Genomic DNA, 144,179 nt, shown 5'->3' on the forward strand with positions numbered 1-144,179 from the left:
TGGAAAGAAAAAGAAAACTTTGAGGAAATTCACTTAGATGATTACAACTTCATTCTTGGCTTGAATTTCTTTAAAAAGATTAATGCTTTGTTGATTCCTTTTGACGATTGCAGTTTTATCTTGAATGTTCGACCATAACAATTTGTTGTATCGATAAGTTGAGACATGAGGGGAGGAACCAAGGTACAATCATCAATCCAGCTAGTCGAAGATGTTCATTGTAGGAAGAACATTAACTCGATAGATTGGAGTGTGACAGAGACCCCATTGGAAAGGCTAGAGATGCGACAATCCGATATGAAGCCTGTTGAGTCATCAATGGGGCTACCACCTATGAGAGAGGTGGTTTGTGCATCAAACTTTAGGGGAAAAGTGGTGATGGAAACTGGGAAGCTGGAGTGAGTAAATGCAACGAGCGAGGTACATCTGAAACACTTATCTAGTGATTTTCATTTTGACTTACCATTGGCTTGGCAAAGAGAGAGTTAATGACAAGACTCAAGGTGAACCTAGTGCTCAATACAGGTATGCCTAATCCTATTTGTTCAGATCAGGAGGATCCTGATCGAGGCAAGTCACAATAGGGACAAGTAAGAGCAGTGGCCTTTTACGATCGAGATGTACAAAAGAGAAATATGATGTGAGTTAGGCGACGACAGAACTACCTAATAGAGAGAGTAGTTGGGAATTATTCGAGGCATTGAGACCGTTCCAAGATGAGTCAAACCAGCATTATTCTAAGGACACGGTGAAGGCGTCACGAGATGGGTGAGGGAGAATTTCACAGGTCGCAAATCAAATCCCATGACCATTGCGCATAGAATGTTGTGTGGAGGTCAACTGATTAAATGAGGCTCAATTGACTTATTTGAACTGGCCGACTAGAGGAACGTATGGAGAAGCTCATTTATTTGAAGCCTTGGTGGCCCAGTGAAACACTCTAATAAAACTAAAGTTACTAGGCTAATTGATGCAAATCCGATGGGATAAAGTTGTATAAAGTTGAAATCCCTTAGGACTCTCATATTGTCTATAGGCACAAATCATGACTGTCTATGTAACTCAATTGTTGAATTTGGGGGAACTAAACTATAAATAGAGGTCTTCTCTTTTATCTCTTGACTATATATATAATTATTTAATCTCCTAATTGAATTAGAGTCTTGAGTCAATTGAACAACTTAGTCAAAAAATGATTAGAAGGCTATTATGTTTATAAAGTAAGTTATATTATTATGATGATTGTAACACCCCAAACCCGACCTAGCCGTTATGGCTAAATCTGGAGAAGTTACATTAACTCGTTCGAAAAACTAAAATCTAGCTTAGAAATTGAGTGATTTGAAAACTTAATTGAGTTACTTATATGAGTTTCAAGAAATTCTCAAGTTTGAAAATACCTATTTCAAAGCATGATCTCTTAAACGTTTCCTTATAAAAACAGCGAAATTTTTCGAAAATCACATTCTAACTTTAGTATTCATGTGATTTGAAAATATTAATTTTTGGCAAAACTCTTACATTATTATTTAGAAAAATCATGGGCAGAACTTACTCATTTTATGAAAAATCATTTTGTTTGATACTTAATTTTGTAGTGGATATTTTCAGAGTTTTTAGATTTTTCTCAGTTTCGAAAATCGAATTCCAATTTGTCAAATTCATATGATTTTGCAATTTTATGTTCAAAAATCAACCAAAAACTGACGAACAGCTCAAAAACCCAAAAACAAAACCAAATTCAAAAACTTAATAAAAAATATTCAAAAGTCCAAAAATCTTAATTAATATAATTCGAACCATCTTATGTGGAAAACAAATCCCAGCTCTCACATACCTTTTGGTGCTAAACTTGTTGGTTATCAGAGACTATAACAAACAAAGGGTGAGCTTTACGAGCTCAATGTGTAACACAACCTAAGCACTAAATCAGATATAGAAAAATAACAGATACACTTTCAGATCCAAATTCAAACATATTCCTATATGCAAAATCAGATGTATTTTCAAATTCAGATACAGATACATATTCAGATTTAGATATAAATGCAGACACATATTCAGATACAGGTGCAGTCACAGATCCTACCCCAATCCGCTACACACCAACTCCGTCCAACCAATCACACCAATTAGAACTATAAGACTCTGTCCATTCAATTACATTGGGTCGTAGTGGCATGCCACTCATAAAGGTGCAGCTGAGATGGCAGACAGATATTGCGATTCAACCGCCAAAATTGCAGTAATACTACCAAAATACATATATTCCATAAAAATATGTCATGCATACTTTTCATACGTAATAATTCTTTCAGAGTTATCGAAACACAAATCATACATATGTTTTTCACATACCTTACCTGTATCACATACAGACACATATCAACAAATGTCACATCTCAAGTCTTATTTCTAATTAGAATTTCAGAGTCAACCAAGCGTAGGTGAAATTTTCCAAAAAATGAGCCCACATGGCCTTCTTGGTCTGCCCATGTGATCACACACGCTCGTGTGCCCCACACGGCCTACCCGAATTAACCGTGTAATCACACACGCCTTCACACATGGCTGTGCGATGAACAATAGTCCCAAAAACAACCTCTATTTTTGCAGATTTTTCGAGTTCTAAACAAATTTTTTTGGTTAAAATCACACGTCTAATGTTATTTCTGATTGACCACACAACAACAACGATTCCAGAACCTAAAATGACAATTAAATTGACAATTTTAGCAATGGATCATCAAGATTAAACACCAATTTAGCCATAACCACTAACAATAATATCCAACAAAATGGAAATCAACTTCAGAAATTCAATTCCTTACTAAGAACAACAACCAAACTATTCCTTAATTCGCCAACAGATTAATCGATACCTAATCTTCACCTAAATGGAATCATACCGCACAACCAATTAATCTAAAATAACTCGATTCCAATCCAACAATACTTCACACTTCTTCCAATAGTTTCATAAAACTAGTTAAAACACAAACCGTTATTTCACTAGAGAGTGGAATCGAAGTATTGTTGGAACAACAAACAAGAAAGGAAGAGAGTGGGACAGTTGAAAAATGGAGGAATTATAGGAATATTTTGGGGGAATTTTCAAAAATAGAATTTAGAAAAACTACCCATATCCCCACTAACTCCCACTAAATTTAATTAGTTATCCTTATCAGATTTCCTCAGCATTCAAAACAAAAATAATTCTATTTTGCACACATGGGGATTCGAACACAGGACCAAAGGGTCAACTGGCACCTTACCACTAAATCAGCAGGCTCATTCTTGTCCATACTTTCACAAGAATTAAATTTAAGCCAAATAGGCAGAGATAGAGATATGGACAAAATTAGCAAAAAATTCAAAGCGACATTTGAACACAGTACCTCAAACACATATCCAGAGCAGTTATCCATTAAAACAGATTAATTTACTTGACAAAATTTTCACAATCGTAACTCAAAATCAGGACATGACCACTTTTGGTTTCACTAACCTAATTTCTTCTAACCCAGTTTTTGGGATGTGGCAACTCTCCCCTCTTTAAAAGAATTTTGTCCTCGAAATTTCCACTATCACACCATTTACTTAACCACAGAATCTGAAAAATTCTCATTCATACTCATCACCACGCTATTGTTGTGCAACTCTGATTTCAATACAAATTCAGACACTATCTCATTCCCAAACTAGACACTTTCTAACGAACTTCCCAATCACTAACTTGGGTTGTCTCAAGAAACTTTTTACAAAAATATCACTAATGATTCCTCTACCCTAGACTCTTAAAAACACCATTTACGGTGAAGCTGATGGTACAAACAATTCCTAATCAAAGCAAAATGCAACTGGAATTGATCATAAAAGTACTTGTATTGTTTCCAAATGCATCTCGATCCTCTCGATGCCTAATTGCACAAAGCAGACTCCGATTCCATTTTTAAGTCAAAGCTTGCATCCGACTAAGAAAATGTTATGCACCATCCCTAACACGATGCTCAACTGATCCACATATAAAATAGACTCTCGTTTCCCTCCAACACTGGTCCGAATGGAGTAATGGCGTCTACCATAGTAAACACAAATCAGAACTTGATCCACCTTCACAACTGCCTCAACTCGCTGAGGCCTGACTATTCTGACTCATTTTGTAGGTCGCAAATTCAAATCAGCGGAGCAAAAACTCCTCTTCTTCCACACTTTATTCCTTTCCCTTTCCTCGCTCTCTAAGCAACTAATCTTTTCCACTAACTTAGTCTCATTTAGTCCCATTTGGCCGAAGTAGCTCAGTCACAGACGCTCAACTCACAAATTCAGATTGGGCCCCAGTGGCCCTTTGCAAATCTCTTAGCAGCTCTTGAGACACAACATCGTCCCTAGTTTCTTGATTCCCACCCTAAAAAATGAGCGTCTCTACGTATTAGCTAAATTCTAAATTAGGCCTCCAGTAATTGATCGCAGTGGCTTCTTCTGATCTTCATTATTGCTCATTCGCAAGATGCTCTTTAAGGTGGCCAACCAATAGAGGATTTTCTCAAGGAATTGTTAGCTAAATGGGGGAAAATGGATGGGTTATGCGTGAGAGGGAAATGAAACATGTGAGTGAGAGATTTTTGAATGATGACGGATGAGGGAGCAATGAATGGGAAGTAAAGGGTGGTATTTATAGTACAAGGTGGCTAAAAAGTTTACTAGAAATGGCTTGAATATCCCTTAAGGTTCTCTTTTTCTCGGCCGGCCATGAATTGTGGAGAGGAAAGTTGTTGGTTGCTTGATTCATGCTAGATTTCATTTATGAATCAAGCAAAGGTTGGACGGTTTCTTGGGTGATTGTTAGGAGTTGATTTTTAATTGTTTTACAAGTGTAAAGACCCTTGAATAAATCTTCCAAAAGCTGATTTTTGGCTGCCCATATGCCCTTGTCGAATTGGGCTTCTTTCCCCTTCACTTGGACGATTTTTGTGACCTAATTACTTGTTAGACTTGTTCTTCAATTAAATCAATTTTAATTGGATCAAAGTGACTTCCTCTTGAACCAATTTGCTTGCCTTTGTCGTCCAACTAAGGTAGAATAAAGCTCATGTCCATATATAATTAAAATAAACTTCACAAATTATTAACTCCATGCTTCCACTACAACAATTAAATACAAGAAATTATTATGTAGCATGAAATAATTAAATTGCGCACAAATTTAATACATAAAATCATAAAATTGCATATTTTACTAAACCATGCCCGTTATTTCAATATGATCAAAATTCATCCAATTAACTATCAAATAGTTAGGATTAGCATAATTTTAAGTAAAATATTCCATAAACAACTATAAAAATCTATATTTTCTCGTCACGAGTAATGCAAAGCAAAATTTTAGATAAGGAAATCTTGCAATAAGTTTAAGTAGAATCAACTTTTGCACATACACATACATCATTAAAGTCATGCTCACAAACTCTTTTTGTTGATAAGTCACTCATATGCAAACATTATGTCAAAATTTTATACTAAGTACGAAAATATGCTAACATAAGTCATAGAGTGCATGCTTTTCAAGGTCATATATAACATTCACCATTCAATCAAATTTTCCTTATCAATTAGACAAAACAATCACAATGTTTAATTAATGGTCTTCATATATTAAACTTAGCAATTTCTCTCCACTAATATATTTGCCACAGTTATCAAAATCTATAAGTCTTTTATAGGGTTGTAATGGAGCTGGGCTCAAGGTAAGGATAAGGAGAAGTGAATTTTTAGGTTCAATAATCTTAACCCTGACTTTGTCTTGGATCTTTTTGAGATACATCCTTCTAATGGGTTTTACCACCTCCAAACTTAATTTAAAGCTCATGCCCAACAATACTTCTCAATATTTGAGTATTGATTTTACTCTTTTTGCTTGACATTTGAATAGAGATTTTTCTCTTTTTTTCTTTTTTGTTTGAACATAAATCAAATGGAGAACATGTACATCTTTCTGAATTTTTCTTCAAATAGTTAAGATTGGTGCAAAAATAGGATAAAACTTAAATAAATGGTAATATGACTTATGATGTTGGTGTATATCAATAAAATAGGCTTGAAGGCCCAAACCAATGTTTCAAGGGTTAAATTCATATGGTAAGCTTGAGAGGCTCAAACGATCTAAACAAAATGTGTCTATATCATGTTCAGATTCCTATGCCTCCTACAATTTCGCCTTAAGAAAATTACTCAATTCTAAAGACTTAAACCTTCATGCATGTCTATTTCCAAGGAAATTAAATTTTCATGGCAAAAACTACATAAGACCTAAGAACATACAAGCATTCCATGACCTAAGATAACACAAAAAACTCAGATAAAATCATAAATCATACTTGCATTTGAGCTAACTTATGAACAAATTTTTTCCTGAACATTATTTTATTTCATCATACTTACGTGTAAACATTGAATCATAATTAAGAAAAATTTAATATTCATGCAAATATTGCCCTACCCCCTCCTTAAAAAGAAGCAATGTCCTCATTGTGTAAATAAAGTAATAAATGAGAACTAAACATCAGGTAGGAAAGCAAGAAAAGAGACGTGAGTCATGAAGATTGCTTAACTCCCAGGTCTTTTCTTGCAAATCCAACCCTAGACATGTACATTCACATTACCATATTACTTTGCTTTTTTTTATTAGAGAACAACATTTGGGCTTAATTTATTCATGTATTGCAATTTATTAAATTTATTTTATGCATAAAACAAAATATTCCTAAGTAAATAAAAAATATCCTAAAAATAATACTAAGAAAAAGAAATAAAAGAAATTCCTCCCCTTTTTATTAATTTGTGTCATCGCCTTTTATTCTGAGATTGTTGCAGCGTGGGGAAGTAGTGCTGAGGCGAAGGGAAGGGGTAGCGAGTGTTGGATATTTTTCTCCTCATCACTGTTCTGGGCCTCGAGCCCAAAATTGCAGAAATTTTATTACCTGCACTGAAATAAAACTTGACAGAAATAAACTAATTAAACCTTGGGCCAACTTGACCCTCTTATTGAACATAAATATAAAAATGAAAATAAACTTAAAATTGAAAATAAAAATTAAAACTCCTTTTAGGCTACTTAGAAAATTTTTCCCAAAAAATTACATTAAATTAAGTTCCTAGGAAAGGTTAGAGGAGTCACAAATGGCCCCACTTAAGTTCTAATCTCCTTATACAAGATTAATTTAATGTAATAATTCAAGAAAATTTTTCTAATTATGTCATTTATTATAATGAAGGGAAAAAATTGAAATTTAAAAATAATGGTAGAGAAAGTGAAGAGAACCCTCCTCAATGTTATTAGGGATATCACTGATTGATGCGATGTCAAAAGGCAATTTATTATACCAATCATACCCATCTAGAAAAAAAATAATCTTGCCCAGCAATTATGTTCAATATTTGATTATGGAATAGCAGTAGGAAATGGTCTTTCTGATTTGTTTTGCTCGACTTTCTGTCATTCATACAAATCTGCCTACCCGTGATTGTCCTTAATGGAGTTAGCTCAGTATTAGTGATATCTTCTTTCTTTGATACATGTCTCACCCACCGAATGTGATACGAACTGGCTCGGGTTAATCGAGTCGTTTCATGAAGTTGCCCGATCGTCGACGTGGAGAAGTTCTAGCAGTCCTAAAGGTGTATATTTGATTAATGAATGCGGAAGCTTACAAGGTAATTAAATGGATGGAAAGTTTAGAAAAATGTAGGTTCGATTTTAATAAAAGAAATAAAGGATAGATACCTTTAGGATAAGTGGTGAAGATATAAAATAGAACTTAAACGTTAAGAAAGATTCGATACTATAATGAGTATCGCCCCGAATCTTATATGGTTTAAGGTGATAGTCGGGAATAGGTTGATGAACCTCGACCCGTTACTTAGCAAATTAAGAACAGAAAGTATATTGAGATGGGTGAACGCCACACCAGGGATTGGTGATAAGTTCGGAAACAAGTTCATGGATGACACCACTAACTCGCTAGATAAGTCACTCGAGACTCGTACGAAATTGGAGAGGAAGTTAACCTCACAGAAACAAAGCTTCATTTAAAAAATTGACAAAAAAGTCAAAAAGTCCTTTACAATGAAAATAGACAACTATTTATAGAACCATGCATGGCTAGCCGAATGGGCAACTTAATGGCTAAGAATTTAGCCATGAGAAATCATTAATTTGCTGTAGCTAAATTCGGATGAATGGGCATGAATGAAGCATTAAAAATTTGATTCATGCTTGGAGATGATGCATGGATTGGCTGAATCATCATGTTGCTTCACTTGATGCATTCATGCATCCTCATCCTTGAAGAAAGCTTAATTCCATGGATGTGCAGCCCCTTAATTGTTCCAACATCTTCCTTGGTTGAATGGAGCTTTAAAGTGCCTTGAAAAGTTGAATGGCCATCTTGAAAATACATGGAACATGCCTGAAACGTCCCAAGGTATGTTCTTCCATAAATTCGGTCCATGAATGTGCAAATGCATGAACATTCAGCAGCCCCCTCTTGCATGAATGACCCAAGTACTTGTGCTTCCTTAAATGCCTTCCATTGAACCTCAATTGTGCATGCACACTCCCATATGTTGCACCAAGCCGTTCATGAACCTTGCATTAAACACATCTACACATTCGGCTCACCTACATAAACACATGAGCAACATTAAATCACACAAAATTTAGCTGAACATGCATTAATATAATTTATACACACTAATTAACATAATAATTAACTTATGACAAATTTAATATTATCTTAAAAGACAAATTAAATTCGACATTGACCAAGACATAATAAAAACTTGTAATAGCTAAGAAAATATTAATGAGTTGTAATAATAATTTCTAAATTATTTTAGATAATTAGTTTATTCCAACAAGTAGATTTAGTGAGCTAAAAGAGCTAATAACGAGCTCAATGAGCTGAATTGAGCTCGAGTAAGCAGAAATAACTAATTACACTAATTTAATTAATCAACTAATTTTATTCCAACAAAATAAAATGCAAACTAAAGTAAGCTAAAAATGAGCTTGTGAGCTAGGAACGAGCTCATTGAGCTAGAATTGAGCTCGATTGAACTGGATCAAGCTTGCAAGGATGGCGAGCCTCATAATGTGAGGTGAATCACGGGCATTCCTGGCCGGGTTCGTATCGTTCCCCATGACTTGTCCTCAAGTCGAGCTGTTGGTTCACTCGAACGTAGCTCTTCTTACTCGAATTACCTCAATCGAATAGGGTAAATAGCAATTGAGTCCATGAGCTCATGCACTATCTTAGCAGCTCTAAAAATGTTCCGAACAAGGGTTGTGTAGTCAAGCTCGACATGAGCAAAGCCTACGACCGCGTGGAATGGGGCTTCTTGAAAAGCGTGTTGTTAAAATTGGGGTTCTCTAGGGTGTGGGTTAATAAAATCATGGAGTGTGTGTTCTCTAGGGTGTGGGTTAATAAAATCATGGAGTGTGTGTGCTCTGTTCGGTATAGAGTTAAATGCAAGTCCATTACTTCCGATATCATCATCCCAGAAAGAGGGCTCTGGCAAGGGGACCCTCTTTCCCCATATTTGTTTCTCTTCTGTATGGAAGCTTTATCTCGTATGTTGATCCATGCCCAGGAAACGAATAAGATTAAGGGCATTAGGGTCAGCAGGGATGGCCCGAGAATCAACCACCTATTTTTTGCTGACGATGCTTTATTGTTTGTCAGGAACAAACAGAGCGAGGTGGAGGCTTTCACAAAGATTTTGGAGTCTTTTGAAAAGATGTCTGGCCAAAATATTAATCTGGAAAAGTCGATGATTTATTTCAGCCCCAGCACTCCCGGTCCTCAGCATGCCAGATTAAGCAGTATGCTTAAGATGAGGGTGGTCAACAACCTCGATGCTTATTTGGGGCTGCCCATTCCAGTCAGCAAGAAGAAGTCTGCGGCTTTTCAAAGCATTCTTGATCGTATGGCCATTAGAATTAATAGCTGGTCGAAGAGGTTATTGTCGTATGGTGGCAAAGAGGTTTTTATCAAATCGGTCCTCCAGTCGATCCCCACTTATGCGTTGTCAGTGTTCTTTGCTCCGGAGGGTATTCTTGAGAAGATCCAATCAATGATAAGCCGTATGTGGTGGAGTGGCAAGGATAAGTCTAGAGGTTGGAATAGTTTGGTGTGGGATCGGGTTTGCTTCCCGAAAGGCATGGGGGGTATAGGTTTTAGGGACCTTCGGCGGTTCAATGTGGCGTTGCTTGGGAGACAAGTGTGGAGATTGGTTAGTTGTAGAGACACGTTATGTTTCAAAGTGGGTGATGTTTTTCGGCCAAAGAAAGTTGACAAGCCTTCATTTACGTGGAAGAGTATCGCTAGAGCTGCCTGTATTTTGCATGAGGGGTTTGGGTGGAATGTGGGAAATGGCAGAAAGATTGATTTTGGCGGGAGAACGGGGTGTTGAAGGGCTCTCGGGTGAGTCTATTCGGTGAATAGAGGGAGGTGAACGAAACCGGGTTTGTGAGCTTATTGATGAGTTGAGTGTTGACCGGAAGGAGGAGATGGTTCGGAGATCTATGGTGAATACATGGGGACCAAATCGCAAAATTCCCATTCTCCATAATGGCCCCGACGATCACCGTATTTGGTTTCATAATCCTTGGGGTCCTACTCTACAAAATCGCTTATTCTGGATGACTCTCAAGCATGTGGGTTTCGGTCCCCATCGGTCTTTTGGAGGCTTATCGGAAACTTCATACCTTACCAAAAATCAAGGTTTTCTGTGGCGTATTGGCCATGACATTACGCCAACGTCGAGAATATTTCTAAAATCGGGAGGATTTTAAGCGCATGTGCCAGCGTTGTGGGATTGAGAAGGAAACCCTTATACATGCGCTTAAAGATTATCCGAGAGCTAGGGCGGTCCCGATTTACGGGGCCTTGATAACGTTTTGGTGGAAGGCAACTCTAGTAGATGCGTGGATCGGATAGAAGATGCGCGCGTTCATTGGACAAGAAGGCTCTTCGGACTTTGTTACGGTGCTATGGAATATTTGGAGCAGTATGAATAATAAACCGTTTAGTAACAAGGAGGAAAAGCGAAGGTTATCTAGGATGGAGCCGCTTTGTTGAATAGGGACTTTCGTATCTTTAATCTTGTGGAAAACAAATGATTCCCAAGCCGGTCGAAGAGAGAGGTGGCGAAAACACGGAGTGGGGTGGTTAAAATAAATTTTGATCTTCTTTATTCTTGGGAGAATGATGAGCTTGGGCTAGTGGCTAGGGATCACGATCGTTTTGTCTTTGAGGCGTCAGTGTTTTGGAGATTAACACTGGAGCTGAATGGGCCGAGTTGCGCGTTGGTGAAAGCATGGAGTGGCGCGGAGAAAAGGTGGCTCAAGTGGAGCTGGAATCGGATTAGCAAATTTGGTGAATCGGCTAAAAAGAGTGTCCGTTGACTTTTCTACCTTTGGTTTCCGTGTCCGTGACTTCTAAATTCTTTTGACCCATGTTTTGTTTTTAATTTTGTTTGGACCCGTGTTGTTGTAATAAAGCGTGGACCAGCTCTGTAAGTGGGCCTTTAAAAATAATTGTACTAAGGCTTTTGACATAGACTATCCGATTGAGATCCATGATGTAATTTTGAGAGATTCTATTAATTGAGCTTTCGACGTTCAGGTCTTTCCTTCAAAAAAAAAAAAGAATGGCAATTGAGTCAACTGAAAAGAATAGTCTTGAGTTAGCAAATCGCATTGCAAAAAAACTCGTAGTCCAATCATAAGCATAACAAAACAAGCATAACGCATGCGAATGGACAGGTTCAAAATGACATGTTGACAATTAGGCAAACAAATTAATTTACTCGCCAATTCCTTATCAAATATTCGAAACAAAAATGGACATATTTTAAGGCATTCAAAAGTCTCAAATTGTTTCCACAAGTCATGATGAAATTGCGAGTTATAAATCAAATGGTAGACGTAATCATCACAAGCAGGTATTTGAAAGGATTCACACGGTTGATGGAGTTGCACAATCATACCGTGCATTAGACAATTAACTATAGATTCACTCACACATGCATCATAAAAATGATCAGAAACAAGAATCTTTTTATCAACAACCAAAGTAGATAGTTCACCAATGAATAGGATAGAACAGTCAAGGAAGTCGTGATCTAAGTGATTTACAAGAACCAAAGCAACAACATGATTTTTGTCACCACCCAAAGAGAACAAGGATGTTTCAAAAAGTTCAGGGGTCTTACCTTTTAAAGTAGGAAAACAAAGATTGATTTTACCTTGTTCGGTCAACATAAACCTTCACTCCTTGGGAGTATAGTGTAGTCGAAGCTTCGTGGTTGAGTTAACCTTTGTCAAATGGAACACAAACTTTATGTACAACCACAAAAATTGTTTAAGGCACGAATATAAATTGAAAACAAATTTTGTAAATTTCATTACCTTATCTTAAAACCAAGTAGCAAAACAATAGAAATTATTCGCACGAAATTTGAGATGCTTGATTTTTTCACAAATCGAACCCAAACAAATTTCCGGTTTAAACATGTGAGTTTGATTACTTATGCCGAAATGTAGCAAAGGTTTCATTAAGTAAAAAACGCTAAACCAATAGGATTCTTGCGTCCTCAGAAACAAACATTCAAAACTCTTTACTTCCTTCAAACTAGATTTGCAAAAACATCGAGGATTTCACACAAGGTAGTAAATGGTTCACATAATCACCACAATTAATTAAATTGAAATGTTTATATGAAAATTCGTTGTTACGCAGAATTGAGTTTTGCATTTTCCGATTAAACACGAATTCACCTTTAAACTTGTAATTGCAAAGATTTGTTTTGGAAAAGCTCGCCTCACCACCGTTTGAGATTTCAAAAATAATAGATGAAGGAAAATCAACCATTTTGTGGCACGGAGCTGTTACAAGAATGAAGTCATCAACATTATGTTTACTCACATTCAAAGAAGATAGTGGAAATTCAAGTGCTAGGTGTTCCTTACCTTTCTTACTTTCGGGTTCGTGTGGTTCGACAACCTTACCTTTTTCGGTCATGTGAAAACATCGCTTGTCAGGAAAGTATTGAAGTCAAAAATTTTCTTTCGGTATTTTAGAAACCTGAAACGAAGGAACAGAACAAAAGCAAACATCATGGGGGTTAGTTAAAATTTCACTTTTTTTTTCTAGTTTTCGCTCACTATCTTCATTTTCTTTCGTTTCTTTTTCAACATCTTTTTCTCTTTCAATTTTTTTCTCAATCTCAATTTCTTTTTCAATTTTCTTTTCTTTCTTTTCTTTTTCTCTTACTTTTTTGAATTCTTTTTCTTTTGTAATTTCTTTTTTACTTTTTTTTCTTTTTCTCTCATTTCTTTTTTATTTTTCTTATTTTCATTCCGTATTCGCTCATTTTCCATCATTATCATTTCTTGTCGCTCTATTCTTTTTATTTACTTTTGTCTTGTTTTTTCATAACAAGAAGATGATAACTTATAAGAATCGTAACGACAAGCTTCTCGTTGGAAAGAAGTGGCAGAATCTCCATGCAAGTCACAATCAACTCTTTGAGAATAACCCTCCGTGGGCAAATATCTTGATGCATATGTAACTTGTTCATCTGTTCATGTTTGATCCTTTGTGGATGAATACTTTGATGCAATTGAAGGAAATATTCCACATTCTTGTTTGTTACCTCGAAAGATTTCAAACTCAAAGCTTTCTCCTCTATGTCTCGAATTTCTTGACGAGTAGGAATCCCGATAAGAATCTCTTCTCAAATGGTCATCGAAAATATGTTTTCATGATGTTCATGACTTCGATTCTTGACTTGGTGGATTTTGTTTCCTTTGGGCCATTTCCACCACTCGGTCCAACCATCTTTATAATGGACTTAGTTTTTCCTTCAACATTCAGCCCATCTCGTTCACCAAGTATTGAAATTCATCGGCAGAGAATTCTTCTCGAGACATGATTATTCACTGAAAGAAGAAAGGTTAAAAGAATAATAATAGAAAATTAGATACCTCACCACAAAATCTCGCGAGTCACTCGGAAAGAAAAGTTCACTCCACTCATGTTTTCACTCGTTTTGCCTTTTTCTTCTCTCGAATGATCTCACTCACTCTTGCCTTTTACCACTCTTCTCACTCTCGTGATTTCGTATTTCATCTCAAGTAAACTTTTTGTGGCTGAGAGGGTTGGCTTCAAAAATGGTTAACAAGGGATAAAATGAAGGGGCAGGGAAGGCTGGACAAAGAAAAATTAAAATCAAGATATATGTGGTATTTTGGGGTGGTAGAAGAGATGGTAGAATGAATGGATGATCAGGATTATTAGAAGAGAATGAAAAAAATAATAATAATTAAGAACTTGCAAGACTTTCTAAACTTCACTTCTTTTTTTCAAATTTCTTTTTTTTCGAATTTTTTTTCAATTTTTTGTGTAATTTCAAAATTTTTTATACTTCAATACAATAATAAACTAAATACAAAAGAAAAATAAATTACAACTTGATTTTCTTTTACTTTTTTTACGTTACGAACCTACTTTCGAGCTTGATACGAATGTCGGCGCTCCTTATTTTGGTAGCTCTAATACCAAATAATGCAAACCAGCTCGAGTTAATCGAGTCGTTTCACGAAGTTGCCCGATCGTCAACGAGGAGAAGTTCTAGTAGTCCAAAAGGTGTATATTTGATTAATGAATGAAAAGCTTACAAGGTAATTAAATGGATGGAAAGTTTAGAAACATGTAGGTTAAATTTTAATAAAAGAAATAAAGGATAGATAACTTTGGGATAAGTGGTGAAGATGGAAAATAGAACTTAAACGTTAAGAAAGATTCGATACTATAATGAGTATCACCCCAAATCTTATCTGGTTTAAGGTGACAGTTGGGAATAGGTTGATGAACCTCGACCCGTTACTTAGCAAAGTAAGAACCAAAAGTATATTGAGATGGGTGAATGTCACAACAGGGATTGGTGATAAGTTCAGAAACATGTTCTGGATGACGCCACTAGTCCGCGAGATAAGTCACTTGAGACTCGTACGAAATTGGAGAGGAAGTTAACCTCACAAAAACAAAGTTTCATTTAAAAAATGGCCAAAAAGTCAAAAAGTCCCTTACAATGAAAATAAACAACTATTTATAGAACCATGCATGGCTAGCCGAATGGGCAACTTAATGGCTAAGAATTCAGCCATGAGAAATCATTAATTTGCTGTAGCTAAATTCGGCTGAATAGGCATGAATAAAGCATTAAAAAGTTTATTCATGCTTGGAGATAATGCATGGATTGGCCGAATCATCATGTTTCTTCACTGGATGCATTCATACATCCTTAACCTTGAAGAAAGCTTAATTCCATGGATGTGCAGCCCCTTAATTGTTCCAACATCTTCCTTGGTTGAATGGAGCTTTAAAGTGCCTTGAAAAGTTGAATGGCCATCTTGAAAATACATAGAACATGCCTGAAACGTCCCAAGGTATGTTCTTCTATAAATTCGGTCCATGAATGTGTAAATGCAAGAACATTCAACATCCCCCTCTTGCATGAATGTCCCAAGTACTTGTGCTTCCTTAAATGCCTTCCATTGAACCTCAATTTTGCATGCGTACTCCTATGCGTTGCACTAAGCCGTTCATGAACCTTGCATTAAACACATCTTCACATTCGGCTCACCTACATAAACATATGAGCAACATTAAATCACACAAAATTTAGCTGAACATGCATTAATATAATTTAGACACACTAATTAACATAATAATTAACTTATGACAAATTTAATATTATCTTAAAAGAAAAATTAAATTTGGCAATGACTAAGACATAATAAAAACTTGTAATAGCTAAGAAAATATTAATGAGCTGTAATAATAATTTCTAAATTATTTTAGATAATTAGTTTATTCCAGCAAGTAGATTTAGTGAGCTAAAAGAGCTAATAACGAGCTGAATGAGCTGAATTGAGCTCGAGTGAGCTGAAATAACTAATTAAACTAATTTAATTAATCAACTAATTTCATTCCAGCAGAATAAATTGCAAACTAAAGTAAGCTATAAACAAGCTTATGAGCTAGGAACGAGCTCATTGAGCTAGAATTGAGCTAAATTGAGCTTGATTGAACTGGATCAAGCTTGCAAGGATGGTGAGCCTCGCAATGTGAGCTGAACCATGGGCGTTCTTGGCCGGATTCGTATTAGAATGTCATAGACGGGTTACATGATCCTTGCTTTTAACCATTGAGACTCGAGTTTCCCAGGATCAAATACTCGAGATTGAATCGAACTCTTCTTTCCCTTGATAGATCCCTATTCAATATTTGCAATAGTCCACTTAATATCTTTCTCGTTTCTTTTCAAAACAATTAAGTCTAACTTGGGTGGATATGATTATAACTCTACTGATTCGAACTGAACTTTTGAACTGAATCCTTTTGAGATAATTTCCAACAAGGCCAAACATGTGTTGTCCTCATCTTGATGTGGAGAATCAGATGAAATACCTTCCAACAAATTATTTGAAGAGTTCAATATTTTGTTTCAACCAAAAGATCTGTCTCGGAGGCAGTAGAACAATCTTTAACCTCATCAGGAGATCTTAGGGCATTGGGTACAATAAAGGTCACCTATTCATCTTGAAGTCGCACGGTGAGTTCACCTTTCTGTACATCGATTATCCTTAATTTTTCCTTTCGGATATGCTAAGGATCTCTCTGCTAGTTGGAGTGGAACAATAGTCGGTTTGGCCTTACCAATACCTAATATTCTGAACACAGACGTACATATCAAGTTGATACTTGAACCCAAATCACACAAAGCCTTACCACAATAAGATTCTCCAATATTGCAGGGTATGATGAAACTTCCTAGATCCTTCAATTTAGGATGCAACCTGTTCAGAAAAGTAAGCTACATTTTGTAGTTAGAGTTACAATTTCAAATTCCCCAAACCTTTTCTTCTTAGACAGAAATTCCTTCATAGCTTTCGCATAGTTCAACATTTGCTCCAAAGCTTCCACCAACAGAATGTTGATACGTAGCTATTTCAACACACCCAACATTCTATTAAATTTAGCATCTTATTGTTGCTTATGTTATTGGAGTCTTTGAGGATATGGAGGTTGTGAAACTTTGGCTTGGACTAGACAACTCTTCCGAGGTAATATATCTGCATCTAGCGAAGTGGTTAGCTTATTAAAATTCACTAGTTTAGATTCTACCTCTTTAGAATTTGTAGAATCTGGCTTCTCTGGTGTAAGAATTTCAACTATTGGTTGATTTTTCTTTTTCTTTGAAGGTTCATCTTCAACCTCAACTTCCTTGGGTTCCAAAGTCCTTTTGCTTTATAAAGTGACCACTTTGCAATTATCCTTGCCAGGTTTTCTTAGATTCTCCGTGTCACTAGGCAAAGCTCCTTATGGTCTACTTTGAAGTCTGTTGGCTAACTACCCCATCTGGTTCTCCAAATTTCTCAAAGTTGAATCATGTTTTGCCATGTATACTTTGAATAAGTTCTCAAGATTATTAGGAGACTCAACTGGTAAAGTATTTTCTATTTTTCTTGGTACAACACCTTGGGGTTTTCCAAATTCTCCAATGTTGTTGCTTGGCCTTGAATCAAGGCAACATTTTAGCAATGTATGTTTTAACAAATTCTCCAAATTATTGAAACGTTCAACTTGCGATGGTTTTTGAAGTTGTTGATTGAAACCAAAAGGTTGATTTGATCAATGCTGCATGTAATTATTGGTCGGTCCAACTCCTTGGTTATAGCAAGAGAAGTTTGGATGGTTTCACTACAAAGTATTATAGAAGTTGGACTATAGTCCTTGTCCACTTCTATTTTTGTGTTAATTCCCTATGTAGTAAATAGACTTGGGATTTGATGGACAATTCTCGAAAAAATGATCGTCCCTACAATATACATAGCAAATAACATCAAAGTGACTTGGTGGCTAAGCTGCAACATGATTTAAACCATTAGTAGTAAACTAGTTCAACATTGAAAAGATAGAAGATACCTGAGCTGAGAGTGAAGTAAGGGCACCTACTCCATGCAATCCTGTTACTCATATTCCTGAAGTTGCTCGATTTGTCAGCCATTGGTCGTTGTTACAGACTATTCTCTTGATTATTTCGTAAGCCTTATCATAAGACTTTGATAAGATAACGCCATTTGCAGAAGCCTCTACCACTAACCTTGTGTGTGCGTTGAAACCATTATAAAATGTTTCCAACTGGATGTAATACAGAATCCTATGGTGAAGGCATTTATGTAGTAGCTCTTTGAATCTTTCCCATGCCTCGTATACGGACTCATCATCCATCTGCTGAAAAGTGGTGATCTTATTCTGCAATGTAGCATTTTTGCTATGTGAAAAATACTTTACTAGAAAGTGTTCAACTAATTCTTACCAAGTAGAAATTGAGTTGGGTGGCAACAAATTTAGTCATGCTTGTGCTCGATCTCGCAATGAGTATGGAAACAACTTCAACCTCTGTGTGTCTTCAGTTACACTGACTATCTTGAAGGAATCACTTACCTCTATAAATAATCGAAGGTAAAGATGTGGATCTTCTGTAGGCATTCCACTGAATTGACCTATTGCTTGAAGCATATGAAACATCGCAGGTTTCACTTCAAACTGCGGTGCCTCAATCTCTAGTCTCCTAATTCTCAGATATAACTCATTAAAAAGTGGCACAAGATATTGCCTTATAGCAATATCCCTATCATCAATAAGAAGGATTGGATTATGAACATTAACGGCTTTATTCCATTGAACATCATTTTGATTCTAAAGGTCCATTTCTGCGGCTTGTCTTTGGGCTAATATTTCTCATCTTGTTTATCTAAATGCCAGCTCAATTTTTGGGTCTATAGGGAGTAAATCGATGATTCAAACTATGCTCACGAAGACCTAAAAAGAAAATCACAATAAAATAAAGAATAAAGAATAAAAATATTAATTAAAAATTAATTAAAAATAAATAACCAAATTGAAAGAAATACTTTTACAAAAAAAAAAGATTAAGGCAACAATCCCCGACAAAGGCGCCAAAAACTTGTAACGTTGGGTTTTGTGCAAGTATACATAGTCATTATCACAGAATAAGTATAAGAGTTATCGTCTCCACAGGGATTGTATATGTTAATCAATATTTTTCAAAATTAACATTTAACAATTTGGTGAGAAAAATACAATAATTTCACTTGGTTGGTGTTAAGTAAATTAATTATCTAGATGCAAGTTAACCTAAATGCAAATGAAATGAATAATGCAATGATATGGTTTAGCAGCAGATTTGCAACCTTTAACAATAATAACTTTAATATGCTAGAATAGTTATAACAATTGACTTGGTTCATTTTCGTCATGCTCACAATGTTTCAGAAAATATTCCATGGCAACTCGATTTTTCATTAAATTTGAAACTAGGATTAAGTCATTTTAGAATCTTTTACTTAAAACATGCGTACTACAATGATCATATTTAACTAAGGGTTTCTTAGATTTTTTGTGCAGTAACAGGGATAGATTAGGTTTGAAACAATTTAATCACACAAATCTAAAAGTTATCCAAAGTAATAGAGCTCTCTTGATTTATTACAAATCTTTAATTTAATCGGGCTAGGATATAAGTTAAGAATGTACCTTTCAATTATTGCGTCCATTAATCATCATCTGGCTAGGATTGATCAACTAATTCTAATGCATTCAATCACATATTTACGAATGAAATGCATGCATGTTTTTAACTGAAAGCATGAACAATTGAGACACAAAACATCATGAACATAAATCAAATGAAAATTTTCAAATTGACATAATCATTTTAGCTAAATAAAATTAAGCTATCATCGTTAATCAAAAACCAACAAAGCAAATTGCAAACATGATGAACAAAAATAAAGATTAAGGAAGAAAAAAAACTCTAAAATAATTTTGGCAATCCTCCAGAAATTGATCACGATGGCTTCTTCTGATCCTCGTAATTGCTCCTTTGCAAGATGCTCCTCAAGGTGGCCAGCCAAGAGAGGATTTTCTTAAGGAATTGCTAGCTAAATGGGGGAAAATAGATGGGTTATGCGTGAGAAGGAAAGGAAAGATATGAGTGAGAGATTATTGAATGATGTGGGATGAGGGATGAATGAATAGGAAGTAAAGGGTGGTATTTATAGTAGAGGGATGGCTGAGAAGTTTTCTAAGAATAACTTTAATATTCCTTAAGGTTCTCCTTTGTTTGGCCGCCTACGAATTATGGAGAGGGGAGGTTGTTGGTTGCTTGATTCATACTTGATTTCATGTATGAATCAAGCAAGGGTTGGACGATTTCTTAGCCGATTGTTAGGAGCTAATTTTTAATTATTTTACAAGTGTAAGGATCTCTAAATAAATCTTCCAAAAGCTTATTTTGGGTTGCTCATATGCCCTTTCCGAATTGGGCTTCTTTCCCCCTCACTTGGACGGTTTTTGTGACCCAATTACTTTTCAGACTTGTTCTTCAATTAAATCAATTTTAACTGGATCAAAGTGACTTCCTTTTGACCCAATTTGCTTGCTATTGTTGTCCAACTAAGGTAGAATAAAGCTCATGTCCATGTATAATTAAAATAAGCTTCACAAATTATTAACTCCATGGTTCCACTACAACAATTAAGTACAAGAAATTGTTATGTAGCATGAAATAATTAAATTATGCACAAATTTAATACATAAAAGCATAAAATTTCATATTTTACTAACTCATGTCCATTATCTCAATATGAACAAAATTCACCTAATTAACTGTCAAATATACAGGATTAACATAATTTTTATGTAAAAAGGTGCCATAAACAACTATAAAAAAATCTATACTCACTCTTTGTTTGTTATCCTCTCAAGTAACCAACAAGTTTAGGATTGGATGTTATGCAGGAGCTCAGATTGGTTTTCCACATAATATGGTTCGAATTATTTTAATTAAGATTTCTAGACTTTTGAATTTTTGTACTAAGTTTTCGAATTTGGTTTTGTTTTTGGGTTTTTTATATGTTCGCTAGTTTTTGGGTGATCTTAAACGTAAAACTGCAAAATCATATGAATTTGACAAATTAAAATTCGATTTTCAAAACTAAAAAAACTCTGGAAATATTCACTGGAAAATTAAGTATTAAACTAAATGTTTTTCCGTAAAATGAGTAAGTTCTGCGCATGAGTTTTTCTAAATAACAATGTAAGAGTTTTGCCAAAAATTAATATTTTCAAATCACATGATTACTAAAGTTAGAATGCAATTTTTAAATATTTTCTTTGTTTTTTTAAGTAAATGTTTAAGAGATCATGCTGTGAAATATGTGTTTTCAAACTTGAGAATTTCGTGAAACTTGTATGATCTTAGCTAAATTAAGTTTTCAGATCACACAATTTCTAAGTTAGATTTTAGTTTTTCAAACGAGTTGATGTAACTTCTCCAGATTCAGCCGTAATGACTAGGCCAAGTTTGGGGTGTTACATTTAGTGGTATCAAAGTCAGGTTGTAAAACTCGAGCTGTGGTTTTTGGGATTACAATTTTTATGCATAATGTGTTTTGAAATTTCTAATTTTTAAGAAATTTTTTAGAAATCTGATGATGGTGAATTTGTGCAAAAATTTACGAAAGTTATGAAAATGTGAATTTGAGACTCTGACGCCAATCCTAGTAACTTAGTTGTACTCTGGTTATTTATACTTTAGTTAGACTGATGAACTTTAGAGATTATTGAATAAAACATTCTTTGATTTAAGATAGCTAACCACTTCTGCTAAACATTAGATTTAGGATTTTTAATAACCTAAGATAAACTTTAGACTTTTGAACTTAAGAGAAGTAAATTACGCGGTATCTATGGTCGCGGTGTGCAAGGACGTGGTGGACATTGTCAAGTGACTCACGTTTCTTCTTCCTTAATTTTTATTATTGTTCATCATGTTTGCAATTTTCTTTGTATTTTTTCATTAACGATTAATGCTTAATTTTTTTAGCTAGAATGATTACATCAATTTGATAAATTTCATTTGATTTATGTTCATGATGTTCTATGTCTCAATCGTTCATGCTTTCAATTAAAACCATGCAAGTAGTTCATTCATGAAGGTGTTATTGAATGCATTAGAATTAGTTGATCAATCCTAGCCAGATGATGATTAATGGACGGAATAATTGAAAGGTGCATGCTTAACTTAGATCTTAGCTCGATTAAATTAAAGTTTCCTATATGTGATCTTATGAAAATCTTGCATCTTTTTTGTAGTGATCAATTATTTGTGTGGCATTGTTTTGTGTAGATGGATCGTAATCAAGATCAAAATGCAATTGTCAGAGTCGTGCCTTCAGTTTTAGCTTTTGGGGTTCTTTGGATTAAAAAATAAAAAAACTAGGAAGGAAATTGCTTCTCACCTTGTGTGAATCGAGATTATAAAAGATAAAATTATATTAATAGTATTTTATATAGTGGTGACTAGCATTGTATTGATGTGATAAGGATGAGATCGATTGCCTTTTTTAATTTGTGTGATATTCTTAGTAGGAATAATTTGTTACAATCAACTAAATATGTGAATATTAGGGAGTAAATAGTTATATTTTTACATATAATTGGTCATAATGTAAGGCTTCAAGTGATTGGATCTAGATATTATAGATCAACTGAGACAATTCACCGTTACTTTAGGGTTGTATTGAAAGCTATTTTGAAATTGTATAAACTAGTTATTAGATTACCTGTGAGTCAACTCCTAGTGAAATCAGAAACAATCCAAGGTTTTATCCTTATTTTAAAAATTGTATTGGGGCATTAGATGGAACTCATGTTTGTGCATTTGTTCCACTTAGCATTCAAGGAAGATTTCGTAGCCGTAAAGGGGGGACGACACAAAATGTATTGGCTGCCATTACATTTGATTTGAAATTTTCCTATGTTCTAGCTGGTTGGGAAGGTAGTGCACATGATTCTCGTATTTTAAGTGATACACTTTCACGCCCAAGAGGATTAAGAATTCCGGAAGGTAATAATTATCATTAAATACCAAATAGTTCTATTAAGCTCATAATTTATTATATTAATTATGTTTTGTAAAATTGTAGGTAAATATTATCTTACTGATGCTGGTTATGGCATTTAAAATGGATATATTCCCCCATATTGTGGTTTCCGATATCATTTAAAAGAGTTTAGTGCTCAGGGCCCTGAAAATGCAAAGGAACTCTTTAATCTTCATCATTCATCATTACGAATCACTGTTGAACGTGTTTTTGGGATTTTGAAGAAACAGTTTTGTGTATTAGATGCTAAACCATTTTGGAATTTTCAAACTCAAGTAGATATAGTTTTGGCTTGTTTTATCATTCATAATCATATAATGGGAGTTGATCCTAGTGATTTACTTAATCAAGGATTATACGAGGAGCCTGAGTTTGATTTGATAATACTAACTCTTACGGAGTGAGAAGAAAGAGAAGAAGTAAGAGAATGGTCTACTAAGAGAGACGAAATTGCACAAACTATGTGGACTAATTATATGGTTAGAAATCTTAGGTAGGTTTAGGGCTTAGGGTTATTGTTTCTATGTTATGTATGTTTTAATATTAAAATTGTTTTGTTTTTTGTGTTAATGTTGGTTGGATAATGATATTGAAATTTTAGTTTGTTGATTTTGAAATTATTATGTCTTGAATTTGTTAGATATTGATTATGTTTTAAGCTTGTTAGATATTGAATTTATAATGTTTTAAGCTTGTTGGTTATTGAAATGGTGGACAATGACAATTATTAATGTAGAATGGGTAAGGATAACAAAGAAGGAACCTCCAAGCAATTCAGGTGGACATAACCGATAGAACATCTTTTTCTTGAAATTCTAGCAAAAGAGGCCTAGAGAGGAAATAAGCCTTCTAATACTTTCTAAGCAGTTTCTATTAATCAAGTTGCCGAAGCTATTTCTGAAAGATTTCAAGTCCAATGCGATGTGAAGTATGTGAAAAATCATTTGAGGACTGTAAAAAACCAGTGGCAGATTATATGCACAATTTGGGGTAAAAATGGTTTTGGATGGGATGATAACATGAAAATGATCACATGTGGTAGAGCGACATATGATGCATCAGTGATGGTAATATATGTGTATATATGTTAAGTATATTTCAATTATTTTTTACTTGTTATTCTAATTGTGTATAATATCCAACAAGCACACAAGAAGTATGAATAAAAGCATTGATCGTTATGATGAAATGGCTTTGGTTGTTGGCAAAGATATGGCAACAAGGAGTTTTGCCAGAACATTTGCTGACATAGATTTGGATGATGGTAACCAAGATTTAGTACCTATAGATTGCGACAATGAAGAGACTGAAGAGGTAAGAACAAAAGTATCTTCATCTAGAACATCCAAACGTGAAAGAAAAAATGTTCAAGAAAGTGTCGTTGATGAAAAAATTAAATTTGTGGATGAACAACTTGGCAAAATTGCTAATGCTTTGGAACAATTTACTACGGATAAGACACCACATCTTTACGAAGAAGTGATGTCGATGGAGGAAGAAGGATTTGATGATGACTTCCTGTGTTCTGTGTTTGATTATCTAGTGAGTCATGAATCCGAGGCCAAAGCTTTTTTAGTTAAAAGTAAGACGCATGAAATAATTTGGCTTCAAAAATTTTCTCAAGGTTGAAGATATTGATACTTTTAATGTGGTGTAATATTAGTTATGCACTTGCACAATATTGTTATTATTATGTGGTGTACTACTAATTATGCATTTGGATAATTTTATTAATTTCTAGTATTAATTGTGGTTTGGAATCTAATTTATAATTATTCAATCCTTGTTTTTATTTTTTATAACACAATTATAAATAATTTATTTGACTTTGATTTTTTCAATTTATGACGGTTAATATTATAGCTTAATAACTGAATATTATTATATATTTAATTTGATTTATTTATAAATAAATCATTGTAATATATGTAAAATATTTAAAATATAAATTTATTAAAAATATAAAATTTATTAATATATGTAAAAACACTTTTCCAAAAATATTTTCAAGAAATCACTAAAAATCGAAAATATCAAAAACAAAAAATATTTTACAGATTCATCTAAACACCGAAAAATAAATCATTTCTAAAAAGTAAATCATTTTCCGAAACCATTGTCTAGAAAATATTTTACTAGCAAACAAACTGAACCTTAATTGCATTAAAATTCAAAAATTGACGAATAAAATTTCCTGTAACAATGATGATAGATTGGAGTAGAAGATCAATATTAAGAAATTTTTTTTGTATTATTACTATTAGTATTTATTTTATTGTTTTGAAGAAATTGGATGTTTTAGTTTGTCGTAATATAATTTTATTTTAATTATTTGTAGAAAATTGATTTTTTTCCAAATTTTTAACTTATTAAATATTTTTATTTTATTTTTAAATTTTATAACTTACCTTATAAATATTGCATAAATGATGATTTGTTTCGTCATTTATTTTGAAGTAAATCTTGTTCGAATTATGTTAATATTAAGTAAAACATTTCTAACAATAATAACTCCAAAATTTAAATTTGATTTAAATGGTTCGGGAGAAATTCCACGACCACTTCTTCTTTCTACCACTTATTAATAAAAAAACATAAATTTTATTAAGGTAAACTATACAAATGTCACTAAAACTATTAGTAAGTTTATTTTTAGTCACTCAACTTTAAAAAGTTACAAAATTATCACTAAACTATTTGAAAGGTTTTAATTAAGTTACTGGGTTGTTTGGTTTTTTTAAAAAGAAAAAGTCAAACTAGCAAGTTTCAATCTATACCCATCGATGAGTAAAAGAATATACCTTGGATCTATCTCGATTTGATAGTCAATTTTAGAGATGGGAGAAGAAAGTTATTTATATCTTACTTTACAAATTTGTGACATTAAAGCTAAGAGCTTTCAATTGGTACAAACCGATAAAAAAATTATACAATAATAATTTTAAAAAATTAGATTAAACAATAATTTTATAACGATTTAAAATTAAAATACCGAAACATATAGTAGTGCACGAAACAAAATGGATGAAAGCGAGCATAATTGCTAAAGAACGATTTCCATGGCAGTATGGAAAGGAAGAAGTGCCAAGTGTCACCTACTAATATCTTAATATAGTTTAAGAAAACAATACATAAGAAGTGCGCAAGTGAGTACACCCCATACAAACACCGAAATAAGCTACAACAGGAAATACATATTATGGATAAAAACAATTTCATTAGAACCAAGCCACAAACAGGTCCCCTTGTCAAGCCCCATCTTCGTCAAGGAGTTAGTCACTGTATTTCACTTTCAGTTGAAAAAGAGTAGACATGGGGTGGCAATCGTGGCTTTGCAACAGCAAGCAGTGGTTTAGCCAGAAAGGGAACTCCCCTTCCTGGACAAAGATCAACGGTTCCCTGGTTAGTCGGGATGCTCCAATCAAATCCTTGCAATGGCCTCGCAAACATCATGGTAGTCATCGAGCTTCCAAGCACCACTCCGGGGCACCCTGTCCTTCCTCTACTGAATGTAAACAACCGCAAATCTGGCTCTGCAAGCACCACTTCGCCTATATTACAATCCTAGAGGTGACGTTCTGGCTTGAACTCGCATGGCTCGTCCCAAACTTTAGGGTTTCGACCAATCCCAACCCGATTAATTATCACATGGCTACCCTTAGGGATGAAGTAGTCGCCCACTGTTGCATCAGTCACGGACGTGAGGAGGGTTAAATTGTGCAATGGGATGGAGTCTAAAGGCTTCTCTGGCGCGTGCCTTAATATAGTTAAATAATGGGAAATATTAATTCTTGTACTAACCTATCTTTTCCAACCACAGTATCTAATTCGTCTCTGGCCTTTTGTAGCGTCTCTGGGTTATTTAACATCTCCGCAAGTGCCCATTCTAAGTTATTTGATGGATTATCCACTGCTGTAATCATAATTTCCTGAAAATTAAGTTGAAATAAAAAGATCATCAATATCTAGGGTTGATTTTCTATGATACCACGTGTATATTATATCATATTTATGTTATTTTCATGTCTTAGTATTCAATTTTTAATAAAGTGTAACATGTTGGAGGCTTATATTTTGTTCAAAACAATTAGAGTGAAGGAAAGACGTACATTAACTTCAGATTTGATCTCGTCCGCGGACAGTAGTGGGGTACCACTGTCATCAGTCAAAGAAACAAAAACATCAAGCAAGTCTTGAGATTCATGTTTCTTGCCATCTCTCTATTGTTGAATCCTGTCTTCAATAATGGGATTGTTATATTTCTCTAGAACCCTAGTTGCGTCCTCCACGATTTTCTCATGCCCCTCCAGGCCAAGGCCTCTCAAAAATGGCAAGTAATCGGATATACAAAAGGAATAAAGATGAATGACAAAAGCGAAAATGGCGCCGATGTATTCTTCTTCCTCAAAACCAGGTCCACCATCTGCTTTCCCTTCTCCCAAGTATCTTCTATTAAAGATCAACTTCCTCGTCACATTGCAACAATAGTGTTGGGCAACCAGTCTTAAGTCTTCAAGGCCGCCTTCATCACCATTTTTCCATCGGTTAAGTACGTAAAGAACGAGGCTATCAGCTTCTTCAACTCTTTTCTCGTGAAGCCATCGATGTCTTTCCTGTGAAAGCATCACACTAACCATAACTCTCTTCATTTTTCTCCACTGATAAGTCCCTTTTGAGAGGACATTAGTGGCCATGGTAAGGGATATTGAAGCAAAAATAGTATCCTGTTTTCTCAAGAATTGGAGACTGATTTCAGTACAAGTGACGGGAATCACATGAACGTGTTGGCACATAATTAAATTAATCTTGCACAAATAAATTATGAAAAGTTAGAAGAGTGAAGAAACTTGAATATGAAGAGTGAAGAGACTTGAATATGAAGAGAGAATAGACTTGAAGATGAAAAGTTACACACATTATGAAGAGTGAAGAGACTTGAATATTTTCCTTCTCAATCCTTGTGGAAAGCAAGAAGACCATTACAAATTATTCACTCGGATCTTTGTGGTCCAATGACAGTTTCATCTTTGGGAGGTAATCGTTACTTTATCTCTTTCATTGATGATTACTCAAGAAAGTTATGGGTGTATTGTGTAAAAGAAAAATCAGAGGCTTTTCAGAGATTCAAAGATTTCAAGGCAGAAGTGGAGAATTTTACTGAGTTGAAAATTAACACCTTACGGACAGATCGTGGAGGTGAATATTTTTCAAAAGAATTTGAGAAATATTGCCAAGATAGTGGCATCCAGCATGAAACGACAGTCCGCCATACACCTCAGCAAAATGGTATGTGTGAAAGAAAGAATAGAACAATTATGGAAATGGCTAGATATCTTCTTAAGAAGAAGAGGTTATCAAGAAGATTTTGGGCTGAAGCTATTTCATGTGCAGTTTATCTTATCAACAGATCGCCGACAAGAAGCTTGGAGAATTGCACACCACATGAGGCGTGGTATGGTACAAAGCCTAGTGTTCGTCATCTTAGAGTATTTGGGAGTGTTGCTTACTCTCATATTCCAGATGCAATGAGAAGCAAGTTGGATGACAAGTCAGAGAAATACATTTTCATTGGCTATAGTGAAAGAAGTAAGGCATACAAGTTGTACAATCCGGTGACAAAGAAGATTGTGATAAGCCGAGATGTTTGGTTTGATGAAAATTCCATGTTTGAAGATATGGAAGTTGAAAAGGAAAATTTGCCAATTTTTCCTTTTGAACTTGAAGAAGAAGAAGAAGAGGCAATAATTGAGAATGTTGAAGATGATGCTCAAGCAAGAAATCCTCCTGTTTCCCCAAGTTCTTCATCAAATTCTTCTTCACCCAGCCCGATCCAAAAAACGAGAAGCATCCAAGAGTTATATGATGTAACTGATGAAGTTGTGCAAAATGATGCTATATTCTTTGCCTTCTTTACAGGAGAAGATCCAATTTCTTTTGATGATGCATATCAAGAAGAAATATGGAGGAAAGCCATGAAAGAAGAAATTTGCTCAATTGAAAACAATGATACATGGGAGCTTACAGATTTGCCGCCGCACAAGAATTCAATTGGAGTCAAATGGGTGTACAAGACAAAGATGAATCCAAATGGCTCTATCAACAAGTACAAGGCAAGACTGGTTGCAAAAGGATACAAGCAAAAGGAAGGAGAAGATTTTACAGAGGTATTTGCTCCAGTTTCAAGACTTAAGACAATTCGGTTACTTGTTTCTCTTGCTGCCTAAAAAAAATTGGAAAATGTTCCAAATGGACGTAAAATTTGCATTTTTGAATGGTGTTCTCAAAGAAGAAGTCTACATTGATCAACCACTAGGGTTTGTCAAAAAAGGAGGAGAAGAAAAAGTTTACAAGTTGAAGAAAGCTTTGTATGGGTTGAAGCAATCACCCCGAGCTTGGTACAGCCGCATCGATTCTTATTTTCAGAAGTGTGGATTCTAGAAATTTCCATATGAGCATACTCTCTACATCAAAGACAATTCTCAAGGAAGATTCATGGTTGTAAGTCTCTACGTTGATGATCTTATTTTCACAGGAAATGATGTGAAGATGTTGAAAAAATTTCAGCACTCAATGATGGCAGAATTTAAGATGATAGATTTGGGACAACTTCATCATTTTCTTGGCATTAAAGTTCATCAATCCGAGAAAGGAATTTTTATTTCACAAGAGAGCTACGCAAAGGAAGTTCTAAAAAGGTTCAAGATGGAAAATGCAAATCCAGTCTCTACTCCATGCATTACAGGTCTGAAGTTATCTAAAGAGGGTGAAGGAAAGCTAGTCAATTCCACCATATTCAGAAGTTTGGTTGGAAAGTTGATGTATCTGACTTCGACAAGGCCTGATATCGTGTATGCTATTAGCTTGGTGAGTAGATTCATGGAGAAACCTTACTCCAATAACTGGGAGGCTGCTAAGAGAATATTGAGATATGTGAAGGGAACCATTGATTATGGAATTTTCTATAAAGCTAATACATTAGTTGATCTCATTGATTATACGGATAGTGATTTAGTAGGAAGCATTGATGATAGCAGAAGCACTTCTGGTTATGTTTTTCACCTTGGTAGTGGTACAGTTTTATGAAGCTCAAAGAAACAATCAGTTGTGGCACTTTCGACTACAGAAGCTGAATATATCGCTGCATCTTATGCAGGATGTCAATTGATTTGGTTACGTGGAATTTTGGAGAGTCTTAAGCAGAAGCAGAGCAAGTTAACAATTTTGTTTTGTGACAATAGTTCTACTATTTCGGTCACAAAAGATCCAGTTATTCATAGAAGGACAAAACACATTCGCATTCGATATCACTTCTTGAGGGAACTAGTGAATAGTGGTGATGTTCAAGTCGAATATTGCAAGACGGAGGATCAGATGGCTGATATCTTCACAAAGCTGCTAAGTGGACAAGTCTTCAAGAAAAATGTTGAAAGGTTGGGAGTTCAAAGCAAGTTTAATTTAAGGGAGGCATTGTTGGCACATAATTAAATTAATCTTACACAAATAAATTATGAAAAGTTAGAAGAGTGAAGAGACTTGAATATGAAGAGTGAATAGACTTGAAGAAGAAAAGTTACACACATTATGAAGAGTGAAGAGACTTGAATATGAAAAGTTACACATATGCATGAATAGTCGCAACTCCTAGCATTTAGTGATATAGATGAATAGTCACATACAACTCCTATATAAAGAGTTGTATGTGATGAAGAATTATTATTATTTTGTGTGATTGAAATAAAAATTTTATTAGAAAGAATTTTATTTCTTCCATACAAAATTTATTTCTCTTCTCCATTATATTCTTTATCATTTTCTTTGTTTTATTTCTCCAAATATTATCAATCTTCTACAGAACGTTTCCCAGACGAATACAAGCAATCTCGGTGTTCATTTCTTTCATGACACTGTGTATCCAATGAGACCGAAGTTTTCTTCTTGTTTATGATTAATTCAGGGAGGTTTCCTACAATAGGCCATGGTTTAGGGCCTGGCAGAAGAGAGGGCTACTCAGGCTTTTGGGCACGCTGCCATTGAATCTTAAAGAGGTAAAACATAGCAAAAGTGAAGAAAACAAGTAAGGTAGAGTAGCTTAGCATTGTTGTAAATGGAGCGATGAACATAGAGCAACATATTTCCATGGCAAATTGAAAATTAAGACCAAGCAAGATACCCATATTAGATTTCCTTGACAATATATATACATACACGTATACAGATACATATATCCAATTTTTCATATGGAGGCTTGCATGGATTCAAGTGAAGTAAAATATACAAGAGACGTAAACTTACACCGATATAATTAATATCTATATAATCTTTTATCCTAATGATATTTTAACAAATTATAAGTACGATTTTTTTCAACAAATTAATGTACTATTTGATAAAATAATTCTACATGTTGTACATCAGAATTAATTTGATATTTTATATCATATCATTTAGAATACATCTTTTATAAATAATTATTGTCATTAGCCAGTCAGTTGTGTGACTAAGGGATGTTAATAAACTTCATCAAAGGTGATTGTCAAGTCTCTTCCAAAACAAAAGAGAAGATTATAGAAGGGGTCAGGATCTTTGATAATTGTTATAAGGTTTTACAGTTTGTTAAATGTAACAAAGCAAGTGTCTTTGAGTTAGAATTGCGGCATGAGAAACTTGGTCATGTGCATTATAAAGTACTTCAAAGATTGATCAAGTTCGAGGCTATCAGGGGTATTCTTAAATTGAATGGTATGTTCCTAAAGTTTGCAACAGTTGTTTGAAGGGTAAGCAACATAGGGAGAAACATCAAAGAGTCACTCAAGGCCAAACATCCAAGAAACTAGATCTACTTCATATGGTTTTTATTTGAATTAAGCTTACAAAAAGAATCAGTGGCAAAAGATATGTGCTAGTCTATGTGGACGACTATTCGAGTTCACATGGTTGAAATTTTTGAGAGACAAATCAACCACCTTTGAAAACTTTAGGAAGCTGTGCAAGACCTTGATAAATGAAAAGGGTCGTGTCATTGGAATAATCAAAAGAATAAGAAGTGATCATGGAATGGAGTTTGGAAATGAAGATTTCAATGTTTATTGTGAGGATGAAGGAATCAAGCATAAGTTTTTTACTCCAAAGACTCCTAAGTAGAATGGAATCATAGAAAGAAATAATAGGGTGCACCTAAGGCCAAACACTCAAGTCAACCCTAGAGAGTTGTGGAAGGGTAGGAAATTAAGTGTGAAATACTTTCATGCCTTTGGAAATACCTATTTTATCTTGAAGGATCACGAGCATCAAGGGAAATTTGATAAAGGTGTGTTTTTAGGGTATGCCACAAACAGTAGAGCCTATAAAGTCTACAACAATAGGACACAAAAAGTAATGGAGTCCATCAATATTGTGATCGATGATGAAGGTTCATGTAGAAGAAATCAGATTGAGGATGATTCTTTTAAATCTTCAATGGAGGTTGTAGTGCCAACTTTTAGTGACCACTCATAGATGAATGTTAGACATATTAATGAGGGTAACAAAGATAAAGGTGAAACTGAGAAAGAAGATTAACATGATGGATTTGACCAATATGAACCCTCTTTTAAAGTAAAAAAGAATCACTTTGCAAGTGATATCATTGGTGACATTCATGATGGTGTTCGAACAAGAAGGAAGCATAAATAAAACTATAGAGATACGGTAAGGTTTACATGTTATGCATCACAGTTTGATCCTAAACATATCGAAGAAACATTGAAGGATCAAAAATGGATCCAATCCATGTAGGATTAGCTTTAAAAATTTGAGAGGAATGAAGTTTGGAAACTTGTTCCTAGACCTAGTGATTGCAACATCATTGGCACAAAGTGGATCTTCAAGAACAAGATTGATGAGTAGGGGAACATAACTACAAACAAAGCAAGGCTGGTTGCATAGAGATACACTCAAGAGGAAGGAATGTATCAAATGGATGTTAAAAGTGCCTTCCTAAATGGTTACTTGAAGTAGGAGGTATATGTGGCACAACCAAAGGGTTTTGAAGACCCTACATGTAACATCCTATACCTGTCTCGGTCGTCAAGCTCGAACACCAGGATGCCACACCATGATCTCACATCATACATAGTACAAATGAGCTCATTATTAAAGAAACATCTTCCATTTTAGCATTTATAAAAATTTTAAGTCAAACTTACTCTAACCATCATTAATACATGATAGACATACAACAAATAGCCTTATAACAATAATTAAACATACATAGAGACCATTTAGCCAAATTCCAAAGAAAGTCACGCAGGTATTGATACTAAAACAAAGGTATCGATATTTCCTTTAGATGGTATCGATACCAATTGAATAATCGATACCAAAACAACATTCTGTTTCTCATATAAAAATCAAATCCTAGAAAATATTGGTATATTTGTTTAAGTATTGATTAATTTACCCCGAGTATCGGTGCTCGTGTCAGGGTATCGATACCAAATGTCAATACTAACTTCCTGCACAATGAAATATAACAGAGGTATCGTTTTTAAAACTCGAATATTGGTACCTCTGCTCTAGACAGTAAAAATTCAGCATATTTAAGCATAGAAGACATTCCAACACAAGTCTATTCAACATGCATCTTATACTATATCAAAGAAAAGCCAAAAAAAACTATAATAAAAGTTTTAAACATCGAAAATAAATTCGAGCAATAATCAACATATCACAATTCAAATCTTTAAATCCTGAGAACAAATAAGCTATAGAAACATCCAAAATATCATGGCAAATACCAGCAAAAAGTCTACCACATTACCTTTATTTCCCAAATCTTAAACACATAATAAACACCTACTAATTAACGTAAAAAACTTGCTTGGATCACCTCTCAGAACCTCACCGCTCGCACCATAACTCTACTAATCTGTAATGGATTAAAAGGAATGAGTAAGATTTACAAGATCAGTGAATGCCTACCACAACTACTATGAAAACATTTCATCAAGCATTAGCGAAACATCCATTTAACATAATTACAACATCTCAACTTTATTTTCATATTACTTGTTCATGCATCTTTTAATGATTCATTTTCATAACAATCATATATCATTTAAGCATACACCACAATACTCATAAACATATTCATTGATAATTTAACACTTGAGCTATGAAACGTAAAAGTAGGCTCTATCACCACTCATCAGATACACGGGTCTCCAACACACCAAAAGGCTCATAGAGTCGAACATATCCCAAAAAGTGAAGCATATAGCTAATGCTCTCCATCACACCAAACATGTTCTATTAAATAGATATTAGCTCACATTCCTTTATCTCTCCAATATGTCCCAGGGCCTCAATATCCAAATCACATGACATATATAGGTAAGTACTCACAATCCTATGGGATGCCAATTATATCCAATAGTCTTAAGGTTCACAAGCCCAAATATCTGTTATTAGCACACATATTTACTTTCCATTCACTGCACTTTATCTTTGCATAATCACATTATAAGAGCAACATATTCACTGTCATATGGCACGTATATCATGCCTATAATTCACTCTTTCACAATAGCCATCATAAGCTTATTACACATATCACAAGGTCACATTATAATCCACAAATTCACAACACATTTTCACATATAAATTCATGGGTATGAGAAAGCTTACACTCAAAATTTAGAGTAGGGGTTTAGGCTACTACTAAATTCTCAATTAATGCATTGAATCATGTCCACAAGCAGCTATTCTAAACACTCACGAATACGCTTTCGTTGAAATGCCAAAAGCTCAAACTAGCATTTTCTTAGCTCGTAGAAGGTCCTAATGAATCCGAAGCTTCAACCCAATAATTTACACAATAGCATAATCAAAAATTAGCTAAGGATTCACCTTAAACAATAAAAAAATAAGCCTAAGCTAAATTCTCATGTAACTGAAGCTTTCGACATAACAAACTTGAAATTCAATTATCTCACTCTATACTCAATCATTTTTCTTAAAATTGATTCCATTGATCTAATTATTCACCTATGATAGATTCTCAACCTTTAAACAATACAAAACTACCCAATTCATGGTATCAAAAATTTTCTACAAGTTATGACTATTTTTACAAAAATTCATTAAAACCCAAGGAATTTTTAACGAAACATCAGAATAATTTTAGAAACCTTTTAATCTCATCACAACTTGTGTGGTATATTTTGTGTTACCTATGTGGAGTGATCTACTAAGCCTTTGCGGTGTATTCTGTATTTATCAGTGTAGAGAATCCTGTAACATCTATGTGGCATAATCAGTGATGTTTATGTAGCATAATCTGGATAATCACCTTTGTGGTAAGATTTGGGTAAGTTCTAATACTTCTTCAATAGTTAATTCTATGGTAGGGATCTGATGAGTCTAAAGATAACTTGGCTTGTTTAGTTTTGAGATAAATGGAATGAGCTTTAAATGGTGTTTCGAGAAATTAATATGCTTCTATACTACTAAAGAGGGAATCTGCCAGAGTAGTCTGTTAGTACAAGATATTGGCGTATTCGTATCTACGATTATGTAATGATAAAATCTGAGCTACCTAGTATCTGACATACCTAAATGGTTTTCTGTTTCGTTTAGTAGTCATAAGGAATCTAAGTCATTTGTTAAATTGGGGGTTCTCATGTTATGTAAAATAGGCATCCGGAATTAATTCAAGATATGATCTAATTGGTAGTCTAATGGTTATCAAACTAGTATGAGATTCCGCCAAATGTAAGATTAGTAAGAAGTTCATCATATAAGATCAGTTAGTTAAATGATATACTAAAGAATGGTATCTGTGAATACCCATCATGGGGAAAGATATTCAACATTTGTTAGAATAAGAATATATATATTGTAACTCCCTCATCCTGATCCAAATTTTTGAATCTGGATATCTCGTGTTACTATAAAAAATCACTTAGCAAAATAAAAAAAACCACCGACGTATACCCCGTTTTAAAACATATTTTTTATATTTTATTAAATCTCTCAATATTAAAGATATAAGAAAAGCACGTAAGGTTACATCAGTTACAACTTATTACATCATAAAATTTTGCTAAAGACAAACTCTTTAAGGCATAATCCTACTATACGCCATATTCCTCAATTGTCCTCTGTAAGCATAATAACCCTACTTGCTGCTTCTTCTCTAGCGTATTCTTGGTGGTGTCCCTCTGGGTGTACTAATTCTTACAATACTTGAAACATGAACAAAATGCCTATAAGTTTACACGAACTTAGTGAGCCTGAATACAAAATACCTTGAAGCCTTTTTTAAATGAAATATTCATCATGAATATTTAGATTATCGATCTGCGTTTGGTGAACACCATCATAATGTTGGATATATATACACATATACGCCATCAACCATATTTATTATATCGACTCTCATTTTACTACTTAGTTAACTCTAGATCTTACCAGACAATAACTACATCTTCTCTTCTCCTAAAACAATGGAGATACTTCTCAAAAGGATATTTATATAAAGCCCACTTTCTACGATTTTACCCTTCAACAAAATATATCCTTATATTAGAATGGTTGTTCACAGATACTCTCTCTCTTGGCGGATACCACTTATAGATCTTACATTTGGCGGATTCCTACATTGAGTTTGATACTTACTAGACTATAAAATAGACCATATTCTGACTCAAACCCAACACATGCTCATACTGATAAAGGAATGTTCCATATTATACAAATGAATTCCAAATGAATTCCAAATGTCTATGTTACATAACATAAGAATGCCCAGATTGACAATAACCTAAATTCAAAATATCCTTAGGAAAAGACATGATACTACTCAAATATGATAGATACCAGATGAATCAGATTTTAGTCTTATATAGCGTAAACAAATTCAAGCTAATGAGAACCTATACCTTTCATAACATGAACACGCCTATATCCTATACTGATAGACTCTAACGGATTCCCTTTTTTGGAAATACAGAAACATACTTTCATTTAAGAATCATCTCTTTTAGAAAAAATCAGTTTCATCACAAGACTAATCATATCCAGTTAATTTCAGACATATCAAATATTTACCCTAGATTCATTTATCGAAGAAACCTAAGTATTTACCACAGAGGCAGATAACCAGATTCTGCCACGAAGGTATTCCCTGATACATTACATAAGCGTTTCATAATTTACCACAAAAGCAACACAAGATACTCCACTAAGGCTTAGTATAACACGCCATTCAGGAAACAAATAGAATTAGATGTTTATTGTCACAGTGGAATTTCATAGAAAGCGTCATAGGTTTCTCCTTCATGGACTTATACATATCTTCATGTCATGATCTATCAGTCTAATCTTCATCTTACTAGATTCAAAACCATGAATGTATTCATTATTATAGAATGCCATGGCTTTCTACCACATGAACTTACGCATCTTCACATTGTGCTCTGCTAATCTGGTTCGCAACATAGCTGCCCTACCGGAGGCATCACAAATGAATGTTTTACTCAGTAGTTACTTGCCTATATTTATTTGAATAGCTGAATGGTTCTTACTTTTTCATATAAGATCTCATAAGCATAATTACCAATCATCTAAGATGAGATCAACTTACATGTTACTAATTGAACAATTCACATACAGAAGATAAGATGGAGACTCACCTGATACTCACATAGACTGCAACTTGGAGTTCTAAACTTAAAAATCCCTATCGGACCAGCAACAACAACTGCTTAAAGAACATAAAACCACCATTAACACCCGTTTAAAAATAAATGGTTAACATCTTAATTATAGATGAGCCTCATGCAGGGTTTCTTATTCATAACTCACTGTTCATATGCTTATTAATATTCTTATTCTTTCAAAAACTTATTGGTGGAACATCCACCCATTAATTAAAAACCCATAGCTTCCAACTTAATAAAGGAGAAGAAACATATAAGTTTAAGAAGAAGAACCAAAGATTAGTGTTAAAGGAAGAAAAGTCTTCTAGACAAACCCTTCTCACCATATATATATCAAGTTCAGTTTAGTGAAACTTGACAAGTGTTGATTGTATCTAGAATTTGTCGTAATAAATGACCTACAAAATCCAGCTGAAACATAAATGAGAGTCCTGTAAAATTTTTATTTGACTTAACAATTCAATTAACTCCTAACCATATCACATTACCAACCTAGTTAGCACAGTGCTTAGGGAAACTAGGTGTACTATACTTTTTATGGTAAACTACAGAAGGTTTACTTTCAGTTTGTCAAATTCTTTCTTTAATTGAATAATACTATGAGAACTAAATCTGAAGTACTTATATGGGCGAATACTCTACTTTCCAAAACATTAATTCACCAGATGTTAAAAGTTGGTGAACTAACTATTAGAGTGCGTTAGAACAAAAAACTTCATTTCTGCATGCCTTCTATTCAAATTAGCCTGGTTGAGATGTGACATATATATATATATATCATCTGATAAGATTTGTGGTCAGCCAAGAAAAGAATTGAGAATTGTTACATTAACAATGAAAGCTGGCGTACAAGAATATATTTTATATTATGAAAGTACCTACCAAAGATAGAGGTGTGATCCAAATTCTTCAAGATGTGGAGTTTAACTAGAAAAGCTTCAAGGTATTCAGTGATAAAAACTCATTAAGTTCACATGAACTTACAAGTGTTTGTTCATGTTTCAAGTCTTGCTATAAGAGTGAGTTCACCAGGAGGGGATCAAGCTAGGAGTACGCCAAGATAACAGCGAGTTGGGCGAATATGCATACAAAGGACATCTTAGGAGTATGGCGTATTGTATAACACGCCTTAAAGAGTCTATTTTTAATAAAATATTATGTTGTAGGTTGTACAGTGACTAATAAGTTAATGTAATTACTGGATATTCTCTTTTACATCAAAGAATGGTACATAAGTATTATGATGTAAGTTAAGAAATAGTTTATGTTTGTTGCATAAAATTTGATGAAGTGTTTAAGTGTTGTAACACCCGGTCTCCGGATTCGGTGATTCGGGTCGAGTAGAGGGTGTTACACCCTACCTACTCTTGTGTAATAAAATTAGGAAAAGCTACCTTGAAACGATTAGCAATAACCTTCTTGACCAATTTGTAGAGAATAGAGCACAGACTGATCAGTCGAAATTGAGAAAAGTTTTCAGGATTCGTAACTTAGGGATGAGAACTATCAGAGTATTATTCAAGTCCGGATCAATGGCTTTACCTACAAACACCATTTTGACCCACTCACAAACATCATTACCAACAACATCCCATTGATTTTGAAAGAATAAAACATAGAAGTCATCATTGCCCGGGGCCTTCAAAGACGCCATGTCAAATAGTGTCAACTTAATTTCTTCATTCGTGATAGCCTTAATTGTAAAAACAATGTCCGAAGAGTTAAGACGAAGAAAAATACCAGATAAAGGCCTATTCATGCGCTCCAGGGCTTCTCCATGGAGTTTCTGAAAGAAACCAACAGCCTCAACTTGAAGAGTATCCTAATCAAAGGGCTATTCATCGTTACCAACCTCTAGAGCAGTAATACAATTTAACGTTCTCCTCTCAATCGTATGAATATGAAAATTTTAATATTATGATCACCAAAATAAAGCTAGCCACAACAAGCCTTTTGCTTCCATAACAATTCCTTATGATTGAAAACACTCTCCAAAATTGATATACATAGGGGCCAATGCAAATAGTCGACTGGTACAATACAATAATTAATATCCTTTTTTTTTTGAAAAATATTTAAAATACATTTTAAATAACATAATATTTTGTGGCAATAAAAAATAGTGTACAAATGATCAAACCAACCTTACGAGCTGAGATTTTATTTTTGATTAACAAATGTGGATAATAAAATTAATACTTTACTTTATTCCTTGTAAGATCACTGTGTTTCTCTTTCTTTCTCTTTCATTTACTCCCTAAATAAGTAGACTTAAAGGTGGCAACCGTGGCCTTGCAATGGGAAGAAATGGTTTAGCCAAAAATATTAAGACCAACGTTGTCCAAGCATTGAGAATTGATGGTTGAGACCAGTCACTTGATCAGTTAAGATCTGATCAAGACGTTGGGATAACCTGAATGTTTTATCGATTTATATGACTTTAGCCTTTTTATGTGATGTTTCCATAAAAAAAATGAACTTCTAGAACCTAATTTATGGATGAGATTTATTGTAAATCAAAGTCATGGTTCAATTTGGAATTTTAAGGAAGTTGAGATTTACTTAAGTTTGTGGATGAGACTTGTGCTTATCCTTTGTACGTATCTTGGCAGATTTATGGGTTGATTTTAAGGAGATTAATTGTACTTTATTTTGGGATAATTATTAGAGGTAATTCAAGAAGATATATTCAAATTAAAATTGATGGATTTACTTTATCAAGACTATTTGAAAAAGATGTCGATTTTAGCCTATAAATAGACTACTTGGTATTTTTGCACTCGTGTTAGGCTTTTATTCGAGTTTATACTTGATGTAAGCGAGGTTAGTTGGGGTGAGTGATTTGTAATAATTGGGGTTAGTGTTGGGGTTGCAATTACTTCTTTGTGTAAGGGTAGATTGGGTTTAAACCAATAGGTAATATAAAAGATTGTTGAATAAGAATCATTCACTAAACAAATCTTGGCAAAGTAGAATTATTTCCGAACTGCATTAACAAATTATCGCATGCAAAATCTCTTATTACTTTCTCTATTTTGGTTTTTGTTTCGTTGTCTGTTGAATCCTGTGACAAAACACATACTTGAGTAGTCTGGTTAAAATTACAACAAACTGATTTTTTTTTTTCTTCCAAATGATACCAAAGCAAGCTTCAAGAGTTGGTTGAATATGATCCTACTACAGTTTTCTACCGTGGAAGTTATGAAAGAAGGAAGTTCTATTATGCGAGCATCTCTTCTCGTTGGCTCTTCGAACCATGCCTATTGGAAAGCTCGATTGAAAAACTTTATCATGTGCATTGATGAAGTTACATGGAAAGCAATACATCAGCTACTAACTGCTTATCCATTTTTATTAATGAGAAAACAATACATAAGAAGTTGCTGAAGTGAGTACACCCCATACAAACACCGAAATAAGCTACAACAGGAAATACATACTAGGGATAAAAACAATTTCATTAGAACCAAGCCACAAACAGGTCTCCCTTGTCAACCCCCATCTTCGTCAAGGAGTTAATCACTGTATTTCACTTTCAGTTGAGAAACAGTAGACATGCGGTAGCAATCGTGGCTTTGCAACAGCAAGCAGTGGTTTAGCCAGAAAGGGAACTCCCCTTCCTGGACAAAGATCAATGGTTCCCTGGTTAGTCGGGATGCTCCAATCGAATCCTTGCAATAGCCTCGCTAACAGCATGGTAGTCATCAAGCTTCCAAGCACCACTCCAGGGCACCCTCTCCTTCCTCTACCGAATGTAAACAACCGCAAATCTGGCTCTTCAAGCACCACTTCTTCGCCTTTATTACAATTCTGGAGGTGACGTTCTGGCTTGAACTCGCATGGCTCGTCCCAAACTTTAGGGTTTCGACCAAGCCCAACCCGACTAACTATCACATGGCTACCCTTAGGAATGAAGTAGTCGCCCACTGTTGTATCAGTCACGGACACGTGAGGAGGGCTAAATGCTGCAACAGGATGGAGTCTAAAGGCTTCTCTGGCGCATGCCTTAGTAAAGTTAAGTTGTGGGACATCAGATTCTTGTATTAACCTATATTTTCCAACCACATTATCTAATTCGTCTCTGGTTTATTCAACATCTCCGCAAGTGCCCATTCTAAGTTATTTGATGGATTATCCACTGCAGCAATCATAATTTCCTGAAAATTAAGTTGAAAAAGAGACTATCAATATACAGGGCTGATTTTCTATGATGACACGTGTATATTATATCATATTTATGTTATTGTCATGTCTTAGTAATCCATTTTTAATAAACATTAACATGTTGGTGGCTTATATTTTGTTCAAAAACAATTAAAGAGAAGGAAAGACGTACATTTACTTGAGCTTTGATCTCGTCCGCGGACAGTAGTGGGGTACCATTGTCATCCGTTAAAGAAACCAAAACATCAAGCAAGTCTTGAGGTTCATGTTTCTTGCCATCTCTCCATTGTTGAATCCTGTCTTCAATAATGGGATTGTTATATTTCTCTAGAACCCTAGTGGCGTCCTCCACGATTTTCTCATGCCCCTCCAGGTCGAGGCCTCTCAAAAATGGCCAGTAATCGGATATACAAAAGGAATAAAGATGAATGACTAAAGCGAGAATGGCGTCGACGTATTCTTCTTCCTCAAAACCAGGTCCACCATCTGCTTTCCCTTCTCCAAAGTACCCTCGATTAAAGATCAACTTTTTTATCACATTGCAACAATATTGTCGGGCAACCAGTCTTAAGTCCACTAGGCCGCCTTCATCACCATTTTTGCATTGGTTAAGTACGCAACGCACGAGGTTATCAGCTTCTTCAACTCTTTTCTCGTGAAGCCATCGATGTCTTTCATGTGAAAGCATCTCGCTGACCATAACTCTCTTCATTTTTCTCCACTGATCTCCTAAGGGTGAAAAAATAGTGGTTAAGTGCCCTTTTGAGAGGACATCAGTGGCCATGTTAAGGGGTCTTGAAGCAAAAATAGCATCCTGTTTTCTCATGAATTGGAGACTGATTTCAGGACAAGTAACGGGAATCACATGAACATTTCCTAGACGAATACAAGCAATTTCGGTGTTCATTTCTTTCATGAAACTGTGTATCCAATAAGACACCGAAGTTTTCTTCTTATTGATGATTAATTCCGGGAGGTTTCCCACAATAGGCCAAGGTTTAGGGCCTGGCGGAAGAGAGGGCTGTTTAGGCTTTTGGGCATTGCGCTGCCATTGAAGCTTAAAGAGGTGACTCAAAGCAAAAGTGATGAAAGCAAGTAAGGTGGAGAAGCTTAGCATTGTTGTAAAAGGAGCGATGAACATAGAGTAGTAGATTTCCATGGCAATTTGAAAATGAAGACCAAGGAAGATACTCATATTAGATTTCCCTGGTAATATATATATACACATATACATATGTCCAATTTTTCATTCGGAGGCTTCGACGAATTTAAGTGAAGTAAAATATACAAGAGACAACTTACACCGATATAATTATTACCTTTATAATCTTTTTTATGAAATAATAACAATTGTATATTAATCATAGTACCCTAAGCTAGAGGAAAATTCTCTCTTCATAATTTTTCATGTGGACCTTCATAATTTTATCCTAATGTTATTTTAACAAATTTTAAGTACAATTTTTCAACAAATTATATATACGACTTAATAAAATAATTCCACCTGTTGTACATCGAATTAATTTGATATTTTATATCATATAATTTTAGAAAATATCTTTTATAAAAATTACTGTGATTAACTAGTATAAATAAGTTTTGTGACCAAAGAATGTTAATCAATTTCATAAAAGATAGTTGTGAAGTCTCTTTCGAGATAAAAGATAAAATTATGAAAAGGTAGAGGACCTTTGATAATTGTTATAAAGTTCTACAGTATGTGAAGTGAAATAAGGCAATTGTCTCTGAGTTAGGATTGTGGCATGAGACACTTGGTCGCATGCATTAAAAAGGACTTCAAATGTTGATCTAGTCCGAGGTTGTCAGGGGTATTCCTATATTAATTGGTGATGTCCATAAAGTTTTTAGCTGTTGCTTAAAGGGTAAGTAACATAGGGAGAAACATCAAAGAGTCACTCAAGACCAAACATTCGAGCCACTAGAGCTGTTTTATATGGATTTGATTGGTCCTATATAGATACAGAAAATCAGTGGCAAAAGATATGTGCTAGTCTGTGTGGATGAATATTCAAGGTTCACATGGGTGAAATTTCTTAGAGACAAATCAGACACCCTTGAAGCTTTCAGGAAACTATGCAAGACCTTGATGAATGAAAAGGGTCGTGTCATTGGAATGACTAGAAGAATAAGAAGTGATCATGAAAGGGAATTCAAAAATAAAGATTTGATGTTTACTATGAGGATGAAGGGATCAAGCATGAGTTTTGACCACCTCCAAACGTGCGAGCATTTAAAGTAAAAATTTTACAAATAAAATATATATAATTACAGTGCGATATATCCAAGTGAATAGGTCAAATTGTAATATAGTTTTCTATTACAACGAAACACCAGTAAGTATTTCGAGGATTAAGACCTAAGAGAGACTGGATTAAATCTAAAAATATCGTCTATAATAGCAGGTCTAAACAGTAATCACTCAAAATTATATTACAATGATTAATACTAACAATTAAGGTCATAAAGTAAAATTAAATTACTAAAACAAACTTGAAAAATGAATAACTCTCGAAGAACAAGAAGAATATTAACTTGTTTCAGTGGTTGCAATTAACTTCAAAATGTAGGTTTTATTAGTGAATTAGTTATTAACTAACCAGTATTACCTCTCGACCTCTACTAATTAATTAACTAACTAGTACTCACCTATCTCTCGACCTCACTTTCCTGATTGAGATAAACTCACGATTTACTCGGTAAACTTATGTCTCGACTTCGTTTAACCTAGATACTTCCTACGATCGTCAATCCTAGGGTTTAAGCACACATAAATTTATACTAGCTAATTCCTATGGGAAGCCCTTTAATCTCTCTAAAGGACTTAGCTACTCATGAATCCCATTTCCATATTCCCTAGAATCAATTCAATCACGCACAACACATAAATAAATTAAAATGAGAGTGAGATAGAAATTGCTCTGTTTGATAAACTGGATGTGCTCAGTTTCGCTAAATCCTTTAACAACTAGCGAGATATCACCGTTGACAATCAAGAAGGGAAAGAAAATTATAAAAATACTTTAAAACAAAGTCTTGGAATCAAATCATATAGAAGTTGAAGAACAAAAAAATAAATTATTTTGAAAAGAAAATGTTTAAAATCTAATTAAAACTAAAATATAAAATACTTAGCATATGAAAAGAAAATATGATGAACATCAAAGTTGCTTACGATCAACATATAAAACTAAAAAAAGTGAACATCAATTTCGAAATGCTTAATCTTGCTATGCAATAAATGATGATGACAAGGTAGAGGGTCACTCAAATTGTCACAGAATATTTTAGGTGGATCCAAAAAGTATCTAAAGCTATTTGAGTAGATGTTTGACCCAGAGAGTTTCAAAAGTAGCCACAAGAGCACGATACTCAGCTTCGGCTGAAGATTGTGCATCAGTAACTTTTTTTTATGTCCAACTGATTGGAGTGAAACTTTAAAATAAAATATAGTCTAATGTCGATACACAATCATCGACATCACCAGCACAATCACCACCATTATATATGTAGTGGTTAGAGTCACAACAATCGCCATCATTCAAAATCACATGTTTGATGCAAAAATAGATTTATCAGTGGACCTACCTTTTGCCTCATCATATTTTAGGTTTTTGTTGGGTCTTTTTTCTACTTTTTTTCATTACCACTCATTCATGTACCTTTCTCCGATTTGAAAAACAGGGACTTTTGTTCAACTGAATTAAGCACATTAAACATGAATTAATATCTTAGAAATATTAAAATAAAAAATTAGCATACATAATTAAGAAAAAGAATCAAGTATTTATTATGTAAATCAGAAATCAAAAAATAAGATTTATTATAGGTTTCATCTTTCCTAGGTATCTAGGGAATTATTTCACAATCGTAAATAGAAACATCTCAAAATCAAAAAAACCACAAGAAACAAAGAAACTCATAAAACCTTCAGAAGAAATTAGAAGGAGGTCTTTGATCTTGATGGAGATCCACTTCCGAGTTAATTCTGATGGTATTCTTCAAGTGTTTTCTTTGATATTCTCTTATGGCTCCCTTATGTCTTCTTCTAAGTGGTATTTATTGATCAGCTTCAATATTTATATACAATAAAAGATAATAAATCTTAACTAATGAAATTTAAAGAATCTAAACAAGAAAATTCTAAAAGATAAAAGGTTAATTCAAAACAAAGCTTAAAAATTAATTCAAAATAAGATTTATCTCGTAATTAAAAGACTTAGTCAATAGATACAATGAAAGGTTGTTTTAGGAGACTTGGTGAGTATATTGGAACCTAGGCCATGGCATACATATGATGAACATCAAGTTCCTTACGATCAACGTAGAAACTAAAAAAGTTAACATCAATTTTGAAATGCTTAATCTTGCTATGCAACAAATGATGATGACAAGGTAGAGTGTCACTCAAATTATCACAGAATATTTTAGGTGGATTCAAGAGGTATCTAAAGCTATTTGAGTAGATGTTTGACTCGAAGAGTTTCAAAAGTAGCCACAAGAGCACGATACTCAGCTTCGGTTGACGATTGTACAATAGTAACTTTTCTTTTTATGTCCAACTAATTGGAGTGAAACTATAAAATAGAATATAGTCTAATGTGGATACACAATCATCGAGATTAGCACAATCGCCATCATTATATATTTAGAAATTACAGTCAAAACAATCAAATATTCAAAGACTAAGATTTTTTTGTTTGTTGCAAGTAACACAATAATCGTTTGTCTATTCTCTAGTGTAATCCAAATGGATTGTGTATGAATTGTGATAATTTATTGACAAAGTAACAAATATATAACCTTGTGAATGTCAAATCTTGTAGTTTTCCTAGCACCATTGTGAACTCTAAAACATCAACGGAATTAAATCTATCATTTGAGACTAAAACTTCTAAAGAACTCATTGGTTTTGAACACATTTTCTCTCATGCATATTTGTCTCATGAATAATAAGTTGTTCTTAAATTTTATTCACAGTATTTAGAAAATCATAGCCCCAAGTTTCTTGATTAAAACTAAAAAAAAAAAAAACTAAAGAAGAAGAAAGTTCACTTATTTAAGACAAAGAGCTTAGGTTGTTTTGTTGTACATTTCAAACATAGTTCAACATGGCTAAAAAAAAAACCATCACTAGTTGTTGAGTGTATATGTGTGTATGAATGTGGAAGGTTTTAGTTTGTTGTTTGTTTCATTATTGAGTTGTATGAAGGGTTTTCATGGTTCATTCAAATAACATATTTGATGCAAAAATAGAACTATCAATCGACCTACCTTTTGCTTTATCGTATTCTAGGTTTTTTTTTGGTCTTCTTTTTACTTTTTTTCATTACCACTCATTCATGTACCTTTCTCCGATATGAATAAATTATTGTATTATTTACCTTTGTTCGATTGTTGTGACTCTAATCTCTACATATATATTGATGTCAATTATGTATGTGACACCCCAAACCTGACCGAAACAGAACGATCCAAACCTGAAGAGACACATTAGCCATCGAAGTGACTTTCCAGCACAAAACCACCTCAAAACACACCCCAAGCTTATAACACCTCTATTCTAACTAATAGTTGTCTAACCTTACTCTCGAAATGATTTCTTGATGATCACTTAACTAACTATAAATACGACAAAGGCAAACGCACTTATCAAACAATAGTATAGCCACGATGAATAAAGATATCGTATCCACGAGGACTAAAAGTATTAGTAATTACTGTTTTCTTATTATTTAGCCAACAAATTAGAGTGATGAGTTTTAATCTAAAATTACTAAACTAATTTAACTAAGAACCCAACAGAGAATAAATTAAGAAAATAATCAAATATTAACCAATGAGAGTGACAATACCCAAGAAAGAATCCACCTAGACTTCACCTATTATTATGAATCTAAATTAAACGATTTATTCAATTGGTGTCTTGATCTGTAGAAATCCCTAAATTATGTTAATATCTCTTTCGAGAGTAAGAACAATTGACTCTAGGTTGATTAATTGAAATATCTTCCTAATTAAAACCCTTATTGTCGCATTAATTCGATCTATGGATTCTCCTATTTGATTTGGCTCTAATCGAATAGATTTCTATCATTTTATTTCTAAGATTACATGCAGTTTCACTCAATTATGCTAGATCTACTCTTAAACGGAGACTTTTGTTCCACTAAATTAAGCACATTAAACATGAATTAATATCCTGGAAATATTAAAACAAGAAATTAGCATACATAATTGAGAATAAGAATCAAGTATTTATAATGTAAATCATAAATCAAAAAATAAGATTCATCATAGGTTTCCTCTTTTCTAGGTATCTAGGGAATCAGTTCATAATCGTAAATAGAAACATCTCAAAGTTAAAAAAACCACAAGAAACAAAGAAACTCATAAAACTTTAGAATAAATTAAAAGAAGGTCTTCGATCTTGATGGAGATCCGCTTCTAAGTTGAATCCGATGGTGTTCTTCAAGTGTTTTCTATGATTATCTCTTATGGCTCCCTTATGTCTTCTTCTAAGTGATATTTATAGACTTTAGAATGGTCAGAAAGCCTAAAAATTGTGTTTTTCCGCGTATTTGGGAAGCAAGGTGGGAAATCGACATGAACTTGCACATGAGTGTGTGTCTAGCCCGTGTGGAAATGCCTAGGCCGTGTGGCTCTTGAAAACAACTATATTTGTCCGATTTTGGCTCATTTTAAGCTCCTTTCGCTCCCAAATGCTCTCCTAAGTATAGAAACATGAATTTAAAGGATTAGGAGCATCAAATTCACTAATTTACATAAATATTCATCCAAAAATGCATTAAGAATAGGATTAAAATATTTTACTTTTATATCTTATCATTTGTGAACCATTTTAAAACTATTTTTAAGGATTTAACCCTAAGGGTATTTTAGTCATTTTACCACTTAAAACTAAACTATCCCAATTTTAATTCTAAATGATTACCAACTTCCTTTTAATCAATTTTAGGAAACCCCTCAAATTCATTTGAATTAACCATTTTTCCCTAATTCAGTTAGAATTGTGTTCAGCCTTAGTTCAAAGTTATTTACAGCAATGGTGGGTTGCACAACTCGATTCAGCTCCAGTCAAAATGGGCTTAGCATAATCGTACATAGTACGAGGAACAAGAGCTGCAGTAACTATAGAAGGTAGTTGAATATTCTGATTATCTCCTATCTCCTCAGTAATAAGGATGTCCTCTTGTTCGTCTACTAAATTCTGTTGATTCTACCTTGCTTCTCTACTATTTCTGCAAGCAGTACTTTCAATGTCACTGTCAAATAACAATGGTTCTGACGGGTTTCTTCTAGTCATAAACCAAAAGAACTTGCCAAAAGCAAACAAGAAAAATTAGAACGTAAAAATTAAACTAAAATAAAATATAAAAATAAAATAAATAAAATAAAATTGGCTAAATTTAAAAAATTCAAGTGTTCCTAATATTTTAATGCCTAGCAACGGTGCCAAAACATTGATGTGTGTTTTCCGTACTAACTAAACTTTATGACAAAAGCAAGCGCATTTATCAAATTATAGTATAGCTACGGTGAGTAGAGATATCGTATCCAAAATGACTAAAAACAACAGAATAATAAATCAATGAAGCAACAGGATAATAACCAATGAGAAAGACAACACCAAGGAAAGAATCCACCTAGACTTCATCTATTATTATTAATTTTAATTCAAAAATTTATTCACTTCGTGACTTGATCCGTAGAAATCCCTAAATTATGCTAATATCTCTTTTGAGAGTAATAGCAACTGACTTTAGGTTGATTAATTGAAATCTCTTTTTAAATAAAGCCCCTATCATCTTATTAATTCGATCTATGGATTCCCTTATTATATTTGACTTTAATCCGGTAAATTTATGTCGTCTTACTTCAAGGATTGCATACAACTCCAATCAATTGTGCTAGAACTACTCTTAAATTAAGACTTTTCCTCCACTGAATTAAACACATTAAACATTAATTAATATCCCAAAAATATTAAAATAAGAAATAAGCACAGATAATTGAGAACAAGAATCAGGTATTTACCACGTAAAATAGAAATTAAATAATAAAATTCATCATCAGTTTCATCCTCTCTAAATATCTAGGGAATTAGTTCATAATCCTGAATGAAAACATCTCCAACTCAGAATAACCACAAAACATAAAGAAACTCATAAAAACTTTGAAAGAAATGAAAAGGAGATCTTCGATCTTGATGGAGATTCACTTCTGAGTTGGCTCCTAATGGTGTTCCTCAATTATTTTCTTCAATTTTCTTTAATGGCTCCCATCTCCCTTCTTATATTTACTTTAGAATGCTTAGAAAGCCTAAAAATTGTGCTTTTTTGCGTGTTTGGGAAGCAGGTTGCAAAATTGTGGTGTGGTATGGTTGAAGCCACAGAAAGGATAATGAATGATTTAGATTGCACCCCTGAGTAGATATTGAAGGGTGTGGTAACCTTGCTTTGTGATAAGGCATACCAGTGGTGTTTGATTGTGCAGGAGGTAGTCAGCCTGAATAGCTGAAGTGGGATTATTTTTGAAATGCCTTACAGAGTAAATATGTGGGGGCAAGCTATGTTGATACCCATAAATGCGATTTTATGAGGTTAAATCAGGGGGATAAATCGGTAGCCAAGTATGAGGCCGAGTTTTTACGTTTTAATGGTTATGCTCGAAGGTTGGTTGCTAATGATTAAGAAAAGAACATACGTTTCGAGGAGGGCTTGAGGTATGATCTCAAGGTTTTGATAGCTCCTAAGAGGGAACGGGTTTTTATAGCCTTGGTGGACAAGACAAAGATAGTTGAATAGGTTAAGCACACTGAGCGTGAAAAGAGAGAGCAAGAGAAAAGTCAGAACAAGAACAAGAGGGATTCGGGTCCTTCTAGTTCTTCTCAAAGGCCCATGAAACGGGCTAGGTATGATAAAAATTTGCAGACAGAGTCAGCTGCCAGAGTTGTACTGGTTGCTAGAGCTGAGCAGGTTATAATTTCTGGTTATTGTAATAGACGCCATCCGGGTGACTGTTGGAGGAGGACTAGGGCTTGCGTTAGGTATGGGACTGTGGGGCATAACATTGGTGAGTGCCCCCTTATTATTGAGCTAGGGCGGGCTCCAGTTCAGGGTCAGATTTCGTCCCAGATGGTAGGTTAGCAATCTGTTAGGGGCCATGGTTAGATTAGAAGGTTAATGGCGGTGGATGTGGTTAGACAACACCAGACAGAGTTGCAGGACAGGCTGAGGCCAGGCAGTCAACTTCGGTTTACGTGACGTGGCGCCGTGATGACAAAGATACGATTGATGTGATTGTTGATATGTTTGCTATACATTCTTTATCATGTTTTGCACTTATTGATTGTGGATCTACGCACTTTTATGTATCTAGTAGTATAATGAGTAATTTGGGGATTCTGGCTGTGGACACTAGTTCTGAACTTTCAATGATTAGTCCTTTGGTTCAATCTATTCGATTTAGTAAAGTTTATAGGATGTGTTCGCTTGAGGTTTAGGGGTAAGTATTTCCAGCTGATTTGATAGAGTTGCCATTCAAGGGGTTCGACCTAACCTTGGGTATGGATTGGTTAGTGAAGCATCGGGTTAGACTGGTCTGTGAGTCTAAGAGAGTGACCTTCAAAGTTAGGGATCATGTGGAGGCTGTGATCGTTGGTAAGCGTCGAGATTATTTATCTAATGCGATTTTCGCTCTAGCAGCTAAAAGCTAACTCGAAAGGGGTGTGATGCATATTTGGCATATGTACATGATATAAGTAAGGTCGATTCGGCTATGGAAGGAATTCATATTGTTAGGGACTTCCTTGATGTCTTTCTTGAGGAGTTATCGGGATTACCTCCAAATAGGGAGGTTGAGTTTGGGATTGAAATACTACCAGCTGCAACTCCGGTGTCCATTGCCCCATATTAAATGCCATTTCTTGCTAAAACTAAATGTTGATGTTTTAATTTTAATCTAAAAATATAATATTTATATTATTAGGATGGTTTTGGGTAAAAACTACATATAAGTTTTTTGTTCTTTTACTTAAAATAGAGATCATTTATTTCAAATATGATTTTTAAGGATTTCAACATTAAGGATCCATAACTCTCCCTTATTCTTTTCAATATTTTCTATGAAATTTTTGTATTAATTAAAAGCTGTAATATCATTATTTAACACATTTTAAAAATTAAACCTCGAAAGTTCTTACAATTATTTTTGATAAAAAACTTGACAACTATTAAACTCTTATACTTACCGTATATTTGTCTCATTTTACTCGTATCAAGAGTGTAGGACTTGATAAACAACTTGACAATTATTAAACTCTTATACTTACCATATATTTGTCTCATTTTACATATAATAACAGTGTAGGATTTTATAAACAACAACCAAACTACTCGACAATTCTGTAACTCTTATACTTACCGTATATTTGTCTCATTACACTCAAGAGATTCTAATCCTACAGAAATTCCCTGTATAAAAGATGCCCACTTTCTCTATGATTGAGCTTATCACAACAATTTGATTATAAATATTCGGTTTGAGTTTTAGAATCACAATATTAAAAAAGAAAACCAAAAATCACCTCTAAATTATATAATTTCCAATAATTAATTGAACAACTTTGGAAACTAATAATTAAATGCAACAACCTTAAGCTCTTTCTTCTTCTCAATCTGGGTGGTGTTTAGACTTTTTAATTATGAGTTGATGATACATTATGAATTAAACGGAAAAAATCAATCCATTTTCATTTTACATATAATAACAGTGGAGCATCGGGTTAGACTGGACTGTGAGTCTAAGAGAGTGACCTTCAAAGTTGGGGATGATGTGGAGGCCGTGATGGTTGGTAAGCGTCGAGATTATTTATCTAATGTGATTTTCGCTTTGGCAGTCGAAAAGCTAATTCGAAAGAGGTGTGATGCATATTTGGCATATGTGCATGATATGAGTAAGGTGGATTCAGCTATGGAAGGAATTCATATTGTTCCGGACTTCCTTGATGGCTTTCTTGAGGAGTTATCGGGATTACCTCGAGATAGGGAAGTTGAGTTTGGGATTGAAATACTACCAGGTGCAACTCTGATGTCCATTGTCTCATATTAAATGTCATTTCTTGTTAAAAGTAAATGTTGATTTTTTTAATTTTAATCTAAAAATATAATATTTTATATTATTAGGATGGTTTTGGGTAAAAACTAAATATAAGTTTTTTTTTTTACTTAAAATAGAGATCATTTATTTCAAATATGATTTTTTAAGGATTTCAACATTAAGGAATGCGTAACTATCCACTTATTCTTTTCAATATTTTCGTGAATTTTTTTCATTAATTAAAAACTATAATATCATTATTTAACACATTTTAAAATAATTAAACCTTGAAAATTCTTACAATTATTATTTGAAAAAAAACTTGATAATTATTGAACTCTTATACTTACAGTATATCTGCTCTCATTTTACTCAGATCAAGAGTGTAGGACTTGATAAACAACTTGACAATTATTAAACTCTTATACTTACCATATATTTGTCTCATTTTACATATAATAATAGTGTAAGATTTTATAAACAACAACCAAACTACTCGACAATTCTGTAACTCTTATACTTACCGTATATTTGTCTCATTACACTCAGGAGATTCTAATCCTAGAGAAATTCCCCGTATAAAAGATGCCCACTTTCTCTATGATTGAGCTTATCATAGCAATTTAATTATAAATTTTCGGTTTGAATTTTAGAATCACAATATTAAAAAAGAAACCAAAAATCACCTCTAAATTATATAATTTCTAATAATTAATTGAACAACATTGGAAACTAATAATTAAATGCAACAACCTTAAGCTCTTTCTTCTTCTCAATCTGGGTGGTGTTTAGACTTTTTAATTATGAGTTGATAATACATTACGAATTAAAGGGAAAAAATCAATCCATTTTCATTTTACATATAATAACAGTGGAGCATCGAGTTAGACTGGACTGTGAGTCTAAGAGAGTGACCTTCAAAGTTGGGGATGATGTGGAGGCTGTGATGGTTGGTAAGCTTCGAGATTATTTATCTAATGTGATTTTCGCTCTGGCAGTTGAAAAGCTAATTCGAAAGAGGTGTGATGCATATTTGGCATATGTGCATGATATGAGTAAGGTGGATTCAGCTATGGAAGGAATTCATATTGTTAGGGACTTCCTTGATGGCTTTCCTGAGGAGTTATCGGGATTACCTCAAGATAGGGAGGTTGAGTTTGGGATTGAAATACTACCAGGTGCAACTCCGATGTCCATTGTCCCATATTAAACGTCATTTCTTGTTAAAAGTAAAAGTTGATTTTTTTTTAATTTTAATCTAAAAATATAATATTTTATATTATTAGGATGGTTTTGGGTAAAAACTGAATATAAGTTTTTTTTTTACTTAAAATAGAGATCATTTATTTCAAATATGATTTTTTAAGGATTTCAACATTAAGGAATGCGTAACTATCCACTTATTCTTTTCAATATTTTCTGTGAAATTTTGTATTAATTAAAAGCGTAATATCATTATTTAACACATTTTAAAATAATTAAACCTTGAAAATTCTTACAATTATTATTTGAAAAAAACTTGACAATTATTGAACTCTTATACTTACCGTATATTTGTCTCATTTTACTCGTATCAAGAGTGTAGGACTTGATAAACAACTTGACAATTATTAAACTCTTATACTTACCATATATTTGTCTCATTTTACATATAATAATAGTGTAGGATTTTATAAACAACAACCAAACTACTCGACAATTCTGTAACTCTTATACTTACCGTATATTTGTCTCATTACACTCAGGAGATTCTAATCCTAGAGAAATTCCCCGTATAAAAGATGCCCACTTTCTCTATGATTGAGCTTATCATAGCAATTTAATTATAAATTTTCGGTTTGAGTTTTAGAATCACAATATTAAAAAAGAAAACCAAAAATCACCTCTAAATTATATAATTTCTAATAATTAATTGAACAACATTGGTTGCAACAACCTCAAGCTCTTTCTTCTTCTCAAATTGGGTGGTGTTTAAACTTTTTAATTATGAGTTGATGATACAGCACGAATTAAAGGGAAAAATGAAATCATTTTCACGAATAATCTTAAAAAGGAAAACTTAACAAGTGCACAATTTAAGAAAATAAAGGTTTTTTCATTAAGTGAAATTTTTTTCAAAAAAAGGCTCTATATATTTTTTAATGGAATGAACTATACTGCTATAGGTCTCAAAATAAGTTCGGCTAGATTCTATGAGGGATGATGAGGTAGGTAACAATAGGAGGGATGGAAATTTGGAATGGGCAGAAACTGTGATGGGTTTGAATGAGCATGATGCTGATATGAGCCTAATATAAATATTGGTGAAGTTGGCCATGTTCAGATTATGGTTCAGGGATTTGAGGTGCAATCCAGATGTTGGGCCTAATGAACTTTGTTTGTAGAGCCAATTTGATGAAGTAGGCCATGTTCAGATTATGGTTGGGGATTTGAGGTGCAATTTAGACGTTGGGCCTAATTAGCTTAGTTTGCAGACCCAAAAGTCTTTGAGCTTGAAGACAATATTGCATGGTACAATGTAACATGAGATTCTCTTTTCCCAATAGAAATAAAATTATCCAGGCCAAATATAGAAAGTGACGCTTGTTGAAGACATGGGCTCTTGGCATGTACTAAAACATAGTGATGGAAATTCAAAAGAAATGAAGCAATGATGGATCTCAACTCGTTTGGCCGAAGAACTTTGAGTATGGAGGTTTCTTTGATGTGGGAACTAGGCAAGTTATCGGTTTTAGAGTTAATTCTGCTAAAAAATTCGTTATTGATGCACTCATTCTACTTGAGGAACGTGATGTTGAGGCTAATCTGTTAAAGGGGCCGCTGGCACGGGAGGAATGAGATATTGGTATGATTTTTTTTTTTGGGCAAATATATTTCTTTGTCTCATTTAAATATTCAAATTTAATTTTAATATTCAATTTACTTAAATTTTATTTTTTATCGCAGTTAACTACATATTTTTTACTAAAATATATGTACCAAACATTTATTGGAGTGTTTGAACTGAGTATTAAATTAAATAAAGTGTATTAATATATTAACTATATTTTCAACGCATAAGATGAAATACTGGAAATTCTCAATTTCATTAGATACCATACTGTATTTTCAGCTTTGTCAGATTTTCAGTGCAATGGTGATTATTTATGTTTAAAGAAGTTTTATGTTTAGAGACATTGCTTTCAAATGGTTTATTCTGGTAATAAATTTATTAAATAGTAATAAATTCTTTTAAAATATTTTAGATTACGTTTTAAGATGATATATTTAAGTTATAGTTATTCCGATGTATTTTAATATTTTTAATTGTGATTATGCTTGTAATTTTAAAATTTTGTTACATATATTAATAGAATAATATATTATATTTAACATGTGATCATATTAGAATAATATTATATTTACAATTTAATTTAATAATAATCAAAATATTTTTATAACTAATTAATTTTTATTATATTAATTAAAAATTGAGGATAATAATAAAATAGAATAATAGTTAATTGATAAAGGTAATGTTATTCTTTTATTTCAAACTCATTTAATAAATAAATTTTAGAGGTTAGTACATTTTTTTTCTAAAATTTAAAAGGTGTAAGTCTTATGGGTCGTGGATCAAACCCGTAACTATTGCACACAGTGAAACATATGGAGAAGCCTATTTACTTAAAGTTTTGATGGTCCAGTGAAAAGCATTAGTAAAACTAGAGTTACCAAGATAATTAATACAAATCATAAGGGATAAAGACGTATAGAGCTTAAATCCTTTGGGACTCTCATCTTGTAGATAGGCACAAATCTTGACCATCTATGTAACTTAATTTGTAATGTTGAATTTGGGAGAGCTCAACTATAAACAGAGATATTCCCCCTCATTTGTAATCACTCAGTTGTAAACCTTCAAAGTAATAGAATACTTTTGAGAACATTTACTCAAACACTTGGTGTACGTTATTTTTCTGTGGCTTTTTGTTCGTTTGTAGCTTCTTTTGTCTTTCAAGTTTGCTTTCGCTTTGCTTCGGTTCCTTACAGAATTTCTATTAGAATTTTCATTTTTCGAGAGTAGGCTAAAATTAGGTAGGATTTGAACCCACGCGGTTTGCCAAACTAAAGTTCTAGCCCTATGACAGTTGGTATTAGAACTAGTGTTTGGAGGCATCGATTAGGATGATGAAATGAAGGGACGAGTAGAATGTCCTGATGGAGACTCGTGAGAGGTCCAAGAAAAAAACAGATCAAGGGATATGCTGTCGGCTTTGGAAGGTCCGGTGACAATCTTAAGAAGTCTATGGGTAGTGTGAAGGAAACACTTAAGGTAATTTAGGGACACATCGATGAGTTAGACTCAATCAGAGTTCAGCTTAAGGACTTTGTGGCAGAGAATCTTAGTGCCAATACGGATGTGATTAACAAGGCCCTCAATGTTGCCATGGGTGATCAGATCGAGAAGCTGACAAGAGTAATGATGTTCTTGAAGCTTCGATTGTGGCCTGAAGGAGGAAACTTAGGCCACGATGTAAAAAATTCAGAAGCTTGAGAGAGAGCTCACTGTGTGTAGAGTTGTTATGGGAAATTGGATGTTGGCTTCAGTTCCTAAGCAGCTCAAAATGTATGTCCCCAAGCAGAAAGAGTTTAAGGGGATGATGTTCGGAAGAGATATGAACAATTTTCTCTAGGGAATTGAACAACACTTCTGTGTAATGGGCATTGAGGATGATGGCACTAAGGTAAACACCGTTGCAGTTTATTTTACTGATGTCCTTATTTTGTAGTGGCGCCATAGGTCTACAGACGAGAGATAATGTGGTACTGCAATTGGTACTTGGGAGGAGTTCCAGAAAGAACTGAAGAAATAGTTTTACCCGTAGTATGTTGAAAAGGAGGTTCGGGCTAAGTTGCGCCAACTTACACAACAAGGCAATGTTCGAAAGTATGTTAGAGACTTTAGTGAATTGATGCTTCAAATCTTTGACCTAAGTGAGAAAAAAAACATTCTACTAGTTTAAATATAGGTTGAAGCATTGGGCGAAGTAAGAGGATCATCGACAAGGTATCACTGAGCTTATTGTAGCCATAGTTGAGGCAAAATTCTTTGTCGAGCTTGGTTTGAAGAAAAACAAGTTTGAGTCTTTCAAGCCTAAAAAGATGGGAAATGGTAGAGGAGACCATGAGGAAGAGGGACAAGTTAAAAATGGAAATGGTAAGAATGGTGGCAATGGGAAGCCACTTAATGGGAAGTGGTAGCCCAACTACAAACCGAAGGGGCTAGTGAAATGCTTCTTTTGTGATAGTCTACATATGGTGACAAACTATCTAAAGAAATTTGTGCTTTTTGCCGTCAAAGGGGACGATGAACCAAATAGAGCATTGGTGAGACTTAGTTTACTTGTGTGTTCTAACAAAGGCAAGAGGTTCAAAGAGAATGAAAAGAAGCCAGTGAAATGCTTCTTGTACTATGGTCCACATAGGATGCAAAATGTCCAAAGCAATCCAAGATGTTCGTGATCAATAAAAAGAATAAAGCGAAGCCTGTTGAGAGTGAGGCTTTAAAGCTTGGGTTAATGATACTCAATTCTGTGAAGACGTAAAGGGATCAAAAGTAGAAAAGGTTGATGTATGTTGACATTAACATCGCAGGTCAAAGGAAGAATGGTCTTGTTGATGCGGGGGCATCTAACTTATTCATATCCAAAAAATTATGGGTAAACTTGGTTTCTCAATTAGCAAATCAACCAAAAAGATCAAGACTGTTAATTCCAAAGAGGTCCTAATTGTGGGAGTAGCATAAGGAGTTGAGCTGTAAATCGGTCAATGGAAAGAAAAAGAAAACTTTGAGGTAATTCACTTAGATGATTACAACTTCATGCTTAGCTTGAATTTCTTTAAAAAATTAATGATTTGTTGATTCCTTTTGCCAATTGCAGTTTTATCTTGAATGCTCGACCACAACAATTTGTTGTGTCGATGAGTTAAGACAAGAGGGGAGGAATCAAGGTACTATCGTCAATCCAGCTAGTCGAAGATGTTTATTGTAGGAAGAACATTGAATCGGTAGATTGGAGTGTTACAGAGACCTCATTGGAAAGGCTAGAGGTGCGACAAACCGATATGAAGCCTATTGAGTCAACAATGAGGCTACCACCTATGAGAGAGGTGGGTTGTCCATCAAACTTTTAGGGAAAAGTGGTGATGGAAACTGGGAAGCTGGGCGAGTAAATGCAACGAGCGAGGTACATCTCAAACACTTATCTAGTGATTTACCTGAAACATGAACAAAATGCCTATAAGTTTACATGAACATAGTAAGCCTGAATACAAAATACCTTGAAGCCTTTTTTAGACCAAATCTTCATCATGAATATTTAGATTATCATCTGTGTTTGGTGAACACCCTCATAATGTTTGATTTATATACACATATATACCATCAACCATACTTATCGTATCAACTCTCATTTTACTACTTAGTTAATTCCAGATCTTACCAGACGATAACTACATCTTCTCTTCTCCTAAAACAATGCAGATACTTCTCAAAAAGATATCTATACAAAGCCCACTTTCTACGATTTTACCCTTCGACAACATATATCCTTTATATTAGAATGGTTGTTCACAGATACTCTCTCTCTTGGCAGATAACACTTACAGATCTTACATTTGGCAGATTCTTATACTAAGTTTGATAATTACTATACTATAAACTAGATCAGATTCTGACTCAAACCTAACACATGCTCATACTGATAAGGAAACGTTTTAGATCATAGAAATGAATTCCAAATGTCTATGTTACATAACGTAAGAATGCCCAGATTGGCAATGACCTAGATTCCAAATATCCTTAGAAAGAGACATGATACTACTCAAATATGACATATACTAGATGAATTAGATTTTAGTCTTATATAGCGTAAACAAATTCAAGCTAATGAGAACCTATACCTTTCACAACATGAACATGCCTATAACCTATACTGACAGACTACTATGGTGGATTCCTTTTTTTAGAAATACAGAAACATACTTTCATTCAGTAGTCATCCCTTTTAGAAAAATTCAGTTTCATCACAAGACTAATCATTTCCATCAGATATTTACCCTTGATTCATTTATCGAAGAAACCTCAGTACTTACGACAAAGGTAGATAATCAAATTCTGCCACAAAGGTATTCCCAGATATGCCACATAGGTGTTTCATAATTTGCCACAAAAACAACACAAGATACACCACTAAGGCTTAGCATATCACGCCACTCAGAAAAAAATAGAATCAGATGTTTATTGTCCCAGTGGACTTTCACAGAAAACGTCATAGGTTTCTCCTTCATAGACTTATACATATCTTCATGTCATGATCTACCAGTCTAATCTTCATCTTACTAGAGTCAAAACAATGAATGTATTCATTGTTATAAGATGCCATGTGCCTCTACCACATGGACTTACGCATCTCCACATCGTGTGCTGCCCCACCTGAGGCATAAAAAATGAATGTTTTACTCAGTAGTTACTTGCCTAGATTTATTTGCATAGTTAAATGGTTCTTACTTTTTCATATAAGATCTCATAAGCATGCTTACCAATCATCTAAGATGAGATAAACTTACATGTTACTAATTGAACAATTCACATACATAAGATAAGATAGAGACTCACCTGATACTCACATAGACTATAGCTTGCAGTTCTAAACTTGAACATCCCTATGAACAACAACAACAACTGCTTAAAGAACATAAAACTACTATTAAAACCTATTGAAAAATAAATGGTTAACATCTTAATTATATATGACCCTCATGTAGGGTTTCTTATTCATAATTCACTGTTCATATGCTTTTTAATATTCTTATTCTTTCAAAAACTTAATATGTAGAGCTATCAGATTTACTAGGAGGTGGAACATCTAATCATTAATTCAAAAACCATTGCTTCCAACTTAATAAAGGAGAAGAAACATATAAGTTTAAGAAGAAGAACCAGAGATTAGTGTTAAAAGAAGAAAAATCTTCTAGACAAACCCTTCTCACCATATATATATCAAGTCCAGTTTAGTGAAACTTGACTAGTGTTAATTATATCCAGAATTTGTCGTAATAAATTACCTACAAGATCCAACTGAAACATAAATGAGAGTCCTATAGAATTTTTATGTGACCTAACAATTCAATTAACTCCTAACCATATCACATTACCAACCTAGTTAGCACAGTGCTCAGGGAAACCATGTGTACTATACTTTTTGTGGTAACCTGTAGAAGGCTTACCCTCAGTTTGTCAAATTCTTTCTTTAATTAAATAATACTATGAGAACTAAATTTGAAGTATTTATATGGGCGAATACTCTACTTGCCAAAACATTAATTCACCAGATGTTAAAAGTTGGTGAACTAACTATTAGAGTGCGTTAGAACAAAAAACTTCATTTTTGCACGCCTTCTATTCAAATCAGCCTGGTTGAGATGTGACATATATATATCATCTGATAAGATTTGTGGTTAGCCAAGAAAAAAATTGAGAATCGTTACATTAACAATGAAAGTTGGCGTATAAGAATATATTTTATATTATGAAAGTACCTACCAAAGATAGAGGTGTGATCCAAATTCTTCAAGATGTGGAGTTTAACTAGAAAAGCTTCAAGTTATTCAGTGATAAAAACTCACTAAGTTCACATCAACCTACAATTGTTTGTTCATGTTTCAGGTCTTGCTATAAGAGTGAGTTCACCAGGAGGGGATCAAGCCAGGAGTACGCCATGATAATAACGAGTTGGGCGAATATGCATACAAAGGACATCATAAGAGTATGGCGTATAGTATAACATGCCTTAAAGAGTTTATTTTTAATAAAATCTTATGTTGTAGGTTGTACACTGAGTAATAAGTTAATGTAATTACTGGATATTGTCTTTTACATCAAAGAACAGTACATAAGTATTATGATGTAAGTTTAGAAATAGTTTACATATGTTGTATAAAATTTGATGAAGTGTTTAAGTGTTGTAACATCCGGTATCCGGATCTGGTGATCCAGGTCAAGTAGACGGTGTTACACCCTACCTACTCTTGTGCAATAAAATTAGGAAAGGCTACCTTGAAAAGATTAGCAATAACTTTCATGACCAATTTGTAGAGAATAGAGCATAGACTAATCAGTCGAAATTGAGAAAAGTTTTCAGGATTCGTTAACTTAGAGATCAGAACTATCAAAGTATTATTCAAGTCCAGATCAATGGCTTTACCTACAAACACCATTTTGACCCACTCACAAACATCATTACCAACAACATCCCATTGATTTTGAAAGAATAAAACATAGAAGGCATCATTTCCCAGGGCCTTCAAAGACGCCATGCCAAATAGTGTCAACTTAATTTCTTCATTTGTGATAGCCTTAATTGAAAAAACAATGTCCAAAGAGTTAAGGCGAGGAAAAATGCTAATAGAGGCCTATTCATGCGTTCCAGGGCTTCTCCATGAAGTTTCTGAAAGAAACCAAAAGCCTCAACTTGAAAAGTATCCTAATCAAAGGGCTATTCATCGTTACCAACCTTTAGAGCAGTAATACGATTTAACTTTCTCCTCTGAATCGTATGAATATGAAAATTTTAGTATTATGATCACCAAAATGAAGCTAGCCACAACAAGCCTTTTGCTTCCACAACAATTCCTTATGATTGAAAACACTCTCCAAAATGGATATACATAGGGGCCAATGCAAATAGTCGATTGGTACAATACAATAATTAATATCCTTTTTTTTTTTTGAAAAATATTTAAAATACATTTAATTAACATAATATTTTGTGGCAATAAAAAATAGTGTACAAATGATCAACCCAACCTTACGAGCTGAGATTTTATTTTTTATTAACAAATGTGGGTAATAAAATTAATACTTTATTTTATTCCTTGTAACATCACTGTGTTTCTCTTTCTTTCTCTTTCATTTACTCCCTAAAAAAGTAGACTTAAAGGTGGCAATCGTGGCCTTGCAATAGGAAGAAATGGTTTTACCAAAAATATTAAGACCAAGGTTGTCCAAGCATTGAGAATTTGATGGTTGAGACCAGTCACTTGATCAGTTAAGATTTGATCAAGACGTTGGGATAACCTGAATGTTTTATTGATTTATATGACTTGAGCCTTTTTATGTGATGTTTCCACAAGAAAATGAACTTCTAGAACCTAATTTATGGATGAGATTTATTGTAAATCAAAGTCATGGTTCAATTTGGAAATTTAAAGAAGTTAAGATTTACTTAATTTTGTGGATAAGACTTGTGCTTATCCTTTGTACTTATCTTGACAGATTTATGGGTTGATTTTAAGGAGATTAATTGTACTAAAATTTGGGATAATTATTTGAGATAATTCCAGAAGATATATTCAAATTAAAATTGATGGATTTACTTTATCAAGACTATTTGGAAAAGATGTCGATTTTAGCCTATAAATAGATTATTTGGTATTTTTGCACTCTTGTGTTAGGCTTTTATTCGAGTTTATACTTGATGTAAGCGAGGTTAGTTGGGGTGAGTGATTTGTAATAATTGGTGTTGGGGTTGCAATTACTTTTTTGTGTAAGGATAGATTGGGTTTAAACCAATAGGTAATATGAAAGATTGTTGAATAAGAATCATTCACTAAACAAGTCTTGGCAAAATAGAATTATTTCCGAACTGCGTTAACAAATTATTGCATGCAAAATCTCTTATTACTTTCTCTATTCTGGTTTTTGTTTCGTTGTCTGTTGAATCCTGTGACAAAACACATACTTGAGTAGTCTGGTTAAAATTACAACAAACTGACTTTTTTTTTTTTTTTTTCCAAATGGTACCAAAGCAAGCTTCAAGAGTTGGTTGAATATGATCCTACTACAGTTTTCTACCGTGGAAGTTATGAAAGAAGGAAGTTCTATTATGCGAGCATCTCTTCTCGTTGGCTCTTCGAACCATGCCTATTGGAAAGCTCGAATGAAAAACTTTATCTTGTGCATTGATGAAGTTACATGGAAAGCAATACATCAGCTACTAACTGCTTACCCATTTTTATTAATGAGAAAACAATACATAAGAAGTTGCTGAAGTGAGTACACCCCCATACAAACAGCGAAATAAGCTACAACAGGAAATACATACTAGGGATAAAAACAATTTCATTAGAACCAAGCCACAAACAGGTCTCCCTTGTCAACCCCCATCTTCGTCAAGGAGTTAATCACTGTATTTCACTTTCAGTTAAGAAAGAGTAGACATGCGGTGGCAATCGTGGCTTTGCAACAGCAAGCAGTGGTTTAGCCAGAAAGGGAACTCCCCTTCCTGGACAAAGATCAATGGTTCCCTGGTTAGTCGGGATGCTCCAATCGAATCCTTGCAATAGCCTCGCAAACAGCATGGTAGTCATCAAGCTTCCAAGCACCACTCCAGGGCACCCTCTCCTTCCTCTACCGAATGTAAACAACCGCAAATCTGGCTCTTCAAGCACCACTTCTTCGCCTTTATTACAATTCTGGAGGTGACGTTCTGGCTTGAACTCGCATGGCTCGTCCCAAACTTTAGGGTTTCGACCAAGCCCAACCCGACTAACTATCACATGGCTACCCTTAGGAATGAAGTAGTCGCCCACTGTTGTATCAGTCACGGACACGTGAGGAGGGCTAAATGCTGCAACAGGATGGAGTCTAAAGGCTTCTCTGGCGCATGCCTTAGTAAAGTTAAGTTGTGGGACATCAGATTCTTGTATTAACCTATATTTTCCAACCACATTATCTAATTCGTCTCTGGCCTTTTGTAGCGTCTCTGGTTTATTCAACATCTCCGCAAGTGCCCATTCTAAGTTATTTGATGGATTATCCACTGCAGCAATCATAATTTCCTGAAAATTAAGTTGAAAAAGAGACTATCAATATACAGGGCTGATTTTCTATGATGACACGTGTATATTATATCATATTTATGTTATTGTCATGTCTTAGTAATCCATTTTTAATAAACATTAACATGTTGGTGGCTTATATTTTGTTCAAAAACAATTAAAGAGAAGGAAAGACGTACATTTACTTGAGCTTTGATCTCGTCCGCGGACAGTAGTGGGGTACCATTGTCATCCGTTAAAGAAACCAAAACATCAAGCAAGTCTTGAGGTTCATGTTTCTTGCCATCTCTCCATTGTTGAATCCTGTCTTCAATAATGGGATTGTTATATTTCTCTAGAACCCTAGTGGCGTCCTCCACGATTTTCTCATGCCCCTCCAGGTCGAGGCCTCTCAAAAATGGCCAGTAATCGGATATACAAAAGGAATAAAGATGAATGACTAAAGCGAGAATGGCGTCGACGTATTCTTCTTCCTCAAAACCAGGTCTACCATCTGCTTTCCCTTCTCCAAAGTACCCTCGATTAAAGATCAACTTTTTTATCACATTGCAACAATAGTGTCGGGCAACCAGTCTTAAGTCCACTAGGCCGCCTTCATCACCATTTTTGCATTGGTTAAGTACGTAACGCACGAGGTTATCAGCTTCTTCAACTCTTTTCTCGTGAAGCCATCGATGTCTTTCATGTGAAAGCATCTCGCTGACCATAACTCTCTTCATTTTTCTCCACTGATCTCCTAAGGGTGAAAAAATAGTGGTTAAGTGCCCTTTTGAGAGGACATCAGTGGCCATGGTAAGTGGTCTTGAAGCAAAAATAGCATCCTGTTTTCTCATGAATTGGAGACTGATTTCAGGACAAGTAACGGGAATCACATGAACATTTCCTAGACGAATACAAGCAATTTCGGTGTTCATTTCTTTCATGAAACTGTGTATCCAATAAGACACCGAAGTTTTCTTCTTATTTATGATTAATTCAGGGAGGTTTCCCACAATAGGCCAAGGTTTAGGGCCTGGCGGAAGAGAGGGCTGTTTAGGCTTTTGGGCATTGCGCTGCCATTGAAGCTTAAAGAGGTGACTCAAAGCAAAAGTGATGAAAGCAAGTAAGGTGGAGAAGCTTAGCATTGTTGTAAAAGGAGCGATGAACATAGAGTAGTAGATTTCCATGGCAATTTGAAAATGAAGACCAAGGAAGATACTCATATTAGATTTCCCTGGCAATATATATATACACATATACATATATCCAATTTTTCATATGGAGGCTTCGACGAATTTAAGTGAAGTAAAATATACAAGAGATAACTTACACCGATATAATTATTACCTTTATAATCTTTTTTATGAAATAATAACAATTGTATATTAATCATTGTACCCTAAGCTAGAGGAAGAATTCTCTCTTCATAATTTTTCATATGGACCTTTATAATTTTTATCCTAATGTTATTTTAACAAATTATAAGTACAATTTTTCAACAAATTATATATACGACTTAATAAAATAATTCCACCTATTGTACATCGGAATTAATTTGACATTTTATATCATATAATTTTAGAAAATATCTTTTATAAAAAAATATTGTGATTAACTAGTATAAATAAGTTTTGTGACCAAAGAATGTTAATCAATTTCATAAAAGATAGTTGTGAAGTCTCTTTCGAGATAAAAGATAAAATTATGAAAAGGTAGAGGACCTTTGATAATTGTTATAAAGTTCTACAGTATGTGAAGTGAAATAAGGCAATTGTCTCTGAGTTAGGATTGTGGCATGAGAAACTTGGTCGCATGCATTACAAAGGACTTCAAATGTTGATCTAGTCCGAGGTTGCCAGGGGTATTCCTATATTAATTGGTGATGTCTATAAAGTTTTTAGAAGTTGCTTGAAGGGTAAGCAACATAGGGAGAAACATCAAAGAGTCACTCAAGACCAAACATTCGAGCCACTAGAGCTGTTTTATATGGATTTTATTAGTCCTATGTAGATACAGAAAATCAGTGGCAAAAGATATGTGCTAGTCTGTGTGGATGACTATTCAAGGTTCACATGGGTGAAATTTCTTAGAGACAAATCAGACACCCTTGAAGCCGTCAGAAGTTGTGCAAGACCTTGATGAATGAAAAGGGTCGTGTCATTGGAATGACTAGAAGAATAAGAAGTGATCATGAAAGGGAATTAAAAAATAAAGATTTTGATGTTTACTATGAGGATGAAGGGATCAAGCATGAGTTTTGACCGCTTCCAAATGTGCGAGCATTTAGAGTAAAAATTCTACAAATAAAATATATATAATTACAGTGCGATATCTCCAAGTGAATAGGTCAAATTGTAATATAGTTTTCTGTTACAACGAAACACCAGTAAGTATTTCAAGGATTAGACCTAAGAGAGGCTGGATTAAATCTAAAAATATCGTCTATAATAGCAGGTCTAAATAATAATCACTAAAAATTATATTACAATGATTAATACTAACAATTAAGGTCATAAAGTAAAAACTAAATTACTAAAACAAACTTGAAAAATGAATAACTCTTGAAGAACAAGAAGAATATTAACTTGTTTCAGTGGTTGCAATTAACTTCAGAATTTAGGCTTTATTAGTGAATTAGTTATTAACTAAGTAGTTTTACCTCTCGACCTCTACTAATTAATTAACTAACTAGTACTCACCTATCTCTCGACCTCACTTTCCTGATTGAGATAAACTCACGATTTACTTGGCAAACTTATGTCTCAACCTTGTTTAACCTAGATACTTCTTACGATCGTCAATCCTAGGGTTTAAGCACACATAAATTTATACCAGCTAATTCGTCTGGGAAGCCCTTTAATCTCTCTAAAGGACTTAGCTACTCATGAATCCCATTTCCATATTCCCTAGAATCAATTCAATCACGCACAACACACAAATAAATTAAAATGAGAGTGAGATAGAAATTGCTCCGTTTGATAAACTGGATGTGCTCAGTTTCACGAAATCCTTTAACAACTAGCGAGATATCACCGTTGACAATCAAGAAGGGAAAGAAAATTATAAAAATACTTTAAGACAAAGTCTTGGAATCAAATCAAATAGAAGTTGAAGAACAAAAAAAATAAATTATTTTGAAAAGAAAATATTAAAATACTAGCATAAGCTTGCTATTTATAGGCAAAGTTAGTTGCTTCATAAGGTCAATTACAAGCCTTAATGAAGCCAAATATAGGTTGTGTAGATAGAAACACCCTTTATGAATCTTTTTCCCACATCGGACTTGTATCGCAACACACGACTTCGAATGTAAAATTCTTGAATTGGTTTGGTTGTGTTGCGATCGTGGAAGCTTTGTTGCGACTCGACTATCACTCGTGATGCTTTTTGGCTTAAAAATAGGTGTCATGTACACTCAATTAACTATCTTAAGGCCGATATTGGACTAATGGGTCAACTAACACAAAATATTGCGGAAAAACCCTTATTTTGCAATAATTTAACTCTAAGCTAAGAAAACTTAAAATGCAATAAAAGATACTAAAATAGCTAGAAACAAACTTGTTAAGTGTCGAAAAGTACATAAACTGCCACTATAATTTGTGGCAGGACAAGTTTTCTACTCCAAATACTCCTTAACAAAATGGAATTGTAGAAAGAAAGAACAAGGTAGACTTAAGGCCAAAGACTTAATTCACCTTCTACGAGTTGTGGAAGGGTAGAAAACCAACTGTGAAATACTTTCATGTCTTTGGAAGTACCTATTTTATCTTGAAGGATCGAGACCATCAAGAGAAGTTTGATTCCAAGTCTGATGAAGGTGTGTTTCTGGGGTATGCAACAAATAATAGAGCCTATAGAGTCTACAATAGGAGGACCCAAAAAGTAATTGAGTCCATCAATGTGGGGATCGATGATGAAGGTTCATGTGGAAGAAATCTGATTGAGTATGATCCTTTGAAATCCTTAATGGAAGTTGTAGTGTTTGTTAGCTCCGGTGCCCTAAGTGTAGTATTTTCGTCAAAGTACACTTGTAATTTTTTTAAAAATAGATTGGCTAATAAAATTATTTATGAATTACATTAATACTTTTTACAATTGTCCTTATATAGTTTTTGCATGCAAAGAAAATTAGAAGCATGTGTCTCACTGGTTGTCTAATGCTTAAACTAATGCTAAGAGGTATTGCGTGCTTAGATTGTAATACAAAAAAGACATCTTATATTAGTAGATGAACCTAAACATGTCCTTAGTCTAATTGGAAATGAGCAAACTGATTAAAAGACTAATACGTCATCTATCAAGTCCAATTGGGGAGATGCTTTGTCTTGGGCATCGGAGCAGATGACTCCCAAAAGATAGGACATAGATGTGATTGACTAGACTGACAGTACATCGAACTGGACCCAAAAAGAATAGATCCTAAATCCGTTTATTGATTTATTCACTTGTGACATTCATAGTGTGACATACCTAAATCCTGAGTGGATGACAAACTATGTATGCGTGACTCGTATAGTTTAATGTAAGTAAAATCTTGAGTTCAAATAGATAAGGAATCGAAAGCTATTGCCTTGGGTATACAACTTTTGTAGTATGTAGCATCATTCATAATAGTGGATTTCATAGCCCAAGACATGGGTAAATAACATCCTCTCATTAGCATTACATTGTTGATGAAAAGTAAATGTGGCAACGGGTCGTTTGTCTTTGTGATGAATGACTTGATTACTATTTAATAGTAATTGACTTTTCATGAAGGAAGATGTAATTTTTAAGAATAGATTGGTTAATACAATTATTTATGCATTACATTAATACCGAAAAACAACGTTTCCTTTGAAAAATATTGAAAAGGAATTTTAAAAATGTAAAAAATTAACTTGTAATTCGTATAATTGATTATGAGCTTAAAAGGTAATTTATTCAAAATGTGAATAAATTTAAGACTTTTAGTAATATAGATAATTGAAAAAATAAATAAATAGGTTGCTTTTAAATTAAAAATAAAAAGATTATTAAATTAGTCATGAAGCATAGTTGGAAAATGCATGAACATTAAATTCGAAAACTATGGGGATTTCTGTTGTAACTTTGTAAATATAGTTATACTTGGTGAAAAATAAAGCTTAAAAATTAATTCAAAATAAGATTTATCCTGTAATTAAAAGACTTAGTCAATAGCTACAATGAAAGGTTGTTTTTGGAGCCTTGGTGAGTATATTGGCAACTAGGCAGTGGCATAGATATGATGAACATCAAGTTCCTTACTATTAATATATAAAACTAAAAAAGTGACCATCAATTTCAAAATGCTTAATCTTGCTATGCAGAAAATGATGATGACAAGGTAGAGTGTCACTAAAATTGTCACAGAATATTTTACGAGGATTAAAAAGGCATCTAAAGCTATTTGAGTGGATGTTTGACTCAGAGAGTTTCAAAAGTAGCTACAAGAGCACGATACTCAGCTTCAGTTGAAGATTGTGCAATAGTAATTTTTTTTTATGTCCAACTAATTGGAGTGAAACTATAAAATACCAACATAATCGCCATCATTATATATGTAGAAATTAGAGTCAAAACAATCAAATATTCAAAGACTAAGATTTTTTTGTTTGTTGCAAGTAACGCAATAATCGTTTGTCTATTCTCTACCGTAATCCAAATGGATTGTGTATGAATTGTGATAATTTATTGACAAAGTAACAAATATATGACCTTGTGAATGTCAAATATTGTAGTTTTCCAAGGACCATCGTGAGCTCTGAAGCATCAGTGGAATTAAATCCATCATTTGAGACTAAAATTCTAAAGAACTCATTGGCTTTGAACACATTTTCTCTCATGCATATTTGTCTTACGAATAATAAGTTGTTCTTAAATTTTATTCACAACATTTAGAAAATCATAACCCTAAGTTTCTTGATTAAAACTAAACAAAAGAACTAATGAATAAGAAAGTTCACATATTGAAGTCAAAGAGCTTAGGTTCTTTAGTTGTACATTTCATACATATTTCAACATGGCTAAAAAAAAAAAACACCATCACTGGTTGTTGAGTGTATATGTGTGTGTGAATGTGGAAAGTTTTGGTTTGTTTTTTGTTTCATTATTGAGTTGTGTGGAGGGTTTTCATGGTTTTTTTCAAATCACATGTTTGATGCAGAAATAGAACTATCAATGGGACCTACATTTTGCCTTATCGTATTCTAGGTTTTTGTTGGGTCTTTTTTCTACTTTTTTTCATTACCACTCACTCATGTACCTTTCTCCGATTTGAATAATAGAGACTTTTGTTCCACTGAATTAAGCACATTAAATATGACTTAATATCCTTGAAATATTAAAATAACAAATTAACATACATAATTGAGAACAAGAATCAAGTATTTATCATGTAAATCAAAAATCAAAAAATAAGATTTATCATAGGTTACATCATTCCTAGGTATCTAGGGAATTAGTTCATAATCGTAAATAGAAACATCTCAAAATCAGAAAAATCACAAGAAACAAAGAAACTCATAAAAACTTCAGAAGAAATTAAAAGGAGGTCTTTGATCTTGATGGAGATCTACTTCCGAGTTGATTCTGATGGTGTTCTTCAAGTATTTTGTTTGATCTTCTCTTATGGCTCCCTTATGTCTTCTTCTAAGTGGTATTTATAGACTTTAGAATGCTCAAAAGACCTAAAATTTGTGTTTTTTCGCGTATTTGGGAAGCAAGGTGCGAAATCGACATAGACTTGCACATAGGCGTGTGTCCAGCCCGTGTGGAAATGCCCAGGCCGTGTGGCTCTTGAAAACAGCTTTATTTGTTCGATTTTGGCTCATTTTTTGCTGCTTTCACTCCCAAATGCTCTCTTAAGTATAGAAACATGAATTTAAAGGGTTAGGAGCATCAAATTCACTAATTTGCATAAATACTCATCTAAAAATGCATTAAGAATAGGATTAAAATATGTTACTTTTATAGCTTATCATTTGTAAACCATTTTGAAACTATTTTTAAAGATTTAACCCTAAGGGTCTTTTAGTCATTTTACCACTTAAAACTAAACTATCCCAATTTTAATTCTAAATGATTACGAGCTTCCTTTTAATCAATTTTGGGAAACCCCTAAAATTCATTTTAATTAACCATTTTTCCCTAATTCGTTTACTAATTAAGGCTATATTAGCTAAGTTTTATTACTTTAATCATATATATACAATTTTAATTAATCTAATTACAACTAATAAACAACATGTATTCATAATTTAAACATTCAAAATCATGTTTAACAAAGAACAATTAAATCATACAATAGACTTACCTTAGTCACAAAGTTATCCACTCCTTGACAAGCTACAATTAATGTAACACCCCAAAAATTTATGTTTTAATTTACTAGTTGTTGTCGTGTGATTTGGTTTGATTGAGCGATTAAGTGTTTAACGTATTTGCTTAAGGTTTTGCGCTTGAGTCTCTATATGCATAAGAAATATTTTATTTTTTTCATTCATTAGCAAGATGGTGGAGGAGTTTGGATTAGATTTAAACTATAGGAAAAAAAAATACAATTAGTTAGTGGGATAGGATTTGATTTCTTTTTGAAGATAAATTGTTTGTTAATAAATTAATTAAATTTCTTTTTCCAAAATATCCCATGTTTTCCCTGTTTCAAGTCCATTTTGTTTTTATTTTATTTTTATTCATTTTCTTTTCCTATTTCACATGTTTCATTAATTGCTTTTCTTTTTCTTTTAATTTTCTTGCTCCCTTCCCACGTTTTTCTCCTATTCGTTTCCTTTTTGTTCTTTTGTTTTGTGTTCTTTCTCCTGTTGCCATCACTTTCAATTAGTTTTGGTTCTTTTGTCTTTGTTTAGTCGGGTTCAATTCGTAGAGGTAAAGTTTTTTTTTTGTTTTTTCTCAATTCTCTTGTTACAGTTGTTCGTTCGGCATTTGTCCTTGCTAAAATTTCGAGATTGTAGTGTAAAGATTGTTATCGGTTAGTGGTAAGAGTTTCGAATGTGTTTTTGGAGGGTTTTTAAAAATATTGAATTTTTTTAAATGTAAAAAAAAGAACTAAGTTTTAATTCATATAATAGATTGTGAGCTTAAAAGGTAATTCATTCAAAATGATTTTGAATAAATTTAAGGCTTTGAGTAATATAGATAATTACAAAAGATAGTAAATATGTTGCTTTTAAATTTAAAATAAAAAGATTATTAAATTAATCATGAAGCATAGTTGGAAAATGCATAAACATTAAATTCGAAAAATATGGGGATTTCTCTTGTAACTTTGTAAGTATAGTTATACTTTGTGAAAAATAAAGAGACTTCTCTTGTAACTATTTCTAATAATTTGTATCTTTATTCGCATCAAGATTGAATGTAAGGAGAGGAAGCAACACTGACAAAGTTTTAAAATGAACATTAGTTAATTACTAAGAGAAATAAATGGATCGAATTAAATATAATTTAGCACTGTGAGTCAAGTTTTATGAATTTAAATTATAAAAGGCCAAAGACAACACAAAGTGACCGATCCACCAGAGTCACAACAATCAAATATTCAAAGACTAAGATTTTTTGTTTGTTGCAAGTAATGCAGTAATAGTTTGTCTATTCTCTAATGTAATCCAAATGGATTGTGCATGAATTGTGATAATTTCATGACAAAGGAGCAAATATACGACCTTGTGAATGTCAAATATTGTAGTTTTCCAAGCAGCATTGTGAGCTCTAAAGCATCAGTGGAATTAAATCCATCATTTGAGACTAAAAATTTTAAACAACTCATGGGTTTTGAACACATTTTCTCTCATGCATATTTGTCTCATGAATAATAAGTTGTTCTTAAATTTTATTCACAATATTTAGAAAAATCATAACCCTAAGTTTCTTGATTAAGACTAAAGAAAAAAAACTAATGAATAAGAAAGTTCACATATTGAAGATAAAGAGCTTAGGTTATTTTGTCCATTTCTTACATATTTCAACATGGCAAAAAAAAAAAAAACATGACTAGTTGTTGAGTGTATATGTCTCTCTGAATGTGGAAGGTTTTGGTTTGTTATTTGTTTTATTATTGAGTTGTGTGGTGGGTTTTCATAGTTCATTCAAACCACATGTTTGATGCAAAAATAGAACTATCAATGGACCTACTTTTTGTCTCATCGTATTTTAGGTTTTTGTTGGGTCTTCTTTCTACTTTTTTTCATTACCATTCATTCACTTTCTCCAATTTGAATAAATTATTGTATTATTTTCCTTTCTCCGATTGTTGTGACTCTAATCTCTACATATATATTGATTTCAATTGAGTACGTGACACCCCAAATCCAACCGAAACAGATCGACCCGAATCTGAAGCGACACATTAGCCATCATAGTGACTATTTAGCACAAACCACCCCAAAACACACCCCAAATTTATAACACCTCAATTCTAACTAATATCTATCTAATCGTATTGTGGGAATGATTTGTGAACCATTTTAAAAACTATTTTTAAGGATTTAACCCTAAGGGTATTTCAGTCATTTTATCACTTAAAACTAAACGATCTCGATTTTAATTCTAAATGATTACTAACTTCATTTTAATAAATTTTGGGAAACACCTAAAATTCATTGTAATTAACCATTTTCCTGAATTCATTTACTAATTAAAGTTATATTAGCTATGTTCTATTAATTTAATCATATAAATACAATTTTAATTAATCTAATTACAACAAATAAACAATATGTATTCATAATTTAAACATTCAAAATCATGCTTAACAAACAACAGTTAAATCATATGATGGATTTACCTTAGCCACAAAGCTATCCACTCCTTGACAAGCTACAATTAATGTAAAGGCCCCAAAAATTTAAGTTTTGATTTGTTGTAGGTTGTTGTGTGATTTGGTCTAATTGAGTTGTTAAGTGCTTAGCGTATCTGCTTAAGGTTTTGTATTCGAGTCTTTATATGCATAAGAAATATTTTATCTTTTTCATTCTCTAGCAAGCTAATGGAGGAGTTTGGATGAAATTTAGACTCTAGGAAAAAATATTGATTAGTTAGTGGGATAGGATTTGATTTCTTTTGAAGATAAATTGGTTGTTAATAAATTAATTAAATTTCTTTTTCCAAAATATCCCACGTTTTCCTCTGTTTCAAGTCCATTTTTTTTATTGTTATTCATTTTCTTTCCCTATTTCTCATGTTTCATTAGTTACTTTTCTTTTTCTTTTAGTTTTCTTTCTCCCTTCCTACGTTTTTCTCCTGTTCGTTTCTTTTTGGTTATTTTGTTTTGTGTTCTTTCTCCTGTTGCCATCACTTTCAGTTAGTTTTTTTTCTTGTCTTCGTTTAGTTGGGTTCAATTAACAGAGGTAAGGTTTTATTTTTATTATTTTCTTAATTCCTTTGTTATAATTGTTCTTTCGGCATTTGGCTTTGTTGAAATATCGAGATTGTGGTGTAAAGATTCGTATTTTGGGTTACCTAATTAATTTGATTCGTTTTAGGGAAGTTCATGAGACAATTGGGGATCCTCCAGCATCCTAAATTTCATGTGATTGTTGTTTGTTAGTGGTAAGAGTTTGAATGTGTTTTGGGAGGGTTTTAATTAGTTCATTTGAGAAACTTTCGTTTAAATTCGTGAACCGTTACTGATTTGGGTTGTGATTAACTGCTGGTTTAGCTGTAGGATTATTCATTTTTAGGATGTACATTGGAAAACAAGAAATTGTGTATCAAAAACATGAAAAAAATAGTAATCGACAAAAGTCAAAAAAGTTTACTATCGACCCCACACGGCCATGGGCCGTGTGATAGACGGTGTGCTGGATTGTGTGTGACACATGGTCTGGGCTATTTGGGCCATGTGGACCACACGGGCGTGTGGGCCACACAGGTTGCACTTCTTGGGCCATGTGGGTCACATGAGCGTGTAGGCCCAAAATTTTGAAATTTCCTCTAGGGCCATACACGAACCATGATCGACCGTGGGTCTTTCATAGAGGCGATATGTGAGTTATGTATTGTAAAACATGACAGCTGGACATCTGTTAGTATAGTTTCTATTATCTGTAAGAGTAATTAAGATGTTGAATGATTAATAAATCTAAACATTTATGATAAGCATGTGATATATATCTGATACGTTGTGCATGTAAAACTGTGACATGTATAATTTATGCTCTCAATTTATATGATATTTATTGTATTTTGTATCTACATCTAGGTTGGGTTGTAAAGGTTGCATGGAGGAAGTGATTCTGTAAAAAGGTGATAAATCACATATTGATCCGGCAACTCAGTTGCAACTGTTCTGTATAGTATCATATTGACACTAAGTGGTGTATAAGGATGAATAGGTGTTTTATACCCATATAATGTGTTGGGATGGTTGAAAATGGTGTGTAGCGGTTGGGGGTAGGATTATATGTCATATTTGTTCTGTTTTGTTATAAATCTATCTTATATGCATCTAACTGCTTTTAGTTATTCGATGTACACTGAGTTTCAAAAACTCACTCTTTGTTTGACTAATATTTTCAGGTAATCCTCAGACTTAAGCGGGTCAGTGCGATGAGAGCTTGGATATATTAGCATTTCGTTCTTTTTAACTATATTTAATTAAGTGTTTTGTAGAATTTGGATAGTTTTGGGATTGTCTTGATTTTGGATTTTATTTTTTATTTTCACATGATATTGTTAAAACGATTTACCGAATATGACTATTTTTCTGCAAACAACGATTTTGAGAAAACAAACTTAGTTTTCCAATTTATAACGATCAAAGAATTTCTGCGGCAAAGTATTTGTTTTATTTAAAAAAAGTAAACAAACAATGTTTTCAAATAAATAATTATGTCAAATGCGTTTTCTAATAAAAAAAATTTTAGTAACAAAAGTTTATGAGGTATTTCAAAATATACGAAAACCAGATTTACAATTGCTTTACGTAGCATCTCCAGATCTAGCCATAACGTCCAGGCCGAGTTTGGGGTGTTACATTTAATGGTATCAGAGTTAGGTTACAAAACTCGGGCTGTGAAATTTTGGGTTCAAAATTATTTTTGTGAAAATTGTTTGTTCGAGTATAGTTTATTTCTACCTGAATTTGAAAAAATATAATAATTTTGTGAAATACCGAGTCTCCAGCGCTGATCCTGTAAGTACTTCTGACTTAGAAATACTTTAGTTTAGGAAACTCTGAAATGATTGGAATTGTACTGTGATAATTAGAGATTGAAATATTTCTAAAACTTCTTTTGGTAACTTTTGAGCATAAATTATCTGCTAATAAATGTTGGAAATGATACATAAAATTTTTAATGCAGACATTATATACAATGAGCATTCGTAGATCTCATGGTCATGGTACTCGTTGGCACGAGGGGCGCTGTAGAGGAGCTCGAGCTGAGTTATCCTCGATGGGTAGTATGCCGAATCTAAACATGAGTGAGACACTGGCTACACCCACTGTTGAGATCGGGTCTCAAAGTCGCTTGACTGGGGATGACGTATTGTCCCAAGAAAGGTTAAGAGTTCTGAAGAGGATCGTTGGGCCCCATTCTTCTTCTGAGAGCTGTGGGTCAGTAACTGAGCGACTCTGGTCCAATGGCGTTGAGTTATTTAGAGGCGTAACTGGAGTCTCCCTCATTGTGGCCAAATATTGGTTGGAGGCCACAAAGAGGACTATGAATGACATCGACTGTACCCCTGAGCAAAAATAGAAGGGTGCAATATCTCTACTTTGCGATGAGGCATATCAATAGTGGTAAACGGTTGAGGAGGGTACTCAGCTGGAATAGAGTCCTTAGTATCAGTTTAAGAGCGCCTTCTAGGGTAAACATGTGGGGTCGAGTTATGTGGATTCTCGTAGACGTGAGTGAGCCTTACCTAGGGAGATAAGACTATGGCCTAATCTGAGGCCGAATTTTTTAGATTAAGTTGATATGCTCGCGGGTTGGTATAAACTAAATATGAGAAGTGTATTCATTTTGAGGATGAATTGAGGGATAATCTAAAGGTTTTGATAGCTCCATAGAGGGAGCGGGTATGTACTGTCTTGGCGAACAATACGAGAATTGTTGAAGAGGTTACGTGGGTTGAGCACGAAAATAGAGAGTGTGAGAGGGGTAAAAATAAAAGGGATATAGAGCTATCTAGTTTTGCTCAGAGGCTTAAGAAACGGGCTAGATCTGATAGGCCTTCCACAATTAAGGTTTTAGTTGCACCTACCGTGGCTTAGCCATGTAGGGATTGTGCTAGACGCTATCCGGGCAAATGTTGGAAGAGATTGGAAGCGTGTCTGCGATGTGGGTCAATGGATCACCACATCAGGGATTGTCCATAGCATTCTGATTAGATGCAAGCCCCAACTCTAGGATTTCTTCAGTCTCAGTGGGCAGTTCAGTAGTCGTTTAGGGGTCATGGTTTCGCTAGGGGTGGTAATAGTATGGCTAGAGGTCAGAGACCATCGGGCACAGGTGCTAACTAGGCTGAGGCAAGGTAGCCTGCATTGGTATATGCTGCTAGACATCGTGAGGATAAAGACACCACAAATATTATTCCTGATACATTATTTATTCGTATTGTACCTTATTTTGCTCTCATAGATATAATATCAGCACATTCCTATGTAGGTAGTTCTATTTCTGTAAATTTGGAAAGTTCTATTGAGAGCACTTCTGGAGAGATTATTGTGGTCAGTCCACTGGGTCAGTCAGTTCAAGATAATAGGCTATATAGGAATGTACCGTTGGAGTCATAAAGAGTTGCGTTTCTGACTAATCTAATGGAACTACCATTTGGGGAATTCGATCTGATTTTGGGAATAAACTGGCTTGTGAAGCATCGGGTAAGTTTGGATTTTGCTACTAAGAGGGCAGTTCTGAGATCAGAGAATGATGTGGAGGTGATTATGATCAGTGAGTGTTGGGATTATGTATCTAATGTAATCTTCGCTCTTGTGGCAGAAAAGTTGGTTATTGAAGTGTGTGAGGCATTTCTGGCGTACGTGTGTAATTCTGTTTCTACGGGTTCATCCATTCGGAATATTCAGATGGTTAAGGATTTTCCGTATGTTTTTCCTAAGGAGTTTTTGGGTTTGCCTCTAGATAGGGAGGTCGAGTTCAGTATTGAGGTTTTATCGGGTGCTGCTCCGGTATTTATTGGTCCCCATCAGAGGGCAACAAAGGAGCTTATGGAACTAAAGGCTCAGCTTCAAGAACTCATTGATCAAGGGTTTATCTATCCCAGTGTGTTTCCGTGGGGGGCACCAATTTTGATCGTGAAGAAAATAATGGTACTATGAGGATGTGTATCGATTACCGTTAGTTAAATAAGTTAAAAATAAAAAATAAGTACCCACTTCCGACGATCGACGATTTGTTCGACCATTTCCGTGGGGCTTTTATATTTTCCACAGTAGATCTTCATTCTGGTACCATCAGCTTTAGGTTAAGGAAATCGATGTTCATAGCACCAGTTTTAGGACTCGTTATGGGCATTACGAGTTCCTAGTCATGCCCTTTGGTTGATGAATGCTTCGACTGCATTTATGGATCTTATGAACTAGGTTTTCCAGTCGTACTTGGATCAGTTCATTGTAGTCTTCATCGACTATATTCTTGTATACTCTAAGACTGAAGATGATCATGATAAGCATCTTAGAGTAGTTCTTCGGATACACCGAGGGAAAAAATCTCTACGCTAAATTGAGGAAATGTGAATTTTGGTTAAGGGAGATAACTTTTTTGGGTCATGTGGTTTTTGCTGAGAGGATTCGAGTTTATCCTAAGAAAATCAAGGCTGTTCTTGAACGAAAACAACCTAGGAATGTTTCCGAGATCTATAGTTTTCTTGGACTGGTGGGTTATTATCAAAGGTTTATCGAGGGGTTTTCATTCATTGCAGCTCTTTTGACTAAGTTATTGCATAAGAACAATCCGTTTGTCTAGACAAATGAGTAGCAGTCGAGCTTCAAGAAGTGTAATTCATTTTAACTTAGGCCTCTATTCTGATATAGCCTGAAATCAATAAGGAATTCGTGGTATACAAGGACGAATCTTACGTAGGTTTGGGGTGTGTTTTAATGCAAGATGGTAAGGTGGTGGCTTATGCATCTCGATAGATTAAGTCACACGAAGGAAACTATCCTACTCACAATCTTGAGTTAGCTGTAGTTGTTTTCACCTTAAAGATTTGAAGGCACTATCTGTATGGTGAGAAGTGTATCATTTACACCGATCATAAGAGCTTCAAGTATCTCCTTACTCAGAAGGAGATAAACCTTAGGCAACATAGATGGATTGAGTTGTTTAAGGATTACAACTGCACTATTGAGTATCATCCCGGTAAAACCAATATAGTGGCAGATGCTCTTAGTTGTAGACCAATGTCTGATTTAAGGGCGATATTTGCTCGCTTAAGTCTAATTGATTATGGGAGTTTGTTAGCTGAGTTTCAAGTTAAGCTGACTTGGATTGGGCAGATCCTGGTTAAGCAATTAGGGGATGATTCTTTGTTTCTACGAGTCGGTCAGGTGGAGGATTGTAGTACATCTAATTTTGGGCTAAACAATGATGGGGTCCTACGTTTTCAAGGATGGGTTTGTGTGTCTAACGATTTTGATTTGAGACACTCCATTCTGAGGGATGTGCATAGTAGCCCTTATGCTATGCATCCCGGTGGAAATAAGATGCATTGGGATCTTTGTGAGTTGTACTGGTGGCCTGGTTTGAAATAGAAGGTAACAAATTTTGTTTCTCATTGTCTTATGTGCCAGTAGGTGAAGGCTGAGCACTAGTTGCCTTCAGCTTTGCTTCAACCAGTTAAAATTCCCTTATGGAAATAGGAATAGGTGACTATGGACTTCGTTAGTCAGTTACCCTTAACACCTACTAAAAAAGATTATGTGTGGGTCATCGCAGATCAGTAGACAAAGTCTACACACTTCATTCCTATTAGGACATATTACTCCTTTCAATAGTTGGTCAAGTTATATGTTTCAGAGATCGTAAGACTGCATAGGGTTCCGGTCTAAATTATTTTTGATAGAGATAATCCCATGTAAGAAACCTCACTAAAAACAACATACTCTTTACCAGAATTTGACTGTGTTAATACAGGTGCTTTAGTCAGAATTGACTTCAGCTTTTCAAAACTCATTTGCCTCTTATCAGTCCACTCCAAGGCAGTATTCTTCTAAAGCAACTTTGTCAACAGAGCTGCAATACATGAAAACCTCTTGACGAAACGATGATAATAACCAATTAAGCCCAAGAAACTCCTGACCTCAAACATAGACCTTGACGACTTCCAATCCAAGATTACCTCAACCTTCTTCAGATTAACCCGAATACCCTCAACTGAAACTACATGCCCAAGAAAAGCCACCTCTCGAAGCCAAAACTCACACTTGCTCAACTTGGCATACAGTTGTATCTCCCTCAAAATCTGAAGAACCACTCTTAAATGCTCGTCATGCTCATCCTCTGATCAAGAATACAACAATATATCATCTATAAAAACCACAACGAACTGATCTAGATATGAACGGAATACACGATTCATCATATCCATATATGCGGGAGGTGCATTTGTCAACCCGAATGGCATGACAAGAAACTCAAAATGCCAATAACGAGTCCTAAATGTTGTCGTCATAATATCTGCATCCTTCATCTTTAACTGATAATACCCAAATCTCAAATCAATCTTTGAGAAAACTGAAGCTCCCTAAAACTGATCAAACAAATCATCGATCTTCGGAAGTGGGTACTTATTCTTGATGGTCAACTTATTCAAAGGGTGATAATCAATGCACGACCTCAAAGTCCTATCCTTCTTTTTCACAAACAGAACCAACGCTCCCCAGACAACACACTCGGTCAAATGAAACCCCGATCCAACAACTCCTACAACTGAAGCTTTAACTCCTTCAACACATTAGGTGCTATATAGTAAGGCGCAATTGTCATCAAAGCTGTAGCCGGATAGAGCTCAATACCAAACTCAACTTCTCTATCCGGTAAAATACTAGACAACTCCTCAGGAAAAACACCCAAAAAATCATAAACTGTACGACTCTCATCCAACCTTAACTCCCTACTATCAACATTTAGGACATAGGCTAGATAAGCTTTGCAACCTTTTCGGACTAGCTTCTCGGCTTTAAGCGCAGAAACCATATTAGAGAGTAACTTAGACCTCTCTCCAAAAACAACAATCTTAGAGCCATCATCACAACATAGAGTCACCAATTCGCCTCACAGTTAACCTTCACCCGAGGCTCGGTCAACCAATCCATCCCTAGAATGACAACTCCAAAGGATCTACAGGAAATACTTTTCCTTGAACCATTAGATAACAATGTTGATAAACCCAATCAACTACTACACTATCACCAAGTGTACTCCTCACACTAACACCCAACTTAGATGTCTCTACAGAAATCCCCAACTCTCTAGTTAAATCTCTCAGAATAAATGATCTCATAGCACCATAATCTACTAAAGCTAGAAGAGAAAAACAATATAGTGTAAATGTACCTGCGATGACATCTGTGGCCTATCTAGTCTGGGGCTCTTTAAGTGCGTATACTCTAGCTGGACCTCAGTCTCAACTCGAGCAACTCCTCTTTTTCAAAACCCTTTATCACCATTACCTCTGCCATGACCTCTCCTTCAAGCCGGCATTAGAACACATCCCTAAGCACCTGCGTCAGTCATAGCTCTTGTGGTCTGTCTAACCGAATCCTAGCCTATAGCAACACATCGTTCAGACCTCCAAAAATGATCTCTCGTGGCCTTCCAACCAGATCCACTAGCAGGTTCAAATGACTTCTTAACGATCCTAGTAATAACAGCTTTGGGCTCCTCACCCAAAGTCTCCTTTGAATCTTGGACCTTTTCAACCAACTCACCAAAGACCTCAGTAGATTACGCTACCAGATACAACTTAATATCTCAGTTTAGTCCAAACCTGAACCTCTTACAACGACTAGCCTCTTGAGCCACCAACTCAGGCACATACTAGCTCAGATGCACAAACTCTACCTCGTACTCATCCACCAAATCCATGAACTCACGTCTTTTCACCTTCAAATATTCCTCTTCCATGAACTTCCTCTATGTAACGACCAAATAGTCAAGGGTGTCGAAAAGTGAAGCTAGGAAATCTATTTCTGTAAAACGAACCTGTAAATATTTTATTAAATGTTTACAAAGTTAGTTTAGTAGCGAATTAAATTTTAGGTAGGTAATTTTCGTGAAATTGGGAGTTATTAAGGTAGAGGGACTATAAATCACGTAAGGCTCAAAAGTTGATTTATAGATTAAAATAAATAAAAATGACTAAAGTAGCAATTGTACCATTAATTAAATGGTTGGATGGTGACCAGCCATGTTTTAATGAATATGCATGTGTATATTATATATATGTTATATATATATATAAGTTATAATAATAATGATGATGATAATAATAAATAATAGTAATAAACAACAAAACAATCACATGCAAACATTCAAAAGAAAGAAAAGAAAGGAAAGAAAGAAATAGCAAGGGAGACGCACGGCTAAGGGACCTAGGGGTTTAAATCCAAATTGGTTAGTGCAATTTAGTCATTTCCTTGACATTTTTATGTTTTTAGAATTTCGGTACTTAGAGCTACTTGACCCATGTCATAATTTTTAGTATTGTTTGATATTTTAGATGTTGTCATTGTTGAATAGTTTACATATTACGGGTTAAATTAATAGATTTTTAAGTTAGAAGTGGAAGAGCACTATATTGTAAAATTAATTGTTTATTTTTAGTAATAGGGACTAAATTGTAACAATTTTAAAATTAAGGGGTAGAATTGAAAATAAGGATCTAAATTTAGCTTGGAGTGAAATTTGTATAAAGATTGAAATTAGTCTCAGTTTAGAGACTAAATTGAAGAATAAACAAAATATAGTAGAAAGTTTTAAATTTTTATAATTGAATGGTATTATATTAATTTACTTTAATTATTTTATTTTGTAGCAAAGTCGATCTGAAATCCTTGAGTAAGAAGGGAAAAGACAATGTCGACGTCGAGTAGCTCGAAATATATGGTTTGTGTTTCTATAATCCGAACTAAGTTATAATTTGTTGCATACTGAATTGTTGTATATGGTAAGTATTAAGGTGAGAACTCTTGTACTTAGGCTGAATTGAATCCATAGTTGATTTGAGTGGACAAATTTTGTATATCAAGAAAGTGATGCTTTTATAAATATTGAAATGAATATGTGTAATTGAGAAATTGTGATTGCTACCAAACTGAATACATGTTTATATGTAATCATGTACATATATGAAATTGAGACATTGGATGTATTGAAAGTGAGATGAAACCCTATTAATTATTTCGGGCGAAGTCGGATATAGATGGCATGCCATAGGATGGAAAGAGTTTAGGGATTTCTGAATACATGTTTATATGTAATCATGTACATATATGAAATTGGGACATTGGATGTATTGAAAGTGAGATGAAACCCTATTAATTATTTCGGGCTAAGTCAGATATAGATGGCATGCCATAGGATAGAAAGAGTTCAGGGATTTCTTCGACCTCGAGTCGATGAGGCACTAGGTGCCAATTTGCATTAGTTTAACTGATGAGACACTAGGTGTCAACTTATATAGCATTAGGTGCAGTTATTACTTTAGGTTTATCCAATGAGGCATTGAGTGCCAAACTGGTGTGTTGGTTGGATCCATGTATCTGTTCGAGTCCAAGTTGTGTTAATAAAGGAAAATAAAAGATAAAACTTATGTGTGATATTAAAATGACAAGGATGAGAAATGGAAAATAAAATATAGAATGGTGAAATGGGATATGAAAATTGAAATGAATTCATATATTGAATAAAGGGATAAATCATGCTATTGCATTAGTTGAAATTATGAAATGCTATATGAAATACCATTTTCATGTACAAGAGCATGTAGAATTTAGTGGATGTGATTAAGAATTAGGCAAATTTTATATTATTGAATTGAAATATATCTTCATGGCATTACTTGTGCATTCATACATTTTAATTACTCATATTAAGTTTAAGTTGTTTGGATTATAGAAATACTACTGAGTTATACTTAGCGTGTGGTTTTGATTTTCATGTACAGGTTAACGGTTAGGTACCTTCAACTTATTGTCAACTCAATCCAACAACAATCCCGAGCTTAAGTGTAGTGATGTTTTATTTTGTAACGACATATACTTAGGGGTCTTTTGTTGATGTTGTTTATGATGTGGTGATATTTTGGTTTCTTAGTGAAATGATGGATAATTGTATATATGGTTATAGTTGAGGCAATGCTGGTATGATAGCTTAGCCTAATGTTTGGTATGTGTTTAGCTTAAAATTTTGTAACCTAAAAAGCTAAAATTTAGTTCAATTATAGCAAATTTTGGTATGAATAGAAGTTTTAAATGGTTGATGCTTTGTTGATTTGTTTGAACATATAAAATGTGGTACCAACAATGGTACATTTGTTAGGTATATTAGATGATTTAGTTGGCATATTTTGAGTAGTTTTAATGTGTTTTGGATAGGTTAATTGGCGAGTATTTATGTTGCTTAGTGTCCAAGTAATCACAACTTGGTAAACTTGAGTTTTAAGGTACATATAGGTGCACACGGCCTAGGACACGGTCTGTCACACGGCCGTGTGACACACACAAGCAACACATAAGGGTGTGTAATCTAAACAAGTTGTAAAATAGTATAAGTGTAGTTCCCATACGAGCTGACACACGGCCTGCGACACGACCATGTGACCCAAGTTAGTGAGTTACATGGTCGTGTGTCTCAAATCAGTGAGTTACATGAGTAGAGACACAAGTTGGGACATGACCGTGTGTCCCGACTTCGAAAGTCACACGTTCTAGGGTGTTACACATGGCCGCGTGTGCCTTGTTTCTAGGTATTTTTAAGATTTCCCTAAAACTTTCAAACCTGAGCCTAGACAGGTAGGTGTCAATCCTGTCATACCAGGCCCTTGGTGCCTGCTTCAGGCCATAAAGAGCATTTCTCTGCCTATACACCTTATCTTCCTTTCCAGCAACTTTAAATCCCTCTGGTTGCTCAATGAAAATCTCCCCCTTGAGAAAACCATTCAGAAAAGCTGATTTTACATCTAATTGATGAACCTTCTACTGTTTCTGAGCAGCTAAAGCAAACAGAAGCTTGATTGTTTCCAATCTTGCTACTGGAGCAAATGTCTCCACGAAATCAACTTCATACTACTGACTGTAGCCTTTCACCACAAGCCTAGCCTTGTGCTTGTTCAATGAGCCATCAACATTGTATTTGGCTCTAAACAACCACTTAACACCTATGACTTTCTTGTGGTCTGGCCTGTTCACCAATTCCCAAGTCTGATTCTTGTTGATCATCTCCAATTCTGCTTCCATAGCCTTCTTTCAGTTCTTATCCTTGGCAGCCTCTTCATAGTTAGTAGGCTCAACTACCGCAACATTGCTTCTTTGGTAAATGTCAGCCAAGGTTCTAGTGCCTCTCACTGGTGCATCATCAACAGCATCAACATTTGATCCTTCTTCTGTAGGTTCAGTGACCAAGTCCAACTGATTCTCTTCAAGCAAGCCTGCTTCAACACCATTCCTGCTCCATACCCTCTCTTCATCAAACTGCACATCTCTGCTGACCAATAACTTCTTTGTTGATGGATCAAACACCCTATAGCCCTTCTTATTACTGCTATAGCCAACAAAAATTCCTGGAACAGCTCTACTTTCAAGCTTGGTACTTTTTTCCACTGGAACATGAGTATAGCACACACAACCAAATACTTTCAAGTGTGTTACCACTGGTTTGGCTCCATGCCAAGCCTCAAAAGGAGTTTTGTTTTTGACTGCTCTAGTTGGCAACCTGTTAAACAGATATACTGAGGTGTTGACTGCCTCAGCCCAAAATTGGTTTGGAAGCTTGCTCTGCAATAACATACATCTGGACATATCAAACACAGTTCTATTCTTCCTCTCACATACTCCATTCTATTGAGGAGTATATACAGTAGTGAGTTGATGATGAATCCCAGCACTTTCACACAACTTCTGAAATATATCAGACACATATTCAGATCCATTATCAGAACTTAAGGCTCTAATTTTGCAACCAGATTGGTTTTCAACAAGTGCTTTAAACCTGTAGAATGTCTCAAACACATCTGACTTCTGCCTCAAAAAATAAACCCAACAAAACCTTGTCAAGTCATCTATAAACAAGACAAGGTACTTGTTGTCACTGATTGAAGGAATTTTCATAGGACCACAAACATCAAAATGCACCAATTCAAGCCTCTCTTGAGCTCTCCAAGCACTATCAACTGGAAAAGGCAATCTAGCCTGCTTACCAAGCTGGCAAACCTCACAAACAGTGCCACTAGCTTCAATTTTAGACATGTCATCAACCAAATTTAGCCTATGCAATAGATCAAGGGACTTGAAATTAACATGGCCTAATCTCCTATGCCAGAGATCAGTGCTATTAGCAAGACTGGTGTAAGCCTTTCTTTCTACTTGGCTCACATCCAACATGAAGCACCTATCAGTCATAGCTACTATAACAAGCTCTTGACCAAGTGAGTCTTGAACAATGGAACAACCATTTTTAAAGACTAAGGTACAACCTTTTTCCACTAATTGGCCCACACTAAGCAAATTTTGGTCTATATCAGGCACAAAGAGCACATCAGTAATCAATTTGTTACCTGAACCAGTGCTTACCAACACATTGCCTTTTCTTTTGGCTTCAATCAAGTTTCCATCTCCAATTTTGATATTTGAGGTAAAGTTTCTGTCTAGGTCCTTAAACAACCTTTCATCAGCTGCCATATGGTGTGAGCAGCCATTGTCCACTAGCCAATCACTTCTGGGCTTTGTTGTGCTGACAAAACAGGAGGTTGTGAACACATGCTCCTCCTGAGCTTGAAGGTCTTCAACAGGTCGAGCTTGTTGCTAAGCAGCCTCCTTTCCCTTTCCCTTTCCTTTGCACACTTTCTCCACATGACCAAACTGTTTACATTTCCTGCATTGAATGTCAAGCCTATACCAGCAATACCTCTCTGAATGTGTTGTCTTCTTGCAATGAGTGCATGGAGGAAACATCCTTTTTCCTTCATCTCTTCTTGGTTTGTCTCTTCTGTTGTGCCAAGGCTTCTTGCCTTTCAAATTCGGACTTGAGCCTTCATTGGCTTTTGCCTAGAAAGTAGCTTTAGGATGTTCTTCCTGTCTATTTGCTTTCCTTTGCTCAAGTGCATACAGGGAGTTTATCAGCTCAGATAATGAGATGGCTGATAAATCCCTCGAGTCCTCAAGTGAAGAGATTTTTGACTCAAATTTCTCAAGGAGAGTTGTGATGACCTTTTCAACAACTCTGCTCTCACTAAAGTCCACTCCAAGAAGCCTTATGCTATTTACAGTGGCCATTATCCTGTCTAAGTACTGTTTAATGGTCTCAGACTCCTTCATCTTCAAAATTTCAAAATCTCTCCTGAGATTGATCACTTGATGCTGCCTCGTTTTGTCAGACCCAATGAATTCCTTCTTCAGCTTCTCCCATCCCTGTTTAGGTGAGTCACAGGCCATTATCCTGTTTAGGTGAGTCACAGGAACTTTGGCAGTAGTAAAACAAATTTGCAAAGCAGAAACCAATAGAAATCGAAGCAAAAGAAAAGAAAAATAGCAAGAAAGTTTGAACACTCAAAAATTGTAACTGAACAACTTGTATTTTTCATTCAAATTTTGAAATATATTGCATTTACAATTTATCAGCTTGACAGTTACCTAATGGCTTAACTGCCCCCACTAATACATGACTAGCTTATAACTAAAATCATACACAAAAGTAGCTGACCAATCAGTCATTACATCAAGGACTAATCAAAGACTAATCCTACTAACTTTCTTACAAAATTTTGTAACTAAACAAGTTTACATTGAAACAAAATGAACTAAGCTACTGTTGCATTTGGTCAAGCTCCAATGCTGCAGTTCAGATTCCTTTGCTGTTGCTAAACTCGATGGCTACATGCTGCTGGTTTCATGTTGCATTGCAGGCCAACTCTCAACAGTTTCTTGCCAACTCTCTATTGTTGAATCCTGCCTTCAATAATGGGACTGTTATATTTCTCTAGAACACTAGTTGTGTCCTCCACGATTTTCTCATGCCTCTCCAGGTCGAGGCCTTTCAAAAATGGCAAGTAATCGGATATACAAAAGGAATAAAGATGAATGACTAAAGCGAAAATGGCGTCGACATATTCTTCTTCCTCAAAACCAGGTCCACCATCTGATTTCCCTTCTCCCAACTATCTTTTATTAAAGATCAACTTCCATGTCACATTGCAACAATAGTGTTGGGCAACTAGTCTTAAGTCTACAAGGACGCCTTCATCACCATTTTTGCATTGGTCCAGTACGTAACGCACGTGGTCATCAGCTTCTTCAACTCTTTTCTCGTGAAGCCATCGATGTCTTTCCAGTGAAAGCATCTTGCTGACCATAACTCTCTTCATTTTTCTCCATTGATCTCCTAAAGGTGAAAAAATAGTGGTTAAGTGCCCTTTTGAAAGGACATCAGTGGCCATGGTAAGGGGTCTTGAAGAAAAACTAGCATCATGTTTTCTCAAGAATTGGAGACTGATTTTAGAACTAGTGATGGGAATCACATGAACGTTTCTGAGATGAATACAAGCAATTTTGGTGTTCATTTTTATCATGAAACTGTGTATCCAATGAGACACCGAAGTTTCCTTCTTGTTTATGATGAATTTAGGGAGGTTTCCCACAATAGGCAAAGGTTTAGGGCCTGGCGGAAGAGAGGGCTGCTTACGGAAGAGAGGGCTGCTTATACTTTTGGGCATTGCGCTGCCATTGCAGGTTAAAGAGGTAACACAAAGCAAAAGTAATGAAAACAAGTAAGGTGGAGAAGCTTAGCATTGTTTTAAAAGGAGCGATAAACATAGAGTAATAGATTTCCATGGCAATTTGAAAATGAAGACCAATGAAGATACCCATATTAAATTTCCTGGCAATACATATACATATACATATACATATACATATATCCAATTTCATTTTTTACTTTTATTTAATTTTAACTCTTTATTCAACTTTTATTTTTTTAGTACTTAAATTTACTTTTTTTTATTTGATAGATATTTTGAACTTTGATTTTCTTGTATTAAATTTAATTCTTAGATTTTAGAAAATTGTTAGGTAGGCCTTTCCCATCACATAATCAGTGGATGCCACGTAAGACTATTTTTGCATGTCATTTGATGACTAAGAAATGAAAAATAAATTCAAAATTTTTGTTTTTTCCTTCAACCATTCTTATCTCTAGACAACGAAAATGGCGAAAAGAGAGTTAAAACCTTGCTTTTAGTAATATTAAATGAAAAGAATGTTTCATCCATGCATCTTAAACCGCCAAACCCAACCTCCAACCCCCAACCCCCAACATTTTTAATAAAATGTCACTATATTGTATGGTTAACTGATATATAAACTCTTTAACAAATATATAAAATATATACTAATTTTGTATTAATGTAAAAATAGTCTAAGTCAAAATTATATATATGAGAAAAAAATTAATATTTCCAATAATTTAATTTTTTAAACATGTTTGACAACACATACTAAAAAGTATTGGATAATTTATTTTAATTTATGGAGTACTAATCTTTGTTGAATCTTTTAGCAGGTACTATGGATAGAGGTAAAAAAACCTCTACAGAAATAGTTGGTGAATGGACAACAGTACACAAAAAAACCTCAACAAAAGGAAAGTAGCATCAAATTCCAAACAAGGATTTGTACCTGCAGAAATCCCATTTTATCCTAAACAGGGATATTATGTGCCATATACAATCGTAAAACAACCAGTTGGAACAAATGTTTTAGCATATCTAATGGTAAACCAACCAATTGGAACTTCTTCATTGATCGCAAAAAAGGTGAGTCAATCACAATGGTCCCAAGATCAAAATTTGGCAACAACAACAAATTCAAGATATAAAAGATCTTTCAAAAATAAAAGATTTTTATAATCCTGGTATACTACTAAAGGTTTATAATTTTATTAATGAGATATGGAAAACCCATATTTCAAATCAAAGAGCCAATTTTAGAATAGCTCTTACACAGTTTTCATTAACATTTATGCTGATATTCTGAAAACCCCTTTCAATCAAAGCGCTTCGCGGATTGTCTTGTCCCTCGACTTCATTTGTTACCGTAGTCACATTCCCATCAGCATGTGATGCGGAAACCCGGATCTAGACACAAAAGAAACACAAATTAGAAATAAAAAAAATGAGAATACATAAAATTAGTTAAATAATAATAATAAAAAGGATAGATTTTCCCTATAGAACCCTTGGTTAACTTCTAACCAAAAATGCCAATGATTGAGCGGCTCCCTAAGAAACCCCTAGAAGAAGAACCTCTAGAAACACCGATGAACGGGAAAGAAATTTGAATGTTTGCAACTCTGAAATACCCTCGAAAGTAACAAACTCCAAACTAAATAGCAAGAGAAGAATCACTCTACTCCCAAAAATTTGCCTCACACAAATTTGAAAGAAAACAAATACTCTTCTTTTTATTCCCCCATTTTTCTAATGTGTAGAAAACAAGCCTATTTATAGGCAAATTACAAGAGTAATTGAATCCTAATAAAACTCTTTCAAGAGTAATTGAATCCTAATAAAAACTCTTTAAAGAGTAATTGAATCCTAATAAAACTCTTTAAAATTATCTAAGAAAATAAATAAATAATAACCTAACCAATAAAATTACTTAACTCATAAATGATGTGTCCCAACCAATGAGAATTAAGTAAATAATAATAATAATAATAAGATACATAAAAGATTAATCCACCAATTTATGGGCTTTCACTATTCCAAGATTGGTCCAGTGAATTGCATTCCCGTATTTGTCAATGTCACGAACATGATGAATTAAATTTGTAGAACAAAGTCTTGGACAAAAGCATTCATCTTTGATTTTAATTGCCGTGCCTTGCTTCGAGTGATTGGACCACTAGGAAAGACAACCCTTTGAGTGTCACCTCCTTGGCTCGTATCATTCTTCCCCTCTTCAAGAAGATTCATCCTCGAATCTGAACCTACATCAAATTCAAAAGGAGAAAGATCAGAAACATTGAAAGTAGCACTAACACTATACTCACCAGGAAGATCAATGCGATAAGCATTGTCATTTATTTTCTCGAGTACTTGGAATGGTCCATCTCCTCGTGCATCAAGTTTATTCTTTCTCTTAGAAGGAAATCGTTCCTTCCTCATATGCACCCATACCCAATCTCCAAGTTCAAACAAGACTTGCTTTCGCCCTTTATTAACTCGATGTGCATTGGACTCATTCTTTTTCTCAATGGCTTTACGAGCCTTCTCATGGATCTCTTTCACTAAATCAGCTTTCCTTTCACCATCTAAATTAGCAATCTCATTCAAAGGTAAAGGAAGCAAATCTAAAACAGTAAGTGGATTAAAGCCATAGACAATCTCAAAAGGAGTAAAACCTGTGGAAGAATGAACAGAACGATTATAAGCAAACTCAACATAGGGTATCCATTCTTCCCAAGATTTAACATTCTTACCTATTATGGCTCTAAGCAAAGATCCCAAAACTCGATTTACCACCTTGGTTTGACCATCAGTTTGAGGGTGGCATGTGGTAGAGTAAAGTAGTTTAGTACCTAACTTACCCCATAACACCTTCCAAAAGTGACTAAGAAATTTCTCATCTCTATCGGAAACGATAGTCCTTGGGATTCAATGTAATCTCACAACTTCACGGAAAAATAGATCGGCAACATGGGTTGCATCATCAGTCTTACGGCATGGAATGAAATGAGCCATTTTAGAAAATCGATCCACAACCACAAAGATGCTATCTCGTCCACGCTTTGTCCTTGGTAAACCTATTACAAAATCCATTAAAATGTCAGTCCAAGGTGAACTAGGAACAAGAAGAGGAGTATATAGACCATGAGGCATCACAGTGGATTTAGCTTGTTTACAAGTAATGCAAGTAGAGCAAATTTTCTCAACAATTTTTCGCATGTTAGGCCAATAAAAATGCTCATGTAACACATCATAAGTCTTAGTGACTCCAAAACGACCCATAAGACCACCACTATGAGCCTCTCGAACCAACAATTCTCGAATTGAACACTTTGGTAAGCATAGTCTATTATTTCGAAAAAGATAGCCATCATGCTTATAAAATTTGTGAAATGCACCATGTTCACATGCGGAAGAGAGGGCTGCTTATGCTTTTTGGCATTGCGCTGCCATTGCAGGTTAAAGAGGTAACACAAAGCAAAAGTAATGAAAACAAGTAAGGTGGAGAAGCTTAGCATTGTTTTAAAAGGAGCGATAAACATAGAGTAATAGATTTCCATGGCAATTTGAAAATGAAGACCAATGAAGATACCCATATTAAATTTCCCTGGCAATACATATACATATACATATACATATACATATACATATACATATATCCAATTTCATTTTTTTACTTTTATTTAATTTTAACTCTTTATTCAACTTTTATTTTTTAGTACTTAAATTTACTTTTTTTATTTGATAGATATTTTGAACTTTGATTTTCTTGTATGAAATTTAATTCTTAGATTTTAGAAAAATTGTTAGGTAGGCCTTTCCCATCACATAATCAGTGGATGCCACGTAAGACTATTTTTGAATGCATTTGATGACTAAGAAATGAAAAATAAATTCAAAATTTTTGTTTTTTCCTTCAACCATTCTTATCTCTAGACAATGAAAATGGCGAAAAGAGAGTTAAAACCTTGCTTTTAGTAATATTAAATGAAAAAAATGTTTCATCCATGCATCCTAAACCCCCAAACCTAACCCCCAACCCCCAACCCCCAACATTTTTAATAAAATGTCACTATATTGTATGGTTAACTGATATATAAACTCTTTAACAAATATATAAAATATATACTAATTTTGTACTAATGTAAAAATAGTCTAAGTCAAAATTATATATATGAGAAAAAAATTAATATTTTCAATAATTTAATTTTTTAAACATGTTTGATAACACATACTAAAAAGTATTGGATAATTTATTTTAATTTATGGAGTACTAACCTCTGTTGACTCTTTTAGCAGGTATTATGGATAAAGGTAAAAAAACCTCTACAGAAATAGTTGGTGAATGGACAACAGTACACAAAAAAACCTCAACAAAAGGAAAGTAGCATCAAATTCCAAACAAGGATTTGTACCTGTAGAAATCCCATTTTATCCTAAATAGGGGTATTGTGTGCCATATACAATCGTAAAACAACCAGTTGGAACAAATGTTTTAGCATATCTAATGGTAAACCAACCAATTGGAACTTCTTCATTGATCACAAAAAAGGTGAGTCAATCACAATGGTCCCAAGATCAAAATTTGGCAACAACAACAAATTCAAGATATAAAAGATCTTTCAAAAATAAAAGATTTTTATAATCCTGGTATACTACTAAAGGTTTATAATTTTATTAATGAGATATGGAAAACCCATATTTCAAATCAAAGAGCCAATTTTAGAAGAGCTCTTACACAGTTTTCATTAACATTTATGCTGATATTCTGAAAACCCTTTTCAATCAAAGCGCTTCGCGGATTGTCTTGTCCCTCGACTTCATTTGTTACCGTAGTCACATTCCCGTCAGAATGTGATACGAAAACCCGGATATAGACACAAGAGAAACACAAATTAGAAATAAAAAAACGAGAATAAATAAAATTAGTTAAATAATAATAATAAAAAGGATAAATTTGCCCTATAGAACCCTTGGTTAACTTCTAACCAAAAACGCCAATGATTGAGCGGCTCCCTACGAAACCCCTAGAAGAAGAACCTCTAGAAACACCGATGAACGGGAAAGAAATTTGAATGTTTGCAACTCCGAAATACCCTCAAAAGTAACAAACTCCAAACTAAATAGCAAGAGAAGAATCAATCTACTCCCAAAAATTTGCCTCACACAAATTTGAAAGAAAACAAATACTCTTCTTTTTATTCCCCCCTTTTTCTAATGTGTAGAAAACAAGTCTATTTATAGGCAAATTACAAGAGTAATTGAATCCTAATAAAACTCTTTCAAGAGTAATTGAATCCTAATAAAAACTCTTTAAAGAGTAATTGAATCCTAATAAAACTCTTTAAAATTATCTAAGAAAATAAATAAATAATAACCTAACCAATAAAATTACTTAACTCATAAATGATGTGTCCAAACCAATGAGAATTAAGTAAATAATAATAATAATAAGATACATAAAAGATTAATCCACCAATTTATGGGCTTTCACTATTCCAAGATTGGTCCAGTGAATTGCATTCCCGTATTTGTCAATGTCACGAACATGATGAATTAAATTTGTAGCAACAAAGTCTTGGACAAAAGCATTCTTCTTTGATTTTAATTGTCGTGCCTTGCTTCGAGTGATTGGACCACTAGGAAAGACAACCCTTTGAGTGTCACCTCTTTGGCTCGTATCATTCTCCCCCTCTTCAAGAAGATTCGTCCTCGAATCTGAACCTACATCAAATTCAAAAGGAGAAAGATCAGAAACATTGAAAGTAGCACTAACACTATACTCACCAGGAAGATCAATGCGATAAGCATTGTCATTTATTTTCTCGAGTACTTGGAATGGTCCATCTCCTCGTGCATCAAGTTTATTCTTTCTCTTAGAAGGAAATCGTTCCTTCCTCATATGCACCCATACCCAATCTCCAGGTTCAAACAAGATTTGCTTTCGCCCTTTATTAACTCGATGTGCATTGGACTCATTCTTTTTCTCAATGGCTTTACGAGCCTTCTCATGGATCTCTTTCACTAAATCAGCTTTCCTTTCACCATCTAAATTAGCAATCTCATTCAAAGGTAAAGGAAGCAAATCTAAAACGATAAGTGGATTAAAGCCATAGACAATCTCAAAAGGAGTAAAACCGTGGAAGAATGAATGAGCGATTATAAGCAAACTCAACATAGGGTATCCATTCTTCCCAAGATTTAACATTCTTACCTATTATGGCTCTAAGCAAAGATCCCAAAACTCGATTTACCACCTCGATTTGACCATCAGTTTGAGGGTGGCATGTAGTAGAGTAAAGTAGTTTAGTACCTAACTTACCCCATAACACCTTCCAAAATTGACTAAGAAATTTTGCATATCTATCGGAAACGATAGTCCTTGGGATTCCATGTAATCTCACAACTTCACGGAAAAATAGATCGGCAACATGGGTTGCATCATTGGTCTTATGGCATGGAATGAAATGAGCCATTTTAGAAAATTGATCCACAACCACAAAGATGCTATCTCGTCCATGCTTTGTCCTTGGTAAACCTATTACAAAATCCATTGAAATGTTAGTCCAAGGTGAACTAGGAACAGGAAGAGGAGTATATAGACCATGAGGCATCACAGTGGATTTAGCTTGTTTACAAGTAATGCAAGTAGAGCAAATTTTCTCAACAAGTTTTCGCATGTTAGGCCAGTAGAAATGCTCATGTAACACATCATAAGTCTTAGTGACTCCAAAATGACCCATAAGACCAACAGTATGAGCCTCTCGAACCAACAATTCTCGAATTGAACACTTTGGTAAGCATAGTCTATTATTTCAAAAAAGATAGCCATCAAATGGCATATAAATCGTTGAGATACTCAAAACCTAATAACTTAGTATGCAAAGTACTAAGTAAAGTGTACCTCCTTGATAGAGCATCAGACACAATATTATCTTTACCTTTCTTATACCTTATAACATAAGGAAAAGATTCAATGAATTCAACCACCTCGCATGTCACTTGTTCAACTTACCTTGTCCCTTTAAGTGCTTAAGTGATTCATGGTCAGTGTGAATCACAAACTCCTTTGGTAAAAGGTAATGTTGCCAAACTTCTAATGCCCTTACCAAGGCATACAACTCTTTATCATAGGTCGAATAGTTCAAATGTGCTCCACCAAGTTTCTCACTAAAGTAGGCTAGTGGTTTACTATCTTGCATGAGGACGGCACCTATACCTACACCAGAAGCATCTTATTCAATCTCAAAGGTCTTTTCAAAATTAGGTAAAACAAGAATAGGAGCATTACAAAATTTATCTTTAAGTTCATTAAATGTTAATTCTTGCTTATCTGTCCAATGAAAAGATACATCCTTTTTAATAAGTGCAGTCAAAGGCGAAGCAATTGTGGAAAAGTTACGAACAAACCTGCAGTAGAAACCGGCTAACCCAAGGAAAGACCTTACCTCAGAAACAGTTTTAGGGATAGGCCATTCTTTAATTGCCTTCACCTTCTCCTCATCCACATGAATTCCTATAGAACTTATCACAAAACCCAAAAAAACAAGCTTATCCATACAAAAGGTGCATTTTTCAAGATTAGCAAAGAGTCGTTCATGCCTTAACACATCCAATACTAATTTAACATGCTCAACATGATCATTCAAAGTTTTACTATAAATCAGTATGTCATCAAAATACACAACGACAAATTTTCCTAAAAAAGGTCTAAGTATGTGGTTCATTAATCTCATGAATGTGCTAGGAGCATTAGTTTAGCCAAATGGCATGACTAACCACTCATACAGGCTATACTTAGTCTTAAAAGCAGTTTTTCATTCATCACCTTGTTTCATTCTTATTTGATGGTAACCACTTTTTAAGTCAAGTTTAGAGAAAATGCATGCACCATTAAGCTCATCCAACATATCATCTAATCGAGGAATTGGATATCGATACTTTACCGTAATCTTGTTGATAGCACTACAATCAACACATATTCTCCAAGAACCATCTTTTTTTTGGGACGAGAAGTACAGGAACCGCACAAGGGCTTAGACTCTCATGAATCAGCCCTTTCTCTAAGAGATCTTCAACTTGCCTTTGCAACTCCTTAGTTTCTTCAGGATTGCTTCGGTAGACTGGTCTATTCGGAATACTCGAACCAGGCACAAAGTCAATTTGATGTTTAATCTCTCGTAAAGGAGGTAATCCCTTAGGCATTTCAGAAGGAAATACATCCTCAAAATCCTGCAAAAGATCAACAAAACAACTAGGCAAATGTGTATTAGGGTTAGTCAAAAGAAATTTTTCCCTAAACCTAATAATTACAAATGTTTGTTTTATACAAAGAGCAAATTTGATATCTCGAAACCTAGCGAATAAACTCACTTTCTCATCTCGTGACTTGTGTGTGCAATCACTCACCAATGTTGGGCCTTTAAGTTGGCTTTTAACACTAACGGCCTCTTTACTCTCAGCCTTTTTCAATGATTTTACCTCACTTCCCTTACCCATTTCACTAGCAAGTTTGAGTTGATCATTGTAGACTTCTTGAGGAGGAAGTGGAGCCAAGGTAAACTTCTTTCCAAGGAACACAAAGGTATATTGGTTAAGGAAACCATCATGATTTACTCGTCGATCAAACTGCCATGGCCGTCCAAGTAATATGTGCCCAGCTTGCATTGGAACAACATCACACAAAACTTTATCAGAGTATCTACCAATGGAAAATGAAACTAAGGATTGTTTAGATATTTTTACCTCCCCACTATCATTCAGCCATTGCAAGCGGTATGACCTTGGATGCTTCACACAAGGTAGGCCAAGTTTCTCAACAAGGGAAGAACTCACCACATTGGTGCAACTTCCACTATCGATGATCAATGAACTAGGTTGTCCACCAATCAAACATCTCGTGTGGAAAATTTTATCTCTTTGGTCGCGCCCTTTCTCTTTAAACTGGACATTTAAAGCCCTTCGAGCAACAAGTGCTTTCTCACTATACTCCAAGTATTCTTCATACTCATCATGAGTATGCACATCATCAGCATCTTCCAAAGGAGGCATCTCATCTTCGTTATCAGACTCAAAATCAACCTCGCCATCTTCTCGAATCACCAATGACTTTTTATTAGGGCATTCTCGAGCATAGTGACCCTTTCCTTGGCATTTGAAGCAGGTAATATCTTTTGGCTGCTTAATGGCACTAGGAGAAGTAGAAGAAGAAGATGGAGCTTGATTAGTAGAAGTAGAACCTTTAAATGAATTAGGCATACCTCTATCTTTGGAGTAAGTTCTAGGCTCATTTGGCTTGAACCGTGCATCCCTCCCATTCCACAATCTATCATATTGTTTTTGCCAATTTTCTCTCCAAGCAGGATTAGAAACTGAACTAGCTCCCCTCGGTGTCCCTTTCTTGCGTAATTACTTTTCAATGGTGAGTGCGGTTTGAAGCATCTCTTCAACATCCATGTAGTGTTGTAACTCAACTCGATTTACAATCTCAGGCTTTAGGCCAGCAAGGAATCTAGCCATAGTTACCTCAGCCTCTTCAACAAGATTGGCTCTAATCTGAATAGTCTCCATCTCTTTGTAGTAGTCATCCACAGATCTATCTCCTTGAACAAGATGTTGGAGTCTTTGATGGAGTTCTCGATAACAGTATGGTGGAACAAACCGTTTTCACAAGATGCGCTTCATTTCAACGCAAGTAGTAACAGGTTACTCTCTATAAAGAATCCTACTTTTACATAATTGATTCCACCATGTTAGTGCATAATTAATGAATTCAGCAACAGCGTATGTTACCTTTTTCTCATCAGAGTAATTGTAACAAGGAAAGACTGCTTCCATCTTTTCCTCCCAATCAAGGTAAGCATCAGGATCATTCTTCCCTAAGAAAGAAGGAAATTTTGGTTTGGGGGTGTCATTGTTTCGTTCCACCCTTTCTCTAGGTACATACTCGGACTCAAAGTCATCATCAAAAACATGGTCCTCCCTTCGTTTAAAAGTTCTATCTCGCGAATTTGATCGGCTTATAAAGGCTTCGTTCAACTTCTTGTAATTATCGGCAATGTATCTCTCTTGAGTTGTAAGTTTTGTATCAAGATACTCCCTTTGCTCCTGTAACATCTGGGTCATGCGATGTTCGAATTGAGTTTGCAACTTTTTCATCTCTTTTTGTAACAACTCGACCAAAGGATCGTTCTCTCTTTTTTGCTCATCCCCTTCATTTTTACTAGTTTGGGATCTAGTGAGCGGCATGGTATCTGTGAAAGATCAAACAAATAGGAACAAGAAAGAAAAAATAATAATAACCTCACTCGTTAGCTCTCAAAAGAATAACTCTCTGAATGATTCAAAACTTGTAAATATGTTTGGAGAGGGTTACTAATCAAGATCAAATAATGGAGGTGCAAACTTCAAATAAACAATGAAGACCCTAATTGCTCTAAGAGGCCAATAATCTTGACGAGGCAATTTGTAATGGAGGCTACACAAATGAAGGAATTGTGCGTGCCTTTAATATCTGCTAACACAAGAAGAAACAAAGTGTTAGAAAGCGTAAGAGAAAAAAAAACGTAGACCTGCAATGATCCCTAACTCTAGAGTCAAAGAAAAGCTTTAATAAGAAGAAAACTTCAGAAAAACTCTAACCAAATTTAAAAAAAAACAAAAAAAAATTGGAAACGTTTGGTGTCTTAAAATTTTCAAAAATTGAAGCTTTAATTATACTTGAGTCAAGAAAAATAAACAGGAAAAGAAATTCAATTTTGGGAAATATAAAAATAATAACAATAATAGGAAAAGAAGAAACCTACGTATGAAAGGTAGGCAACTTTTTTTTCTTTTTTTTTTGCGATTCTTTTTTGCGCTTTTTGTTTTTTTTTCTTTTTCTTTTTGCTGTTTTTTTTAAAGAATAAGAGGAGAATAAACACAAACTTCAAAAAAGAATCGACGAAACCGATGAAAAGTATTTTTGGTATTTTGACTCATTTCGGATTTGATTTTAGCTTCAAAAATAGCACGGACTGGCCTGAAACTGATACTAACTGATGCGAAAACCCGGATCTAGACACAAGAGAAACACAAATTAGAAATAAAAAAATGAGAATAAATAAAATTAGTTAAGTAATAATAATAAAAAGGATAGATTTGCCCTATAGAACCCTTGGTTAACTTCTAACCAAAAACGCCAATGATTGAGCGGCTCCCTACGAAACTCCTAGAAGAAGAACCTCTAGAAACACCGATGAACGGGAAAGAAATTTGAATGTTTGCAACTCCGAAATACCTTCGAAAGTAACAAACTCCAAACTAAATAGCAAGAGAAGAATCACTCTACTCCCAAAAATTTGCCTCACACAATTTTGAAAGAAAACAAATACTCTTCTTTTTATTCCCCCCTTTTTCTAATGTGTAGAAAACAAGCCTATTTATAGGAAAATTACAAGAGTAATTGAATCCTAATAAAACTCTTTCAAGAGTAATTGAGTCCTAATAAAAACTCTTTAAAGAGTAATTGAATCCTAATAAAACTCTTTAAAATTATCTAAGAAAATAAATAAATAATAACCTAACCAATAAAATTACTTAACTTATAAATGATGTGTCCCAACCAATGAGAATTAAGTAAATAATAATAATAATAAGACACATAAAAGATTAATCCACCAATTTATGGGCTTTCACTATTCGAAGATTGGTCCAGTGAATTGCATTCTCGTATTTGTCAATGTCACAAACATGATGAATTAAATTTGTAGCAACAAAGTCTTGGACAAAAGCATTCATCTTTGATTTTAATTGTCGTGCCTTGCTTCGAGTGATTGGACCACTAGGAAAGACAACCCTTTGAGTGTCACCTCCTTGGCTCGTATCAGCATGGTTAAGAAGAGGATTTTCAGCCACATTACTAACGCATCAAATCATAGAATGCCAGCATCAATGAGATATTGAACCCTCTTTTTAAAAGCAAGGCAATTTTCTATAAAATGCTCCTGATTTCTAGTGTGGTACATGCAACTAGTGTTAGGATCATACCATTTTAGGTATGGGGGATTCAGGGTGCCATATAATGTGGGGATATTAATTGATTCTCCAACACTTTTAGGTATAACTCTTCGTATGACACAAGAATTGGGGCGAACTGAGGCTTTTCAGAACTGGGTTTCACTAGTCTTTGGTCATTTTTGGGTTGGCTTTGTGTGGGCATAGTGTTTGCTAGGAACATGGTGAATGGTCTTTGGTTATTCATGGCATAAACGGGGTAAGGAGAAGGTGCTTGACAGTAAATACCCTGGGGAGGAAACTAGAAGTTTAAAGGCGGGCGATAACGAGGTTGTGGTTAGGCTGGGTACGGATTAGAGATATAGTGGCTCTCAGTTCCGACTATATGAGTTTTTGGCTCATTTTTCCTTGCGGGTACTGCTCTTTCTGAACTCTCAGGGCTTTCTATCCTCTCACTCTTGATGATGTTCTCTATAAGCTCCCTAAATATTACAATGTCTGCAAAGTCCTTCGTGGTGCTTCCTACCAACTTATCATAAAATGGCGCTTTCAGAGTGTTGATGAAGTGAAATTTTTTCTCTGTTTTAGTTAATGAGGGGACCACCTGAGTTGAAATATCCTTCCATCTTTGTGCATATTGTTTGAAAGTCTCTATCAGCTTCTTTTCTATCATCTGTAAAGTTAGTCGATCAGGTACCATATCTGATACATGCTTGTATTGCTCACAAAATGCTAATGCTAAGTCCTCCCATAATCGAATCCTTTCTCTACTGAGCTAATTATACTACCGAAGAGCCGGTCCAACCAAACTGTCTTGGAAACAGTGTATCAAGAATTTATCCTCATTCACGTAGCTAGTCATCTTCCAGCAAAACATGATAAGATGTGTGTTTAGGCAAGTTGTCCCATCATATTTTTCAAACTTTGGTGTCTTCAATTTCGGGGGTAGAACTAGATCGGGTACCAAACTGAGCTCTTTGGCACTCAACACCGAGAAGACTTCAGTACCTTCTATTGCTTTGAACCTTTCTTCCAAGATCTTATACCTATCTTGAGTATCATGCTCATCCATTTTCAACCTTGCTATTTCTATCGGATCGTCCAGATCTGGAACAATTGGATCGACAGGATTAGCTCTAGGGTTCGATACGAATATACCTTAACCTAGATGAACAGGTGGGCAAGACGTTGCTCCAAGATTGTGGGTTCCCCTTGGGGATATCCTCTTTACATTGTATAGGCATAAGGTGGAGTAAATACTAGGGGATAGAGTGGATCCTAATCATTATTATCTCTTTACTGGGGCTCCATGATATCAGGGCTCTGTATGGGTCCCTTTCTTTTGACCAAAGTTATCATCATCTCCATCATTTTGGCCATTTGTTCCTTTTGCTCGAGTGACTCCTCTCGAGATCTTACCATCAAATCTCTTGCTTCTTGCAGTGACTTAGCCAACTGCTCTTGCAACTCTCTTTGGGTCCTTTCTCTTATTTAAATTCTCTCATTGAGTTCAGCATCCATAGATCTAGCTCTTAGACGCGTCCTAGAAGAATGACATGATTCCAGACTTGTAGTGTCACAACTGTGGATTATGCGGTTTTAGCCTTAGTGAATGGTTAGGGTGCAATGAATGAATGATTGAATGACTGAATGAATGAATGTCAATCATGCATAAATATGCAAAAAATAGGTGTTGAGGTTAAGATAGGCCCATATTTAGGTGTTTCATTAATCAAAAGAGTCCATTACAAAATATTTTGCTAATAAAAATGCTCCAGTGCCTGAGTCTCATTGTTTCCAGATCCTAGTCAAGTCTTTGGGGTTATTCTGACGACCATTCAAAGTCATCTTTTCGGGAAGATCGGAGATATATCCTTCCTTTAAACTATCCCTTTTACTTTTTGGGTCCTCAAAGACTAGTTTTGGACTACAACATTTTTCTCGGTTACTTGTGTAATTGACACCTCCATCAGAAACCCATTTTTGGTAACCAACCTCTAATCAACACTTTCCTAATAGGATGCCTATGATGCAAAATGAGAAATAAAATGAAGACAAATAACCTTGGTTAGTAATCAGAACAAATATGAACTGAGGAAAAACCACAATAAATCTAACAAATTAAGCTATCGAAACGTGTATCTTTTTAGGAACTAACTTACATTTTTACCCCATTATGCTTTGCGAAATAAACCTACCCCACATGCTCATCAGATAATCTACCCGATCCAAATCTATTTCACGAATTTGATTCCTTTGCAAAAGATGTAAATGTAAAAGAAATACAAGGTAGAGGATAATTCTCCTGTGTACTTATTTTGGTGACTATTCAACGGACAGAGGTTCGGCATGGCTCTAATTGGGTGGCTCGTACGATTCACTATATGTGGTTTTGGTTCTAGAAAAGGTACTCAAATTGTCCATACTGTCACGTACTAAGGCTAGTATGAAGCCTCGGTCTTCACCCATCACAGGCTGACGAGCTCAATTCGAGGGATTACATTTACTTATGCCTATGCGGAGGGACAAGTTAACCCACGAAAGCATAAGTCATATGTAACCCGAAAGTATTTCACTAGCTTGTGCGGAGGGACGAGTTAATTCATGAAAGCGTAGCATTTACTTCCACTTAAACGGATGGAGCCCAGGTAGAGAGCTCATGTTATGCAAGAATGCAAGTGCACGGTGTGTGGGGAGAAACTCACAAACCTTTTTTGTTTTTTTTTTATTTTCACTAAAAACAAACTAAAATCGTAAAACTTAGAGCTGAAAAAAAAAGAAAAATAAAACAAGTTAGAAAAATATTAATTTGAAAACTGAATGCAGATGCATGACTTTTAAAAAAATAGAATTCAAGGATCACGATTAAAAATTAATTTGAACAAGGAATTTTGAAAAGTTTGACAATACGCGTTTAACATCAGACTCGACTCTAGGAAAAAATTTCCCAGTGGAATCGCCAACTGTAGTGACCTAAAAATATTTGCATGGGTGCTAGTCAAAGTGATTATTGAAAATTTGAAAATAGAGTTCGATTTTATTTAAAAAAGGGAGTCGCCCCCGGTCTTTTTCTCTAGGTGTGATCGGACACCTATTGAATTCTCCATTTAAAAGAAAACTTTTTAAAATTTTCTAAAAAAAGAGTCAACCTTAGGTCCGCGTTAAAAATCTGGAGAAAAAATTACGCGCGAGAAAGGTATTAGCACCATCGCGATGCCCAAAATTGGTATCTCGTTAAACGTGCATTGTCTTAATTTTTAAAAATACGAGTTCAATTTAATATTTAATCACGATCCTATGTTTAAAAAAATGAGAATATTGATAAATAACATATTATTTTGTTATATACATTTTAAAAATAAAATTTTGATAATTTAAAAATAACCTAAAAATAAACATTTTATTTTAAAACCCGAGAACTTTTTTTAATTTTTTTAATTTTTTTAAAATGGCGTATCGTATTTAACACGAACCAATGATATTCACCCAACATAGCGATGAAATCAACGACTTAGTGTCAAATCGATTCGTTTCCTTATTTATTAAAATTATTTAAATTTAAAAAAATAAAATAAAATACAAAATATAAATACAAAATAAAAAATAAAAAATGCCTAAAAATACCAATAATATTAAAAAAGGGATGTCATCAAAATACATGAATTAAATTAAAAGTGGGTAAAAAAAGAAATTATCGAAAAGCCCGAAATTACGGGCTTGAAGAACGGGATAAACGACCAGGGCTCTTTTTTTTTTCTTTCTTTTTTTTCTTTCTTTTTTTTTGGCCTGCTGCTATTGGGCTGCTTCTATGAGCTTGCTATTGGTGATCGGCTGCTGGCCTGCCTACTGGTCTTACGCTAGATTGGGCATTTTGCTGGGCTGCCTGCGTTGGGCTTGCCCTACTGGGCTGCACAAAGTGGGCCTGCTACAGGCCTGCTAGTTTTTTTTCTTTTTGTTTCTTTTTTTTCTTCTCCTTCTTTGTTGCTTGGGCCTGGGTGTGATGGGCCTGCTGGGTCAGGCCTGCTGCCTGGTTTGTTGATTGGCTGCTGGTTGGCCGAATAACGCCCGACCCGACTTCTTTAAAATTTTTTATTTTTATTTTTATTTTTCCTTTTTTGTTTTTTTCCTTCTTTTTTTGGTTTTTCCTTTCTTTTTCTTCTTCCTTAAAACCTTAGCTTGTGTTGCCGCCTCTTTCACGCTGTCGTCGCTATACTGTTACTTCCTTCGCCTGTGGTGCGACGGTGCCGACGGTCCCCCTCTTCTTCCTTTTCTCTTCTCATTTCTTTCGTCTTTTCTCTTTTTTTTTATTTCGGGGGGTTTCGATTTTGGGGGAAAAATACCCCTGTTATAGTTGATTTTTGCTTCTTTTTGAAGGTGGTATGTGGCTAGGGAGGCCATGATGAGCCTAGGCTGGTTGCCGCCGTGCAGGTGCGCAACTTGCACTAGCGGCTGTAAGAAAGACCAAATTGTAAATGAAGCAAAACTTTTGGGGCAAAAGTGTAATTGCTAGAAAGTTAATGGGTCAAAATTTAATTTCCTAAAAGTTTAGGTGTTAAAATATAATTTTTTGAACATTGAGGGGTCAAAATGAAATTTTTAGAAAGCTAAGGGGTCAAAATATAATTTTAAGAAAGTTAAGAGGTCAAAATGTAATTTTAAAAAGTTATGGGGTCAAAATATAATTTAAAAAATAAAATTTGAGCCAGACAAAAGTCAGTGATTACATTATGAATAAAATTTAAGAACAACTTATTATTCATCAAACAAATATGCTTGCGAGAAAATGTGTTCAAAGCCCATGAGTTCTTTAGAAGTTTTAGTCTCAAATGATGGATTTAATTCCACTGATGCTTCAGAGTTCAAGATGGTGGTTGGAAAACTATAATATTTGACATTCACAAGGTCGTACATTTGTTACTTTTTCAATCAATTATCGCAATTCATACACAATCCATTTGGATTACACAACAGAATAGACAAACGATTATTGCGTTACTTGCAACAAACAAACAATCTTAGTCTTTGAATAGTTGATTGTTGTGACTCTAATCTCTACATATATAATGATGGCGATTGTGCTAGTGATCTTGATGATTGTGTATCCACATTAGACTATATTTTATTTTATAGTTTCACTCCAATCAGTTGGATATAAAAAATAGTTACTATTGCACAATCTTCAACCGAAGCTAAGTATCGTGCTCTTATGGCTACTTTTGAAACTCTTCGTGTAATGCCCCATAATTTTTATTTTTGTTCTTGCGAAGGTGACACAATTGTGTATCTATTTTAGTTGTTAAGTGTTCTGGGTGTGTGAGAGGTCCAAAGTTCAAGCCAGGACCTTGGCAAATTTTAGTATTTTTATGAATAAGCCCTATCTTTGGTCAGTAGGTTTTTAAGTGAAAGTTGACAAATAATTAATAGAATGGGCTTGTTGGTGTGGTGAATAAGTGGAGTGTTGGTGTGAAGGAGGTCTTGTTTTCAATTCTATGTGATGGTGTGGTGATAGTATTTTTACTCTTTTTTTTCAATTATTTTTATTACTCAAAGTCTTAAATTTATTCAAAATCATTTTTGAATGATTTACCTTTTAAGGTCAATTATATGAATTACAAGTTAATTTTTCTTTTACATTTTTTTAAAAATTTCTTTTCAATATTTTTAAAACCCTCCAAAAATGGTGATAGTATTTTTACTCTTTTTTCAATTATTTATATTACTCAAAGTCTTAAATTTATTCAAAATCATTTTTGAATGATTTACCTTTAAGGTCAATTATATGAATTAAAAGTTAATTTTTCTTTTACATTTTTTCAAAATTTCTTTTCAATATTTTTAAAAACCCTCCAAAAACACATTCGAAACTCTTACCACTAATTGATACCAATCACATGAAATTTAGGACACTAGAGGATCATAAATCATTTCACAAACTTCCCCTAAAATGAATCAAATTAATTAAATAACCCAAAATATGAATCTTTACACCACAATCTCGAAATTTTAGCAAGGCCAAATGCCCAATGAACAATTGTAACAAAGGAATTGAGAAAAAAAAAACACTTTACCTCTACAAATTGAACCCGACTAAACAAAGACAAAAGAACCAAAACTAATTGAAAGTGATGGCAATAGGAGTGAGAAATAGGGAAAGAAAATAAATAAAAATAAAAAAACAAAATAAAAGAAATCAAATCCTATCCCACTAACTAATCATATTTTCTTTCCAATACTTTAAATCTAATTCAAACTCCTCTACCATCTTGCTAGAGAATGAAAAAACGCATATAGAGACTCAAACACAAAACCTTAAGCAAATACACTACACACTTAACCACTCAACCAAACCAAATCACACGACAACAACCAGCAAATCAAAACTTCAATTTTTGGGGCGTTTCATTAATTGTAGCTTGTCACGGAGTGGATAGCTTTGTGGCTAAAGTAAGTCCATTGTATGATTTAATTGTTGTTTGTTAAGTATGATTTTGAATGTTTAAATTATGAATACATGTTGCTTATTAGTTGTAATTAGATTAATTAAAATTGTATAAATATGATTAAAGTAATAAAACTTAGCTAATATAACATTAATTAGTAAATGAATTAGGGAAAATGGTTAATTAAAATGAATTTTAGGGGTTTCCCAAAATTCATTAAATGGAAGTTGGTAATCATTTAGAATTAAAATTGAGATAGTTTAGTTTTAAGTGGTAAAATGGCTAAAATTCCCTTAGGGTTAAATCCTTAAAAATAGTTTTAAAATGGTTCACAAATGATAAGATATAAAAGTAACATATTTTAAACCTATTCTTAATGCATTTTTAGATGAATATTTATGCAAATTAGTGAACTTGATGCTCCTAATCTTTTAAATTCATGTTTTTATATTTAGGAGAGCATTTGGGAACGAAAGAAGCAAAAAAGAGCCAAAATTGGACAAATAAAGCTATTTTCAAGAGCCACACAGGTTGGGCATTTTCACACGGGGCTGGACACACGCCTATATGCAAGTCTGTGTCGATTTCGCACCTTGCTTCACAAATATGTGAAAAACTTTTTTTAGGCTTTTTGAGCATTCTAAAGTCTATAAATACCACTTAGAAGAAGACATAAGGGAGCCATAAGAGAAGATCAAAGAAAACACTTGAAGAACACTATCAAAATCAACTCGAAAGTGGGTCTCCATCAAGATCGAAGACCTCCTTTTAATTTCTTTTGAAGTTTTTACAAGTTTTTACAAGTTTTTACAAGTTTCTTTATTTCTTATGGTTTTTCTGATCTTGAGATGTTTCTAATTACGATTATGAACTAATTCCCTAGATACCTAGGAAAGATGAAACCTATGATAAATCTTATTTTTTGATTTCTGATTTACATGATAAATACTTGATTGTTGTTCTCAATTATGTATGCTAATTTCTTATTTTAATATTTTCAGGATATTAATTCATGTTTAATGTGCTTAATTTAGTGGAACAAAAGTCCCTATTATTCAAATCAAAGAAAGGTACATGACTAAGTGGTAATGAAAAAAAGTGGAAGGAAGACCCAACAAAAACCTAGAATACGATGAGGCAAAAGGTAGGTCCATTGATAGTTCTATTTTTGCATCAAGCATGTGATTTTGAATGAACCATGAAAACCCTCCACACAACTCAATAATGAAACAAACAACAAACCAAAACCTTCCACATTCACACACACATATACACTCAACAACTAGTGATGTTTTCTTGTTGAAATATGTACGAAATGTTCAACAAAAGAACGTAGGCTCTTTGTCTTCAATATGTGAACTTTCTTATTAATTAGTTCTTCTGTTTAGTTTTAATCAAGAAAGTTGGAGTTATGATTTTCTAGATATTGTAAATAAAATTTAAGAACAACTTATTATTCATAAGACAAATATGCATGAGAGAAAATGTGTTCAAAGCCCATGAATTATTTAGAAGTTTTAGTCTCAAATGATGGATTTAATTCCACTGATGCTTCTAAGTCCACGATGGTGCTTGGAAAACTACAATATTTGACAGTCACAAGGTTGTATATTTGTTACTTTGTCAATAAATTATCCCAATTCATACACAATCCATTTGGATTACTCTAGAGAATAGACAAACGATTATTGCATTACTTGCAACAAACAAAAAATCTTAGTCTTTGAGTATTTGATGGTTCTGACTCTAATCTATACATATATAATGATGGCGATTGTGCTAGTGATCTCGATGATTGTGTATCCACATTATTTATATTACTCAAAGTCTTAAATTTATTCAAAATCATTTTGAATGAATTACCTTTTATGCTCACAATATATGAATTACAACTTAATTTTTTAAAATTTTTTTAAAATTTCTTTTCAATATTTTTTAAAAACCTCCAAAAATACATTCGAAACTCATACCACTATCCGATAACAATCACATGAAATTTAGGACATTAGAGGATCACAAATCATTTCATGAACTTCCCCTAAAATGAATCAAATTAATTAGATAACCCAAAATATGAATCTTTACACCACAATCTCAAAATTTTAGCAAGGCCAAATGCATAACGAACAATTGTAGCAAAGGAATTGAGAAAAAAAAAACCTTACCTCTACGAATTGAACCCGACTAAACAAAGGCAAAAGAACCAAAACTAATTGAAAGTTATGGCAACAGGAGAAAGAACACAAAACAAAAGAGCAAAAAAGAAACGAATAGGAGAAAAAAGTAGGAAGGGAGAAAGAAAATTAAATGAAAAAGAAAAGCAATTAATGAAAGGTGAGAAACAGAAAAAGAAAATGAATAAAAATAAAATAAAAACAAAATGGACTTGAAACAAGGAAAACATGGGATATTTTGGAAAAAGAAATTTTAATCCAAACCCCACCATCTTGCTAGAGAATGAAGAAGATAAAATATTTCTTATGCATATAGAGACTCAAACACAAAACCTTAAGTAAATACGCTACACACTTAACCACTCAATCAAATCAAATCACACGACAACAACCAACAAATCAAAACATAAATTTTTAGGGCGTTACATTAATTGTAGCTTGTCAAGGAGTGGATAGCTTTGTGGCTAAGATAAGTCCATTGTATGATTTAATTGTTGTTTGTTAAACATGATTTTGAATGTTTAAATTGTGAATACATGTTGTTTATTAGTTGTAATTAGATTAATTAAAATTGTATATATATGATTAAAGTAATAAAACTTAACTAATATAGCATTAATTAGTTAATGAATTAAGGAAAATGGTTAATTAAAATGAATTTTAGCGATTTCCCAAAATTTATTAAAAGGAATATTGTAATCATTTAGAATGAAAATTGATTCAATTTAATGTTCATGCATTTTCCAACTATGCTTCATGATTAATTTAATAATCTTTATTTTTAATTTAAAAGGAACATATGTACTTCTTTTTTCAATTATCTATATTACTCAAAGTCTTAAATTTATTCACATTTTGAATAAATTACCTTTTAAGCTTCATAATCAATTATACTGAATTACAAAGTAATTTTTTACATTTTAAAACATTCCTTTTCTAATATTTTTCAAAGAACACATTGTTTTTCAGTATTAATATAATGCATAATTCATTGTACTAACCAATCTATTCTTAAAAAATAACATCTTCCTTCATGAAATGTCAATTACTATAAAATAGTAATCAAGTCATTCATCACGAAGACAAACGACCTGTGGCCGCATTTACTTTTCATCAACCATGTAATGCTAATGAGAGAATATAATTTTCCCATGTCTTAGGCTATGAAATCCACTATTGTGAATGACGCTATATACTACAAAAGTTGTACACTGTAAATGCAAAAAATATATAGGATTTTTCCTATGGAATTTATCACTTTTTTACTTAAATTCGTTGTTAAAACTAAGTAACTGTTTAATAAATTAATGAAATATGAGAAAATATGAAATTAGGACACGTAAATTATTAAAATGTGATTCTATGCTTTATTATATAGTTTTCATGCAATAAATGACTTATTTTATATTAATTTCTATACATTATATTTTTAAGACATAAAGTGGGCCATGCATGATTAAATTAAATAATAAAATATAAAATTATATTTAATAATTCATTTTAAAATATTTCATTAATAATTTGGGTTTTAAATTAATTAATTAAATTGGATAAATTTTATTGTTTGGTCCTCTAACTAGTTGATTTATTCTGGATAGGTTTGATAGTTTTGCTGGATTACAAAACCATCCAAATTGGAGACCAAGTCAACCTAATATTCGGCTACACATGGCTGTCCATTTAAACCATTTTTTGGTTTAATTACACAAGGTCCTTACAATGTCGAAGAAATTAGAGATTTGCCCGAAGATTTACGATTGACCGAGTCTCAGTCCTGAGTTGTGTGGCATCCAAAATTGCTTAAATATCAAGCAAAAAATCAAGTCAAAAGACACTAAGCATGGCTGGCCACAATTTAAGAGACTTGAAGAGGTTAACATCCACTATTTTTAGCAAACTATCTCCCTCTTCTCACCTATAAATAAAACCCTCTCATTTCTTCATTCTCATCATTCATCATTCTCTCTTTTCTCTAAATTCTCTTAGTCTTTTCCATTCTCATGCCTAGCATCATCTCTTCATAGAGATTTTAGCAATTAAGCCTCTTAAATAACCTTGGTCGGCCACCTTAGAGAACCATCAGTAAAGGAGCAAAGCAAAGGAACGAAGGAGCCTAGTTAGTCAGAGTCTTGGATGACAGCCACTCTGAATTCAGTCTAACCTTCCTTTTCTTTAATTTAATATAAAGATGTTTGCTATGTGTTATTTGTTCTTGTTTACAACAATGTTAGCTTAATTTTATTTAAACTAAGATGATTGTTTTGATTAAATAATATTTATTTGATTCATGCTTATAATGTTTTTGCCTCAATCAATCAAGTTTTTAATTAAAATCAAGTCTGTATTTCGTTCATACGTGATTGAAATACACCTAAATTAGTTGAGCGATCCTGATCAAACGACGACTAATGGACACATAATTGAAATGTGCATTCTCAATTTAGATCCTGACCTGATTAAGTTGAAGGTTGCATAACAACTCTGACCAAGCTCTGTTATCTGCATAGTTTTTAGATTTGTGTGATTAAATTATTTCAAACCTGACACGTCCCTGTTACCTTACACGAATGCTAAGAAACCCTTAGTAAATAAGGATCAGTAAAATGCGTATTTACTAAGTAAAGGATTTCGAAATGACTTAATGTGGTTTCCAAACTCATAAAAGATCGAGTTGTCATGGAATGTTTTTCCGAATGTTATTAAGCATGTTGATAATAAATTGAGTTTAACTAAAGTAATTATCCTAGTTTATTTATGTTATAATTGTTGCAAATTGTGTTTAATTTTACAAAAATATATTTCATTCATATAGTTTGCATACTTAGGATAATTTGCATTAGGGATCATTGTATTTAGTTTAATATATTTTAATCACCATTTTTCAAGTATATTGTGTTTTATTTACAAAATTCTTAATATAATTTTACAAATTAAGTGACTTAGCATAGGAGACGATAACTCGATACTTACTTATTACTTGATAACGACTGTGTACACTTGCACAAACCTACACGTTATATATACCTAATGCAATAGCTTTAGATTCCTTATCTATTTAAACTCAAGATTTTACTTACATTGAAGTATACGAGTCATGCATACATACTCTATCATTCACTCAGGATTTAGGTATGTCACACCATGAATGTAACAAGTGAATAAATCAATAAACAGATTCAGGATCTATTCTTTTTGGGTCCAGTTCGATGTACTGTCAGTCTAGTCAATCACATCTATGTCCTATCTTTTGGGAGTCGTTTGCTTCGATGCCCAAGACAAAGCATCTCCCTAATAAGACTTGATAGATGACATATTAGTCTTTTTATCAGTTTGCTCATTTCCAATTAGACTAAGGACATGTTTAGGTTCGTCTACTAATATAAGATGTCTTTTTCGTATTACAATCTGACAACGTAATACCTCTCAGTATTAGTTTAAACATTAGAAAACTTGTGAGAAACATGCTTCTAATTTGCTTTGCATGCAAAAACCACATAAGGATAATTGTAAAAAGTATTAATGTAATTCATAAATAATTTTATTAACCAATCTATTTTTAAAAAAAATTACAAGTGTACTTAGACGAAAATACTACAATTAGGGCACCAGAGCCAACAAACACTACAAATTCCATTAAGGATTTCAAAGGATCATACTTAATCAAATTTCTTCCATATGAACCTTCATCATCGATCCCCACATTGATAGACTCAATTACCTTTTGGGTCCTCCTATTTAGACTCTATAGGCTCAATTATTTGTGGCATACCCCAGAAACACACCTTCATCAGACTTGGAATCAAACTTCTCTTGATGCTTTCGATCCTTCAAGATAAAGCAGGTACTTCCAAAGATATAAAAGTATTTCACAATTAGCTTTCTACCCTTCCACAACTCGTGGAAGGTGAATTGAGTCTTTGGCCTTAAGTCTACCTTGTCTTCTTTCTACAATTCTATTCTATTGAGGAGTATTTAGAGTAGAAAAATTGTCCTGCCACAAATTGTTGTGGCAATTCAGGTACTTTTCGACATTTAACAAGTTTGTTTCTAGCTATTTTAGTATCTTTTATTGCATTTTAAGTTTTCTTAGCTTAAAGTTAAATTATTGCAAAATAAGGGTTTTTCCATAATATTTTGAGTTAGTTGATCCATTAGGCCAATATCAGCCTTAAGATAGTTTTACTACTTTAATTGAGTGTACATGACACCTATTTTTAAGCCAAGAAGCATCAGGAATGATAGTCAAGTCGCAACACAAGCTTCCGTGGTCTCAACACAAACTTATGTGGTCGCAACACAACCAAGCCAATTCAAGAATTTACATTTGAAGTCATGTGTTGCGACACAAGTCTAATGTAGGGAAAAAATTTCATAAAGGGTTATGAAATGTTTTTCCAAATGTTATTAAGCATGTTGATAATAAATTCAGTTTAACTAAAGTAATTATCCTAGTTTATTTATGTTATAATTGTTGCAAATTATGTTTAATTTTAGAAAAACTATCTCATTCATATAGTTTGCATACTCAGGATAATTTGCATTAGGGATAATGGCATTTAGTTTAATATATTTTAATCACCACTTACTCAACTATATTGTGTTTTTATTTACCAAATTGTTAATATAATTTTACAAATTAAGTGACTTAGCACAAAAATAATCCCTGTGGAGACAATAACTCGAAACTTATTACTTGATAACGACTGTGTACACTTGCACAAACCTACGCGTTACAAGTTTTTGGTGTCGTTGTTGGGGATTGTAAACTGTTGCCATAGTCATTTTTTTCGTGAAATTATTTATTTTTGTGATTTTTGTGATTTTCTTTTCAAGTGTTTATGAGCATAGATCGAATTATAGATTTACTCCCTATAGACCCTGAAATTGAGCAAACTTTTAGACAAAGAAGATGTGAATGAACAGCTTAAAGACAAGTCGAGATGGACCTTGGAAATCAGAATCAAGACCAAGGTAATGAAGCCGATCATGTACGAAATCCTATCCTCATTGCCGATGATAGGGATCGAAGCATCAGACAGTATACTGTGCCACTTTTCAATGAATTAAACCCAAGAATTAGAAGGCCAGATATTGAGGCAACTCAGATTGAATTGAAACCAGTGATGTGTCAAATGCTACAAACGTTAGGCCAATTTAGTGGTATGTCCACGGACGATCCACATCTCCACCTTCAATTGTTTATGGAGGTGAGTGATTCATTCAAGATAGTCGGTGTGACTGAAGACATGCTGAGGTTGAAGATGTTTTCGTACTCATCGCAAGATCGAGCACGAGCATGACTCAATTCATTTCCACCAAGTTCTATATCTACATGACAAGAATTAGCAGAGAGATTTTTGGTTAAGTATTTCCCACCTAGTAAAAACGCTAAGTTAAGGAACGAGATCACAACTTTCAAACAATTGGATGACGAGTCTTTGTATGAGGCTTGGGAGCGATTCAAGGAGTTACTTTGTAAGTGTCCTCATCATGGGATTCCTTATTGTATCTAGTTGGAGACATTCTATAATGGTCTCAATGCAAATACTAGATTGATGGTAGATGCTTCCGTGAATGGTGCAATTTTGTTTAAGTCTTATAATGAGGCTTATGAGATCATCAAGAGGATCGTGAGTAATAACTATCAATGGCCAACAAATCAAGTATCTTCAGGAAGACGTGTAGCCAGACTTTATGAAGTTGATGCCCTCACTTCGTTATCAACTTAGGTATTGTCTATTTTCTCTATGATAAAACAGTTAACCACTAATAGTACAAATAATTCTACAGCTCAGCCACCAAGCCCGTTTGAAGTAGTTTCCTGTGTGTACTATGGCGAAGGTCATTCTTTTGAGAATTATCCATCAAATCCCAAGTCAGTGTGTAATAGCCCAAATTTCAGTGGTGTTGGAATAGTGATTTGAGATCATTATATCCGACATGTGAGTTTAGATATTAATAAGTAAAAGTTAGGAGTGACTTTAGAAATATTTTCGAATTAGTGAATTTTGCGTATTAAAGGAAATTATTAGATAAATTGAGATAAAAACAAAGTATCAAAACCTTAGAATTAAAAATTGAGTCATAAATATTTTTATTAAGACTTAAGGAGTGTGAATAAGTTAGTATTAAAGTTTCGTTAGAAAATTTTAACATTTTGGTAGTCAATTGAATGATAAGGACTAAATTGAATAAGATGTAAAACTGTGGAAATGGGTTAAGTGGCTTAAATAATAAATAAGAGGGCTTAAAGAGCAATTTGACCCAAAATAAAATGGGCTGGACAGTTAGGTAGGGAAAAAGCTGAGAAATAGTGTGAACTAATGGGAAAATTGCAATTAAGTTGAAATTGAATAGTTAAAAATTTGATTAAATTAAAATATCTAGAATTCTCTTCATTTTTCTTCATCCTCTCAGCCAAAAACACCATTAAAGGGTTTTCTTAAGCTGGTTTCTCATATTTTACTACACGTAATCTCAATTCTTGATTATTTCTTGTATTTTTTGTGATTCTGAGACTATTACAACTAGGTCCTATTATCTAATTCATTAGTTTTTGCTTTTATGAATGATTTAGAAAGTTGCCATGAATAAGTGCTGGAAGTTTATGATGATTTAGCATGGAACTGAAGCTTTATGTTCATTTTTGTGATGATTTTATGGAGATAGTTAAATAGAAATTGATATTTAGGACTAAATTGTTGAAGAATTTAGAATTAGGGTTTTGTGTTGAAATTTTGAATGTCAAAGGCTATGAAATAGTTCATAATGTTTAGATAAATTACTCATTAAGAAGATTTAGGTCAATTGATGGAATAATTGAGCGGGACTAATTTGTAAAAATTACAAAATTTGGGGTAGAAGTGTAATTTCAAAAATTTAAGGGCATAAAGTATGAAATAGCGTAAAATTGTGATAAGTGCTAATAATTGAATGATCTTATAATTATAGATCAAGAATTCATACAACTTTTGCAAATTAGCCAGGTAAATTCAATATTTTGTTATGAAAATTTCATGAATATTATGGTATATTATTGTATATGAATGTTATAAAATTTTGATTATTGTAAAATAATAATAAAGTAAAAGTATAAATTAGTTGGAATGATGGATTTGAGTACTTTCGTTCAAAGGCCAAGACGAATTGATGGAAAAAACCATGGTTGGACCATGGCAACATGTAATATGTAATTTTTGTATAAGACCATAGCTAGGCTATGACTTCGGTGTGATGTGATTATGAGTTTTTGTATAAGACCATATTCTGGGATATGGCATCGGTGTGATATGTGCTACTATGTAAGACCATGGCTGGGCTATGGCTTCGGTGTGTGATATGTGACAATGTGCAAGACCATAGTTTTACTATGGCATTGTAAAAACGAAGTAGTTAATTTCGAAATTGTCCCCTAATTTAATTAAGAGAGGTAAATGATGAACAGGCCTAAAAGATTAAATTTTGTTAATAAGTGAAATTGAATTCAATCAAGTGAACTTATCACTGATTTTATGATTGACAGGAGGAATTAGTGAAATTGTATAATATATGATTGTTATTAAATGTTCGGTAAGATTTACTTTCTATGCCAATGAACTTACTACGCTTCTATAAGCTTACTTGTGTATGCTCATTAATTTTTTTAGATTGACGTATATACATTCGGAGGATCGAATCTACATCGAGGATCACACTATCCAAATTTACCCCGGTAGATTTTATTAAAGAACTTCTTGATTTATATGGCATGTATAGGACTTGAAGTGATAATGTAATAGCATGAATGATTAAGTATGTAAAGTAATTTGAATGTGGTGGTAGTGTTAGATAATGAAATTTTTCTAAGTTTCCCAAAAGTTTCGAAAGTTCTCGGTTTAGTCCCAAACCATTCCCAATGTATGTTTTGGGCCTCGAAGGCCCGTATAAGGGACGTTAAGTATATGATTGAATGTTTTTAATTGGAATCAAATTTTATGGTCTGGATTTGTGTGTTTGATTGTGTTTAAGTCTGGTAATGCCTCGTACCCTGTTCCAGCTTCAAATGCGGGTAAGGGGGTGTTACATTTAATGGATCAGAGCTTCGGTTTAGTCGATTCTCGGAATGTGTGAACTGTGTAGAGTACTTAGAAATACATGCCATATAAATATGTGATAGTGTGATGTGTATGATACAATGTAATCCTTGTTTTTATTATAGATTATCTTCGACTTGCAAAAATGCCAGAAAGACTTGAATGAACTGAACAAGATGAAGTTAATAGTAGAGTACAAACCTCTGAACAAGGAACAAGTAGTAATGTTCCAATTTCTCTAGTTCAAGAACATGACCTTAAAAATATGATATATGGAGTGATGAATCAGTGGTTTACTGATTTAATCTAAGGAAGAATTCAAACTCAACAACCTCCTCCCCTACCACAACACTAGTAGTATCGCTAGTTGCTCCTCCACCTCCAATGACTGAATCCAGTAAACGTTTTTTGTTTGAAAAGTTAGAAAACATAGGGCTGAAGAATTTTGGGGAAGAACAGATGATGACCCCGTTAAAGCCGAGTATTGGTTGCAAAGTATAGTGAGGGTTTTTAAACAATTGGCATGTCTAACAGATGATTACTTGAGATGTGTTGTGTCATTATTGAAAAAAGAAGCTTATAATTGGTGGAAAATAATAGAAGCTGTGGTATTGGCTGAGAAAATTAGTTGGGAATTTTTCCAGAATGAATTTAAGAAGAAATATGTCAGTAGAAGATATTTGGATAATAAGAAAAGAGAATTCCTCGATTTACAATAAGGAAATAAGTCAGTGGCTGAATATGAAAGAGAATTTGTTTATCATAGCAAATATACTCGAGATATTGTACCTGCTGAGGAATAAATGTGTATCAGATTTGAAGAAGGACTAAATAATGAGATCAGAATGATGATAGGAGGCACTGAGACACGAGAATTCGTTGTTCTATCAGATCGTGCTTAGAAACTTGAAGAGGTATATAATAGAAAGATACAAGGAGATAGAAAGAGTAAAGAATCCTTCAAAAGAAATGCATCTAAGTCATTTTTAGATTTACTGGTGAAGAAATCTAAAGAAGAAATTAGTCGAGCCACTTCAGTGCCAGAAAGATCGGGTAAAAGTATATCAAGACAATCAGATTTTAGGGTATCTGACAGACTTGCTATTAGTGTGGGTAGTGTGCAAAACATCCCCATGCCTAAATTCCAACATTGTGGAAGAAATCACCCCGGTGAATGTAGGGTTAGATTAGGGGCTTGTTATAAATGTGGGGGAACTTTATTCGAGATTGTCCCCAACTACAAATAGAAAAAATGGAACAGAAAGAGAAACAAAAAACTACCCCTCAAAAAGGTAGACATTCGGTATGAAAGATACTGCTAGTCGATCAGAGGCTAGGGCACCTGCTCGTACCTATGCCATTCAAGCAAGAGAAGAAGCGACAGCTCCGGACGTAATTGCTGGTACTTTCTATCTTTATGATGTTCCTGTGTATGCATTAATAGACCCTGGTACTAATCCGTTAGGCCAAAGCGTGGTAGTTAATTCAATATGTCGAAAGTGTCCACTAAAAGTAAAGGGCTGTGATTTCCCCGCTGATTTGATGTTGTTACCCTTTCAGGAATTTGATATTATCTTGGGTATGGATTGGCTAATGAAACATGATGCAGTAGTGAATTGTCGAGAAAAACAAATTAGTTTGAAGTGTCAGACAGGAGATATAATTTTGGTTGAGTTTGAGAATTTGAGTGATACTGTTAGAATGATTTCCTCTTTTTCTGCTAAAAAATTGTTGCGTAAAGGAAATGAGGCATATTTAGCCTATATTCTTGATACTCGAGGTTTTAAATCCAAGTTAGAGCAATTTCTTGTTGTGAATGAATTTACTGACGTGTTTATTGAGGAATTACTAAGTTTACCACCCGATAGAAAAGTTGAATTTGTGATAGATGTACTTTTTGAAACAGCTCCTATTTCAGTGACACCGTATAAAATGGCCCTAGCAGCATTAAAAGAATTAAAGATACAGTTACAAGAGTTGTTAGACAAAGGGTTTATCAGACCAAGTATGTCGCCATGGGGTGCACCTATTTTATTTGTGAAAAAGAAGGACAGTTCACTGAGACTGTGCATAATACAAGCAGTTGAATAAGGTAATGATTAAAAGTAAATATCTTTTGCCCTATATTAATGATTTATTCAATTACTTGAAGGGTGTTACAGTATTTTCAAAGGTAGATCTTAGATCCAGGTATTATCAGTTGAAGATTAAAGAATGTGATGTGCCAAAAACTGGTTTCAAAACTCGGTATGGTCACTATGAGTTTCTGGTAATGCCATTTGGTTTGACCAATGCTCCTGCTGCTTTTATTGATTTAATAAATCAAATTTTCTAGCCTTATTTAGATAAATTTGTGGTTTTGTTCATTGATGATATGCTAATCTATTCAAAGACAAAATCCTAGCATGCTTAGCACTTGAGAGTTGTGTTACAGGGTTTGAAGGAAAAATAGTTATATGCAAAATTCAGCAAATATGAATTTTGGCTTCACGAGGTTGGATTCTTGGGTGACATTGTGTCAGCGGTGATTAATTGGAAAACTCTAAAGAATCTTACAGAAGTACAAAGTTTTATAGGATTAGCCAGTTATTACCACCAATTTATGAAAGACTATTCAATGATTGCTTCACCAATGACTCGATTACTACAGAAGAATGTTGAATTTGTTTGGTCTGATGAGTGTCAATAGAGTTTTGATCAATTGAAGAAAATGCTAACAAAATCTTCAGTCTTGAGTCAACCAGAATAGGGTATAACATATGTTGTTTACAGTGATGCATCTTTAAATGGATTAGGTTGTGTACTGATGGAGTCGGTAGTTAAAACTGCATGAGAGGAATTATCCCACACATGATCTTGAGTTGGCTGCAATTGTGTTTGCTTTGAAAATTTTGAGACACTATTTATACAGCGAGAAGTGTTATGTGTTTACGGATCACAAGAGTTTGAAATACTTGATGACACAGAAAGAGCTAAATTTGAGACAGAGATGGTGGTTAGAGATACTAAAAGATTATGACCTAGTTATTGACTACCACCCGGTGAAGGCTAATGTGGTTGCAGATGCACTTAGTCGAAAGTCGTCATTGTTTGCACTTCGAGCGATGAATGCTCATTTGTCTTTTATGAAGACGATTCTGTATTAGCAGAACTGAAAATGAAACCTGCATTCCTCTAATGGATACGGGAGTTGCAAGATGATGATTCAAAATTGGTACTGAAATGATGGATGGTTTAGGACAATCTAAATGCAAAGTATAGCATTAATGATAATGGTATGTTGCGTTATCGCAATATAATTTGTGTTCCAAATAATTCAGATTTGAAAAATGACATTCTTTCTGAAGCTCACAGTAGCATGTATTCCATCCATCCAGGTAGTACAAAAATGTATTGTGATTTGAAGAAAATGTAATGGTGGCCTGGCATGAAACAGGAAATTTGTGAATTTGTGGCGAAATGTTTGATTTGTTAGCAGGTAAAAGTAGAACATCAAGTGCCCACAGGTTTGTTACAACCCGTAATGACTCCTGAGTGGAAATGGGAGCATGTCACAATGGATTTTGTATCTGGATTACATGTGACTCCAAGAAAGAAAGATTTAATCTGGGTGATTGTTGATAGATTGACTAAATCGACACATTATATCCCAGTCAGAATAGATTGTTTGCTTGAAAAGTTAGCGAAATTGTATATATCAGAGATTGTGAAGTTACATGGGGTTCCCACATCCATTATTTCAGACCGGGATCTGAGATTCACATCGAGATTTTGGAGTAAATTACAGGAAGCTTTAGGTACTAAGTTAAAATTTAGTACAATTTTCATCCTCAGACCAATCAGTAACCTGAGAGAGTGATTTAGGTTTTAGAAGACATATTGAGGTATTGTATACTTGAGTTCGATGGTAGCTGGGAAAGGTATTTACCTTTAGTTGAATTTGCTTATAATAATAGCTATCTAACTAGTATCAAAATGGCACCACTTGAAGCTCTGTATAGAAGGAAATGCGAAACCCCATTGTATTGGTTTGAATTAAGTGAATTGAAGTTAGTGGGAGTAGATTTGATTAAGAAAACTGATGAGAAAGGCCGGATTATTCGAGACAGTTTAAAAGTTGCTTCCGATCATCAGAAGTCATACTCAGATCTGAAGAGAAGAGATATAGAGTTCACAGTGGGCGATCGTGTGTTCTTGAAAGTTTTTTCGTGGAAGAAAATTTTACGGTTTGGTAGAAAGGGAAAACTTAGTCTACGATTTATCGGGCCGTTTGAAGTCATAGAAAGAATTGGTCTGGTAGCTTATAGATTGGCTTTGCCTCCAGAACATGAGAAGATCCATAATGTATTTCATGTATCTATGTTGAGACGATATAGATCAGACATTTCACATGTGATTCTTCATAGTGAGATAGAGATACAATCAGACATGACTTGTTCGGAGGAACCAGTGAAAAATTTAGCTCGAGAAGTTAAAGAACAATGGAACAAACGTGTACCATTAGTTAAAGTGTTATGGCATCGACATGGATTGGATGAGGCAACCTGGGAATTAGAAGTGTCTATGAGACCACAGTACCACAATTTATTTATAGGTATGAAATTTTGAGGACGAAATTTTCTAAGGGAGGGAGAGTTGTAACGACCCAAATTTCAGTGGTGGCAGAATAGTAATTTGAGATCACTAAATCCGACATGTGAGTTTAGATATTAATAAGTAAAAGTTAAGTGTGATTTCAGAAATATTTTTGAATTAGTGAATTTTGTGTATTAAAGGAAATTATTAGATAAATTGAGATAAAAACAAGGTATCGAGGTGTCAAAATTAAAAATCGAATCATAAATATTTTTATGAATATTTAAGGAGTGTGAATAAGTTAGTATTAAAGTTTCATTAGAAAATCAATTGAATGATAAGGACTAAATTGAATAAGATGTAAAATGGTGGAAATGGGTTAAGTTGCTTAAATAATAAATAAGAGGGGCTTAAAGAGCAATTTGACTCAAAATAAAATGGGCTGGACAGTTAGGTAAGGAAAAAGTTGAGAAACAGTGTGAGCTAATGGCAAAATTGTAATTAAGTTGAAATTGAATAGTTAAAAATTGTATTAAATTAGAATATCTAGAATTCTCTTCATTTTTCTTCATCCTCTCCAGCCAAAAACACCATTGAAAGGTTTTTTTTAAGTTGGTTTCTCATATTTTACTACATGTAAGCTCAATTCTTGATTATTTCTTGTAGTTTTTGAGATTTTGAGACTTTTACAACTAGGCCCTAATATCTAATTCATTAGTTTTTACTTTTATGAATGATTTAGAAAGTTTCCTTGAATAAGTACTGGAAGTTTATGATGATTTAGCATGGAATTGAAGCTTTAATTTCATTTTTGTGATCATTTTATGGAGATAGTTAAATAGAAATTGATATTTAGGACTAAATTTTGGAAGAATTTAGAACTAGGGTTTTATGTTGAAATTTTTGTCGATCTGAAGCAACTTTCAAGAAGTCACCGATTACTTCCACTTTTTTTCAGTTTCTCTCACCAAATCAACCCCATGAATCCGTTTCTCACTAAGCTCAGTCCAATATAAATGGGTTATACACTTACGACCATACAATGCTTCATACAGTGCCATTTTGTATACTTGACTGATAGCTGTTGTTGTAAGCAAATTCAACCAAAGGTAGGTATTTCTCCCAACTACCTTCGAATTTTAAAACACAACATCGGAGCATGTCTTCAAGTACCTGAATTACTCTTTCAGATTGTTTGTCAGTTTGCGAATGGAATGCAGTACTAAAATTATGTCTTGTACCCAAGGCTTCTTACAACTTTTTCCAAAACCTTGAAGTGAACCTTGGATCTCTATTCGAAATAATAGACATAGGTACTCCGTGCAATCTCACAATTTCAGTAACATATAACTCAGCCAATTTATCAAGTGAGTAGTCAATACGTACCGGTGTAGAATGAGCTAATTTCATCAATCTATCAATAATTACCCAAATAGCATCTTTCTTTTTAGGAGTCAGAGGTAAACCTATCATAGAATCCATCGCGATTCTGTCCCATTTCCACTTAGGATCATTACTAGCTGAAGTAAACCTGAAGGCACCTAATGCTCAGCTTTTACTTGTTGACAAACTAAACACTTCGATACAAATTCAGAAATATCTTTTTTCATACCTGACCACTAGTATAATTTCTTCAAATCATTATACATTTTTGTACTACCTGGATGAAATGATAAACAACCACTGTGTGCCTCATGTAAAATTTTTCGAATTAGTTCATCATCTTTTGATACACATACTCTATCACGAAACATCAAGTAGTCATCTGATCCAATTCGAAAATTTGGATCACAACCTGATTCACACTGAGCTCTCTTGGCTTGCAATTCACTATCATTCTTCCGAGCTTCAAAAATTTTCTAAAAAAATTACGGTCTAGCCCTCAACTTGGCCAAAATTGAACCATCATCAGATAAAGCTAAACTTGTACTCATAGTTTACAAAGCAAATAAGGATTTCCTACTCAAGGCATCAGCGACTACATATGCTTTTCCTGGGTGGTAATCAATAACTAACTCATAATCTTTTAATAATTTGAGCCATCTTCGTTGTCGCAAATTCAAATCCTTTTGATTCATCAAAAATTTCAAACTCTTATTCACCCTACAAATAATGATGCCAAATTTTCAAAGCAAAGACGATAGGAACTAATTCCAAGTCATGCGTCGGATAATTCTTTTCTTGCGGTTTCAAGTGTCTTGAAGCATAAGCTACTACCTTGCCTTCTTGTATCAATACACACCCAAGACCATTCAACGATGCATCACTATAAATCACAAACTCTTTTCCTGTCTCAGGTTGCACCAACACCGGCGCCTCAGTCAATAATGCCTTCAATTTCTCAAAACTTTGTTGACATTTATCGGTCCATTCAAACTTAACATTCTTTTGCAATAACTTAGTCATTGAAGAAGCGATCATCGAGAATCCCTTGACAAAACGTCTATAATACCCGACTAAGCCCAAAAAACTTCAAACCTCGGATACATTCTTTGGCGGTTCCCAATCCACAATTGCCAAAATTTTGCTCCGATCAACCCGAATACCATCACTTGAAACAATATGTCCCAAGAATCCGACCTCACAAAGCCAAAACTTGCTTTTACTAAATTTAGCAAACAATTTATTCTATCTCAGAATCTGTAACACAGTTCTCAAATGTTCGGCATGCTCGGATTTATCTCGAGAATAAATTAAAATATTGTCTATGAACACCACCACAAACTTATCCAAATACGGTTGGAAAATTCGGTTCATCAAGTCCATAAAAATAGTCAGAGCATTAGTTAAACCAAAAGGCATCACAAGAAATTCATAATGTCCATACCTCGTTCTGAAAGTGATTTTTGGAACATTTGACTCTTTAACTCTCAATTGATAGTAACTGGACCTCAAAACACTGTTGTTCCCTTTAACTGGTCGACAAAATCATCAATTCTCGGTAATGGATACTTGTTATTTATAGTCATTTTGTTGAGCTGATGATAGTCAATACAAAGTCTTATAGAGCCGTCTTTCTTTTTCACAAATAATACAGGAGCACCCTAAGGAGAAAAACTTGGCCTTACAAATCCTTTGTCTGTCAACTCTTGCAACTGAGCTTTTAATACTTTCAATTTAGTCAGAGCCATTCTATACGGAGCAATGGAGATCCGTACGGTCCCAGGTAACAAATCAATGGCAAACTCAACTTTTCTAATCAGAGGCAACCCAAGCAATTCTTCTGGAAATACGTCTGAAAGTTCACAGACTATCAACACTGATTCAAACTTTGACTCAGACATCTTAGTATTCAACACATAAGCAAGATAAGATTCACACCCTTTTCTCATATATTTCTGAGCAGACATGTACGAAATCACCGTAGATAATTTATTTGATTCATCTGTTTCGTCCCAAAGAATTTCACCATTTTCACATTTCAACTCAAGAGTTTTCTATCTACAATTTACTTTGGCATCATGCAATGTCAACCAATCCATACCCAAAATAACATCAAACTCATCAAATGGTAACAACATTAGATTAGCCGGAAAATAGTGACCTTGAATCATCAAAGGGCAATTCTTGCAAACCTTATCAACTAACACATATTTGCCTAAAGGGTTTGATACTTTAATCACAAATTTAGTAAATTCAATAGGCAAACTCTTATTAGATACTAAATTCACACAAACATAAGAATGAGTAGACCCGAGATCAATCAATGCCATAACATTAGTATTGTAAAGAGAAAATGTACGAGTAATCACATCGGGGGATGACACATCCTCACGAGCACGTATAGCATAAGCTCTAGCAGGTGTTGTAGTTTTTGGTCTCACAGCTGAATCTTTCATCACACTTTTACTGCTAACTTCACTTCCAGTATTTCTCAATGGTCTACCTCTACTGGTAGCATTAACTGGTCTAACCCTCTGAATTTTTTCTTTTCCAATCCACTCAAAGCAATCTTTAATGTAGTGCTCTCGAGAACCACACCTGAAGCAAGATCGTTTAATCATCCAACACTCACCAAAATGTTGCCTACCACACTGTTGACACTTGGGTTTATTATGCCACACATTACCCACACTTACCGTTGAAGTAGCTTGAGCTTTAGAACCCGAATATGACTTCCCACGGTCTCACTGTGAATACCCAGCGGAAACAGTTAATCATGGATTCATCTCTTTAAATTTCTTTGATTGAGATTGGAATGACTTACTCATTAGCCTTTTTCTTACATCTCGGGTCTCAATCTCAGCTTTTCTCTTTTCTTTATTCAGTTCTTTGGCCTTCCAAGCTCGATCAACCAGTACCACAAATTCTTTCAATTCTAAAATCCCAACGAATAGTCTGATATCTTCATTTAACCCGTCTTCAAATCTTTTACACATAATAGCTTCTGTGGACACACACTCCTGAGCATATTTACTATGTCTAACAAACTCTCTTTCGTACTCTACCACAGATATTCAGCCCTGCTTTAATTCAAAAAGCTCTTTACGTTTTTGGTCAATGAACTGTTGGCTTATGTACTTCTTTCTAAATTCCTCTTGGAAGAACTTCCATGTAACCCTTTCTTTCGGAACCACGAATACCAATGTTTTCCACCAACGATATGCTGAATATTTTAGTAAAGATATAACACATTTCAAACATTCCTCGGGAGTATAAGATAATTCATCTAATACTCAGATAGAATTTTCAGGCCAAAACTCTGCTTTCTTGGGATCATCATCTATATTAGCCCTAAAATCTTCCGCCCCTTGCTTTCAAATTTTATCAACTGGAGGTTTACTCAATCTTACCAATTTAACACCTTGTGGAGCTATGAGAATCGGTTGGGGAATAAGAGGGATTGGATGAGGTTGAACATTCAAATTTGCTCGAATAAATTTTGTATACCAATTATTCATCATATGAAGGAAGGCTTCTCGAGCCCCATCTCCCTGACTATGTGTTTCAGGTATACTTTCCTCAGGCATAGACCTTTGTGCGGGAGCCAGCGCATTACTTTCTACATCATCAGCTACAGCTCGGTCGGGATCCATTTACTATAAAAAATTTTAAATTGTCAAAAACCATCACACTATCACAGTATATTTATGGTACGTATAGATAGACTTTCACACATATTATGTTAGTCCGAGAATCGACTAAACCATAGCTCTGATACCATTAAAATGTAACACCCCTTACCCGTGCCAGATGCTAGGACAGGATACGAGGCATTATCAGACTTTTCATAATCAATCATTTTAAACCGCGACTTGAAATTTTATCCAAACATTTCTATACTTATATTAGCCTTATTAGCATAATATAACATTTTCTTACACATAGAATTTAAGTATTAATAACTAATATTGATGGCCTTATACAAAATGAAGTATCAAATAACAAAGGCCAAAATAGTTATGATACATAACAAAATAACTAAGTCTTCTATACATGACATAATTCATTAAATAACATTTTCAAAATACCCAAAGAAAGTTGATAGTGTGATTTGATCTCTGACGATCTTCGAATCTCGAGCTGGATTTGTAACACTATAAATAAGGAAAAAGAAAGGAGCGTAAGCATATAGCTTAGTAAGTAAGTATGTAAATAAATAACAAATCAACATCATACTTTCCTAATAATACAATTACAAGTGCACTTAAATTCACCATTGATTCAAATTCAGATAAGTTGTCTTTTCGAGTCATAGCCACTAAATTATTTTTATCTGAGGCCACGGAACTCCAAATTAAGATTTGTAAATTTTCCCTGAAACTAGACTCACATACGTTATTACCATAAAATTTTTAAATTTTTTTGTTTAACGAATTAATACATTTTATTCTTTAAATTTTTCCCTATTTCAATGTTGACAATTCCGACCTCTCTTAACTAAAATGAATTATCTCATTGTACAAAATTTGGATGCTTTTCCATTTATTTCTTTGAAAATAGACTCATTAAGGATTCTAATAATGTAAATTATAACTCATAATTATTTTTGTACAATTTTAATGATTTTCCAAAATCGAATAGGTAATTTCGAAATTAATCCGACCATGTCTCACTAAGATTCAAATATCTCAAAATATATAACTCTTTTGCTTGATCTGCTTTTTTGTAAAAATAGAGTCATTGAGATTTTATTTCATATTTTATTCACTCTCTAATTCAATTTTCACCATTTTTGGTGATTTTTCAAAGTTACACAACTGCTACTGTCTAAAACTGTTTTGTTGCTAATTCTACTATTCCATAATTTCACTTTCTCACTTTTAATTACTATTCAATTCAAAATTCACTTTTCCATTTTCAAGTCAATATTCAATTCAATTCCATACATATATTGATTATTCAACTACACTTAATCGTTGCATAATCTCATGTGTTTTCACTTAGTAAATTCCCCAATGAACACTTCGAAATAATAATAATTACACGGTAGAATCAGCACTTAGCAACCACCTTACTTACATGGATATTTGGTGGAATCAACACTTAGCAACCACCTTTATATTCGAGGATATCTGGTGGAATCAGCACTTAGCAACCACCTTACTCACATGGATATCCGGTCGAATCAGCACTTAGCAACCACCTTTATATTTGAGGATATCCGATCTAATCCAAGTGTTCAACTAGGAACCTTTACTTCACAACGTTTTACCAACTTATCCAAATTCAACCACATCTCGTAATCGACATCAAATAATTATTCTATAATCATCCATATTTCATCTAGGTACATAACCACAATTCATAATCTACATCAAATAATTATTCTATATTCAACCATAATTCATCAAGGTTTTAAAACATAAATAAATAAAAACAATGTATTATTCACATACAAACTTACCTCGGTGCAAAATATAGTAATTTTGTAATTTAGTCCACAATCTTTTTCTTTCCCCGATTGAGGTTGATTCCACGTCTTTCTTGATAATCAAGCTTGAAAGTGGCCAAAACCCTATCTATGGAAGACTTATGAAATTCGCCCAACGTTGAAGAAGTATGAACACATTTTGGCCTTATTTTTCCTTTTTAATTCATTTAAATACTAAATGACAAAAATGCCCCTAATTTTAAAAAAAATCCTATTTCACTTATCTCATGTTCATTTTTTTCCAAAACTAACCAATGGTCTATTACCATATAAGGACCCCCAATTTATAATTTCATAACAATTAGGTACCTTTAACATGTAAAACTCAACTTTTGCACTTTTTACAATTTAGTTCTTTTGGTTAAATTGAGTGTTCAAACGTCGAAATTTTCAAACAAAATTTTCACGAAATCTTTTCATGAAATTGTAGACCATAAAAATATAATGATAATAATATTTTTCTTTATCAGATTTGTGGTCTCAAAACCACTATTCTGAGTAGGCCCTAAATATGGCTGTTACATATATGGGATGTATAGGACTTGAAGTGATAATGTAATAGTATGAATGATTAAGTATGTAAAGTAATTTGAATGTGGTGTTAGTGTTAGATAATGAAATTTTTCTAAGTTTCCTGAAAGTTTTGAAAGTTCTCGGTTTAGTCCCAAACCATTCCCAATGTACGTTAGGCCCGTATAAGGGACGTTAAGCATATGATTGAATGTTTTTAATTGGAATGAAATTTTATGGTCCAGATTTGTGTGTTTGATTGTGTTTAAGTCTAGTAATTCCTTGTACCCTGTTCCAGCGTGAAATGCGGGTAAAGAGGTGTTACACAATGTACTATGTGGGGAACCAATATCAAAATAGGAGTGGACAAGAACCCCAGTCCAACTTTTACAATCCTTCATGGTGTAATCATCCTAACTTTTCTTAGAGCAACCAAGGAAATGGACCAAACAATAACTTGTTGCAGTAAAGACCCAACCAATCTCAAGGGTTTAACCAGCAAGCACCAAAACCACCTCAAGCTGAGGCATCAAACAGCTTGGAGAACCTGTTGAAAGCATACATGGCAAAGAATGGCGCTTTGATCTAAAGCCTAACAGCAACACTAAAAAATTTGGAAAACCAAATAGGTCAGTTAGCTACGGAGCTACGTAATAGACCACAAGAAACCTTGCCGAGCGATAATGAAAATCCAAGAAATTTGGGTAAAGAACATATCAAGGTAGTGGCATTGTGAAGTGGTAAAATTCTAGAACCCCGATTGATTGATGTCGAAGATAAACCCGTTGAGAAGAGTCAACCAACTGTTGAAGTTTCTACACCAAAGGAATCAAAATCTACAAAGTCTGACAAGGTAAACCCTAACTTAGTGAACTCAGATATATTAACATCTTCTTTGGATGCAGATTTACCTATTCAAAAAAGTTGTTCGGTTCAACCGAAAGTTCCGTCACCTCCATATTCGCAAAGGTTGCAGCAAAACAAGTAGAAACAGGAAGTGCAATTCAAGAAGTTTTTGGATGTTCTGAAGCAGTTACACATCAATATTTTGTTGGTGGAGGTTTAGAACAAATGTCAAATTATGTAAAGTTTATGAAGGATATACTGTCCAAAAAGAAACGACTGAGTGAGTATGAGACTGTTGCCTTGACAAAGGAGTGCCGTGTGTTCTTGCAGAACAAATTGCCATCGAAATTGAAAGACCCAGTAAGCTTTATTATACCTTGTAACATTAGTAAATCTTATTGTGGTAAAGCTTTGTGTGACTTAGGAGCGAGTATCAACTTGATGCTTAAGTCTATTTTCAAGATGTTAGGGATAGGTGATGTAAGACCTACAACTGTGACGCTTCAGCTAGCGGATCGATCTTTAGCATATCCTGAAAGAAAGATCAGGGATGTTTTGGCAAGAGTCGATAAATTTATTTTTCTTGCTAATTTCATTGTCTTAGTTTTTGATGCAGATAAGGAAGTGTCGATCATCCTTGAGAGACCTTTCTTATCCATGAAAAGAACGTTAATTGATGTCCAGAAAGGAAAACTCACCATGTGAGTTCAAAACGATCAGGTAACCTTTAACATTCTTAAAGCGATGAAATTTCCCGATCCAACAGAGGAGTGTTCAGTTATGGAAGAGATAGAAACCTTGGTTTCTATGGAAAGCAATTTTGAATAAGATTCATTGGAGAAAGCCTTAGATCTTGACCCTTTGGAGGATGAAGGTGAAGAAAACATGGCTTTGATGGAAGCCAATCTGGGAAATTTTATTCAATCCACACAGTTTGAACTATTGGAGTTGGAAGTCAGAGAATTTGTGCAACCCAAGTTGTCAATTGAAGAACCACCTAAACTAGAACTAAAAGTACTTTCTTCCCATTTCAAATACATTTATTTAGGTGATTGTTCTACTTTTCCTGTGATTATTTCAGTGGAACTGACGAAAGATCAAGAGGAGCAACTAATTGCTATTCTCAAGAAATTTAAGAAAGCAATTGGTTGGACCATAGCTGATATTCGAGGTATAAGCCATTCTTTTTGTATGCATAAAATCATTTTAGAAGAAGGTAAAAAAGCTCAAATTGATGGGCAAAGGAGGCTTAATCTTAGTATGAAAGAAGTTGTGAGAAAGGAAGTGATCAAATGGTTAGATGCAGGAATCATCTATCCTATTTCAAATAGCTTATGGGTAAGTTCGGTGAAGTGTGTACCGAATAAAGGTGGAATCACGATTGTTGAAAATGAGTGTAACGAGTTAATTCCAGCAAGAACTATTACTAGTTGAAGAATCTGCATTGATTAAAGAAAGTTGAACAAAGCCACTAGGAAGGACCATTTTCCGTTGTCTTTTATGGATCAGATGTTAGATTGACTAGCAGATAATGAATTCTATTATTTTTTAGATGGCTATTCAGGATATAACCAAATAGTTGTAGCCCTAGAGGACTAACATAAAACAACTTTTACTTGTCTATATGGTATGTTTGCTTTTAGGCGAATGCCTTTTGGTTTATGCAATGCACTTGTAACTTTTCAACGATGCATGATAGCAATATTTACTAATATGGTTGAAAATTTTGTTGAGGTTTTCATGGATGATTTTTTTGTTTTTGGTAACACTTATGATATCTGTTTGAGTAATTTGGTTAAGGTACTGAAGAGATGCGAAGAGACGAATCTTGTCTTTAATTGGGAAAAATGCCATTTTATGGTTAAGGAAGGGATTGTCTTAGGTCATAAGATCTCAAAAAAAGGAATTGAAGTCAATAAAGTGAAGGTGGATGCAATTGAAAGATTGCCAGCCCCAATGAATGTGAAAGGAGTTAGAAGTTTCTTAGGCCATGCCAATTTTTATCGAAGGTTTATCAAAGATTTCTAAAAAATTTTAAACCATTGTGTTTGTTCATAGAGAAAGATACAGTGTTTGATAGCAACAAAGCATGTTTGGAAGCTTTTGAAGAGCTAAAAAAGTGGTTAATCTTAGCCCCAATAATCGTTACACCTGATTGGAACTCACCTTTGGAGTTGATGTACGATGTAAGTGACTATCCCGTTGGAGCTGTGATGGGTCAAAGAAGAAATAAAGTGTTTCACCCTATTTACTATGCAACTAGAACTTTGACGGAAGCCCAATGCAATTATACAGTAACCAAAAAGGAATTCTTCACTATAGTTTTTACTTTTGACATATTCCGCTCATATCTTATAGGTACCAAAGTTACAGTATTTACTGACCATGCGGCCATTAAATACTTGCTCACGAAGAAAAGTCCAAAACCAAGGTTAATTCGTTGGATACTTTTACTCTAAGAATATGACCTTGAGATCCAAGACAAAAAAAGGTGTTGAAAATCAAATAGCTGATCATCTGTCAAGGTTGGAGCAAGATGAGGTAACTCAATCATGTGTGCCTATCAACGAGAATTTCCTAGATGAACACTTATTTGAGGTAAATCAAATTCATGAAATACCTTGGTTTGCTAATTTTGCCAATTATCTTGCATGTGGAATAATTCCTCGAGAAATGACATACCAACAAAGGAAAAAAATCCTTCATGATAGTCGGCATTATCTTTGGGAGGATCCATTTTTGTTTAAACAATGTGCAGATAATATAATCCAAAAGTGTGTGGCTGAAAGCGAGATTGCTGAGATCTTGTATCATTGCCATTCATCTCCAAGTGGGGGACACTTTGGTAGTTCACGTACTGCAGCAAAGATTTTGCAGGCATGTTTTTTTTGGGCTACACTATTTAAAGATACTTATGCTTATGTGAAGAATTATGATAAATGCCAAGGACTGGAAATATATCAAGGAGGAATGAGATGCCCTTGAAAAATATTTTGGAGATTGAAATGTTCAATGTATGGGGCATTGACTTCTTAGGCTCGTTTCCTTCTTCCTATAGGAACAAATACATCTTAGATGTTGTGGACTATGTATCCAAGTGGGTTGAAGCTGAAGCATACCCTATAAATGATGCTAAGGTAGTCATGTGATTCCTACATAAGCATGTGTTTACACGATTTGGGACACCAAGAGCTATTATTACTGATGAAGGTTCTCACATTGTGAACAAATGGCTTAGTGGTTGCTTGAAAAATATGATGTGAAGCACAAGATTGCTACTACCTATCACCCCTAGTCTAATGGGCAAGTTGAAAGAGTGAGTCGCGAAATCAAAGGTATCCTTAAAAAGGTAGAACGCCCTAGAAAAAATATTGGTTTTGAAGGCTCGATGATGTATTATAGGCCTATCAAACAACATTTAAGACTCCATTAGGAATGACTCCTTATCGGTTAGTCTTTGGAAAGGAATGCCATTTGCCATTAGAGTTGGAGAATAAAGCTCACTAGGGCTTGAAGCAGTTGAATTTTGATCTTAAGCAAGCCGATGAGAGAAGATGTTTCAACTTGATAAGTTGGAAGAGCTGAGGTTGTTTTCCTATGAGAATGCCAAAATGTGTAAAGAAAGATCAAAGAGATGGCATGATAGTCATACACAACCTCGTGAGTTTAAAGAAGGTTAGAAGGTTTTGTTGTTTAATTCAAGGTTGAAGATATTTCTTGGGAAGCTTAAATCCCGATGGAAAGGACATTATACCATCTACCGAGTTTATCCTTATGGAGCTATTGAATTATACAACAATTATGGAGGTACGTTTAAAGTTAATAGTCAACGTCTCAAACACTACTTGGATGGTGAAGTTGAGCGAATTGAATCCTCGCTCAAATTAATAGACCTTTAATTTTTCATGAACTCATTTTGTAAATAAATAATTAGAACTTATTTTCTTAACTTATTACATTTAATTAATTCTGTCTAAGGAGATTGGAACTTAAGCGGGATCGCTGTAACCCCTCCAACCTTTCTTGGGAATTAATTTAATGTAATTTGTTAAGAAGAAATTTTCTAATTAAGACTTAATTTTTTTTAAAATTTCATTTGTTATGTTTAAATTTTAAATTTTTATGTTAATAAGGGGGTCAAATTTGGCCCAAGTACTAATCAATTTTTTTAGTAAGATACAGTCTGAGTTTGAGGCCCAAGACAACAAAAAGGAGGGAAAAATTCATGCCTTGCCGTCACACCCATTGCTTGCCGCCCAAGTAACCCTAATGTGTCTAATTTTTTGCTACATGTTGCCTTAATTTTTCCTATATAAACCCATTTCCATTCTACTAATCTTCATATCCCTTAAAGTAATTTACTTACACCCTAAAAATCCCCAAATCTCCTCTTTGTGGCGTCAACCTCAAATCTCGAAAGAAACCCTAGTCCTCTTCCCTTTTTACTGAAATTCCCTATTGCCATCGTAAGATTTTTTCCGTATCAAGTTCTACCCACTTTGTCGATTTTCCTTTTCTCTTTTGTGCAGAAATTTTGCCAAATTTTTGGGAAAAGATACCATGTCTCGCAAAAGAACCAGATCTTCAGAGACTACTTCTGAAAACCCAATTTTGATCGATGAAGAAGTGAAAGAGAGATTTGATTCAATCTTCAAGCATCAACCTATGGTACCAGAAAAATGTTTTGACTTGAAGAGTAATGATTTGATGGTTGTTCCTATACCGATTAGAAAGAAAATCAATGCTCTCAAGTGGGAACGATTTTGTCATACTCGTTCACATCCTGATGATGAATTAGTTTGCGAATTCTATACTAGTTTGACTGCAAGATGCTACTAAAGTCATTGTTTGAAAGAAAAAGGTACCTCTTACTTCTAAGTCCATCAATGATTTGTTTAATTTACCTGATGTTGAAAAGATGAGTACTACCCTATGATGAACAATATCAATTGGGATTTTCTTCAACAAGTGCTTGATGTTGTGAAAAATCCGATATCCCAATGGATTATAAGAAAGTATGAGAGCCATTCTTGTTAAAGAGAATACTTAAAATGAGTAGCAAAAGTATGGTTCTATTTCGTTCACTACAGTTTTATGCCTATCTCACATAGTTCCACCATCTCGATGGAATAAATGCTTTTGTTATATGCAATTTAGACAGAAAAGTCATTAGTGTTGGGAAAATTATCCTCAAGGAGATTCACAATTGTGCTAAAAAAAGGAAGAAAGTGATTATTTCCCATCATTAATCACTTCACAAGCAAATCTGAACGAGTGATATGTTCAAGGATGCATTACAAATTATGATCTTGAAAGATTAGTAGAGAGGGTGCATGAACTAAATCAAGGCGAGCAAGAAGAGCCTACTAAGTTGGATACAGAGGAGTCAACAGATAGAACTGAAACTGAAGCTAATTCAGTCACAAATACTGAAGAGGAAGAATCTAATAAGAAACCGGACATTCCTGAACGAAGGGTTGAGCTAGAAGAAGAACCAGTCAAGCTAACTGTTGAACTTGAATATACAACTCCCATGCTGACTTCAAGGAAATAAGAGTTGTCAATTTTGATAGATATGTGCAAGTTCATACACAATCAACAACAAACTTACTGGAAATATGCAAAAATTAAAGATGAATCAATTTGAAATACTTTTAAGAATATCTCTAATACTTTTGTTCCTGAGTTCCCAGATGCTATCTTTGAGACATGGACGGAAGATACCGACGATGCAAGCAGAGATAGAGCTAAAGAAGACAAGAGGAATAAGTCAGTGAGATAAAAAGGGGGATTCTTGTCCTATTATTTATTAAATTATTTTTAGGTCTTTAGGAATTTATTCTTTCATAATTAGGATTTAATTTCTACAGAATAAAACATAGCAAGCATGAACAAAGTTAACACTTCTTTAGAAAGAATAAGACTAAGTGATGTGATAATGGGAATGAACATGTCTAGGATTGGGTTATTAGGGAAGACTTGGTATTTAAACAGTCTTAATGACTCACCTCTCTTTCTTTACAACCCTACCTGGTGTTCAGTTTTCATTCATTACTTTGTTCTTGCAATAAGATCATTGCTTCTTTTTAAAGGGGCTAAGGCAAAAAAATTGCTCAAACTTTTAAATTTTTTTTTCAAGTATGATTCAATTATTTCTTTCATAAGTATGTTTTAATAAATGAATGTTTAGAGATATTTTTTTGTTACTGAGATAGTTTGTATGCAAGTATGAATGATGATTTTATCTAAGTGAAAGTATGTTAACTTGAAGAATGGAAAGCTTGTATGATCTTAGCCTTAGTAATGTTTGCCATGAAAACTTAGTTTCTTTTGAGATTAGACATGCATGAAGGTTTATATATTTAGAATTGACTTAGTAACTTTCTTGAGGTGAAATCCTAGGGGACATAAAAATCTAAAATGATATAGGCACTATTTCTTTGGACCGTTTAAGCCTTTTCAAGCCAACCCTATGATATTAGACCCTTGGAATTGTAAATTTGAGCTTAAAGACTTGTTTTTGCAGTGAACCTACATTATAAGCCAGTTACCATCTTTTTACAATTTTCCTAATTTTGTGCACCTATCTTAACTAAAGTTGTCTTGGGAATCAACATTTGAGGAAATTTTCATAAAGATGAATGTGCTCATGCTTAAAAAAAAAAGAGCAAAGAAAAGTTCGTTCAGGCTACAAAAAGGAAAAATTATGAGCTTGAGTTCAAAATAAGTTTAGGGGTGTTCCAAAGGTTCACTTAAGAAAAAGTTTATATTACGAGAAAACCAAGACAAAGATAAAGGTTAAGAATTTTAAAACCGAAATGTCCGATCTCTTAAAATCCCAACCTTTAATTGAGCCCTATTACAACCTTATAGAAGATCTATTGATTTGATGATCATGTCACCTACATTAGTGGAGAGGAAGTCCTAAGTTCAACATATGAAGATCATAAATAAGCCTTGTGATTGTTTACTTGATTGATAGGAAATTATGTTGAATGAAGAATGTTATCTATGGTTGTGACATACACGCAAACTATGGTTCATGTTGGCATAGTTTGAAGCTTAGTATAATCTTAAAGAATGTTTGCATATGAATTACTTGTTAATAAAGAAGATAAAAAAGCATGAAGTTATTAATGCATGATTATGGGACAAAGATTGATGTTGCTTACACATTTAGCAATTTTTCCTTAGCAAGACCTTTTACTGTACATAAACATTACTCAGGACGTGCAATAATTTAAGTTTGGGGGTGTGTAAATGGAAAAATATATAGGATTTTTCCTATGTAATTTATCACCTTTTTATTTAAATCTGTTATTAAAACTAAGTAATTGTTTAATAAATTAATGAAATATGTGAAAATATGAAATTAAGACATAGAAATTATTAAAAGGTGATGTTATGCTTTATTATTTAGTTTTCCTACAATAAATGGCTTATTTTATATTAATTTGATTATATTATATTTTTAAGACATAAAGTGGGTCACGATGATTAAATTGAATAATAAAATTTAAAATATATTTAATAATTCATTTTAAAATATTTCATTAATAATTTGGGTTTTAAATTAATTAATTAAATTGGATAAATTTTATTCTTTGGTCCTTTAACTTGTTGATTTCTTCTGGATAGGTTTGATAGCTTTACTGGATTACAAAATCGTCCAAATTGGAGACCTAGTCAACCCAATATTTGGCTACACATGGCTGTCCATTTAAACCATTCTTTGGTTTAATTACAAAGGTTCTTACAGTGTTGAAGAAATCAGAGATTTGCCCGAAGATTTACAATTGACTGAGTCTCAGCCCTAAGTTGTGTGGCATCTAAAATTGGTTAAATATCAAGCAAAAAATCAAGTCAAAAGCCACTAAGCATGGCCGGCCACAATTTGAGGAGATTTGAAGAGGTTAACATCCATTATTTTTAGCAAACTATCCCCTTCTTCTCACCTATAAATAAGACCCTCTCATTCCTTCGTTCATCATCCCTCAAGCATCCCTCAATCAATCCTCATTCATTCTCATCATTCATCATTCTCTCTTTTCTCCAAATTCTCTTAGCCTTTTCCATTCCCATGCCTAGCATCATTTCTTCATAGAGATTTATTAATTAAGCCTCTTAAAGAATCCTTAGTCGGCCACCTTGGAGAGCCATCAGCAAAAGAGTAAAGCAAAGGAACGAATGAGCCTCATCAGTCAGAGTCTTGGGTGATAGCCACTCAGAATTGGGTTTAATCTTCTGTTTCTTTAATTTAATATAAAGATGTTTGCTATGTGTTCTTTGTTCTTGTTTACAACAATGCTAGCTTAATTTTATTTAAGTTCAAATGATTGCTTTGATTAAATAATATTTATTTGATTCATGCTTATAATGTTTGTGCCTTAATCGATCATGTTTTTAATTAAAATCAAGTTTATATTTCGTTCATACGTGATTGAAATGCACCTGAATTAGCTAAGCGATCCTGGCCAGACGACGGCTAGTGGACACATAATTGAAATGCGCATGCTCAATTTAGATCCTGACCCGATTAAATTAATGGTTACATAACAACTCTGACCAAGCTCTGTTATCTGCATAGTTTTTAGTTTTGTGTGATTAAATTGTTTCAAACCTGACACGTCCCTATTACCTCACATAAATGCTAAGGAGCCCTTAGTAAATAAGGATTAGTAAAATGCGTATTTACTAACTAAAGGATTCTGAAAGGACCTAATGTGGTTTCCAAATTCATGAAAGATCGAGTTGCCATGGATTGTTTTTCTGAATGTTATTAAGCATGTAGATAATAAATTGAGTTTAACTAAAGTAATTATCCTAGTTTATTTATGTTATAATTGTTGCAAATTAATTTTACTAAAATCTATTTCATTCATATAGTTTGCATACTTGGGATAATTTGCATTAAGGATCATTGCATTTAGTTTAATATATTTTAATCACTACTTCTCAACTATATTGTGTTTTTATTTACCAAATTGTTAATATAATTTTACAAATTAAGTGACTTAACACAAATACAATCCCTGTAGAGTCGATAACTCGATACTTACTTATTACTTGATAACGACTGTGTACACTTGCACAAACCTACGCAATACATATACCCAAGGCAATAGCTTTTGGTTCATTATCTATTTGAACTTAGAATTTTACTTACATTAAAGTATACAAGTCATGTATACATAGTCTGTCATCCACTCAGGATTAAGGTATATCACACTATGAATGTTACAACTGAATAAATCAATAAACGGATTTAGGATCTATTCTTTTTGGGTCCAGTTCGATGTACTGTGAGTCTAGTCAGTCACATCTATGTCCTATCTCTTAGGAGTCGTCTACTTCGATGCCCAAGACAAAGAATCTGCCCAATTGGACTTAATAGATGGCATATTAGTCTTTTAACTAGTTTTCTCATTTCCAATTAGACTAAGATATTAGTATTTTAACCAGTTTGCTCATTTCCAATTAGACTAAGGACATGTTTAGGTTCGTCTACTAATATAAGATGTCTTTTCCGTATTACAATCTGACCATGTAATACCTCTTAATATTGGTTTAAACATTAGACAACCTTTTAGAAACATGCTTCTAATTTGCTTTGAATGCAAAAACCACATAAGTATAATTGTAAAAATTATTAATGTAATTCATAAATAATTTTATTAACCAATCTTTTTAAAAAAAATTACAAGTGTAGTTAGACAAAAATACTACACTTAGGGCATGAGAGCCAACAAAGACTACAACTTCCATTAAGGATTTCAAAGGATCATACTTAATCAGATTTTTTCCACAGGAACATTTATCATCGATCCCTACATTGATGGACTCAATTACCTCTTGGGTCCTCCTATTGTAGACTCTATAGGCTCTATTATTTGTGGCATACCCCATAAACACACCTTCATCAGACTTGGAATCAAACTTCTCTTGATGCTCTTGATCCTTCAAGATAAAACAGGTACTTCCAAAGACATGAAAGTATTTCAGAGTTGGTTTTCTACCCTTCCACAACTCGTAGAAGTTGAATTGAGTCTTTGGCCTTAAGTCTACCTTGTTCTTTCTTTCTACGATTCCATTCTATTAAGGAGTATTTGGAGTAGAAAACTTGTCCTGCCACAAATTGTAGTGGCAGTTTAGGTACTTTTCTACACTTAATAAGTTTTTTTCTAGCTATTTTAGTATCTTTTATTGCATTTTAAGTTTTCTTAGCTTAGAGTTAAATTATTGCAAAATAAGGTTTTTTCCGCAATATTTTGAGTTAGTTGACCCATTTGGCCAATATCAGCATTAAGATAGTTTTAATACTTTAATTGAGTGTACAAGACACCTATTTTTAAGCCAAAAAGCAGCAGGAATGGTAGTCGAGTCACAACACAAGCTTCCGTCATCGCAACACAACCAAGCCAATTCAATAATTTACATTCGAAGTCGTGTGTTGTGACACAAGTTTGATGTAGGGAAAAAATTTCATAAAGGGTGCTTCTGTCTGCGCAACCCATATTTGGCTTAATTAAGGCTTGTAATTGACCTTATGAAGCAACTAACTTTCCCTATAAATAGCAAGCTTATGCTAAGTATTTTATATTTTAGTTTTAATTAGATTTTAAACTAGGTTTCATTTTCTTTTCAAAATAATTTATTTTTTTTGTTCTTCTACTTCGATTTGATTTGATTCCAAGACTTTGTTTTTAAGTATTTTTATAATTTTCTTTCCCTTCTTGATTGTCAATGATGATATCTCGCTAGTTGTTAAAGGATTTCCTGAAACCGAGTACATCAAGTTTATCAAACGGAGCAATTTCTATCTCACTCTCATTTTAATTTATTTGTGTGTTGTGCATGATTCAATTGATTCAAGGGAATATGAAAATGGGATTCATGAGTAGCTAAGTCCTTTAGAGAGATTAAAGGGATTCCCATACGAATTAGCTGGTATAAATTTATGTGTCCTTAAACCCTAGGATTGAGGATCGTGGGAAGTATCTAGGTGAAACAAGATCGAGAGATAAGTTTGTCGAGTAAATCGTGAGATTATCCTAATCAGGAAAGTGAGGTCGAGAGATAGCTGAGTACTAGTTAGTTAATTAATTAGTAGAGGTCAAAAGGTAATACTGGTTAGTTAATAACTAATTCACTAATAAAACCTAAATTTTGAAGTTAATTGCAACCACTGAAACAAGTTAATATTTTTCTTGTTCTTCGAGAGTTATTCATTTTTCAACCTTTTTAATAATTTAATTTTACTTTATGACCTTAATTGTTAGTATTAATCATTGTAATATAATTTTTAGTGACTACTATTTAGACCTACTATTATAGACAATATTTTTAGATTTAATCCAACCTCTCTTGGGTATAATTCTCAGAATACCTACTGGTGTTTCGTTGTAACAGAAAACTATATTACAATTTGAACTATTCACTTGGAGATATCGCACTGTAATTATATATATTTTATTTGCAGAACTTTTACTCTAAATGCTCTCATGTTTGGAGGCAGTCAAAACTCATGCTTGATCCCTTCATCCTCATAATAAGCATCAAAATTTTTGGTTTTGAATTCCCTTCCATGATCACTTCTTATTCTTCTGGTCATTCCAAAAGACACGACCTTTTTCATTCATCAAGGTCATGCACAGCTTCCTGAAGGCTTTAAAGGTGTTTGATTTGTCTTTCAGAAATTTCACCCATGTGAACCTTGAATAGTCATCCACATAGACTAGCACATATCTTTTGCCATTGATTTTCTGTATCTATATAGGACTAATCAAATCCATATTAACCAACTCTAGTGGCTTGAATGTTTCGTCTTGAGTGACTCTTTGATGTTTCTCCCTATGTTGCTTACCCTTCAAGCAACTGCTATAAACTTTATGGACATCACCAATTAATATAGGAATACCCCTGACAACCTCGAAATAGATCAACATTTGAAGTCCTTTGTAATGCATGCGACCAAGATTCTCATGCCATAATCCTAACTCAAAGATAGTTGCCATATTAAACTTCACATACTATAGAACTTTATAACAATTATCAAAGGTCATGGCCCTTTCATAATCTTATCTTTTATCTTAGAAAGAGACTTCACAACTATATTTTGTGAAATTGATTAACATTCTTTGGTCACAAAACTTATTTATACTAGTTAATCACTATAATTTTTATAAAAGATATTTTCTAAAATTATATGTTCTAAAATATCATATTAATTTCGATGTACAATGTAGAATTATTTTATTAAGTCGTATATATAATTTGTTGAAAAATTGTACTTATAATTTGTTAAAATAGCATTAGGATAAAAATTATAAAGGTCCACATGGAAAATTATGAAGAAAGAATTCTTCCTCCAGTTTAGGGTACTATGATTAATATATAATTGTTATTATTTAATAAAAAAGATTATAAAGGTAATAATTATATCGGTGTAAGTTGTCTCTTGTATATTTTACTTCACTTAAATTCGTCGAAGCCTCCATATGAATAATTGGATATATATACGTGTGTATATATATTACCAGGGAAATCTAATATGAGTATCTTCCTTGATCTTCATTTTCAAATTGCCATGGAAATCTGTTACTCTATGTTCATCGCTCCTTTTACAATAATGCTAATCTTCTTCACCTTACTTGTTTTCATCACTTTTGCTTTGAGTCACCTCTTTAAGCTTCAATGGCAGTGCAATGCCCAAAAGCCTAAAAAACCCTCTCTTTCGCCAGGCCCTAAACCTTGGCCTATTATGGGAAACCTTCCTGAATTAATCATAAACAAGAAGAAA

The 144,179-nt window shown here is 34.0% G+C and overlaps 1 protein-coding gene, 2 non-coding genes and 3 pseudogenes across 3 annotated transcripts; 1 reads left to right on the top strand and 5 right to left on the bottom strand.

Annotated features, from left to right (window-relative positions):
- Positions 1–16,689: 16,689 nt before the first annotated feature.
- On the bottom strand, positions 16,690–39,562 carry LOC105764700 (phenylalanine N-monooxygenase CYP79D16-like; annotated as a pseudogene).
- LOC128042694 (small nucleolar RNA R71) lies at positions 18,288–18,393 on the top strand. The gene has a single exon (XR_008198207.1). It is a non-coding gene; the product is annotated as a small nucleolar RNA R71 (small nucleolar RNA).
- A 1,577-nt stretch (positions 39,563–41,139) lies between the features above and the next one.
- On the bottom strand, positions 41,140–43,163 carry LOC105803066 (phenylalanine N-monooxygenase CYP79D16-like; annotated as a pseudogene).
- Positions 43,164–64,080: 20,917 nt separating this feature from the next.
- Positions 64,081–66,201, bottom strand: LOC105764693 (phenylalanine N-monooxygenase CYP79D16-like). Its single transcript, XM_052633203.1, has 2 exons — positions 65,169–66,201; positions 64,081–64,989 (listed from the first exon to the last, which is right to left on the bottom strand). Exons 1-2 carry the CDS (start codon positions 66,189–66,191, stop codon positions 64,333–64,335), a joined length of 1,680 nt encoding a protein of 559 aa, XP_052489163.1. The 5' UTR covers positions 66,192–66,201; the 3' UTR covers positions 64,081–64,332.
- Positions 66,202–89,031: 22,830 nt separating this feature from the next.
- LOC128042474 (tryptophan N-monooxygenase CYP79A68-like) lies at positions 89,032–93,413 on the bottom strand (annotated as a pseudogene).
- A 22,480-nt stretch (positions 93,414–115,893) lies between these two features.
- Positions 115,894–116,000, bottom strand: LOC128042773 (small nucleolar RNA R71). Its single transcript, XR_008198284.1, has one exon. It is a non-coding gene; the product is annotated as a small nucleolar RNA R71 (small nucleolar RNA).
- Between the last annotated feature and the right edge of the window lie 28,179 nt (positions 116,001–144,179).

Source organism: Gossypium raimondii, chromosome 7, assembly GCF_025698545.1.
Source record: "Gossypium raimondii isolate GPD5lz chromosome 7, ASM2569854v1, whole genome shotgun sequence".
NCBI lineage: Eukaryota > Viridiplantae > Streptophyta > Magnoliopsida > Malvales > Malvaceae > Gossypium > Gossypium raimondii.

What these genes read in the sequence shown, in the direction of transcription:
- LOC105764693 (XM_052633203.1), bottom strand. Translation starts at nt 66,191, where the DNA reads ATGAGTATCTTCCTTGGTCTTCATTTTCAAATTGCCATGGAAATCTAC. An exon ending in AGATCAAAGCTCAAGTAAAT is followed by an intron (nt 64,990 to 65,168) that starts GTACGTCTTTCC and finishes CTTAATTTTCAG; the next exon opens with GAAATTATGATTGCTGCAGT.